Source organism: Pygocentrus nattereri, chromosome 16, assembly GCF_015220715.1.
Source record: "Pygocentrus nattereri isolate fPygNat1 chromosome 16, fPygNat1.pri, whole genome shotgun sequence".
Classification (NCBI taxonomy): Eukaryota; Metazoa; Chordata; class Actinopteri; order Characiformes; family Serrasalmidae; genus Pygocentrus; species Pygocentrus nattereri.
The window spans coordinates 32015852-32153870 of record NC_051226.1 but is presented as its reverse complement, the minus strand read 5'-3'; the positions used below and the strand labels follow the sequence as shown (position 1 = coordinate 32153870).

At 42.0% G+C, this 138019-nt stretch overlaps 1 protein-coding gene across 2 annotated transcripts; it reads left to right on the top strand.

Moving 5' to 3' along the window:
- Positions 1-35694: 35694 nt before the first annotated feature.
- Positions 35695-111416, top strand: lhfpl2a (LHFPL tetraspan subfamily member 2a). Of its 2 annotated transcripts, XM_017683805.2 has the most exons (5): positions 35695-35724; positions 68495-68606; positions 99972-100199; positions 102165-102586; positions 110555-111416. In XM_017683805.2, exons 4-5 carry the CDS (start codon positions 102166-102168, stop codon positions 110809-110811), a joined length of 678 nt encoding a protein of 225 aa, XP_017539294.1. In that variant the 5' UTR covers positions 35695-35724; positions 68495-68606; positions 99972-100199; position 102165; the 3' UTR covers positions 110812-111416. The 2 variants fall into 2 exon arrangements, with proteins under 2 accessions (XP_017539294.1, XP_017539296.1); XM_017683807.2 differs by lacking the exons at positions 35695-35724; positions 68495-68606 and adding an exon at positions 89328-89394.
- The last annotated feature ends 26603 nt before the right edge of the window (positions 111417-138019 follow it).

The following is a 138019-nucleotide window of genomic DNA, read 5'->3' as shown; positions in this document are numbered from 1 at the left end:
ACTTTACAATGAATTCTGAAAACTCGCCTAGTTTCCAAGAGTTTGGTGTAAAGAGTGATTTTTCCTTATTTCTCACCCTGAAGACAGAAGAGGAAGTGAGGAACCTCTCAGTTAATGTGAAGAAGAGCGCAGAATCACACTAGAACAGACACTTTACAGAAGAAGAATTGATCAACAAAATATTTTTGTGCTACTGAAGCATCATCGTCGCTATGGAGACTGATTACCGGGGGTTGGGGGGTGGGATCACATACTGACTAGTGGGAAGTTGAGTTCAGTTCAAGTTCAGTCTGTTTCGGCTGGGCTGGGTTACGTTATTCTGATTTGGTTTAGGTATGGTTAGGTTGGGTTAGCTTGGATTGGGTTTGGTAGCATTAGTTTGGATTGGGTTCAGTTTTGGTTAGCTTGGGTTATGAAGGAGTGGATTGGGTTGAGTTAGGTTGAGTTTGGTTAGGCTGGGTTAGTTGGCTATGGGTAGGCTGGGTTAGGTTGGCGATGGGTAGGCTGGGTTAGGTTGGCTATGGGTAGGCTAGATTAGGTTGGGTATGGTTAGGTTAGGTTGGGTTTGGTTAGGCTGGGTTAGTCAGGTATAGGTAGGCTGGATTAAATTTGGTTTGGTTAATATGGGTTAGGTTGGGTATGGGTAGATTGGGTTAGGTTGGGCTTGGTTAGGATGGGTTAGGTTGGGTATGGGTAGGTTGGGTTTGGTTAGGTTGTGTTAGGTTGGGTATGGGTAGGTTGGGTTTGGTTAGGCTGGTTTAGGTTGTGTTTGGCTAGGCTGGGTTAGGTTGGGTTAAGATGGGTTTGGTTAGGGTAGGTTAGGATAAATTATGTTGAGTTATGTTGTGTTGGATTAATATGGGTTTGTTTAGGCTGGGATAGGTTGGGTTGAGTTAAGCTAGGTTTGGCGAGGCTGGGTTAGGTTGGGCTAAGTTGGGATAAGTTTTTTTGGGTTCAGTTTGGTTGTGTAAGATTTACAGATTAAAATGTTACTCTACCAAAATCAATTGTGTTGTTGCTAATCAATACTTAAGCAGCACTCTGTAGCACTGTAGCAGTAATTCTAATCAAATGGGGGGGTTCATTCTGCCTCTCTGTGAGACACACACACACACACACACACACACACACACACTCCTGCTGCTGTGGGCTGTGGGTATGTGTATAAAGTGCTGATCTAAACACTGAGAGCCTAAAATAAGATACACAATCCCACAAACCAGCACTCAGCCCGTCACTAACGGCAACCAGTGTCCCCTACAGTCCCTCGTTACATAACACTTGTGTGTGTGTGTGTGTGTGTGTGTGTGTGTGTGTGTGTGTGTGTGTGTGGAGTTAATTTAGCTGTAATTACGGAACGTCAGTGGTGTACAGTGTAATAGTGAGCAGTGATATACTGAGTGTAGAGTGCAGAGAGGAGTGCAGAGAGGAGGCCAAAGATAGTTGCTCCATTTAAGGAGTTTGGGATCGATTTACAGAAGTGTCCCAAAGAACAAAATTAAAGATAAATCATTATAATTTGAATTTAAATGAATTTATAATTCACACGTGAAAATGATATATTTACTAGTAAAATGTCAGACACTGTGTTCCTGACTCAGCGACCAATGAGATACTGTGTTCCTGTCTTATCGGCCAATCAGAAACTGTGTTCCTGACTCATCTAACAATCAGAGGCTATGTTCCTGACTCATCTAACAATCAGAGGCTATGTTCCTGACTTATGGACCAATCAGAGACTGTGTTCCTGACTTATTGACCAATCAGAGACTGTATTTCTGACTCATTGAGGAGGTGGAAGTGGAGGTGGAGGTGGAGGAGGAGGTGGAGGTGGAAGTGGAGGCGGAGGAGGAGGTGGATTTGGAGTTCTGTTGTAGGAACATGGTGTGGAGTGCTGAATCTCAGAGACACCAGAGCCATGTGTTGTGGTAATAACACTAAATCTGGTTGCATGTTAATGTGCAACGTATTGTGGGTCACATGTCCATCACACTAACACGGCTGTTTGCGGTGATCCTTGCAGGGACAGCGGGGCTCCACAGACCACAACTTGTCTTTGACCTGCAAGACTGTGATTGGAAAACCCTCGGGGCACTCAAGGAAAACTGGCCTTATGACCGCAGGATCCCCCTGCTGAGACACAGTGAGCTGTTCTTGTTTCCTGCCTGAAAGGCTCATATTGGCGGGGGCGCACCGCTGTTAGCTCAGCAGGGGGATGGGTTGGGCCACAGAACCACAACAAAAGCTTTATATCATTTTACTGTAGGAGCCTTCATGGCTGCTGAGCAGCATTGAATACCAACATATCTGAAAATCCGACATTACAACATAATCAAGAACTTATAGAGTCATTCTTATAGTACAAAACCAAATCTGGTAACACTTTGGTGTAGGGTGTTCATAAGGCTACATGACACCTACATAAGGTTGTCATTACAACTGACATAACCCTACATAACTGTTTATAAATGCTTGTTCCAGCAACATTAGCTATAAAGGTTACATTTGCCAATTTTTATCAAAGTCAGCTAAAGTAGCCTTCATGACAGATGATGCCTGTTGTAATAAGCATTTATAAACAGTGCTGTAGGCCAGTTGTAACGACAACCTTATATAGGTGTCATGTAGCCTTATGAACAGCACCCTACAGGAAAGTGTTATCACAAATCTTTCTCACTGACTAAAGCACAGAAACCCCCCAGAACCCCCCATGTAGGTGATCAGCCAAGACATGTTTGGTGTCTGAAGTTCAATAGAGTAAAGTACAGATTAAATTCAGGGTTTCAGATGATGCTACTGCTTTTGTCTGTGTTTATAGATGCCAGTTTGTCATACAGTCAGATGTTGGGCATACATTAAGTGTAAATTAAGTGTAAAATTTAATGTACATTATATTGCAAAGCCTGTGAAAATAATTATTTAATTGATGTATGTTTTTTGGTAGCTGTAATAATAATAATAATAACAATAATAATAACAAAATTATGGAATGTGATGTTTCCTAGATGATACACATCCTAGGCCGTTACGGTATCTGATGTGTCGCTCATCCTGTCCTAGAAAGAAGAAGTTCACTGAGAAAAACATCTCGGTCTCCTCTAATGAAATCATTTCATCATTTGGCTTAGAGAAACTCAGGAAACTGACAAAATAACAAAGATGCAACCTTGCAAAAGGCAGGATCTTCATCTTCATCTGCAGAACATGTGCATCTGTGACAGGATGGCGTTACTCAAGTGAACTCACCACAGGCAGTGGTTCCCCAACAGTCTATTGTTACTTAACAATAGACCTACTTAGTGTGGAATGCACAACAGCACAACAGGACTGAATTTATATCACAATACCTACATTTAGAGCCGGTTATTCATTCAGCCTAATGAGAAACTGTAGAACAGACTCAGTTTATATCGCAATACCTACATTTAGAGTCGGTTATTCATTCAGCCTAATGAGAAACTGTAGAACAGACTCGGTTTATATCACAATACCTACATTTAGAGTCGGTTATTCATTCAGCCTAATGAGAAACTGTAGAACAGACTCGGTTTATATCACAATACCTACATTTAGAGTCGGTTATTCATTCAGCCTAATGAGAAACTGTAGAACAGACTCGGTTTATATCACAATACCTACATTTAGAGTCGGTTATTCATTCAGCCTAATGAGAAACTGTAGAACAGACTCGGTTTATATCACAATACCTACATTTAGAGTTGGTTATTCATTCAACCTAATGAGAAACTGTAGAACAGACTCAGTTTATATCACAATACCTACATTTAGAGTCAGTTATTCATTCAGTCTAATGGGAAACTGTAGAACAGACTCAGTTTATATCACAATACCTACATTTAGAGCCGGTTATTCATTCAGTCTAATGAGAAACTGTAGAACAGACTCGGTTTATATCACAATACCTACATTTAGAGTTGGTTATTCATTCAACCTAATGAGAAACTGTAGAACAGACTCAGTTTATATCACAATACCTACATTTAGAGTCAGTTATTCATTCAGTCTAATGGGAAACTGTAGAACAGACTCAGTTTATATCACAATACCTACATTTAGAGCCGGTTATTCATTCAGTCTAATGAGAAACTGTAGAACAGACTCGGTTTATATCACAATACCTACATTTAGAGTTGGTTATTCATTCAACCTAATGAGAAACTGTAGAACAGACTCAGTTTATATCACAATACCTACATTTAGAGTCAGTTATTCATTCAGTCTAATGGGAAACTGTAGAACAGACTCAGTTTATATCACAATACCTACATTTAGAGCCGGTTATTCATTCAGTCTAATGAGAAACTGTAGAACAGACTCGGTTTATATCACAATACCTACATTTAGAGCCGGTTATTCATTCAGGCTAATGAGAAACTGTAGAACAGACTCGGTTTATATCACAATACCTACATTTAGAGTTGGTTATTCATTCAGCCTAATGAGAAACTGTAGAACAGACTCGGTTTATATCACAATACCTACATTTAGAGTCGGTTATTCATTCAGTCTAATGAGAAACTGTAGAACAGACTCAGTTTATATCACAATACCTACATTTAGAGCCGGTTATTCATTCAGCCTAATGAGAAACTGTAGAACAGACTCAGTTTATATCACAATACCTACATTTAGAGCCGGTTATTCATTCAGGCTAATGAGAAACTGTAGAACAGACTCGGTTTATATCACAATACCTACATTTAGAGTCGGTTATTCATTCAGCCTAATGAGAAACTGTAGAACAGACTCAGTTTATATCACAATACCTACATTTAGAGTCGGTTATTCATTCAGTCTAATGAGAAACTGTAGAACAGACTCAGTTTATATCACAATACCTACATTTAGAGTCGGTTATTCATTCAGCCTAATGAGAAACTGTAGAACAGACTCAGTTTATATCACAATACCTACATTTAGAGTCGGTTATTCATTCAGTCTAATGAGAAACTGTAAAACAGACTCGGTTTATATCACAATACCTACATTTAGAGCCGGTTATTCATTCAGCCTAATGAGAAACTGTAGAACAGACTCAGTTTATATCACAATACCTACATTTAGAGTCGGTTATTCATTCAGCCTAATGAGAAACTGTAGAACAGACTCGGTTTATATCACAATACCTACATTTAGAGCCGGTGATTCATTCAGTCTAATGAGAAACTGTAGAACAGACTCGGTTTATATCACAATACCTACATTTAGAGCCGGTTATTCATTCAGCCTAATGAGAAACTGTAGAACAGACTCAGTTTATATCACAATACCTACATTTAGAGCCGGTTATTCATTCAGTCTAATGAGAAACTGTAGAACAGACTCGGTTTATATCACAATACCTACATTTAGAGCCGGTTATTCATTCAGTCTAATGAGAAACTGTAGAACAGACTCGGTTTATATCACAATACCTACATTTAGAGCCGGTTATTCATTCAGCCTAATGAGAAACTGTAGAACAGACTCAGTTTATGACAGTTCCTGTGTGTGTTCATATTACACTTTTAGACTTGTGATCATTTTGTAGTGAAACCCAGCGGACTTTGTCCTGGCTGACTGTTGTAAAGTGTACAGCAGCAGTAATGAGTCTGGTTCAGTGTTCGGGTCTGTGTCAGTCTGTAATCCGGCGCGTGTATGTTGTGTTAAACGCTGAGCAGGCGGCTGCTGTGAACCCATATGACAAAAAAACAACTACATTCCAAATGCAGGTGTTAAATTTTTGCAATGTATGCAAATGGCTAAAATGTAGCTGTAATAAAGGTTACAGACTTCTGTGATCTGCTACTGAGTGCTGACTGGTTAAATTCCTGCTATGTGCTGGTATATTTTTTGTTATTCATGCTGTTGTAAGTGCTTTTTTCTATATACAAAAATGTCAGCAAATGCAAACTAGAAGTTAGAGTCTGACAAACAATAATAATGGCAGATCTCCTCGCTAAATAAGTTTAACTGAACTCTGATTGGTTGGCATTACTGCTACTGGCCGCTGATTGGTTAGCATTACTGCTACTGAGAGCTGATTGGTTAGCATTACTGCTACTGAGAGCTGATTGGTTAGCATTACTGCTACTGAGCGCTGATTGATTAACATTACTGCTACTGAGCGCTGATTGATTAACATTACTGCTACTGAGCGCTGATTGGTTAGCATTACTGCACTGAGTGCTGATTGGTTAGCATTACTGCTACTGAGCGCTGATTGATTAACATTACTGCTACTGAGCGCTGATTGATTAACATTACTGCTACTGAGCGCTGATTGGTTAGCATTACTGCACTGAGTGCTGATTGGTTAGCATTATTGCTACTGCGTGCTGATTGGTTAGCATGACTACTACTGAGTGCTGATTGGTTAGCATTACTGCTACTGAGAGCTGATTGGTTAACATTACTGCTACTGAGCGCTGATTGGTTAGCATTACTGCATTGAGTGCTGATTGGTTAGCATTATTGCTACTGCGTGCTGATTGGTTAGCATGACTACTACTGAGTGCTGATTGGTTAGCATTACTGCTAGTGCGTGCTGATTGGTTAACATTACTGCTACTGTGGTAATGTGTTGGTATATTTTATGTTATTTATGTTATTGTAAGTGCATTTTCCTATATACAAAAGTTTAAGCATTTGCAAAGTTTGATTTTGCGAAAGCTCCATAAGAACCTATTCATTTTGGCATCAGAGGAGACAATATTAATAGCATTTCTCTTTGCTAGAAATTCTCTCATTATAGTTTTGACACTACAGTTTTGATTTAGCTGTCTTGTTTCTGAAAGCTGATGTTCTTATTTTTAATTATATTTAACAAGTGTGTAACAGTCTTTGTAATAGTTGTAAGTAATGATAATAACCCTGATGTGTTCTGGGGTTATTACAGCTGCTACATTACTCTCTTCCCACTAAAGCCACATCCCATTCTGTGCTTATGTCAAACAGAAAGAATCTCATTCGAATGTTATTAATTTTGATTAAACTTGCGGTTTCTCAGCGGAGAAAATGGCTTCGCCCTGCTTGTTAGCTTCAGTGGAACAAGAGCCGTAGTGTTCTGGTCTCCACTGTGAGGAAACTCATGTCACTGAAGTCACTGACAGCATGAAAAAGACTGTAATTAAACACCAGCATGTTTAAATGAGGAGCAGATTGCGGGGGGTTTGTCTTGGTGAGAATGCTGGGGAGGCTTATTCTGCCGCTGCTGTCCTTCTGAAGGATGGGAAGGTTCAGAAAGTTTCTCAGAGCAGAGAGAAAGAAGGAGAGGACATAAGGAGAGGAGATAAACTCGCCCCATGAACCACTGATTTATTGTCTGTATTAAGCTGCCTTTAGAACTCGCGGTTGTCCGTCTCCTAGAAGGTCGCGGCAAAGACGTGCTGTCATCTTCGACTTGTCTACAGACCCTGATCCATCAGAATGTTTCTGGACGCTTATGAGCATTCTCAGCTTGAGTTATGATAGTCATGAAACTGTTGTTGACCTCAATGACCTAAGTCCACCAGTGGCTTTGAGGAGCCTCCGAAATGACTGGACGCAGATGATGTGGGGCTCCACACTCTTAAAAACAAAAGTTCCCAAATGGCTTTTAACTGGTTCTAGGAAAAAAGTCTTTAATTGTTAAAGAAGGTTCCTCACACTCACACATATTGAAAGAACCATCTATTGAGCTGTTCTATGGGGAAACAAAAGTGCTTCTTCTATAGCATCATTCCAAAGGACTTTCTGAACCTTGCAAACCTTTTTTTGAAGATGATCCCTACATTATCCCATTGCTATAATGGCTGAGAAGATTCATCTTCATCTTCATCCTCTTGACCCTCTTGATCCAGCTGGGTGCAATAGGGAAAACAGGGAAGTGCAAATGATCCTGTCCCCTGTGACTTCCTCCAGCCCATTCTGGGGATTCCAAACCACTCCCAGGAAAACTTGGAGGTATAATCCCTCCAGCGGGTCCTGGACAACCTCCGGGTTCCCTCCCAGTTGGCTGTGCCTATTATACTTCTCCTAGGAAGTGGAGAGGGGCATCCTGATCAGACCCAGGACCATCTTAACTGGCTCTTCTTAGTGTGGAGGAAGAGTGGCTCTACTTTGAGTTCCTCCTGGATGACTGAGCTCCTCACCCTGTCAGTAGGGTGTAGCCCACCACCCTGTGAAGAAAGCTCATTTCTGTTACTTGTGTGCCATATAGGCAGAGGGAGATGGCGGTGACCTCTGCATCGGAAACGGGCTCTTGAGAAGACACCCTTCAAACAAACAAACTGCATTTCACAAGCATGCTGCACCTTCAGAAACACTGCGTGAGACATTTACAGAGAACACTCAGAGAGAACCGAGCTGATTGAACTTGCAGTATATACATTCACCAGTAAAAGTAATCTGGTTGAGTAAACTAGAGCGGGCAACATCACTGCATGGTGATGGGAATTAGCCGTAGAGTGCAACTGTAATCTTTCAAATCTGATATGAATGTTAACTACCGCAGTGCAGCTTTAACACACAGGTATTAGCATTGACCAGAGAAGGACAGGTTCCACGTTTGAGTCTTGGTTCCTCTCAAGGTTTCTTCCTCTTGCTCTTAGGGAGCTTTTCTTGGTGACGCTTACGGGGCCTCAGACCTGGATTTTCCTGTAAGGCTGCTAAGTAACCAGCCAAGTTAACCTTAAACTGACTGAATGTGAGTCTGTGCAGTCTTCTCAACCTGTCTGTGATTTTCCGTTGCAGATATTCCATCTTCTTTGTACCTTGTCCGTTGTGTTCCATCTGGCTTTCCAGTTTTTCTGAAGTTGTGTGTGTTTATGTATTTGTTTGTGATATGTTTTCAGGTGTATTCATGGTGGTGAAAGTGTTTTCTGAATCTACAGTGTGTTTTTAATTGCACTGTGCAGAGGTCTTGTCATCACTCATCCACCCATTGCACCATTTAAGGTTTAATGTTGGAGGCAAGTGTGATGATAGTGTAGTGGGTAACACCTCTGCCTTCTACACTGGGGTTCAATCCTCTCCTGGGTATTCACCCTACACTACACCAGTAAGAGTCCTTGGGCAAGACTCCTAACACCACCTTCGCCTACCTCTGTAAAATGACCATACTGTTAGTCACTCTGGATAAGAGCGTCAGCCAAATGCCGTAAATGTAATGATTCAGGCATCGATGCTAATTGGTGGTACTATAGCTTGTATTACTTGTTATCTGCTATAACCTCGTAGCTCCAGGGGTATGGCGGGCAGGGACTGGCAGATTTTTTTGCTGAATCATTGTGTTTATGTTGGAAGCAGAGGTGTTCAGGTATGTATGCTCTCTCTAGCTGGCGGCTTCCCAGCTCTTTCTCCACACACGACAGATTCAGTGCTCAGCAAACACAGTGGAGAAAGCTGCAGATGTGGAAATGCTGAGTGTTCTCCTGCTGTTTTCCTGCAACTCTTTCATTCCTGTCGGGGTTGTAGTTGAAGAAATCCTGCTGTGTGAGTCTGCTAGCCCCCAAAATCAACATCCAGGGTCAGATATCCATTATCTTGTTCTCTTTCTCAGTCAGCAGGGTGGTATGAAAACAGGCTGGTTTCATGACACACTGACTTATTGACCATGTCAGAAATGCGCTTTGTCTGCTCGCTGTCTCTTTCTTATCATCCTCTATCTCATGATAATTCCTCTTTTCATGCATGCTCTCACACTGAGGGGGCAGCACAGACAGCAGGGTGGTCTACCAGCCTGAGTTTTGCTCTGAAGTCAGGAGTGGATATGAAAGCAGGCTGAGAAATTCCAGTCGTGGTCCATGCATGCTGTTGTCCACTACCGGGGATTGGGGCAGGTCTCTGGTTACCAGTTAAAAAGCATAAAAACACTTCAATGCTGTACTTAGAAGTGTGGAATATTTCTGCTTTGTTGGAAGATAAAAGTTCTGTCAACGTTGACTTTTAAAACACAAGTACAGCACACTTCTGTACATTTCTACAACTTCTTTTCTCGTGAGTAATGTGGCCTAATAAGTTTGCAAATGTAGCCTAAACAACTGAGTCGGCTCCACCTGTAGACTGTAATTCCCACAGCTGTAATCACTGCACCCTAAAGGCCATGGGTGCTCCTAGTGTAGTGTAATCAGCATGTTGGCTAGCAGGGACACCATGAGCGGTTGGGATAGTGTAGTGGGTAACACCTCTGCCTTCTAGTTCTACACTGTAGACTGGGGTTCAATCCCCACCTGTGCAAACACCCTACACTATACCAATAAGAGTCCTTGGGCAAGACTCCGAACACCACCTTGGCCTGCCTGTGTAAAACGATCAAATTGTAAGTCGCTCTGGATAAGAGCGTCAGCCAAATGCCGTAAACGATATACAGGGAGCTAAACCTCTAATGAGGATGACTGGGAGCATGAAAAATGTATTTTGTTCAAGTTAACACTTAATAGCTTGTTATTAGCTGTCAGCTTCTTTCTCACCCTCTACCATTAAGTGTTTCCTAGACATTGACTACCAATGACAACACAATTTAATTTTACATATAAAAACAAAGAATATAATTAGCTGTCAATAAATACATTTTTGCTTGTCCAAATGCTTTATATTATATATATAATTATATCTACAGGGACGTTTCCAGTTTGTTGGTCAATATATCTTAAAAATATCCAATGTTTGATCTATGAACTAAAAAAGGAGCAGCAGTTGCATTTTCATGTATTTTGTCCATGGTAACTGTGGTACTGTGATGAACTGTGGTGAATGCCAACTGAAAAAATAATATTAAATGAGTACCTTTGTGAACCATGTTAGAAAATCATACAGTACCTATCATGGGAAGAGAATCTGGTCAACTATGGAGCACTCAGTAAAGAAAATGATCAAACTACAGTGGTTCAAGAGAAAGTAATAATAAGGCACAGTGAAGCACAGTAAGGCATAGTAAAGCACTGTAAGACACAATAAGGCACTGTAAAGCACTGTAAGGCATCATAAACCACAGTAAGGCATAATAAAGCACAGTAAGGTGTATTAAAGCACAGTAATGCACAGTAAAGCACAGCAAGTCATAGTAAAGCACAGTACAGTGTAATAAAGCACAGTAAAGCACAGAAAATCACAGTAAGGCATCATAAACCACAGCAAGGCATAGTAAAGCACAGTAAAGCACAGTACAGTGTAATAAAGCACAGTAAAGCACAGAAAATCACAGTAAGGCATCATAAACCACAGCAAGGCATAGTAAAGCACAGTAAAGCACAGTACAGTGTAATAAAGCACAGTAAAGCACGGAAAATCGCAGTAAGGCATCATAAACCACAGTAAGGCACAATAAAGCACAATAAGGCACAGTAAAGCACAGTAAGGCATAATGACAAAGTAAGCAAGCAAAGTTTATTTATATAGCGCTTTTTACAGGTGTTGTAAAGCAGCTTTACAGAACAATCAGCACAGTATAACACAGTAAAGCACAGATAAGCACAGTAAGGCATAATAAAAGTAGAAAAGCACAGTAAGGCATAGTAAAGCACAGTAAGGTGTAATAAAGCACAGTAAAGCACAGAAAAGCATAGCAAGGCATAATAAACCACAGTAAAGCACAGTAAGGCATAGTAAAGCACAGTAAAGCACAGAAAAGCACAGCAAGGCATAATAAACCACAGTAAAGCATAGTAAGGCATAGTAAACCACAGTAAATGTGTAATAAAGCACAGTAAAGCACAGAAAAGCACAGTAAGGCATAATAAACCACAGTAAAGCACAGTAAGGCATAGTAAACCACAGTAAAGTGTAATAAAGCACAATAAAGCACAGAAAAGCACAGTAAGGCATACAATAAGATAAGGCTTTATTGTCATTCACATGACATGTGGTACATGAGGTGGAACGAAACATTGTACTCACGGTCCAGTCATAATAAACTGGAGTAAAGCACAGTAAGGTGTAATAAAGCACAGTAAAGCACAGTAAGACATATTAAACCACAGTAAAGCAAGCACAGCACGGCACAGTAAAGCACAGTAAGGCATAATAAAGCATAATAAAGCATAGTAAAGCACAGTAAAGCATGGTAAGGTACACTAAGGCACAGTGAGAGACAGTAAGGCATAGTAAAGCACAGCAAGGCACAGTAAAGCACAGTAAGGCACAAATAAACACAGTAAATCATAGTAAAGCACAGTAAGGCACAGTAAAGCACAGTATTATTTATTAATTTACTGGTTAAAACAGCACAGCTTATTTTATCGATACAGAAATGCAACACGGCCTGCTGTAGCACTCTGAGCTGAGCTTTTGTTGTAAGTCTCTTTTGAGTGGAGCGGTGTGTTTGTAGGTTCAGTCTGGCCGCTGACGTAAACAGGCCATGCCACACATGGTTCTGATTTGTGAGCAGCTTTATCCTGCTGTTTAAAGTATTTGCTCTTAATTGATTTACCATAAACTCTCCTGTTCTGCTCGCTGCACTGCGACTGACGTGGACTCTTCACCAGAACGGCCTCTTTCTCAGATGTGCGCTGAGGAAAAGCAACAGATCACACTTTTTCCTCCTCCAAAATGACATGTAGAAAGAGAGAGAATATTGAAAATAGAGAGAGGGATTTAATGAATCAAATAGACTGATGGTAGTGTAAAAGGCATAATTCTATTTAGGTTTTGCTATAAATAGCTCAGACAACAGGGTGGTTGCGGACTGAGACCAAAGTGGGGTCATATGACCACTGTAAACACTTCTCACACACGGGTCCTCATTGGTGGAACAGGATACATACCTCTGTTTGTCTTGCAGAACCTCTTGTAAATCTTCAAGAAGCTTCTCAAGACTATGAGAAGTCTGGTAAACCAATGCAAAACAGAAGTGCATCGATATTGTTTGGTGCTGTTTGAACCAGACAGGCTTCTCAACCCAAATGCATAAAAATAAAGGCCTCAGAATAAGTATGATTAGTAAAAAGATACCCGCAAATTTATTTTAGTCCGCAAGATAGAGCAGCTAACATCAGTACAATACTACTCAAATATATTTTATTTACATTTGCAAACTAACTGTTTTGAAGTTGGAATGAGGAAGTTGGGAGGTGTGGCCATCACAATTCACGCAGCCAGCTTTTTATTAGGAACACTACACTAATGCTGGGTAGGGCCTCAAGTTTGCTCTCAAAACAGTCTCAAGACTCAAGCAGGCTGTAGCATTCAATAATTGATCGGTATTAACGGCCCAAAGTGTGCTGAGAAAACACTCCTCACCCCATTACACCGCCTCCACCAGCCTGGACTGCTGACACAAGGCAGGCTGGGTCTATGGATTCATGCTGCTTACCCCAAATTCTGACTCCACCAAATGTACACAATTTGCCCTGCTCTTACATTTGCCCTGGCTTGTTTCTCTTACTTCCTACGACTACCTGAACTGTTCCTGAAGTAAAATCACAGTCGTTTAGAGCTGGAATTGAAGTTGGCTTTTGTTACAGCTGTTTTAGCATGAGTGTCACTCAGCATAGAGTGTAAGCGTGCGATGTTACGCAGATGATAAAATGCAGTTTTAGTTATGAGCTTAATGTGAGACTCAAAAGTAAGAGATGAATCCAAGGACAGCCAAGGTTCTCAAAAAATTGGGCTGGCTTAATATCGACACCATCAATGTTGACTGAAAAATTCAATGGCTTGGAAAGTGAGGTTTTAGCTCCAACTAACAGAACCTTGCTTTTATAAGCGTTAGGTTTCAGATAGTTAATTTGCAACCAATTGTTCAAATCTCTGACACAAGAACTGAAAGCCTGGGTGGAGGCAGAGAGGGAGGTAGTGCTGACGTAAATTTGAATATCATCGGCATAGCAGTGAAAGTTGAAACGTTGAAATGTAAATGTTAATATATCTGTTACAAGCTTCAAATAAAACATTAAAAGCAATTTACAAGCTTCAAATGTCCTTGTTTAATCTGCAAATTAGCATTGGCTTAGTGCTTAGACTACTAGAATCCCATAGAGGTGCTAGCAGGAATAGGCATTATCTTAGAGGTGGCTTTTTGGAGGCCTAGCTCTAATGGGCCTAGCTAAATTTCCTTCAGGATCAATAAAGTATCTATCTATCTATCTATCTATCTATCTATCTATCTATCTATCTATCTATCTATCTATCTATCTATCTATCTATCTATCTATCTATCTATCTAGTCAAGGGTTAAAATGGATAAAAATGTTTATAAAAGTAATTATACTCACAGAACAGTATCATTTCTACTGGCAGCTCTGTCTCCAAACTTTTTACCATTTGTAACATAAATCATACATTTATATGATACATGGGAAACGTGGGAACTTTCCCAAAGTGTATGTGTGAGAAAAGTCTTCACTTAATATCTCTACATATAAGTGGACATTTGTTCAGTGTAAACAGACTTTGTTTACTTCTTCTTTCTGGACATTAAAATATGTGTCTTTGTAAAGGACAGTCTGTTCCAAAGGAAGTCATAAAACAGCCCATGTGTATATCTGCTGTATGTTTAGTAATGAAATGACCTTTGAGTGGCCCAGCCAGGGCTACAGCAAGGAATGGATGGTGATGCTTTTAGTGTGGTAGTGTCTTAGAAGTCTGAGCTGGATGAACATGGGGAATAATAATAATATTAATAATAGTAATAATATTAATAGTCTAATCTGTGTTTTGATGGTCTGTGTGGTTGACAAGCTGGATATTCAGCTGAACTAGATGAAAATATACCCCATGCTGGTCCACCAGCTGGTTAAGCTGGTGGACCAACATAGCTGGTTAACCAGAATAGGGTATGTTTCCATTTGAGTTTCATGGTGTAGTTGGTTTGCCAGCATGACTTGCCTGATCAAGCTGGTCATGCAAGTCACCCAGCTTGGTCAACTTGGCTATGCTGGTTGACCCACTTGGTCATGCTGTTCATACTGGTCTTGACTGGTCAGCTTAGTCTTATTATTGTAATCAACTAGCTAGATTGTGCTATTCATACTGGGTGACTAGCTTGGTAAAGATAATCATGCCAATTAACCAACTTGGTCAGTAGTCTAATCTGGTCTTTGATGGTCTTTGTGGTTGACAAGCTGGATATTCAGCTGAACTAGATGAAAATATATCCCATGCTGGTCCACCATTTGGTTAAACTGGTAGAGCAATGCATCTGGTTGACCAGCACAGGGTATGTTTACGTTTGAGTTTCATGGTGTAGCTGGTTTGCCAGCATGATTTGCCTGATGCTTGGTCAAGCTGGTAGATCAGCTAAACCATCGTACAAAAACATTCCCTATGCTGGTCAACAACTAAGTTGGTCTCCCAGTTTAACCAGTTTAGCCAGCTTAAGCTACTAAACCCACATTAGCACACAACATTACTGACCATAAATAAACAAATACAGCCCTAATTCATTGTTTGTCTAAATTATGAGCACAAACAGCAGGAGGTGCTCTTACCACTGTCCTGCTCTATAATGTAGTGACTTCAGCTGCTAGTTTAGCTGCATGGCTAAGCGCTGCTATAAAGGTACTCCAGACACTCTTTTGCTCATGCAGCTCTGTTGTAGAGTTTTGGCTTGTATTAAAAAGAGAATTTCTTTCTTTCTTTCTTATTTATATTTATAGAAAGTGACACTCAGAGGTCCAGCACAATTCACCTGTGTAGCTTTTTGGTGATCTTGACTCACCAAAGCTTGAGACTCACTATTACATGCTGCAGATTATTTGGTGTTTGCAATGATTTCATACTCCCAGATCTGAGATTAATTTACTAATGAATAACTAGTGAATTTGTGGTATTTTAATTGATTATGGATATGCAAATTATGCTTCAATTAATCAGGAAATCATAAAAACTGAGTAATTATAACAACAATAATGCATTATATTTATAAAACTCTCAAAGTACAACAGCACAATGATACAAAAATCAAAGTAAATTTCACTTGGTTGTCAGTAAAATCAGTCTCTGCTCTGAGATTAAGGACTAGTTTTAAATTAATTATGGGTTTAGACCAGTTTCAATATCAGGCGACTTCTTTCAGTAACAGCAGAATCTTTATCCACTAGTGTTCAGTCATTGGCACTAAAATTACTGATTAATTTTCTTCTTCCTTGCCTTTATTTTTTCACTGTGCTGAAATTAAGAATTGAAAAAGATTTATTCAGTAATATTCAGTGCATTTCACCTATTACTGTAGCTGTAGTGAGTCTGATCTCAGATCATTTAATCTAAAAGCAGCATTTTATACTTATTTCACACTTTGAACTCTTATCAGACCTACTTACTTCTAGACTAGAGCTTATTTTAAGATTTCTTGTCCAATTTCACTGGTATTTTGATGTTTTTGCAGTGTTATAGTGTGAGCTACTGAGGCGTTAGTGAGATCACAGCACATGTCCACCCACACAGAGGCGCTGAGGACAGGCTGAAGGTAGCCTTGGTGACCAGTGGCCTCCTGTTTACCACAGAACGCTTCTAAAGGCCTACAGAGGGCGGAAAACCTCCACCTACAGCAGGATGTGACCTCTGACCCGGGGACTAAGTGACTGTGAGTGGAGGTGAGTGGTGGACATACCAACCATGTCTTATACAGTAAATGCTCACAGTGCAGCACACCTATACGTCACCTATAAAGATGGATGGTTGTTATGGACTACAGAATGTCTTAACGGTTTCCAGTAGTGACCACTAGTTTCCTGTAGAACATCTTTAGATCCCATTAGGAAACCATCACATGCATTTAGAATCAGCCATTGGTCAATTGTTAAACCATTAGAATCCTTTACACTGTGTTATCAACCCATTAAAAAGCCAAAACAGTCATGGGTTGGAGGTTAGGGAACTGACTCTGTGACCGGAAGGTCGCTGGTTCGATCCCCAGTGCTGACAGTCCATGACTGAGGTGTCCTTGAGCAAGACACCCAACCCCCGACTGCCCCCCGGGCGCTGTGGATAGGGCTGCCCACCGCTCCGGGCATGTGTGCTCACTGCCCCCTAGTGTGTGTGTGTTCACTAGTGTGTATGTGGTGTTTCACTTCATGGATGGGTTAAATGCGGAGGTGGGATTAAATGTTTAAAATTAAATGTTTGTGGGATTAAAAAAGTATCACTTAACTTAAAACACATTACAAAACCACCACCACAGAGTCATTAATAACAATGAGCTTGAAATAATAATAAGTGTGATGTGAAGTGTGAAGCACGACAACGGCACCACCATTTTGGGAAGGTCTACATTGCTGCTGGACTGCTGTAAATATACTGTCCAAAATTATACTATTTCCAGGAATATTTCCTCTCAGAAAGTGGGATAGGATTATGTAACGGAGGGAACGCAGCGATCTACAATCATGTTTCTGAGATGTTTATGTATGTGTAGACATTGCTGTGTGCGTGTGGTTGGTGATGCACAGAGAACCTGTTGATGTGATTTTCCTCTGTTTTTTTATTAAGCTTATTTCATTTAACAGTCTACTCAGGGAATCTTAAGTTTATTTAGTAGTTATTTATTAACAATGATGGTTAATGCTTGGTAGCTGGATAAGTAAGATAATAGCATTCCTTAGTCCATGTAGATATTCATACTAGACTAACAGTAACATTAAGAAGTTAGCTTCTTATTTGTCCGCTTCTTGTGCAATTTTCCCCATTCCACCTTAAATGGTCCATCAACCAGCTTCTTGTTCGAATTTTCCCATTCCACCTTAAATAGTGCATCAGCCAGCTTCTGGTTCAGATTTTCCCGTTCCACCCCAAATGGCGCATCAGTCAGCTTCTGGTTCAGATTTTCCCGTTCCACCTCAAATGGTGCATCAGTCAGCTTCTCGTTCGAATTTTCCCGTTTTACCTTAACTGGTGCATCAACCAGCTTCTTGTGAGAATTTCCCCATCCCACCTTAAATGGTCTATCAACCAGCTTCTTGTGCGAATTTTCCCATTCCACCTTAAATGGTGCATCAGCCAGCTTCTGGTTCAGATTTTTCCCGTTCCACCTCAAATGGTGCATCAGTCAGCTTCTTGTTTGAATTTTCCCATTCTACCTTAAATGGTCCATCAACCATATTCTTGTTCAAATTTTCCCATTCTACCTTAAATGGTGCATCAACCAGCTTCTGGTTCAAATTTTCCCGTTCTACCTTAAATTGTGCATCAACCAGCTTCTGGTTCAGATTTTTCCTGTTCCACCTCAAATGGTGCATCAGTCAGCTTCTTGTTTGAATTTTCCCGTTCCACCTCAAATGGTGCATCAGCCAGCTTCTGGTTCAGATTTTCCCGTTCCACCTTAAATGGTGCATCAACCAGCTTCTTGTTCAAATTTTCCCGTTCTACCTTAAATGGTGCATCAGCCAGCTTCTGGTTCAGATTTTCCCGTTCCACCTTAAATGGTGCATCAACCAGCTTCTTGTTCAAATTTTCCCGTTCTACCTTAAATGGTGCATCAGCCAGCTTCTGGTTCAGATTTTCCCGTTCCACCTTAAATGGTGCATCAACCGGCTTCTTGTTCAAATTTTCCTGTTCTACCTTAAATGGGGCAGCTCCAAGCACTAGAAATTGACTACTGCACCATTTAAGGTTCAACAAAATTCCAACAAGAAGCTGGTGAACTGGAAGCCAACTTCTGTTTCGTCCTTACTGTAATTTGTGGGGTTTATTTTAGTTTTATGTGTATTACGATTAGAAGTGATTCACACATTGATGGATTTGCTGGTTGTTTGGATGGATTTACTCGGCTTTTAAGGTCAAGTGCAGACTGAATACTTTTCTGCTGGTCCACACAGATAATTAACACAGTCAGTTATTAAAGTAAGAAAAGCTGCCAAGAGCTGTCAGTCCACTCCAGATTAATCTGTGTCTGAGGATTATAACAAAACAAATTTGGTGAAAATCAGTTGAGTAATAAGGAAATTGTGGCTGATTTAATCCTGAGACTCATCGTTTCTCAATACAAGTGAATTTGTTCACAAGCAGATCTTGACCTCTCCAACTTGGCGGACGCGCAGAGCAATAGACAACGCAGCATCTAGGTATGTATGTCCGTCAAATTTTAACGTACATTTCAGTGCTAAACTAAAAGAATTGAAGAAGCAAACTTCAGAACAAACTTCAAGAAGAAATTCAAATCTGTGTCAATTGAATGATTTCCTCCCACCTTTGATTGTCCACCCCTCCCTTCCCCTTTGCCCCACCCACTGTTCACCACGTCTACCTCCCATCTGTTCACTCGTTCTCTTTCATCTCTGCCTTTCTGTTCTCCTCTCTCTGTCACTCACTTGTTGCTTCTTTTCCACTCTTTCTCTTTCATCTCATACTGAGACCCCCATCCATCTGCCTCCACCTCCCACTGTAGCATCTGTCAGTTCCAGACTGCTTTGTTTTTTCTCTTTGGCTGATTTCAGATCAGATGTATTTAATAATAATCTTTAAAGAATTATTATTATCATTGGAAAATTACTTCCCGATGGAGTAGGACCCCTACAGGCCTTTTTGGGTCACGTGATATTGGTGGCAGCAGTGAAGTGAATAATTCATATCCACTGCATGGATATGAATTATACTGGACATGAATGACAGAAGGCAGTTCATACACCAGTAAACAGACAGAGCTGCTTTTCGACCAGTAAAAATGCTTCACTTTCTACACATTAATGTACGATTTCTTCTTTGAAAAATAAGCTGCACTTGCTCAGGAGTTTGGCTTTCTGTCATAAGTGTCACTCTTTCTTGTGCTCATATGTGAGTCTGAATCCTAGCCTGAAGATCAAAACCAGGATCAGCAGAGAAAGTCGTCAAACCTCATTGTTGCAATGCGCTGGTGTTTGTTAGGATTAGTGAAGCTGAAAGTGAGTCAGGAACATCCTAATTGTGGTGAAAGATCCACAATTTTACAAGAGTGAAACTGGACGTCTCTGTAATCTGATATCTCAAACAGACGAAAGCCCAACTTCTGCCAGAAAATAAAAGCTGAAAAATGAAAAGGCCGTTGCTGTGGAGTTTGTGGGTTACATTTCCTTGGCTGCATCACTGTCAGATCACTGTGTGGTCTGAATCACCCCTGCAGTCCTGACCCAGTTTCCCAAAAACATCATCATCCCACAAAATCACCCAAAGTTCCCAACAGGACAAACAGGAATTTTACATCACATGAAGTCTTAGTCTGTGTTCAGACTGCTGTCAAATTGGATTTGTTTCTCAAATCAGATCTTTTGAGTCGACTGTCTGCTCTGTTATCTGCGAGTAATCAGATCTAACTTGCGTGTCCAGACATCACCAGTCTATCTACAGTACTCACTTTTGTTGCCGGTGGTTTAGACATTAATGGCTGTATATTGGTTATTTTGAGGGAAGAATAAATTTACACTGTTATATAAGCTGCACACAGATGACACTTTTGTGTCAAAGTGTCATTTTGTCAGTGTTGTCCCATGAAAAGATATACTTAAATATCTGCAGAAATGTGAGGGGTGTACTCACTTTTGTGATACACTGTACATGGGTTGCCATGGTAACAATGTAGGGATCAGTAACTATGTAGCTACGCTGGTGATGCGGATTCCAAACGCGGATGCAGGAGAGCTGGAGGAGCATCATCTCGCCATCCAAACTCCTCAGAATTCTCTTCATAATCATGAATCTTCGGTGCTTTTCTTGAATCCCAGCACTTCTTCGCTTTGACATTGTCGTTGTTGTGAAATGTGGCCTAAATGTGTGAGTTCAGCTTAAACCACAAAACGTTTAAATCTAATTATTTACTGTCTTGAATTTCTAATTTATTATGTCAAAAGGATATCTTTCTCGAAATACTGACATAATAGTCCCTTTTTCAACAAGAAATGGAAGTGCGTAAATCAACAAAAGAAGTGCGTAAACGCTGCGTTCCACTATTGCCTTACAGACCGTTATTAATCTCAGAAATACAGGCGTTTATTTCACCACAGCTCACCACAGAAAAGTGAGTTACTTTATCTTTATCATAGTTGTGAAGATTGAAATTCAAGGGGGTGCAGAATTTTGGAGAGCCTAACACAACAATGTGGGAATACAAACTAAATAAAGGATATAGATGATTAGTTCAATTCACAGCTATCAGAGTACAGTGACGTCAGCCAACGTCTACCAAGAGATAAATTGATAGAGGTGAAAATAACTGTAACCAACACACTGGATTAGCCATGCTAGCTGGAGGTGTTGAAACAGCTTGCTAACAATAAACTAGCTGGTAAAAAGCTAAACATGCACACATGCCAACAGGGGGCGTGCTGGGTCATCAGGTTCTGTAGCGCCACTGTAGATATTTTACACTAGCTCCGACTCCAGTGAATGAACATATACTCCCGCTTAACACTCGCTCTCTCAGATACTGAGATAATGAAAACTGTTCCTCTGAAAGCGGCTGTAGCAGCAACTTTAAAGCACAACACTGCAGTGTAATGTTAGCCAGCAGCGGTGAAATGCTGACACAGAGGTTCTTAAACGGTTCTTTTCATGGGGAAGTAGTTCTTCAGACTGATGGAGAATGTGCTGTTTATGGTTATCTATAGCACCAAAAAGAGTTGTTACAAGCTTGACATCATAACAATAGAAGAACCCTTTTTGGTGCTATATAGAACACATTCTCCATCAATCTGAAGAACAATTTGACCATGCAAAAAACCCTTTAAGCAAAACAATGGTTCTTTCAGTGTTCATGTTCTACATACAACCATTGTCTTTACTAAGGAACCCTAGAAGAACCATCTTTTTTCTAATAGTGTAGATTGCGCTGTACACTATATGCATATTGTATGTATTATATAAAGATAATAAGATGATGTGCTTCCTGAATTGAGGCCCTGGGAGGGTGAACTGGATCTGAAAGGCAGTAACTCGTTCTAGATTGGCCCTCTTTTCAGGGCTGTAAGATGTTTTCTCCATGTGGCCTTGATTATGTTGTCATTAGACTCCGTTCGTTAAACGCAGCTCTATTGTCCTGCAGTGTTTAGAGACTCTGAAAACTCTTCTAAATATTTGAATGGGGACGTTTCTGTCTTAGAGGTTCTGTTGATTTAAAACACAGGGAATGAAGGCTGATGAGTAGCCTGAGTGTAAATATGCAGCAGTTGCCCAGATAGCCGCTCCCTCAACCGCTCTCAAAGCTCTTCACTGGAATTAAATTATTGATTTAACTCTTTTCATTTGATTAGCTGGGTGTGTATCAGCTTTCTCAGACAGCTGAGTGACTGAGAGCAGCCTGATGGACAAGAGTAGCACTGTTTTCAGGAGTAACACACACACACACACACGCACACACACACACACACACGCACGCACACACACACACACACACACACACACACACACACACACACACACACACACACACACACACACACACACACACACACTCAACAGTATGTCTTTATGAGAATGTTCTTTTATTTTGGGGATTTGGAGACCTCTCTGGTGGAAATGTGTAACTGCACACAACATGCGAAAGAACATTCTGTAGTGTGGCTTGTGCCTTGAATGGTTGAATCTGATGATTGAAAGAGAATTCAAAGTGTAAACTTGGTGTATCTTCTGAGGATGTGACTGAATTATCTACTATTTTAATCACGTCTTTCTCAGTATGATGCTGATTTTGAGACCTGTGCGTGTCATGTTAGATTAGGTGACCCTTATTAGTCCCACAAACGGGGAAATTTCACCTCCACAATCTAACCCATCCGTGCAGTGAAACACCACATACACACTAGTGAACACACACACTAGGGAGCAGTGAGCACACTTTCCTGGAGCGGTGGGCAGCCCTATCCGCAGTGCCCGGGGAGCAGTTGGGGGTTAGGTGTCTTGCTCAAGGGCACCTCAGTCATGTATTGTCAGCTCAGGGGATTGAGCCGGCGACCTTCTGGTCGCAAGGCTGGTTCCCTAACCTCCAGCCCACAAAATGAGGGAGTATGACATCATCCAAAAGGCTTGCAATAATCTGACCCAAATGCCTTTGACTTGTTTTTGAAGAGGGTAAAGTCTGTTGTCTTTTTACACATTTTAAAATGTGTGCAAGACTTAAGCAAAAAAACACTCATCAATAACACAAAGGAAAAGCATAAAAGGCCTGCATACCTTAAAGACACTGATGAAAAAATGAAACAGTCTGGTGATGTGTGCATATTAGGACCGTCAAGTGATATTTTAAAATTGAGATAATGAGTGAATTTTTAAAATTGAGATAAATCACATGACTTTGTGAATCATGATCAATAACAAATTTACTTTCATGTTTTTTAATCGGCTGAAATTTTAGTCTAATGAAAGATTTTTGAGCTGAGGTTTTTAAAAAGTGTGGAAATGATTTGATTCATTGTAATTTACTCAAGTTTGAATAATGAAAACAAGAAAAAGGTCAATAAAAACCTGTGAGGGAGTTTTATTTGCCCGTGAATGCGACCATCACTGTGAACTCAGACACACAACTCATGTATCCTGGTGACGATTATGGCTCTCGTAAGTTGAGTTGCTGGACGAGATCTGAATTATCCGGCGCAGACATTCGTCCTCCACTATGTAAACCAGCCTGCATGCTGTGTTTATCCATTTAGCAATCCCTACCACTAATGTATTGGAGCTTGAAGCATCCATTGTTTTCCACTGAACACTGTCGAGTGTAGTCTGACACGTATTAGCAGGCAAGCACTGCTAGATTTGTGCTTGGCTTGAGTGTGATAACGTAGGTTGGATGTAACTATATTCAGCCTGACAGTAACTACACACAGACCAAGTTCTGACGAGGGAGCCGCCTGGCAAAGTTTTGAAATGAAGCCTTTTAAAGAGGCCTTAGTCCATCATTCACTGATTCAGTACAGAGTGATTCTAACACAGTCTGATTCAGTTGAAGATTAGAGTGCATTCAATTTTCAGCTGTGTAAGCTATGACAGCCCTGGTAAATATACAGTGTTATGAAAGAGGAAAGAGGGGAAAATCATCCACATGGGACAGAAATGGTTTCCAGTGGGAGGAAAACTTATCATGTGGCCGTTTTATTGTGTACTTGGTTTTCTCTGCAGTGAGAAATGGCATCATGTCTGTTATCCAGTTGGCAAAAAAGTGGAGAAAGGCAGCTCTTCCAGTTTAATAAAGTCAATGGTCTTGATTTTAGCACATGCTGTGTTGGACTGGCCACTGGACTATTCTGTAGTAATTCAAAACAACTCAGTAAGTGGAGTGAGTTCCATATGAACACCAGTAAAATCTGAAAAAGCCTCAAAAATGGAGGTCCAATATGAGGAAACAGAAAGACAAAAACAGAGCCTCTGTCTGTTAAATGATTATATTAGGCTTTACAGGGCGACTCATAGACACTGTGTTTTCTTCTGACTAAGTAGAGCTACTTCTTTACAATGTTTTCAGCTTTGAATTTAAAATTGACTGAGTTTAAACTGAATGTGTTTGTTCCTTTAAAATGATTTTGAATATCCAGGTCAGGCACCCACATAAATAAGTGTATTTAGTGCCTGACTCACTACTAGACAGCGAGCGAGCATCTTAGAGCCCTTGACTGAGGTAAAGGTCAGTTCCACAAATCACAAAAATCAAACTGGACTTCAGAGAGCAGCTTTGAAGAGATGCTCATGCTGCTTGAACGATTAGCTGTCTATCGAAGCCAACTAGCTATACTTTAGCAACCTTGCTAAGTCCGTCTTCTGCCAGAAAATAAAAGCTTAAAATATTTCCAAAGCCAGCTGTGTCTCAGCGTATTCATGCTAAACAGAATTCACATTTTTATTTCGTAGCACTAGCATAGAACAAAGTATGGAAAACATTGCGTTTTTAAACGGGCAGCAAAAAATGCCCAGTGCTACCCCAACATGAAACTCAGGAAGGGGTAACATGGGTGGACACTGCCAACCACCAGTTACACTACAAAGGCCACCCTAACCTCAGAATCAATTATTCCAATGAACACAACCACACACTGACAACAGCAACAACATAAACAACAACAACAACAAAGGTCTCTTTTGATGCTGGGAGTGTGGCGCCATCCAAGAGGTGCTTTGCATGGCCGCACCCTAAACTTCTTATGGTAGCACAGCCCAATTGATTTCATTCATCAGTGTTCTATCACTGCGTCATTAAACATTGGGAATCTTCCTAACGTCGCTTAAGATATCCACTAATATAGAATGTAATAAACAAAGACATAATATTCAGTTTACTAGCAGGATTGTAAGCTACATTATCTTCCTCATGCTTTGGCCAGCACATTTCATACAGCCCACCCTCAAACATCTGGCTCAAAGCAGTTTGTCGTCTATTAAGAGTTCCTCCTACCTTCCAGACATATCATCAGAAGGGGATTTTGTCTTGTCCCTCTAATAAATCTCCCTCCAGAAACGACGGTGGCTCCGCTGTATGAGTACAGCAGGCGTGTTTACAACAGATGTAGTGATGGGTAGACTTAAAGTGTTGCTTATGTAGGAGCAATATGTAACACTGAATTGCAAGCTTTTAAAATAGGTACTGCAGTCCAAATTCAAAGCTGGACAGTTGTCCACCTACCGCTGTAACCCCAGACTCAAAGCTCACACAGGTTGCCAAGTTGAGGATACTGAAGCTACGCAAATGAACGCAACATTCAACTAGGGCAATCACATACACGTGTTTTTATTTTTTGACAATTATTTCTATAATTATAAAGCAGCTCATGTAAAGTTGTGTAACTCAGTGTTGATGTCAGTGTTAGTTAGATGTACAGCTGGCTACGTATGGTAGCCAAAGCTAAGTCTGTAATCCTGAAAACAAAAGCCAACTGCTCCAAAAATACTCACTGCCTTGAACAAAGTCAGCTTCCTATTCACCAGTTTTTTGTTTAAATTTTAATAACTTATTTGCCCTGCGATGGACTGGCGACCTGTCCTTCAGCCCGAAGACTGCTGGGATAGGCTCCAGCACCCCCCCGCAACCCTGACGGAGAAGCGGCTTAGAAAATGGATGGATGGATGGATGGATGGAACTTATTTGCCAGCTTTTTTAATTTTCACATGAGGTGCCAGAATGTAACTGCTGCCCCATTTAAGGTGGAATGGACAAATCAAACTAGTAGCTGCTAAACAGGAAGCCGTGTCAGCCTCGTCTGACTTGATGACCAGCTGCACACAGACCACAGAGTGCAAATGTGAGAATTCGAATGTTGAAATTATTACATTGCTGTCTCTGTTAGCAGCCATCATAAGGTGGCTAAGGTTTGCTAAGCTTATCTGGAGCTCAATGCGTACCTGTCCAGAAGAAAATCAGCCAACTCGGCATCTGTCTTTAAGTCCTTCTGGGCTCTAAGCTGCCTCCATCTTTCAAAAGCATCAGTAATATTTTCCCATGTTTTATACGTCTCTGATGATGGAGATGTTTAAAAGGACACCAAGGCTTTTTAGTTCAGGTAGAGTCTGACAGACTTTTTCATATCTGGCAACTAAAGGTCGAAACAGAGCGGGGAAACAGGCAGTGGGTGGGAATTTCCACTCCGGAATGGAAATTTCTACTGACTGTAGTGCTGCTGTCGGATTAGCCAGGATTTCATTTTAGCATGTTACCTTAATCTCTGTTAACATATCAGTTTATAATCTAGTACAGTAAATATAACCCCATTTCCAAAAAAGTTGGGATGGGGGCATGTTTACCACTGTGTTTCATCACCTCTTCTTTTGACAAACCTCTGTAAGCATTTGAGAACTGAGGATTCCAGTTGCTGTAGTTTTGAAAGTGAAATGTTTTCTGTTCTTCTTCGATACAGGATTTCAACTGCTCAAGAGTTCAGGGTCTCCTTTGTCATATTTTTCATTTCATAATGTGCCAGATGTTATCAGTGGTGACAGGCCTGGACTGCAGGCAGGTCAGTTTAGCACTGAGACTCTTTTCAAAAGGAGCAATCCTGTTGTAATATGTGCAGAATGTGGTTTGGCATTGTTTTGCTGAAATAATCAAGGCCTTCCCTGAAAAAGATGTTTTGAAAACATGTATCTACTGTTCAGCATTAATGATGCCTTCACAGACGTGCACGTCACCCATGCCATGTGCACTAATGCCCCCCTATATCATCTTGAATACTGGCTTTTGAACTGTACACTGATAACAAGCTGAGTGGTCTTTAACCAGAAGGACTCAGTGTCCATGATTTCCAAACATAATTTAAAATGTTGACTTGTTGGTCCACAGGACACTTTTCCACTTTGCCTCAGTCCATTCTAAATATGTTCAGGCCCAGAGAAGGTGGCAGCATTTCTGGATCCTGTTCATATATTTTCTTCTTCACATTTTAGAGCTTTAACTTGCATTTGTGGATGCAGTGACGAATTGTTTTCACAAACAGTGGTTTCCAGACCACTGAGCCCATGCAATGATTTCCACTACAGAATCATGTCTGTTTTTAATTCAGTTCCACCCAAGAATCATTGCCAGCAAACAATGTTTTCTGCCTTGTCCACTGCTTACAGAGACTTCTCCAGATTCTTTTATTTTTCAAAAAAACAACAAATTTCTCAGTTTCAACATTTCATATTTACATTTACATTTACATTTACAGCATTTAGCAGACGCTCTTATCCAGAGCGACTTACAAGAAGAGCTTTGTCAATCTAGAGAAAGTATCTTTGCTATTTACCAATAGCTTAGAGCGTTGTCATATGTTGTCTTTGTACTATTTCCAATTAAAGTGATTAAGTGATTTACACATCATTGCACTTGTTTTTATTTACATTCATTTATTTATTTACATTACATTTTATTTACATTTGTTGGAAATGGGGCTGTACATTACATACAGTTCCTTTAACCTCAGATAATAAAAGCTGCAGAACACCCAAATGTTGTTATTTTATCAGCCTGGTGACATTTGGTACACACACACACACACACACACACACACACTGATGATGTCAATGCCTGCAGAGCTCTGAGAGGTGCTCAGACTGTGTGCTGGTTATCTTATCGCAGACTGAGAAGAAATATGGAATGTGTCAAGGGCTCACTGTGCATGCCTGGAATTTCAGCAGCCAGATGACACTTCTATTTGTTCCTCATTGAAGGGTCAAAGGTCATCTTATCTACACATTGCTGTACTGGTTGAAGTTGTGTGAGACACTGAGAAACTGCTGATTGCACATAGTTCTACTTAAGAGGCTGTGATCAGGACGTACAGAGTTATCAGCATTCTCAGTAAAGATGAGCAAGAAGGGCAGAGAAAGGCTGTGCGTGTTGTTTATTACCTTGATCTTACAGTGAAAACGAACATGTCTAAGCAAATCCACATTATATTCATATTACAAAGAAAAATCCATTTTACATATAGTTAGTAGTTAGTAGTAGATGCAAAATTCATATAAATGTTTCATTGAGATTTCATTATTTATTACAGAATTACGGAGCCCTGCTGGTGACATCCTGTGTAAATAAAAATAATGCACGGCCACAATTTAGTAAGGCGTGGGAATGAGATGATTAAGTCATGGCCATGGCTTAGTAAAGCCGTTAAGTTAAGTAAAGCTCAACTACTGTGGGCTGAATGAACATTCATGTGTAAATATATCAATTGATGTGACGTCACAACTAGGATGAACTCAAATTAGGCTGTTTTACAGTTTAGTTTCCATAGGTGCACTGTGTGGACTGTGAGTTACTACTGTGTTTTGAAACATTCACAATGTTTGCAAACTACTTAAAAGTCTTTTTATATTTAAAGAAATGAAAAAAGGGCTGATATGGGCTCTTTAACTGAGCTTGCTGTTGAAACAGGCAGCAGGTTGGGAAGTGACCAGCTGTTCTGCTCTTGAACACTGTGCTATCTCCTCGGCGCTTGGTGAGAACAGGGTGTTGGCTTTGTTCTGTCTCATCTTCCCTCTTTTCTCTGTTCTCTGAGGGAAAGGCGTATTTATTTACTCTCCTCAGCACCCCCCCCGCTCTTCTGACGGGGTGTAATAAACAGGCTGGGCTGCGAGGTGGGCAGCTGGAGATGGTGTGGGTGTTTTGGGTGACCTGGCTGTGGAAGGCTCAGTCACGCTGTGTTTTTTCAGCTGTGGGTCAGGGATGAGCCGCGGGTCTGATTCCAGATTAGTTTTAGAGCTGCTCTAGTATGAGCCTAAAATGGTTTGTGGGCGTGAAGAGCTGTTTTAAAGGGAGATCTGATTTAAAGATTGATGACAGAACATGGTATGGTTAGTTTGAATGGACTGCGTTATATTAAGACATGCCAAGTTGACCCTAGGTGTGAGTGTGTGTGTTATCTTATACCTGATCCAGTTCCAGTCCTTATATTGTCTTGCAGTAATGCTTATGTAGCTTTATGTTTATATAGTCAAACAGTTATAATTTCTTTATATGTCACAATTTTTCATCCTCTCTTCGTATGTTAGAAGCAAACAGGCTTTTTAAGACTGAACTCTGTTTTGATCGGTCTTTAATTGTGCTTCATTCAAAAAGCAGTACGTGCTGAAGCACTCCTTATAACCTCAGCATGAATGGGTGGGGTTAAACTGCTGAAGGCTGAAAGGGTGGAGCTAAGATGTTGTGTACTGAATGGGCAGGGCTAAACTGCTGTAGGCTAACTGTGTGGAGCTAAACCACTGTAGGCTGACTGGACAGGGCTAACCTGCTGTAGGCTGAATGGGTGGGGCTAACCTGTTGTAGACTGAATGGGTGGGGCTAAACTAATGTAGGCTGAATGATGTGGGGCTAAACTCCTGTAGACTGAATGGGCAGGGATAAACTGTTTTAATCTAAATAGGTGGGGCTAAACTGCTGTAGGCTTAAAAGGTGGGGCTAAACTGCTGTAGGCTGAATGGTTGGGGTTAATCTGATGTAGGCTGAATGGGTGTGGCTAAACTGCTGTAGGCTGAATGGGTGTGGCTAATCTGCTGCAGGCTGAATGGGTGGGGCTAATTTGCTGTAATCTGAATGGGTGGGGCTAACATGCTGTATGCTGAATGGGTGGGGATAAACTGTGTAAGGTGAATGGGTGGGGATAAACTATGTAAAATGGTTGGGTGGGGCTAAGCAGCTGTAGACTAAATGGGTGGTACTAATCTGCTGTAAAAATAAGTGGTTTGAAACTTCAACATTGTTTACATACTCAAAGTATAACTTTTTTTATATTCTTTCTATAATACTGTCACTTGTAGGACTAATAATAATACATATCTGTAGTGTGGAAGTAGTTTAAAGTGAAAATGTCACAGTTTTGACTGCAGATAAGCCTTCAAGAGATTTAAACTAGCTAAGAGAGTTAAACTAGCTACACACAGAGGTGGATGAAGTGCACAAATCATGTACTTGAGTTAAAGTAGACACCCAAGGTAAAATGTTACTCCAGTAAGTAGAAGTCCTTACTCTAGACCTCAACTTGAGTAAAAGTACTAAAGTATTTGCCTTCTTACTTAAGTATCGGAAGTAAAAGTACTAAAAGATTAATTATGACTCTGATGTCCTGTTATCATTTTTATAACAAGACTCGCTTCATGAACTCATTTTAGGTGAAAATCCTCCAGTGTCTCTCTTGGTAAACCAGTCTTTTAATAGAACGTCATTAATTAGTCTGGCACTATTAAAATTATGCGATTGCGAGTCGCAAAACTCAAACAGTTTTCATCAGGTAGAACCAAGTGGCTCTAAAAGCCTTTTTACAAGCAAGCAAAGTTTCAGTTTAAGATTACTTTGTAAATTAGTTACAAGTTGAATAAAAACTTGCTTTAAACTCAGGATCACAAATAAGTTTTCCTTTACTGTGTTGATCTGTAGGCCTCTGTTCATAAACATAAACTAACTGAAACTAATTTACTATAAAATGAAAGTGTTTGTATGAATTCAGAAAAAAAGAAACAGGCCAGTCACGACTGCATATGTGGACATATTTCTATATTGTGCTCTATTTGCACAAAGTTAGGTTAGTTCATCATTTACGTGACGTATGTGCTCCCAAATTTTTAGCCTGTTGCACTGATGTTGAACTGTGTGCTGCACTGGGTCGATATGACCAACAGGTCAAAACAAGCTCAGAACAAAGTGACCGCTGTGCCCTGATTGGTGTTCTTGCTTCATGCTTTTTTCACTTTAACATGTTATGTCTTAAGCACACATAAACCAAAAGAAACAACAGATTTCTCAAAATGTAGTGGAGTAAAAAGTCATATATTTGAATTTGAAATGTAGTGGAGTGAAAGTAAAAAGTCGCCCAAAATGGAAATACTTAAGTAAAGTACAGATACACAAAAAAACTACTTAAGCACAGAAACTAATTACATTTACTTAGTTACTGTCCACCACTCGCTACACATAATATGTGCCTTCTTATCACTTTGAGGGCATTAAACACAGAGTAGAAGGCCAACTTCAGGAGACTTAAAATACAAGAGTATGTGTTCAATATTCACAAACCAAAACATGCAGCAGTTCAGACGGTCACAATGAAGGACTGTGATTTGGACTGATTCCACTAACTGATAATAAGGTGTAGTATCTGTGGAAATACTGATCTCAGATTGGGAATCAGAATCCGCTGATTCTCTCTACTAAAGGACTCGAATTGGGATCGGGACAGAAATCCCAGACTGGGACTTCCTCATGCTCTGCAGTTGTTGTAGAAGGATTGAGGGGAATGCCATCACGGCTGTGATGAAAGAAGAACGCGTGCGCCCTGATGGGTCGCGTCTGCGCAGATACGGCTCCAGGAAACTCTATCTGTAAGCTCATAAGTCTTACTCCAGACTGGTATTCCAAACAAGGGTGTGTGTGCGTTCCTGCTATCTGTGAAAACAGATTAGGATCATTCTCCATTCGACCCGACCACCGGCGTGAAATCTGAGGAGCTCAACCTTACAAATCTGTGAGAAAGCCGGTCTGGAGCTGCTCTGAGACTCTAAACCCCAAAAACACACACAGCAGGCTGCGTTAACATATCTCCAGAATGAAAAGCAAGATCAGAGCCAGAGCAGAGTAAATAGAAAGAAGTTCTAGATCACTATGAATGAGGAGAGCATTATAGAACAGTGTGGATAGGAAGAAGATTCTAGAACAGTGTGGGTAGGAGGAATATTCTAGAACAATGTGGGTATGGAGAAGATTCTAGAACAGTGTGGATAGGGAGAAGATTCTAGAATGGTGTAGGGAGAAGATCTTTGAAGAATGTGGATAGGGAGAAGATTCTAGAACAGTGTGGTTAGGGAGAATTTTCTAGAACAGTATGGACAGGGAGAATTTTCTAGAGCAGTGTGGGTAGGAAAGAAGACTCTAGAAAGTGTGGGTAGGGAGAAGACTCTAGAACATTGTGTATAGGGAGAAAATTCTACAACAGTGTCTATAGGAGGAAATATTGCAGAAGAGTGTAGATGAGGAGAAGAATCTAGAATAGCGTGGAAAGGAAGAAGATTGTAGAAGAGTACGGATAGGGAGAAGATTCTAGAACAGTGTGGGTGGGGAGAAGACAGATCAGACACTGCAGTGACACTGACGTGGTGTTGGTGTTTTAGTGTGTGTTGTGCTGGTGTGAGTGGATCAGACACAGCAGTGCTGCTGGAGTTTTTGAACACTGTGTCCACTCACTGTCCACTCTATTAGACACTCCTACCTTGTCAGTCCACCTTGTAGATGTAAAGTCAGAGACGACAGCTCAATTGCTGCTGCACAGTTTGTGTTGGTCATCCTCTAGTCCTTCATCAGTGGTCACAGGACGCTGTCCGCAGGACGCTGTTGGCTGAATATTTTTGGTTCTCAGTCCAGCAGCACTGCTGTGTCTGATCCACTCAGACCAACGCAACACACACTAACACACCACCACCGTGTCAGTGCCAAATAATACGTGCTCCTGTGAGGGTCCTGACCATTGAAGAATGGGGTAACAAAGTACACAGAGAAACAGATGGACTGCAGTCTGTGTTCAATGTTTAATAACCTTCAGATATTTTACATGTTCCTTCATTCACTGCAGTTCTGTGTCCAAAAACATTTGAAAGTTAAAATAGGGTGAATATGCCCTTCACAGAGTTCTGAATAAACTGTATGTAGTTGTTTGGATATACATATTCAAATAAAGCTCATCTGAAATAACAGATCAGATAATAGATTAACATCTCATACAGACTGCGAGGGTCATGAGGGGGCTCAGTGTCACTGCTTCATCTAATATAATAGGAATGTGGGGTCAGCAAGCTGAGCACCAGCATTACTGTGTCCAGGACTGTCCACATCAGTGTATGTGTGTGTGTGTGGGGTGTGTGTGTGAGAGCTGCTGGAAGTGAAACAGTCTGATCTGTAACTCTTCAGCTGCTCCTAGTCGGTGTTGAAAGAATGAAACACACAGAGAGAGAGAGAGAGAGAGAGAGAGAGAGAGAGGGAGAGTAGAGAGAGTGACCAGACTATAATATGAGGGGATAGAGAGAGAGAGAGAGAGAGAGAGAGAGAGAGAGAGAGAAAGAGAGAGACCTGCAGTTATTTCTGCAGCATCAGCTGCTTTGATTCTCATCAAACACACACATACACACACACACACACACACACACACACACACACACATACACACAGCACCTGCTGCTCATTACAGTATCTGTGTTCTAAAAGCTAAGAGCTCTTCACTGATCCGCTCCGTCACGGTATCCGAAAGATGTGGGTAGAGTTTGGACAGAGCGCTGCTGCTGTGAATGACAAGTGAACTGCCAATCAAAACATTACTTACTTTGCAGCTACATCCTGTTCAGCTCACTGAAAGCAGCTACACAGTTACAGAAACAGTGGAGTATATACTGTATTTTATACTGTATACCATATAGTGTATGTTATATACTAAATACTATATATTCTATACTGTTTACTGTATGATATGTACTGTATACTGTTTACTGCATACTGTAAAATAAATAATGTATACCACATCATTTTTTACAGTATACTCTATATGGTATGCTATACACAGTATACTATATACTGTATACCACATACTTCTTACTGTATATGAGATGCTACATACATTATACTGTATATCACATCCTTTTACTGTATACTAGATAATATATACTGCATACTGTATACTGTATACTAAATACCACACATTGCGCACTGTATACTGTGCATTATATATTCTTTACACTGTTCACTATGTATCATGTACTGTATACTGTATACCATGTATTGTAAACCATATACTGTACTTTACATTATATTCTATATACTATATACTGTACACTGCATACCTCATAGGCCTTGCTAAATAAGTGAGCTGTGTTTCTCAGCTTTATTCTTAATCCTTCTTATCGGAACAGTACGGAGTCCCGCTGGTGACATCCTGTATAAATAAAAATAATGCGTGGCCACGCCTTATTAACGCATGGCCATGACTTAGTAAGTCAAACACAGGCTTCCTCTGAGTCATTGGACAGCTGAACGCACATGGAGGAGAACACTAACCGCCAGTTCTGTTCAGCTAACAGACACCTGCGCTGGCTAGCATCGTGCTGAGTGGTGGGGGACACAGGGGGGCCATCCTGCCCACCCAGAGAGAGTGAGGACAATTGGGTTGTCTCGGACTTTCGGCCTCGGTCGGCTGTACCGTCACCTTGATCAATCCCTGGTTCTTTCACTTCTCTCCCTTCTGATGTTGCCTTTGCCGGTTCTGTATCCTTCAGATTGTCAACAAATGCACATGTGTAGCTGTCCACAAGGGGGCGCTCAAAACGTGATTTGCATTTACGACATTGGTGTAAATGTGAATTACACTCCACAACTGCAGGGGGAGCCCAAGAGTGCTGCTTTAACATGCAAAAATTCAAATTTGCCTACTAAGAGTTATAGTGGAGTATGATTTCAACTCTCACCAGTATGAACTTTTTTACAGTTCATTATAACGGGTGGAAGCGTTTTTCCTGTTATGAACTTTCACAAACTCCAAAAAGTTGAATAGATAGATAGATAGAACTTTATTGATCCCAAAGGGAAATTACAGTGTTTCAGGACCAAGACATATAATTTTGCATAAACTTACATATCACAGAACAAAACCTCGTATCTCCAAAATGGTAACTTTACAGGAGAAGGAAAAAACCTACTTTACCTTTAATGTAAGTCAATGGAACCAGACATTTTTCCAAGTAATTTTGGGCCGTTTCTTTTGGTCCATTGACTGTCAAATTTGCACACAATGTAAAGGACAACAAGCGTTTTCGAATCACATCAAAAACTGAAAAAGGACAAAAATGGAGATACAAGGTTTTCTTCTGACAGCAGCGAGAGACTATGCAGAAAATAAAACATAGATATAAACATAAACAAAAATAAACATAAGTTAAGTATAAGAGTAGAAATAAAGTATGTATTTGCATACTTGCATAGTGTATGAGACATATTTGTTGTATTTACATAAGAGCAGGCACTGAGTGGTATGAAGTGGTCTGAAAGCACAATGAGTAATGACATAACTAGGAATTGCAGTAATATTACAGTGTAACAGGTTCATAGAAGACGTTACATAATAAAAGAAAAACTCTCACAACTTGTAATAATTAGAATTGAAACAGAAATGTATACAAACATATATCCCTCTTTGAAGTGAGGAGGGTTCTTTGCCTATAGGCCTTCCTGTAAGTGTGACCCTATATCCAGTCTCTGAGTAGTAGGCGGGGCTTTATCAGCCTATCCCAGCATTGGGGGGCGTGGTTTTAAGACACATTCCCAACACAGTGGGCGGGGCTTGTGTGAATAGGGGAAGGAGACTGAGAGACTTCAGCTCTGCTCACAATCGAGGAGCTGCACGAGGGGGAAAGTTGGTGAGTCAGAGCTACACACACACACACACACACACACACACACACACACACACACACACACACACACAAAGTCTGGCAGAGGCTTCAAGTTGGCTTATGATAACAACTTTCCCTTCCACCTTAAATGGTGTAGCAGTTACATTCTCCAGAATGTAACTGCTACACCATTTAAGGTGGAATAAAAAGTTCTTCTAAGAAGCTGTGGGACTTGAAGCCGGCTTGCTTTGTCAGCGTAGAACGTTCTGTAAGGATCCTCTGCATGAGAACCGAAATGTGATTTAGGGAGTTCCTTTACCGCAGCTCTGCTCTGTTCTGCTCTGCTCGGTGTTCTGTCAATGAAGACCAGCTTGGAGAAGAAGTGGATCATTCCAGAGTTCTCTAACTTGCTCTCTCTGGCTTCCAGCTGTCTGTAGAAAGTGTTCACACATGCTGGCCACTTAAAAAGATGGTTCTTCAAGTGGACTTGGTTCTAGTCCACTTGGTTCTAGTTAGAGCCATGAGTTCTGTATAGAACCATTTCATGGTGAAGCAGTTCTTCAGATTGATGGAAAACGTGTTGTATGTGGTTCTGTGTAGCACCAAAAAGGTTCTGCTATTGTTACAAGCTTGACATCGTTACAACAGAAAAAGGTTCTTTGCGTGGTGGAGAAAGTTTTCCATATGGCTCTGTACAGAACAGTTTCTTCGCAAAGAACCGTTTAAGCACGAAGTTCAGACACAGAACTTATGGTTAGGTCTTGGGATTGACAAAAGATGGTTCTTCAAGGGTTTTTTTTTTTAGTAAAGGGGAATGGTTCTTCTGTATAGAACCATTTTGTGGACAGCTGGTTATTCAAGTTAATAGAGAATCTGTTGTATGTCGTTCTGTAAAGCACCAAAAAAAGGGTTCTCCTGTTGTTACAAGCTTGACATTGTAACAATAGAAGGAGGTTCTTTGCATGGTGAAATGATTGATGGAGAACATATAAAAGATTCATATGGTTCTATACGGAACAATTTCTTTGCAAAAGAACCGCTTCTGCATTGAACTCATGGTTAGAACTCAGGGGATTGAAAAAAGATGGTTCTTCAAGGGTGTTTTAGTTTGATTTAGAACCCATAGTTCTTTGTGTAGTGAACTGCTTCTTCAGAAAGGTACTATGTAGACACCACATTCTCCATTCGGTCATTTCACCATGCAAAGAACCTTCTACTATTGTTACGATGTCAAGTCTGTAACAATAGCAGAACCCTTTTTAGTGCTATATAGAACCATATACAACCCATTCTACATCAATCTGAAGAAGTATTTCACCATGAAGGGAACGTTTTAAGCATGTGTATGGTTCTAAATAGAACTCAGGGGTCTTAGAACCTCTCTCTGTTGTAAAGAACCCTTAGAGAACCCCGTTTAGAAGTGTAGATTACAGGCTGTTAGCAGCTCCTCTGTGTAAGCCGTGTGTGGAGTGTGTTATTTTGGCATGTCTGGGCTGTTAGGCTGAGATTAGAGGCTGCAGTGCTGAAGGTCAGTGGCCTGCTGGGCCTGAGTTGCTTGAATGCAGTTAAATGGCCAGCTTTGGTATAAAATGTATTTGGAAGTAATCCCGCGAGGTTGTGAGAACCTGAATCATTGTTCCGGGACTCTTGTTGGTGTGTTTCATCTGAAAGTATGTGGTGTTTCATTCAGATCGTTCAGTGTGGGGACTTTGATGACTTGGTGAAAATGCCACTGTGTGTGGGTTTCTCACGTTTCCAACATCAGGTAGGATTATTAAAGTCTTGTAGTGTGGACCAGGCATTAGTTTGATATCCAGAATGACTGCATGTGAATCCTGGTGTAATCCCATCCTTTAAGGTTGTTTTCTTAGTTACGGTAAAGCCAGCAAAGACCACTGTACTTTGTATTAGATTTGAATAGATGAAACAGAATTCATGTCATTCCAAAACTTTTGGATCTCAGGACATTCCCAGAATATGTGAAAGAGTATTTCAGGAGGAGCGGCATTACATACGTGACAGTATCTTTTGGGTTGGAGTTTTATTGGAAATATTATTTTTGACTAGTCGATCTGCTTTGGCGGCACATTTTCACCACCAGCATCATAAACCCGAGGATGAAGGCCTACTCTAATACATTAATGCTGGTTGATATTTAAATATTAAACATATAATGTTCCTCTGCTTTTCCTCAGCCTGAGTAAAATGTTTGTGTGGTCATGGCATTGACCTTCCACACTGTGTAAGTAGTAAACAGCTTGGGGCACCTATGAGGATTTACATATTGCTGTTGTTGGAAGAAAACCTCGTATCTCCATCATTGTCGTTTTTCTGTTTTTCATATAATTTGTAAATACTTGTCAGCCTTTACATTCTGTGTGAATTTCATGATGAATAGACCAAAAGAAATGACCCAAAATGACTTGCCAAATGACTTACATTAAAAGTAAAGCATGTTTTTTTCCTTCTCCTGTAAAGTTACAAGGTTTTGTTCTGACAACAGCTGACAATATACTCACTTACTCACAGTCAGTGAATGAATCTGAACAGTGCAATGCTTTTGCTGTGGCAGTGTTTATTGCTGAGTTATGGGGTTTGGATCTTCCACCACCGTGAAGGGCTGGAAACTGAATGCCTCGTCAGAGGAGCTGCTTTGAAGTGGTTTGAGGACCTGTCTGTCATCAAGCTGTAAATATGTCAGTCGGCCATCAGAGCTCTTGTAGGTGGAGCACACGAAAGCTAGGCCATGGCTGACTCGCCGAGTACAGAAAAAAGGTTGTGTTAGGTTGTGGCCTCAAGCTTTTGCTTTGTATGTAGAGAAAGCTGTGCGCCTGAAACCAGAGCCCACAGGAGTTGCAATTGGGAAGATCCCCGTGGGAAATGGGTGTAGCACTTTTTTCTGTGTGAAAAAGTGTTACGCTTCGGGGTGAGGTGTTTCTCTATACGACTGCATGTACACTCACTCAGTCCACTCTACTACCTATGCCTTCTGTTTGCACTAACTAACTGGCCACTTTATTAGAAACACCCACCTTGTACTTCCACTCACTGGTCACTTTATTAGAAATACCCACCTTGTGCTTCCACTCACTGGCCACTTTATTAGAAATACCCACCTTGTGCTTCCACTCACTGGCCACTTTATTAGAAACACCCACCTTGTGCTTCCACTCACTGGTCACTTTATTAGAAATGCCCACCTTGTGCTTCCACTCACTGGTCACTTTATTAGAAATACCCACCTTGTGCTTCCACTCACTGGCCACTTTATTAGAAATACCCACCTTGTGCTTCCACTCACTGGCCACTTTATTAGAAACACCCACCTTGTGCTTCCACTCACTGGTCACTTTATTAGAAACACCCACCTTGTACTTCCACTCACTGGCCACTTTATTAGAAACACCCACCTTGTGCTTCCACTCACTGGTCACTTTATTAGAAATGCCCACCTTGTGCTTCCACTCACTGGTCACTTTATTAGAAATACCCACCTTGTGCTTCCACTCACTGGCCACTTAATTAGAAATACCCACCTTGTGCTTCCACTCACTGGTCACTTTATTAGAAATACCCACCTTGTGCTTCCACTCACTGGCCACTTTATTAGAAACACCCACCTTGTGCTTCCACTCACTGGTCACTTTATTAGAAACACCCACCTTGTGCTTCCACTCACTGGTCATTTTATTAGAAACACCCACCTTGTGCTTCCATGCACTGGCCACTTTATTAGACACACCTACATTTTGTTTCCACTCACTGGCCACTTTATTAGAAACACCTACTTTGTGCTTCCACTCACTGGCCACTTTATGAGCTGCCTACCTCATAGGTCCACTAGGCGTACAATTACAGACAGTAGTTCATTGTTATCCAGTTATGGACACAGCAATGTTTCTGAGGTTTTTACACACGCTAGTGTATCCAGAAACTGACCACTGATGAAGGACTAGAGGATGGCTAACACAACCGCCATCAGCATAAGGGCTACAGACGTAACTAAACACCAGTAAGTAAAAGGGTTTCTGATAAAGTGACCAGTGAGAGAAATTTATCAGCAACAAAGATTCTATTTGATCTGACTGGGATGGACTGGTTCTCATCAAGTTTAGAAGAGGAGGAAAACAAGCCGGTCCCTTAGATCAGTGGATACGTTATTGATTGGCCTGTGATTCAGCACTAAGTTGCCCTGTTGACCTGGAACTTGTGACCACGGATTCCGTCCTTTCAGCTTTTCTTCTCTTTTATTGCTGCTGCACTTATTGTGCAAAAGCTCTTTGTGTAATGAAAGAGGAATGAAGCCTGTGCGTAACCTGATCACCTTTGTTTGTATGAGGTCGCCGCCTTCACTGCCACAGTGTCTCCTGAGTCCGGCGTCAAAGGCCCAATTACGGTCACATCTGTGGTCATCTGTGCTGCCTTCCACGTCTCCTCCTTGTAGCCTGTCCCTCTGTTTCTCTTTATGATGCTGGTTCTTTAACTCTGCACAGTGTGTAGGCCTCTTCTTACATTCTGTTTAATTGGTACTGGCTCAGAGCTCACTGGGACAAGCTATTTTCATTGGAAAGAGCAGATTCTGAGCTTTCACACCATACCACCTTTGTGTCTGTAAGCAGAACAGCAGATATTTTGGAATAAAAAGCAGTAAGTATTTGATTGAAAGCATAGCGACTCTACACCGCTAGGGGTTACAGGCCCTTGTTTGAGGTCACATCACCAGCACTTAGCTCAGTAACTCTTCTGGAAGCTAAGAATAAAGAGTAACATGGTCTGTTGGCCGCAGGGTGCAGCCGCTGACTCTCCGGCACCGAATGGGTTCTGGGCGGGCTCTAGCAGCTCCCTGCTCGGATCATAAAAACGCCGGAATAAAAAGTGCTCGGCTCATTACAGGCTGCGGAGAGTGCAGGCTTGGCTCGGGAAAAACTCTTCTCCTCACACGGGGCGCCAAGTAGGAGAGCCGTTAGTTCGGAAAGAGAGGCTCTTTCATGTTGGTTTTTTCCCTCTCTCAAAGAATGGACGGAAAATTCAGAGCAGGCTTCCTCCTCCTGCACATGTGACGGTTGAAAAAGCTGCCGGCTGTGTGGTCTAAATACATGGAGGCCCAAAAATTATGGACATTTCAAGAGCAGCAAAGCTGAAATTGGTCATTTCTAGAAAGGTCTGTTTAAAAAGCTTCGATTTGCGGGGGTCTTCGCATTGAGACCACACAGCCTGAAGTTTTTTGTCAGCTGAGTGACTGTTTAACACCCTCTGATGAATATGAACCATATCTCAAAGCCACAACTCCACAGCAGTCACTGCACAACGGAGAACTGAGAGTCACCCTTTAAAACAAAGTGAACTACTGATTTCAACATGATACAGTTATTAGACTTCAGTAATATGAGCCCGTCCACTGTGGGTGCCAGGTCCATGTACCCGAAACCCGAACCACGAGCCACGACGACGGACAGAGGTGTGATAAATGCTAATTGAATGTAAGAGGTCAGTTCATAGCTGGACTTTTGGTCCTTGGCAACATATGGTTTTGAGTTCAGAGTTTTCGGAGCATTAAGGTAACCAGGAGAAAGAAAATCAGCCTCATTAGTGGCATCTTGTGCAAGTTTTGATGTCCAATGCTAAGAGTACTGCTACTGTAGTGATAATTATTTTCAATACATGGTAAAAAAATAAAAAATAGTAAATAAATGATTACTTTGAATAATGTCAAGTTGGATATTCAGAAGGTGTTCAAGTTTTTGTTTTCGTGCAGTCAAAACCAACTAAGACCAGCATGAATGGTCACCAGAAAAAAAACAGCATATATTGTGTATGGATGCTGGTATGCTGGTCAACCAGCATGAGAATACTGGGGTGACCAGCCAAACCAGAAACAGACCAGCACACACCATCATAGACCAGCTTAGACAAGCATAAAATGTCCCATTAGCCCAACTTGAATGGTAGTTTTCCTTGGCTAAAGAAGCTATAATGGCTACCTAGCTAACTAGAGGTGGGCACAATAGCAAAAATATGATAAGGCCTTTCACAATATTTATTTTTTTTCAGACAAAAACCAGACAAAAACCCAGCATTTTAAAAAATACTGTCAAAAACTGTGAAAACAATGATTTTTATTCAATATTTGGCACTAAATCCTGTTAAACTGGACTAATTTTGCTCTCTTTATAATGAAACATTCAGCTGGTCCGTGTTCAAGTACTGATGATATACAGCATATGCTCAGAAAATCATATTGTATTGACACTTGTTTATCATGATAACAATGTATATTGTCATACTGCCCAGCTCTATAGCTAACCCATTAGCCTGTGTTGTTAGCTTTCCTTTGCTAAATTAGCTCAGAGCAAGAACTTCATATTTATTAAGAGCTATAGTGCTTGACTACACTGATAAAATTAACAGAAAAGAGTAAGGTGCTAACATTAGTTAACCAGCTAAGCTAACTGTGTCTTTGAGTTAAACTTGTTTACCATTCTTAAAATATTCTAAGTGGAACTTTACTGGAAATAACCTTGGCCGTGGCTCGCTGGGTACAGCGTCACGTAGCATCACCTAGCAAATGCGGAACAAAGTGCTGTTTCTAAATGTGCCACAGATAAACTGGCTTTTAAGCAACTTGGCATTTGGTTTTTACTACGAGGTGAAAAATGCCTAGGCTAGTAACATTAACAGCGGTACCATTAGCATTAGTCTCTTTATCTAAAAGACTGGCTTCCTTTCTGTATGTAAAAGTAAAGCCTCATGATACCTTCTGTGGCTTCTTGTGGTCTCGATATGGCTTTAAATTAATAAGGTAATGACAGAATCCAGAGTGGCAAACAGTGATATGCTGAGAAACTGAACATTAAAAACAGCTGGATTTTGTGGCGGCTACACGATGTGAGTGGCAACCTTAACTTACAGCGTTAAGTGGATTATCATTTTTAGAAACCAGCAAATGCATAAAATATGGTAAAAAACCCAAATTAAGTTTTATTGATTAGTAAACAGTTCTTTTGCCAAGTAATGTAATTCCTTTAGAGTAGGCTGTTCTTGACATCTCCATTGTATCTCCATTTTTGTCATTTTTTGGTTTTTGACATAATTTGAAAATGCCTGCTTCCCTTTAACTTGTGTGTAAATTTCACGAAGAATGGCCCCAAAGAAATGGCTGAAAATGACTTGGAAAAATATCTGGTTGCATTGACTTACATTAAAAGTAAAGTAAGTTTTTTCCTTCTCCTGTTACCATAAACTTACCATTATGGAGATGTTTTCTTCTGACAACAGCCGTCATAAAATAGCAGTGTTATTGCAAAAACCTCTTTATAATGTTAGCTAAACTGCTATATATCGTTCAGTTACCACAGCAACAGTAATACTCATTTCTCTTAGCATCTCTAAGGGATTTCCTGTGTTGTGTTAGCGTCACAGTTCAGAGGGGCTAGTTTATCAGCCTAGTTTTAGATCCTAGTCCTGTCTGTCAGTACACCCATGACATAACAGTGCATTAATACTGAATGTAGCTGTTATGAAGGCATCATAGTTCTGTGTAGATTGAATATTTTCAACATTTTCAAACGCAACTTAAGACCTGAAAGGATCTGTTTTTAATTCTATGCGGAATGTTCCCGTACAGAGGAGGAGCGCAAATTTACCACTGGCCACCTCTGACTTTCAGTGATCATATTAGGAGTTGGGCAATATGACAAAATGTAACTGTTTTTTACAATAAATTATGTTATCATACACTTTTTCTGAGTATATCCTGAATGTTGTCAGTGCTGACCAACTGCACATATATCATTGCAAAGAGAGCATAATTAGTCCTGTTTAACTGGTTTTAGTGTGGTGAAGGGTAAAATTCACTGCATTCTATTGTGAAAATGTCTTTACGTGCTGTGATATTGTACTTTTTCCATTTCGCTCACACGCCTCCTCCTAATCACAGCAAGCATTTCGAGCTGTTTTGGAGAAACGCAGGCGTGAATTTTGTCCAGCAGTTGCTCGAGTGTTCGAAAATCAGAACCTCTTCGGCGAAGCTGATGGGATCTGGATGTGGCCGGTTCTGCTGAAACACGAGTGGCTGTAACTGGGTCACATTACGTGATGGAGTTTTCCATTCGATTCTCCCGAAAGGAGCATGTTTGATTGAATTAAAACCAGCCGTCCCTCTGCCGGCTTCAAAGCAGCAGCGCAGGCCTGAACCGCCGGCCAAACTCCGCTAGAGTGTGGATTCACTTACAGCAGGACGGAGACGGAGGGAGGAAGGAGAGGAGGGGAGCTGAGAGTGTGTGGGGCATTTGGGCCACTGTTGGCGCATGTGTTAGAGTCATTGTCTGCATCACCATTAGTGTGTGACGTGTGTTATTGTGTGTGTGTGATGGATTTCAGGTCCTGTTTCAAGGCCGTTTTTAAGTTGCTGCTCACCACATGGTCTTGCGTCACTCTAGGGGTGAGAAGGAGACTTAAAGCATTATTACTGATTAACTGCCAGGACTGTAACTGTAACCTGATCCAAAGGATTCCTTTATTAATCATCACTTTTGATTTTCTAGTGCGTTTCCTGTGTTTCGGGATGCTTTACAGTCAAATAACCTGAACAGAAATAACACAACACAATGTACAGTACAGGTGTATCATTCAAGTACAGATGAAACAATGATATCACAATGAAAGCTCGTCTGTCTTTCACAGAGATCTAAATAAAGAGAGAGAAGCATCTTGAGTAGACTCGGGGAGAGTATCCCATAATTTGGGGGCTACTACACTAAATGATTGGGCACCCATAGAGGTCAGTTTAAACCTTGAAGAACATGAAGAAGACCCAAATTATGCAATCTTAGGCTACAGGGTGGGAGATATTGACAAAGAAGCTCAGTCAGGTATTGAGGATACAGGCCATGCAGAGCTTTATATGTAAATAGGAGAACCTTGTACTGAACCTTAACAGGGAATGTGACAGGTCACCAGTGAAGATTCTGAAGGACAGGAGTGATATGGTCAGTCTTCTTAGACAGAGTGAGGATCCTAGCAACTTTCCTGATATGCTGTTTCTGCCATATTGCCATAACTTCATGTACAAATGGGAAATGGTATATTATTCTGGAAGTCCCTTCACTTTTAATAAGAACCGTATTTAACAACTGAAGTAAATCTGAAATGTTTTTATTGGGTACGATGGTAAAACCAGAAATGATCAATATACAAGATATCAAATCTAATCAAATCATTTTTGTTGTCGCATCACAGGTGCGAAGGTGGGTGAAAGTCTTAGGTGCATAGCCCCCTTGTAGTATTTAAATATACAGTACAATGTAATATATTGTAGTACTTAATATTATAGTCAGATAACAGTATCTGTTTCTAACCCTAATGAGATAAAGGTGAGTGTGTGTAAAGCCCTCAGCAGCGTCTCTAAACACTGATGTAGTTTTCTGTCTGTAAGTCGTTTGTTCATCTCTCACACTCAAGCTTTAATCTCTGAAGGTCAGACGCTGCTGGAATTTAATAAATATCATAGCCATTCACTCAGTTTCAGCTGAGATGTGGAGCCTCTTGGCTTGTAGACCGAGACCACGGCCTCGCCTGAAGGAGCTGGCTGAGTGAGGAGCGCCATAGGCAGAGCACACAGAGAGCCCGCTAGTCTTCATGGTAGGCTAACAGCTAACCCCAAGAAACTGGCTTTTCCTTACATTATCTTTTGTTCGTTAACTCATTTACTCATAACAGTGATGTTGCTCCTTTGTCCATAAACTGGACTGACCTACCTCAGGCTACAGCTCAGTGCATGAGAGGTGAATCAGCAAGTTCTGCACTGTTTGCATGCCCCTTTATCTGCATTTATCTGGGGGCAGTCATATCCTGGAGGTTAGGGAACCAGACTTGTGACCGGAAAGTCGCTGGTTCGATCACCAGAGCAGTATATGACTGCGGTATCCCCAGGCGTTGTGGATAAAGCTGCCCACCGCTCCAGGCAAGTGTGCTCACTGCTCCCCTAATGTGTGCTCACTAGTGTGCATGTGGTGTTTCACTTCACAGATGGGTTAAATGTGGAGGTGCAATTTCCCTGTTGTGGGACTAATAAGGGTCACTTAATCTAATCAACTTATCTGCATACCTGTATAACAGATAATGACAAACTATAATGACTCCTTAAAAACAATTTCAATTGGTATAGCATCCACTGTTATTAGATCCCTGAAATGACTATCAGACAGCTTGTTCTCCATTTTGCATTTTGGGAATTTACCAAGTGGATGAGGTTCCTGTTTTCAAATGGCCTCATGCTGCTTGGTGTATTTCCTTGTGAAGGTCTCTCATCCATCTTTCTCCCTTATCTATCTCCCTCTGACCCTCTACCCCATTTCCTCTTTATCTTTCTACCCTCCAACCCCACCCCCAGCACTGTTAGACTGTTGGCTCTACTGTACTCCACTCATGCACACTGATTAGATTAGGTGGTGCTCGGATAAACCTCCATTACCAGCTCTCCTCCTTCACCTTTATCTCCCTCTTTCTCTTTTTCTTTCCCTGCATTCCACCTTCTCTCCCCTCTCGTGTGCTACATCAAGCACATTCTTACCCCTTCACATTAGCAACCCCCCGCTACCCCACCCCTGCACTGCCTGATCAAAGCCATCTCCATACATATACATTTGTATGTATGCCTGTGTTATTTAACACAGATAAATACAGTTTGCTGTGTATGATAAATACAGGGATTATGGAGAATTGGGGAAAATGCAGGTCTCTGATTGTATACGTCGTCCATACGTTCACAGTCCTCTCTTTTCTCTGAGTAACAGCCAGGTGTGTTCCTGTAGAATACCACTGGCTCCTCCAGCAGAATAAGACATTTGCAGAGCTGACAGGGAGAGGTGTATTACTCCACCCCACCCCCGGCCCACCCCCCACCAGACTAAACCCCCCAACTTCTGCTGGAGCGGTTAACGGTGCTTTTTGTCCTTTGCTGAGAGAGCCGTGGCTGCTCCCTGGGGAGGGTGTGCAGCAGGGCTGTGTTTCGGGCCCCTTTCAGTTTTCCTGCATTATTAATCTGTCTGAAGAGCGCTTTCTGGAAGGCCACCCTGAGTCTCAGGCTCTTTTCTTCTGACAAAAGGAAGCTTCTAAAACTGCTTGGCAGCTCTAAGCAGATTTTTAAGGGGTGCTTTTGACAGCTACTAATGGTTAACCCTTTAATCTTCACGGGCGCCAACAGTTTAAGGCTTGTTATTGAGTAACTGTGAAATACAGTGCAATATCATGAATTATTATTAAATAATACAGCAAAAGTGAAGTTGGAGCCACCCAGTCAACGAGTGTGATAGACCTGTTAAACTTCATGCTTAATGCTTGTAATTTATTGTCTGATTTGATTCCAATATGTAAGTTTTGTAGTTGTAAATGAGGAAATGAGGTGAAACTTTCATGCAACCAGAAGGCAACACATTAGATTACTCGGCTAGTTTCCCAAATGAGTTTTAATATGTCATAGGTTCTTGCTATTTAAAAGCATCTGTAACGTTATTTACCTTTACTTCTGCGGCTGTATAATTGTCCCAGCTATTGCTGTATCATATTTACTATATACTGGTCTCCTTTCGGTTCTGTGTACATGAAGTTTAAATGAATGTTTAAACAACAGTCTAAAATCAGGGCCATCGAGTGGAGAAAGTGAATGATCCATGTAGATCACAAGAATAACAGTATAGTGGAGAATAAATGCTAATGCAAGCTGTTAGCTGGTTGCAGAAATGTTAGCTTTGAGAAATGTTTGTTTGTTTGTTGTCATGGCTGACAAAATGGAAATCTACCAACCTTTCATAGAGTTGGTCAGGAGGATCTCCTTTACAGCCGTCTAATGAACCATCTGTTGCTTTGTTTCTTTGGCTGTTGATCTGGTGAAATCAGTCATGTAAAACGATGTGATTGTGTTCTTAGCATTTCATGAAACCTGTTTCACGAAGTCGAGATGGTTGCGGCTGAGTTTCAAGTGAATTGCGGGGGTCTGTACATTATGCTCCTCAAAATGTAGCTTCATGTAAGCTGCTTAGTGTAAATCCAGCTGCAGTGTTTAAAGAGTTTAAGATCTCTTCACTTTTACAGTCTGCAGCCATGTTCGTCACCGTTAACGTTAAGATTTAATGCTCTGTTCTCTGTGTTCTGTGTTTCCCAGCGTCTTTGTTGAGATGTAGAACTGCTGCACTGAAACGACGACTTGGATGCGGCGCAGATGCGCTGTCCAATACAAGTCATTTCTTGGCAGGGCTTCTTGCTTTCTTAATGGAAAGCTGCAGTCAGTTAGAAGAACAATGGAGCTCCAGAGATAAACCATGCTCCGCGCCCCTCCGCTCGGGCCAGGTTGCCGTGGCAGCAGACATTAAGCTGCCTCCGATTGGCCGGAGTAGAAAGGCCCTGAGGGCCCCCGGCCCACAGCTGTATGCAAACGAGGGGCCCAAAGCGCGATTGTGGTGCTTAACTGTTTATTTTCCTCTGGGATTTTGCATCCTGCTCTTTTCCTTTTTGATTTGTTTGGTGGTACATACATCAAATCATCAGTATTTTGATCAAAGGTTCTGCACCCCCCAAGCCCCCAGTCCAACCTGAATGTATTTGATCAGACAAGACGTGTTTGGTTTTTTAGTTTTACACTGATCTATGAGGCTAAACAAGTAAGGGAAGCTTAAGCTTAAGTGTGCACCAATTAGCATAGTGCTAATCCTATACTACATCTATCGTATGCATACTGATGAATGTATTAATAATGGTCTTGTGCTGTTTAGACAGTTTAGTGTGATGCACAGAGGGTTCTTTAAGGGTTCTTTAGTAAAGACAACGGTTCTGTTTAGAACCATGAACACTCATGCTTAAATAATTCTTTGCGTGATGAAAAGGTTCTTCAGACTGGTGGAGAGTGTGTTGACTTTGGTTCTCTATAGCACCAAAAAGAGTTCTTCTATTGCTGCAGTGCCAGGCTTGGACGATTTAGTGCTGGATAGAACCATTATCAAAATATTAGAACCACAAAAGTATGTGGATGGCTCTTTGTGTGTTCATGGTTCCATGTAGAGCCAATGTCTTTACTAAAGAACCCTTGAAGTATCAACAAAAGCTGCATAGTGATCAGTAGTATATACATGTGTAGTGTGAAGGTGTGGAAGTGTGTAGTGTGAAGGTGTGGAAGTGTGTAGTGTGGAGGTGTGTAGCATGAAGCTGTGTATGTGTAGTGTGGAGGTGTGTAGTATGTATGTGTGGTGTGGAGGTGTGTAGTGTGGATGTGTGTAGTGTGTATGTGTAGTATGGAGGTGTGTAGCGTGGAGGTGTATAGTATGTATGTGTAGTGTGGAGGTGTGTAGTATGTATGTGTAGTGTGGAGGTGTGTAGTATGTATGTGTAGTATGGAGGTGTGTAGCGTAGAGGTGTGTAGTGTGGAGGTGTGTAGTGTGGAGGTGTGTAGTGTAGAGGTGTGTAGTGTGGAGGTTTGTGTATGGAAGTGTGTATGTTTAGTATGGAGGTGTGTAGTGTAGAGGTGTGTAGTATGTATGTGTATTGTGGAAGTGAGTTGTATGGAGGTGTGTAGTGTAGAGGTGTGTAGCATGGAGGTGTGTAGTGTGGAAGTGTGTAGTATGTATGTGTAGTATGGAGGTGGGTAGTGTAGAGGTGTGTAGTGTGGAGGTGTGTGTATGGAAGTGTGTATGTGAAGTATGGAGGTGAAAAGTGTAGAGGTGTGTAGTGTGGAGGTGTGTAGTCTGTATGTGTAGTGTGGAGGTGAGTTGTATGGTGGTGTGTAGTGTAGAAGTGTGTAGCATGGAGGTGTGTAGTGTGGAAGTGTGTAGTATGTATGTGTAGTATGGAGGTGGGTAGTGTAGAGGTGTGTAGTGTGTATGTGTAGTATGGACAAGTGTAGTGTGGAGGTGTGTAGTCTGTATGTGTAGTGTAGTGGTGTGTAGTGTGTATGTATATTATGGAGGTGTGTAGTATGGAGGTGTGTAGTGTGTATGTGTAGTGTGGAGGTGTGTAGTGTAGTGGTGTGTAGTGTGTATGTATATTATGGAGGTGTGTAGTATGGAGGTATGGAGGTGTGTAGTGTAGAGGTGTGTAATGTGTATGTGTAGTATGGAGGTGTGTAGTGTGTATGTGTAGTATGGAGGTGTGTAGTGTGTATGTGTAGTATGGAAGTGTGTAGTGTAGAGGTGTGTAGTATGTATGTGGAGGTGTGTAGTATGGAGGTATGTAGTATGGAGGTGTGTAGTGTGGAGGTGTGTAATGTAGAGGTATGTAGTATGTATGTGTAGTGTGGAGGTGTGTAGTATGTATGTGTAGTGTGGAGGTGTGTAGTATGGAGGTGTGTAATGTAGAGGTATGTAGTATGTATGTGTAGTGTGGAGGTGTGTAGTATGTATGTGTAGTGTGGAGGTGTGTAGTATGGAGGTGTGTAGTGTAGTGGTGTGTAGTGTGAATGTATGGTATGGAGGTGTGTAGTGTGGAGGTGTGTAGTATGTATGGAGGTATGTAGTATGGAGGTGTGTAGTGTAGAGGTGTGTAATGTGTATGTGTAGTATGGAGGTGTGTAGTATGGAAGTGTGTAGTATGTATGTGTAGTATGGAGGTGGGTAGTGTAGAGGTGTGTAGTGTGGAGGTGTGTAGTCTGTATGTGTAGTGTGGAGGTGAGTTGTATGGAGGTGTGTAGTGTAGAGGTGTGTAGCATGGAGGTGTGTAGTGTGGAAGTGTGTAGTATGTATGTGTAGTATGGAGGTGGGTAGTGTAGAGGTGTGTAGTGTGTATGTGTAGTATGGACAAGTGTAGTGTGGAGGTGTGTAGTCTTTATGTGTAGTGTAGTGGTGTGTAGTGTGTATGTATATTATGGAGGTGTGTAGAATGGAGGTGTGTAGTGTAGAGGTATGTAGTATGTATGTGGAGGTGTGTAGTATGGAGGTATGTAGTATGGAGGTGTGTAGTGTAGAGGTGTGTAATGTGTATGTGTAGTATGGAGGTGTGTAGGATGTATGTGTAGTATGGAGGTGTGTAGGATGTATGTGTAGTGTGGAGGTGTGTAGTATGTATGTGTAGTGTGGAGGTGTGTAGTATGGAGGTGTGTAGTGTGGAGGTGTATAGTGTGTATGTGTAGTATGGAGGTGTGTGAGGGATGCCGCTGGTGTCTCTGCCTGTTTGCTGCTGGTTGTACTGAAGGTGGTTAGTTGTTCCCTGGTTCTCATCCAGCGGTCAGGCTGGCCTCACTGTGTTGTGGTCACTAATGGAAAATCCACGTCGCTTCCACACAGCAGCTCAGCAGTGACTCACTCTTTGTTTTTATTGGCTTTTGCTGTTACCACGGCAGCTTGTTACACTTTCAATTGTGAGACCACCATCACCACCACCATCATCTGGAAGCACCTGGGCGTGTATGGGCTGATAAACTGGCGATGGTCAGGGCCTCCTTGCAGTTTGTGGAAATCACTGTGGTTTCTGATTGACTGTGATGAGCCGCCTACAGAGCTCTAATATCAACTACAGCTGAGGGAGGGATGGAATGATTGTGGGAGTGAATAAGTGAAGAGGTAAGTGAAGGAGTGAGGATGTGAGTGAGTTGATAAGTTTGTTAATGAGTGGATGAATGAACAAATGAAAGAGGGAGTGAGTGATAGAGCGAGTGTGTAAATGAGTCTATGAATTAGTGAGGGAGTGGATCAGGGATTGACTGACTGAGGGAGTGGATCAGAGAGTGCATGAGGGAGTGGATCAGGGAGTGATTGAGTGAGTGAGTGAGGGAGTGTGTGAGGGGACTGAGTGAATGACTGAGGGAGTGAATGACTGAGGGGAGTGAGAGAAGGAGTGAGGGAGAGAGGGAGAGAGTGAGTGAGTGAGGGAGTGAATGATTGAGGAAAGGAGTGAGGGAGTGACTGAGGGAGTGAATGAATGAGCGAGGGAGTGAGTGAGTGAGGGAGTGAATGAGGGGAGTGAGTGAGGGAAGGATTGAGGAAGTGACTGAGGGAGTGAATGAATGAGGGAAGGAGTGAGGAAGTGAGTGAGGGAAGGAGTGAGTGAGGGAGTGAATGATTGAGGAAAGGAGTGAGGGAGTGAGTGACTGAGGGAGTGAGTGACTGAGGGAGTGAATGAAGGAGTGAGGAAGTGAGTGAGTGAATGAGGGAGTGAGGGAGTGAATGATTGAGGAAAGGACTGAGGGAGTGAGTGACTGAGGGAGTGAATGAATGAGTGAGGGAGTGTGTGAGGGGAGTGAATGAATGAGTGAGGGAGTGTGAGGGAGTGTGTGAGGAAGTGAGAGAGTGAATGAATGAGGGAAGGAATGAGGGACTGAGTGAGTGATTGAGGGAGTGAGTGAATGAGGGAAGGAGAGAGTGGGTGAGTGAGGGAGTGAAGGGAGAGAGTGAGGGAAGGAGTGAGTGATTGAGGGAGTGAGTGAATGAGGGAGGGAGTGAGTGAGTGAGTGAGGGAAGGAGTGAGTGACTGAGGGAGTGAATGAATGAGGGAAGGAGTGAGGGAGTGAGTGAGTAAAGGAGTGAGGGATTGAGTGACTGAGGACGTGAAAGAATGAGGGAAGGAGAAAGGGAGTGAGTGAGAGAGTGAGTGAGAGACTGAGGGAGTGAATGAATCAGGGAAGGAGTGAGTGAGTGAGGGATGGAGTTATTTATTCAGTTTATATTTATATTGATCTAAATATTGTTCAGGTGGCATTAGTTCTTTCTGATGGGGTCGGTGTGTGTGTGGACCCTCGCATGGTCAGCAGATTCAGTTGTTGGGCTCAGTGTAGTTGTTTCTACAGAGCGATAAAATACTCACATATGACCTCAGCGGGGAGCGCTGGGTTTATCTGAGTGTCACTAAAGCGTGACTATGCGTGTGTGTGTGTGTGTGTGTGTGTGTGTGTGTGTAAGGGTGTGTGTGTGTAAGCTGTGTAATCCTCTGTGAATGTGGTGATTTTCCCCTTTTGCTTCGAGGACTTTTGCTTCACACTGTCACTCAGCCAGAACTGCTCAGCACACGCTCTTGATGTCAGACACAGCAGCTCTAAACACCTGGTGACACTGAGTGGCCAGTTTAGTGGAATCCCCTACCTCACACACAGGTGTATTATATGCATTATATGCACATAGAGGTTTATTTACACACTTATAATCACATGTAGGTGTACTTACATGCTTATAAGAACATATAGTTGTCTTTACATACTTATTGGCACATACAGGTGTACTTATATATTTATAGGCACAGATATTTAATGTAAGTACACCTGTGTGTGCCTATAAGTATATAAGTACACCTACATGTGTTTATATAAGGACGCCTATAAGTGCTTATAAGTATATAAGTGTATGTAAAATGTCTTTATATTATGATATTACTATTTAGTTTGATTAAATAAAAATATATATTAGCTACAAATGATTATTATATGTAGCTGAAGGGCTAAACCTCAGACTGCTCGGCTACTTTTGGGTTAGGGCAGAAAAGCTTTGGGCTTTACGTTTTGCCCAAACTTGCTGCAGAAATGTTTTTTTCATGAGTATCTTGGCTGATCGGCTCAATTTTGGATTCTGCTGAACTGCTGCTGTAGTTTCCCTGGCCTGCGCTCTGTAAAAGCGCTGATTTCCGTCCCAAAAAAATCGAGTCTGTTTGGGTTTCACAGGCCGAGTGTCGAGATGCGCAGATTCATGGCCGGAGTTTGTTTACACTAAAGACTCTGTTGACGTTCCTCAGACGTTCCCCTTCTGTTCTGCTGCCGTTCTTCCCAGCGGCTCAGCTGACACACTTTCAGGCAGGGCGATAAAAACAGCGCTGACACACTTTTGCTTCCCGTCTCGCTCCGTGCTCTTCCTCTCCACTGGTTTTCCCCTGAAGCCCTCGTTCACCTTTCCAGCCTTCTCTCCATTTCAGGCTCGTCCATCACTCTCACCTCCTCGTCTGCACATGCAGTGAGTGTGAACTCCCTCAGCGTCCTCGTCCGTATGTTTTCTCCTTTCTTTTTCCGGGTTGCAGAACACTGGACACGTGAATGGTGATTACAGATTTCACAAACTGACCCCTTCATTTGTGCCCATGTGCACCCACTACTATCCATGACCTTCTGTATGACCGTTGTAAATGTTAACCGCTAATTTAGTAATTACACTCCAACCACAGAGAGCAGTAGAGGAGTAAAGGAGTAGAGTAGAGGAGTAGGGGGCAGTCGTGGGCTGGAGGTTAGGGAACCGGCCCCTTTGACCGGAAGGTTGCTGGTTCGATCCCTAGCACCGACAGTCCATGACTGAGGTGTCTAACACCCAATTGCTCCCCGGGCGCCATGAATTGCCCACCGCTCTGGGCAAGTGTGCTCACTGCCCCTAGTGTGGGTGTGTGTGTGTGTGTGTGTGTGTGTGTGTGTGTGTGTGTGTGTGTATTCACTAGTGTGTATGTGGTGTTTCACTTCATGGGTTAAATGTGGAGGTGGAATTTCCCCGGTTGTGGGATTAAAAAAGTATCACTTAACTTTAAAGCAGTAGAGGAGAACCACAGGAGCTCTAGAAACCCCCAACTTCTGTTCGGTCTCCTTCTTTCTGCTGCCTTACGGCATAATTCATACCACAATGTCTGTTTTAAAGTGACGGAAGTCGCCCAATTTGTTGATCACAATGGGCTGAAAGCAGATATTTTCCACACTTCATAGCTTCCACACTTTTATGTTTACGTTGCAACAAACAAATGTGAATGGGGTTGTCCATGTATTCAAGTTAAGTTGTCAATGCATGTACATAAAAGAAAGCGGAAAGTGTTTATTTGTGCTTGAGCTGCATCTTACATCAGGTGGGAGCTGCTGAGTTTTGCCCTGCTAGATAAACTAGCATTGACCAGTAAAACCTGCATGTGTTGGGTTTTCAAAACTGGTATAGTGGTCAACCAGCATGACGGGTGCGGGGTGCCCTGGACCAGACCTGCATAGATGCATGCTGAATCTGTGCTGTTATTTTCAGCAAGCCAGCCTCTTTACTCTCTGAACAAAAACAGAAAATTCCATTCTTATTGCAATTATATTTAGGCTAATTGTTTGGCAGCTAATGTTTCATGACTGCTGCAGGCCTGTTTACTATTTACCCTAAATGTTCAGGACAATTGTACTCTTTTAGATTCCCGGTCACGGGCAGCTGTAGCGTCGTCGGGGATCAAACTTGTGACCTCTTGATGAGGCGGAGGCCAGTGCTCAGATGGTTGCGCAACTCGGGAGCCCAAATTTAGATCATTTTAATGTCAGAAATCAGAAGCAAATCTTTGGTTTCTTTTACTTTTTTGATGCAGTTTGCTGGTACTGTGTGGTGTTTGGTCCCCGGGTCGTCTTGCGAGCTCGGACTCGATCTTGTTATACGAGTGCTGGAACACAATAACAGCCTATCAGCACCATAGCAGCCATCTGGGATATCAGAGCAACAGCTAAGCAGCAGCTTAGCAACCACCTGGGATTCCATAGCAACTGCACAGCAGCCACCAGTTTGATTTAGAAATTTCACACTCAGTTTGCTCCCATTGTAATAAGTGTACATCCCCAGGTATAAGTACAAGGTCACAGCCAGCCCAGTGAGACACACAGGGTTGTCAGCTGATTGTCCAGTCTGAGACCTGTCGTGTAGAGTCCTGTTCTTTTGTGGACCAAACATTAAAATCTCTGTTAAATGTCATTCTGAATGAGTTCCATTAGCATCACACCGCTCCTCCTCCTCCACCTCAACCTCCACCTCTTCCACACACTGTGTGTTTCTGTCATGGCTGAAATCTGGCAACCAGATCCCGAAAAACAGCAGCATGTGAGCTTGCGAGAGGTTAAAGAGGACGGCAGTAGTTTCCCATCGTGTGTGAAGCCACCATATCTGCAGAGCTCCATATCTCACAGAGGAAACCCCCCCAGGCCCTCTGGCTCTCATACACACACTCGGCCCTCTATGCTAGGCAGGAAGGAGCTGATTGACGGCGAGGTCAGAGGCAGCTGGGAAACCGCTGACAGTCTGCTGAGGGGGAGGTTGGTTTTGGAGGGTTTGAGTGTGTGACGCTTTGACGGCCTTGGAGCTTGCGGGGTGTTTATCTACCAAAACAGACAAAAGTGCGAACAAAATTCAGGCTTGAAGGTGACGGCTGCTAATTTCAGCTGCACTGATGTACCAGCCCATCTTCACAGATAACGGTGAGCCTTACAGTGTCGGAAACCTCATAAAGCAAGTTTATTGGAGATACTGAACAGCTCCACACAGTCTGAGGCCCAAAGCTGAGGAATGCTGTCAGAACAAAACCAAAGTAGGATCTCCATTCTCGTTTTTCAGTTTTGCCAGTAATTTGAAAATGTCTGTTGTCCTTTACATTGCGTGTGAATTGCATGGCGAATGGACCAAAAGAAACTGCCTAACATTACTTTGGTAAATCTGGTTCCATTGACTTACATTAAAAGCAAAGGGTGTTTTTTCCCTCTCCTGTAAAGTTACCAATTTGGAGACACAAGGTTTTGTTCCAACAGCAGTAACATGCTAAAAAGAGGGATCAAAGAAAGCTGATGACTTTTATTCAGTTTGACTTGGTGTTGGGCTTTTGGCCTATACCAGGCTCCTTCATGGGAATAAGGTGGAACTGAAAGTTTAGGCATGCAGTTAGCGCCATGTTAATCTAGTGTACCATAGAGTTGGTATCCTTATCTTGTCCTTGTCTTATTGGTGGTGTACTTATTGTGTCCTTGTCTTTTTGTGAATCACCAGAGAAAAAGTCTGAATGTGTTCCATTATACTATAACACCCATATGTGTCGGGTGTGAGGGTTGGGAGGCATAGTGGATTTCCTCACCAGGTGTGTCTGCCCTGTGACTTTTGAGTGTGACAGTTAACTTTATTGCCATTAAACATATATGCTTAAGTTGGTTGGGTTGGGTGTGGGGAACAATGGGTAGCGCTATTGCCTCATAGCAATAGAAGGGCCTGGGTTTGATTCCCTGGACAGACGACAAGGGTTCACCCTGCATGGAGCCTTCATGTTCCTCCTATGATTGCATGGGCCCCCACCCTACAGCCCAAAGACATGGAGTCAGGCCAGTTGGACATGCCAAACTGCCCCTAGATGGATGTGAGAACCTGTGTGCCTGCCCTGTGATGGACTGGCAACCCATCCAAGGTGTTCATGCCTTCCTAATGAGCGCTGGAGGATAGGCTCCCTGTGACCCAGATGGATAGATTGTGTGTGTGTAAATTGGTGGGGTACAAGCTTCTGTAACTTGTTAGCTACATTAGCCTCATTCAGAGACCTAACATGTCTTGGCTTGTCATTTACATGCCAGCCCAACTGATTAGTGTTATTAAAATCAGAAAATAATAATAAGCTCCAAAATAAAATGTGTAAAATTTAAAAATAAAAATGGACTTGTTGTATGGTGTTGACTATTAGTGTTATAATGCTAATTTCTACTAGTGCACCTATGGGATTTCTAATGGTATGTTAGTGCTAAGATAACACTGGCATGTATGAACTTTTTTGGCCATTCTAGATTAAACACTAAAATTTGAAGCTTGTGAAAGCCATGACCATATATTTAACCTTGCATGTATAACTTTTTTTTTTTCTGGCTGCTGCTGCCCCTAGTTTCTTTTTCTTACGCCTGAAACCTGGTGAGGCTATGGCTTGCAGTCAGCCACGTATCTAGAACTTCCATAAGGCCTAGAGTGACATCCTCACTTCTGTTATACAAACCAAATTCTGAAGTTTGGATAATAGATAAAATGCACATAATAACAATAAGCAGTGATGTATAAATCTACTTTGACCTGGATTTGGATGAAAACAGCACAAAGACAACATATCGCTGCTGTCTGAAGAAAACCTTGTGTCTCTATTTTTTTTTCCTTTTTCAGTTTATGATCGAATTTGAAAATGTCTGCTGTCCTTTACATTGCTTGGAAATTTCATGAAGAACGGACAAAAAGAAATGGCCCAAAATGACTTGGTAAAACGTCTGGTTCCATTGAATCACATTAAGAGTAAAGTAGTTTTTTTCCTTCTCCTGTAAAGTTACCATTTTGGAGATAAGAGGGTTTGTTCTTCACTGTTTTGTGTTTTGTATTTATTTATTTTTTGCAAAATTTTGCTTATTCCAAAATGTATGCCTGCAGAGCCTTCCAAGTAAAGTTGGAACAGGAACAATTAAGAGCAGGCAATGTAATCATGCTTGGCTATAGCAGATGCATCCAGGATAAGCCGAGTCGTCTTTGCCAAAAGTGCATCAGCAAAAAATCCAAACAACAATGCTCAGGAACATTAGACAGGGAGTGCCGCTGATGGCGACATCAACACTTAGTCACTGAGACTGCGACCTAAAGAAAACTGAGTGATAATAAAGGTAAATAATAGTAATAAAAAATTCTAAATAATAATAAATAGTCAGTTCTGTCAAGCCAGCTAATGCATCATCTCCACATTGTTGGTCTGGGGAAATGTTCCTTTTACTTATGATGGCATGCATGGTGTGCGGCCTGTGGACACACACACACACACACACACACACACACACACACACACACACACACACACACACACACACACACACACACACAGATGTACACAGCATGTTTTATGTTTTTAATGACTGGTCTGTAGTCTGTAATCAGTAAGAGCCTTAAAGGGATGAACAGAGACTTTACAGAGCTGAGAGTAGTGTGTGTGTGTGTGTGTGTGTGTGTGTGTGTGTGTGTGTGTGTGTGTGTTCTGAGCTGGAATGCTGATGTCATTTGGAGGTATTTGACAGGGGTACAGTAAGCTCTGTGCTAAAATCCTCATTAGCTCAAAGAAACTCTGAAAGTTTGCACTGCTTCATCCAGTCAATCATTAACAGAGAACGTACAGTAACAGGAAAGCTACAGCCAGCTGCAGTTATTTGGTGTAATCTGTTCAATTAACACTTTAAGATCTGCAGAAAAAAAACATTTATTTGTCATTTAATCACAGCTGACCGTATAGAATATTCTCATTTTCAAACATTATATTAGATTACCTTAAATATTTAAATAAACTGTATCAATAAAAGGCTCACCATAATGACTGAATAAAAGATCAAATGATTGTTTTATTCTTTCATTATTTATTTATTTATTTATTATTTTTATTATTATTAAAGGAGAATTCCACCAATCTTTAAAGGTTCCTGCATAAGGGAGTGCGTGAGTTGTAAACTGATTCAGGGCGGTTTGGTGTGAAATGGTTCAGATTCCTTTACTGTGGTGGTGATAGGAACCAAGGGTCGCCATGACTACAACACAAATAGACATTTTTTTTACTGTGCAAAACCACCAGTGAACCTACACGTGTCTTCTGAGTTGATATGGAACGTTGATGATGGAAAAATAGTGGAAACTCTTAAATAATACGTTTTCTTTAGGGACTATTTTGCCCTCACAACACCTTGCATGTTATGTATCCCTCCACCATGAATGGATTTTAAGTTCATACGTATTGTAAAACAGTGTCTCGGACATCAGGCAGAGAATTCATAACCGTTTTATGTAGTAACTTTCTGTGAGGGAGCTTTAAGAGGTGGATGTCTGGTTCCTTTCACCACCACTGTGAACAGGTCTGTCTCAAGTTTCTCTAGGATGGAGTGTTTCACACCAAACCACTCTGAACGACTTTGCAGACAGATTATCTCACTCTCTAGATGGTGACTTGCTAGTGTTTAGCATCATAAACAAAAGTTCGTTTAGGGTTCACAGAGGTGCACACGGCCCTGTGTGGATAAGCAGTCAGAATAGAACTGACAAAGTCCTGATTGTCGTCACCAGGCTAGGTAGGAAAAATTGACTGGACTCGAAAATCGAGTTGCTGGACTGCTAGCAGAGTATAATATGCACTATAAGGCCACATATATGTGGATCCCTGCTCATCACACCTGTATGAGCTTGTTGAATGTCCCATTCCACAATCATGGGCATTAATATGGAGCTGTTCCCCCTTTGCAACTATAACAGTCTCCACTCTTCTGGGAAGCTTTCTACAAAATTTTGAGTGGGTCTGTGGGAATTGGTGCCCATTCAGTCAAAAGAGCATTTGTGACGTCAGACTCTGATGTTGGACGAGAGGGCCTGGCACACAGTTGATGTTCCAGTTCGTCCCAAAGGTGTTTAGTGGGGTTGAGGTCAGGACTCCACACCATGGGCAAGCCGTGTCTTTATGGAGCTTGCTTTTGGGTTCAGTTATGCTGGAACAGGAAAGGCACTTTCCCAAACTGCTGGCATAAAGCTGGAAGCAGGTAATTGTGTAAAATGTCTTTGTGCTGTAGCATCAACATCACTGTTTGCTGGTTTAGACATTAATGGCTGTATATTGAGTTATTTTGAGGGAAGAATAAATTTACACTGTTATATAAGCTGCACACAGACGACACTTTTGTGTCAAAGTGTCATTTTGTCAGTGTTGTCCCATGAAAAGATATACTTAAATATCTGCAGAAATGTGAGGGGTGTACTCACTTTTGTGATACACTGTATTTATGTAAATGTATGAAATGGAAATGTATTTAATGAAGCTCCTGACACACAGTTTGTGTGCTAATGTTGCTTCCAGAGGCAGTTTGGAGCTCTATAGTGAGTGATGCAACAGAGGAGGTGAGCACTTTAGTGCTCGGCAGCCCCAGGCTAAGAATTTGCGTTGTCTACTCATTCGTAGTTAAGCTATTGTTGCTCCTACAAACTTCTGTTTCACAATAATAGCAACTTATATTTGACAAGGGCAGATGTAGCAGATCTTACTGAATTGTTGGCCAGTAATATTTATATGTCCATGTATATTTTAACAAACAGCGAATTCACTATTAGCTAATTAAAATACTGCCACCTTGAAAGGTTAACCGACATTAACCACATCCTGAATACTTGTAGCTTAATAATGAAATAGAAGTGTAATTTTTCTTATTGAGCTTTTTCTGTGGTCTGTCTGTCCAGTCTGATTCTGGAATTTTCCTACAGCAGCCTCACTTTGGGTTTCAAGATTGCTGTCATGTGAAATGAGAGTGTAGACATCAGACTCTGTATGTGTGGGTGGAGCTTCTGAGGCTAGGGGAAGCTGTGGCTGTCATAGTCCTGAATGGAAGCTTCTGGATGCGGTGTGTAAATATGAGGGTTCCCTCGCAGGCTTTGATGTTCTGCTGGTGGAGCGGTCAGAGCCTCGGCCTGTCCAGCCTGAGCAGAGGGAGGGCTCTGAGAAGAGAAACACACAGAGCATGAGGGTGGAGACCAGAAAGTCACAGCTGGAGACATGGCGACTCTTTTCTTCCTCTGCATGTTCCTCAGTTGTTACTGTAAAACTCCAGCTACATTTTATACTGTGTGACACTTCATGATGAATGGGGTCAACAGAAATAGTACAAAAATGGAAATATATAACACTGAAAGTCTTTTTAGACCTATTTCAAACCTTCCATAAATATTTTTCTAATAGTTTACTAGATAAATTCCAGTTGTGTTTTCAGAGAAAGCATTGGTCTGTCTTGTGAATAACCTCAGGTTTAGCATTGATTCACATAACCCATCGGTTCTGGTCCTTCAGCATTCAATACAGTTGATCACAAGATCCTGGTCCATTGTCTTGAAATGATCCTCAGGTGAATCTTTAGAATGCTTTAAATCACATTTCATTATCAGTTCATTTCTTGTAGCATTGGGAAATCTTTGAGGTAAACATTTTAGCATTTCCTCTGGAGTTCTGCAAGGTTCCATTATAGGACCACTATCTTTGCGCGCTAACTCTCTCTCTCTCTCTCTCTCTGTTTTTCTCTCTCTGTTTTTCTCTCTCTCTCGCTCTCTCTTTTTATGTCTCTCTCTCTCTCTCTCTCTCGGTCTGACTCTGTGTGTTATGACTCCTTCACGCTACATCTACCAGCAGTATTAACCTGTTTATGTCCATGGTGGTCTGATTGGTGGGCTGTGTAAAATGTAATGAGTGTCGGTTAACCTGTGGCCTCACTGTGATCTAATGGTGACCTCCCTTTTGGACTGCCCAGAAGGCCTTCTCCTCCTCATTGTGCTGAAATGGAACAAAACTGAGACTTCAGGGTAATCTGCACATCGTAAAGGATTGTGTGTGTGTGTGTGTGTGTGTGTGTGTGTATGTGTGTGTGTGTGTGTGCGCATGTTTGTGTTTTGGTCAAGTCACACTCTTTGTTTGGGTAAATAGCCTGCATCCCCATGGGTTCCCTGAAAGACCTTTTAGCATTCATGGTCCATTCACCATGAGTGCCCCCCATCCCCACCCCAACTGAGGCAGCAGGGCATTTGGTTTGTCTCAACTCTGATGTTCAGGGAGGATCATCACTGTTTCAGCTGTTACTAACGTAGCTGTAACTGTAAACTTTAACATGTATAATTCACTAATATTAAACATGACAGCATTATTTATTTGGTAAATGCAGTGGTAATTTAGTTTGGTAATTGGTTATTTGGTAACTACTATGGTAATTACTAATTGAATAATGAGGTATTTTGAATCTACATTGCTAATTAGTAATTATTTCATTCGTTATGTGGTAACTATTATGCTGACTAGGAGTTTGATAACATATCAATGGTAACGATAAACAGTAGTTTGGTATTGAGTTATTTGCCAAGTACTGTGGTCATTAATAGTGCAGCAGTGTTATTTGGTTATTTGGCGGAGCTGGAGCCTATCCCAGCAGTCTTTGGGCTGAAGGCAGGTCGCTGTGTAATTAGTAGTTCATTATTTAGTTTTTTGGTATATCAGCTTTATTGGTGGTCAACTTATGTTTTTCTGGGCTGACACCAATAATACTTATTGCTAGACAAAAAGACTGATAACCTCTCTGGGGGCCAACGTGGATTTGGCATAAGTTGAACGAAGTGACATAGTTAGTTAAGTGATCCTTATTAGTGGGATTATTGTGGGAATGTTGAAATTTTACCTTAGGGGTTAAGTGCCTTGCTTGAGGCCATCGCCTTTCCGCTCACAAGGCTGGAGACCTAACTGCCAGCCCATGACTGCTCCACATTTGACGTTTAGAGTGTGACAGTTAACAGAGACACAAATCCCACAGTAAAACTCCACTGGAGGCGGGTTAGTTTTTAGCAGAGGAGGTGCGCAATGTTATTTGTGCATGATTTGGCCAGTTCCTACAGGATAAAGAATCTGTGTAATTAATTTCCCTCAAATTACCCCAAATAGCCTGGATCCAGCATCACAGCATAGTCGTTTACATTAGTATTATGTGACGGGTGCCACACATCCACTCATGCTGTCTGGTTAGATTATAAATATGGCGCCAAAAAAAAAAAAAAAAAAAAGTGATAGTGGGCGAGGGAGGAAACTGTACATCTCCTTCAATGTGAGGGTGAGGCCTGTTATCAACAGCGATTGCAAATGATGGAGCATAATCACAGCATATGGAGTCAACATACACTGAAGTGATGTGGATTTCAGAAGTCTTGAACTTGAGGAAAGAATTGAGTCAAATCAAGCTTCATTTCACTGTTCAACCTCAGCTCCCCCCCAAAACATGAAGGTACAGTTAATTATTAGTTGGTTTTGTTATTATGATGTACATGTCTGCTGTTATTGAGGAGCTACAAGTTCAGAACCATCAGCCAACTGTGTTTGCACACTGTGGAATTAGATCTCCACATTTAACCCATCCGTGCAGTGAAACACCCATGTATACATGCACACTAGTGAACAGTGAGCACACTTGCCCGGAGCGGTGGGCAGCCTGGGTAGCAACTGGGGGTTAGGTGCCTTACTCAAGGGCACTTCAGTCATGGACTGTCAGCTGAGGGGATTGAATCAGCAACCTTCTGGTCACAGGGCGGGTTACCTAACCTCCAGCCCACAGAAGTTAATGCACTCGGGAATTATTGCTGTCAGACTGTGAAAATTACACACACTGATTTATACTGGATTAAAATCACAGATCTCCATAATCACTCCGGTTACAGCAGCTCCCCACATTTAACTAATCCAGCTCCAACAGGGCTTAAGAGTGAACACAGTGTTTCATGAAGTACGAACAGGAAACATTCAAACACTATACAAAATGAAGTGCATGAGCTTCCAGACAGTATAAATATTTGACAACAAATATTGAACAAATGCAATGCTATTTTTATAGTAAATATCAAATAGATATTAATAAAATAAAACAATGAAAGAGGCTTAAAATCAAACACATCAGCACATGTAAGATCACAAGAGGCTTTAATTCAAACTGTGAAGAGCTACGTACTTTAAAGCACAGATAAACTGATTCAGACACCGCAGCGGTGAACACACACACACACACACACACACACACACACACACAGACCTCTATTCTCTACTGCTGGGCTGTTCTCCACATCTGTGTATGTGTGTGTGTGTGTGTCTGCATTTTTGTGTGTGGTTGGAAATGGTGTGTGTTTATAAAATGAGCAGACTGTCTGGACAAGACCTTGTCCAGCGTGTTTGAGTGTGTGTGTGTGTGTGTGTGTGTGTGTGTGTGCGCGCGAGTGTGAGTGAGAGAGAGAGAGAAAAGACCTTACATTTTCTGGCCGGAATGAAAGAATCTTCGTCTGTGAGGTCAGGTCTGGTCAAGGCTGCTATGGCTGTGTGTTAGTGTGTGTCCACGTGGGAGTGATCAAATCTGTTTCCATAACTTTATAACAGTGAACAGGACAGTAAATGGACAGTGTGGCCAAAAAATGATGGTCACAGTACATCACAGATCAGCATGACATCACAAGAAGAAAGGAAGCTCAGCAGTGATACAGTAGGACTTTATACTAATCCTGAATTATTTACCCAAAATACTGATTAAAAAGGTCGACTACTTCACACATTTGTGTGGTTAATTTTTGTCATATAATTATGACCATGCAGCAGCCACACTTGAAGAAGCACTGGCTTTGTATAGCTTATCCACTGCACATTCAAAAAAAAGCAACCCAAACATAAAATCAAATCAAATTTATTTGTATAGCGCTTTTTACAACGGATGTTGTCACAAAGCAGCTTTACAGAATTTCAGAAAAGAAAAAGTTTCAAGTGAACTGTAAGAATGTACAGAAACCCCCTAGTGGGCAAGCCAGGGGCAACAGTGGCAAGGAAAAACTCCCTCAGAACTGAGGAAGAAACCTTGGGAGGAACCAGGCTCACCAGGGGGGACCCATCCTCCTCTGGTCAAACTACCTACAAGTGATTATATTACTAATATTAACAGCAGTAATATTGGTATTAGGAATAACTAGGAGCCTATGAGAACATCAGCGTAGGGTGGGCAGCTCATCCGAGGTAGGTGGTTGGGGCGTGGGCAGCTGGTCTGAAGTGGGTAGCAGGAGGGCTCGGCAGTCAGTCGTCCTTCAGTGTCTAGCCGGACATATGGGTGATTGTATACTCGGAAAGAAAGCAGGTAAATGGAATTAGTTTTGTTCTATCCGTTTGTACATAAACAGGGAATGTAAACATTTACAGAGTGTGGCTAATGACTCCGGCAGATCTGACTATGACTATGACATGAACCAACAGAGCTTACAGTTCTGAGACTGCATTTCAGACCTAAGTTAAGATCTGACAGGTCAAAATAGGTTTTGTCACCAATTCCGATTACAGAAGCAAATCTGATCTTAATTTAGGAATTTTATCTTATCTTACAACATCTTATCTTCAGTTAGGAAATCTTAACTTAATCAATTGAAGTCTTCTGTTTCCTAGCAACCAACTATGGCATGCACCCGCCTCCCCAGGCCCCGATGGCTGCTCCAAACACAGAGCGGTGACAAACCCCAGTTAGGATGGTGGGGAGAGAGCTGCAAGTGGTGGTGGTGGTGGTGGTGGTGGGGTGGCGCAAAGCCAGACCTCTGCCGAGAGATGCGAGTGAGGGCAGGAGGAGGAGGACGATGGTGCTGGCCACAAGAGGCACGAGTCCAAGGAGCGAGTCCCGAGCTCTGCCGTCTGGGCCCAGCCCCCTGTTTGCAGCTCGGTGGAGCTCAGGACTTGCTTCTTGCCCTCGTACCTTTCATGGCTGGCATCCTACTCCCGCGGTCACTTGCGTCCCTCTGTGAAGCTCGGCGTTTGTGCTCCCACTCACTTGCCCTTCTCCCCCCTCCATCCTCACAGGGCTTCATCCTTGCTTTGAGTTCGGGCCCCACCTTCCGGCAGGCTCTCACAGCCACCATTGGGGCCTGGGGGGTGGGCGCATGCCATACCAACCATATGCACACAGGTGAAACGTAAACACATCATCAAAATAATGTTAAAAACTTAAGTTACAGCTGCCATTACTGGTGTAAAAATGGTCAAACTAAAATGTGATAAACTGTAAGTTGTGAATACTGTGAAAGCGTCCCCTGCTGTTTATCAGAGCATTCATGCTCCCCAGTTTCAGTCTCCATTTCCCAAATGCATTAACGGAGCGTGCTAATGTTATTTTTCCTAGTAAACAGACACACGTTCAGCTCTGTCTCCACATTATTCACCACCATCACTGTAACTGGGTGTGGTAACTATGGTAGATAACACAGTGGTCAAGTGATCTCCCTCTGATTTGTTTTATGACTTTATGGTTTTAACTGCTCTTCACAGTCACAACCAAGATCAGCCAGGCTCTGATTTGATTGGCTGGAGCCTTTTGTCAAGCAGAGTTTGTCTCAGTAGTAACACATCATCACACCTTCGTGCCACTTTTCAGCTCCAGGCTCGAAGGTCAGGCACTGCACAGGAAGGCTCTTCACCTGTCAATCCTATCATTGTATGTAAACTCCACCTACCAATCCTTCAGGAAGACTGTCTACCTGAATGTGTTTGGAATTGCAAGACAATCAAGACTGAACTTTGGAAGTGTGGAAAAATATCCCTGCAGATTTCTTTAAAATATTATATTTAGTTGTTGAGGCTTTCTGTTCAGTGTAGTATGTTTAACTTATTTTACCTGATGCAGAAAAAAGAATAACTTGTATTTATTTGTAAAGCTTTAAATGACTGCAGTGTATGAAATGTGCTACAGAAATAAACTTGCCTTGTCTTGAAGGCCATTTGACTGCTAATGAAATAAATGAAAGTGGGATCCATGACATTTGCAAAATACTGTACGTGTACCAATATTAGTGACTGTGCTACTTTGGGAACAAAGTCAAAGACCATTGCTATTAACCCCACTAACTACCCATTACTCGTTAACTATTATCCCCTCACCATTACCGTTTACATATTAGCCACTAACCATTACCCATTACTTATTATCCCCTAACCATTACTCATCACCTATTAGCCACTAACCATTACTCATTACCTATTAGCCACTAACCATTACTCATCACCTATTAGCCACTAACCATTACTCATTACCTATTAGCCCCTAACAATTACTCATCACCTATTAGCCACTAACCATTACCCATTACCTACTATCCACTAACCATTACCCATTACCTATTAGCCACTAACCATTACCCATTACCTATTATCCATGAACCATTACCCATTACCTATTATCCACTAACCATTACCCATTACCTATTAGCCACTAACCATTACCCATTACCTATTATCCACGAACCATTACCCATTACCTATTAGCCACTAACAATTACTCATCACCTATTAGCCACTAACCATTACCCATTACCTATTAGCCACTAACCATTACCCATTACCTATTATCCACGAACCAATACCCATTACCTATTAGCCACGAACCATTACCCATTACCTATTAGCCACTAACCATTACCCATTACCTATTATCCACGAACCATTACCCATTACCTATTAGCCACTAACCATTACCCATTACCTATTAGCCACTAACCATTACTCATTACCTATTATCCCACAACCTATTCCACTAAATTGACCATCATTTTCTTTAACTCTAAACCTGGTTTAATCTTAACCTTAACTTCACAGCACCACTGTTTAGAATCAACTGAGCTTCAATAGTTTGTTAACTATTTGAACATCTGTAGATGATCTATAGGGGACAATAGCGGACTGTCCGAAAAAAGTGAGACAGAAATTTTTATGGTTACAAAACCTGTTTTATCTCCTATCATTCAAAGGTAATGGTAAAAACTCTCTCTGTGTCTCTAAGCTGAGAGTATGTGTGATTTATGAATGTTGATTTGAGGTCAGAGCGGTTATTGAACTGTCGGTGCCGGACACTAAAGAGCCAATTGTGTTCGAGGCCACAGTGCAGCAGGACAGTTAAGTGAGTGTGAAGAATATTCGAATGGGGGGAGGGGGGATGGTAATGGTTCAGTGAGGGCCTGAGGAAGTACAGGAGAGAAGAACACAATGGCTCTTTGTGAAGGATCTATACTTCTGTTACACACTGATTGCAGCGGTTGCAGTTTTATTTTTATTAGCTGCACAGCGTGGTCATTGTGAGGAGAATGGCCAGCCGTTTCTCAGTAAAACTTGGCTCCTGCCCGTCTCACGGCTACTGTTTCAGAGAACTGGCCGTCCGTCCAGGTGCCAGACTCTCTCCTCCGCCTTCCACTCCCTCCATCAGTCCACAGGAGTTTGATTCTGTCCACTCATCTGATTCTTTCAAACTGCCCAGCTTAGTGATTCTTTGATTAACAGAAAAGTTTATTTATGTTGGGCAATCACTGAATCATCATCATCAAGGATAAAGTCAGAAGCCTTTTTTTGTCACTAGTCAATAATTTGTTTTGTTTATGTTAGCCTATATATCACTGGTGTGACAGGCTGCTGTTGGAAGAGAGTGAATGGGAATTGTGTGGGGCCTCACTGATTAGCTGATTAACTGGCTGGTAACCTGGGGGTTTTATGACTAATTTCAGTTTCTCTCATTTCCTTGCAGCACTGATTTAGAGGGCGAGAGAGAGAGAAAGAGAGAGAGAGGACACGCCTGAGTGACGCCCACAGGAAGTGACTACAGCGCCTATCTCCCCCTGGAGTCCTTACCTGGACAGGTGAGTGGATGCTGTGTGATGTGGGCCAAACACTGAGAGGCTTTTATATATATATATATTGTGTGTGTGTATGTGTGTGTATATATATATATCTCCATCCATCCATCCATCCATCATCTTCCGCTTCTCCGGGGTTCGGGTCGCGGGGGCAGCATCCTGAGCAATGAAGCCCAGACCTCCCTTTCCCCAGCCACTTCCACTAGCTCCCTGGGAGGGATTCCGAGGCGCTATAGTCACGTCAGCGTGTCCTGGGTCTTCCCCGGGGTCTCCTCCCCGGTGGACTTGCCTGTGACACCTCCCAAGGGAGGCGTCCAGGAGGCATCCTAACAAGATGCCCGAACCACCTCAACTGGCTCCTCTCGACGTTAAGAAGCAGCGGCTCTACTCCGAGTCCCTCCCGGATGACCGAACTTCTCACCCTATCTCTAAGGGAGAGTCCAGCCACCCTGCGGAGGAAACTCATTTCAGCCGCTTGTATTCGCGATCTCGTTCTTTCGGTCATTACCCAAAGCTCATGACCATAGGTGAGGGTGGGAACGTAGATCGACCAGTAAATCGAGAGCCTTGCCTTATGGCTCAGCTCTTTCTTTACCACAACAGACCGGTAAAGAGCCCGCATCACTGCTGACCCAGCACCAATCCGCCTGTCAATCTCCCGCTCCCTTGTACCATCACTCGTGAACAAGACCCCGAGATACTTAAACTCCTCCACTTGAGGCAAGAGCTCATCCCCGACCCAGAGAGGGCTCTCCACCCTTTCCCGCGTGAGAACCATGGCCTCGGATTTGGAGGTACTGATCCTCATCCCGGCCGCTTCACACTCGGCTGCAAACCGATCCAGTGAAAGCTGAAGTTCATGGCCTGATGTCCCCAATAGGACCACATCATCTGCAAACAGCAGTGATGTGACCCTGAGGTCACCAAACCGGACACCCTCCATCCCCTGACTGCGCCTAGAAGTTCTATCCATAAAAATTATGAATAGAATCGGTGACAAAGGGCAGCCCTGACGGAGTCCAACTCTCACTGGGAAAAAGTCTGACTTACTGCCGGCCATGCGAACCAAGCTCCTGCTTTGTTTGTACAGGGCCTGAATGGCTCGTAGCAAAGAGCCATGTACCCCGTACTCCCGAAGCACCTCCCACAGAATACCCCGGGGAACACAGTCGAATACCTTCTCCAAATCCACAAAGCACATGTGGACTGGTTGGGCAAACTCCCATGAACCCTCAAGAATCCTGGAGAGGGTAAAGAGTTGGTCCAGTGTTCCACGACCAGGGCGGAACCCGCACTGCTCCTCCTGAATCCGAGGTTCGACTATAAGCCGGACTCTCTTCTCCAGTACCCTTGCATAGACCTTACCAGGGAGGCTGAGGAGTGTGATTCCCCTGTAGTTGGAACACACCCTCCGGTCCCCCTTTTTAAAAAGAGGCACCACCACCCCAGTCTGCCAATCAAGTGGCACCACCCCCGATGTCCACGCAATGTTGAAAAGGCGTGTCAGCCAAGACAGCCCCACAACATCCAGAGCCTTGAGGAACTCGGGACGGATCTCATCCACCCCTGCAGCCCTGCCGCCAAGGAGCTTTTTAACTACCTTAGCGACTGGACAAGCCTATTCCCGTGTCCCCAGACTCTGCCTCTTCACTGGAGAACGTGTTGGTGGGATTGAGAAGGTCCTCAAAGTATTCCTTCCACCGCCCAATGACGTCTTCAGTCGAAGTCAGCAGCACACCATCTCCACTATATACAGTGCTAGTGGCACACTGCTTTCCCCTTCTGAGTCGCCTGACGGTTTGCCAGAATCTTTTCGGAGCCGACTTAAAGTCACTTTCCAAGGCCTCACCGAACTCTTCCCACACCCGGGTTTTTGCCTTGGCAACGACTGAAGCCGCAGATCGCTTGGCCTGTCGATACCTGCCAGCTGCCTCTGGTGTCCTACAGGCCAACCATATCCGGTAGGACTCCTTCTTCAGCTTGACGGCATCTCTCACCTGGGGTGTCCACCACCGGGTTCGAGGATTACCGCCCCGACAGGCACCAACTACCTTGCGACCACAGCTACAGTCAGCCGCTTCAACAATGGAGGAGCGGAACATGGCCCATTCTGAGTCAATGTCCCCCACCTCCCCCGATATCTGGTCAAAGTTCTGACGGAGGTGTGAGTTGAAGATCAATCTGACAGGTTCTTCTGCCAGACGTTCCCAGCAAACCCTCACTATACGTTTGGGTTTGCCTGGTCTGACTGGCATCTTCCCCCACCACCTGATCCAACTCACCACCAGGTGGTGATCAGTTGACAGCTCAGCTCCTCTCTTTACCCGAGTGTCCAGTACACATGGTCCGCTGACACGACTACAAAGTCAATCATTGAACTGCGGCCTAGGGTGTCCTGGTGCCATGTGCACTTATGGACATCCTTGTGTTCAAACATGGTGTTCGTTATGGACAAACTGTGGTTTGCACAGAAGTCCAAAAACTGAACACCACTCGGGTTCAGATCAGAGAGGCCATTCCTCCCAACCACACCCCTCCAGGTCTTAATGTCGTTGCCCACGTGAGCGTTGAAGTCCCCCAGTAGGACAATCGAGTCTCCAGGAGGAGCACTTTCAAGCACCCCTTCCAAGGACTCTATGAAGGCTGGGTATTCTGAACTGCTGTTCGGTGCATAAGCACAGACAACAGTCAGGACCCGTTCCCCAACCCGAAGGCGTAGGGAAGCTACCCTCTCGTCCACCGGGGAAAACCCCAACATACAGGCGCCGAGTCGAGGGGCTATGAGAAAGCCCACACCTGCCTCTCACCATGGGCAACTCCAGAAAAGAAAAAAGTCCAGCCCCTCTCAAGGAGATTGGACCCAGAGCCCAAGCTGTGTGTTGAGGTGAGCCCGACTATATCTAGCCGGTATCTCTCGACCTCGAGCACCAACTCAGGCTCCTTCCCCGCCAGTGAGGTAACGTTCCAAGTTCCAAAAGCCAGTTTCAGCAACCGAGGATCAGATCGCCAAGGCCCACCCTTCGGACACTGCCCGATCCACAATGCACCACACCCCTACTACTGCCCCTCCCATTGGTGGTGGGTCGATGGGAGGGGGGACTCATGTAGCTCCTTCGGGCTGGGCCCGGCCGGGCACCATGAGTGAATCCCCGGCCACCAGACGCTCGCTGGCGAGCCCCTCCCCCAGGCCTGGCTCCATATATATATATATATATATAATATATTTTATATATATATATTTTATATATATATATATAAAATATGTATATATGCCTAGGGAACGCTTTTTCTTGAAATTTTCCAGCCGCTGACTGAAACATCCCTGACTCAGCACCCCAGCTAAACAGTCTAACATTAGTATGGTTTGCACCGTTTTTATGGTGTTATTTGTGTTTATTTATGACATATTGGTGTAATGGTTATGACCAAGGTCAGCAATAAGAAGAGATTTCAGCCCATGTACCTGGTACTTCCGATATACTATATATGAGTCATCAGCCAGTCAGCTAAATGGGATAACATTGGTGTAGTTTGTACTGTATGTACAGTGTGCTATATGCGCTTATTTGCGGGTAACCTATAAAACGGTTATCACGGAGATTAATCTCACTGTTTGTACCTATTCTCTGAGTGTGTTATTCTCATTAGCAAAGTGGACATTTTGAAGAAAAAAACTACACAAGATGTGAAGATTGTAGGAATCAAAGGTTCACATCTGTTGCTCTATCAGCAGAAATTTCCCATTAAAAGGCCTGAGTTTTAAATGATATTTAAAGGACCTTTTCACCACAGAAACCTACTTAATGGCCCCTGTGATGAATTTTTTGGTCAGGGCTGTTAGCGTCATGCAAAAAGCATTGTGCTGACCTGTCCACACCTGCTCTTACATGGCTGTGTGTGGTTTTGGGCAAAGTGTCCCCCATTTGAGTTTGGGAAATGGTCCTCAGGGTCTGAATGTGGCTGCACAGCTGGACTGTGGGCAGGCCTGGGCTCCAAATACCCGTAAACCCCCAGCTGTGGCTGACATTAGAGTGCTGGGTGGAGTATGTGGTGCCAAATTAGAGGACAAGGATGTTGCTGCAACATAGAGCTGTAAGAGAGATACACCTTGTTTTTTGTGTCTAAGTGGTCTTGACAAAGTAAAGCTACTGTCCTTTTTTTATTGTTCTGTTATATTTTTATAAGTTTTTCATGGGTCTTAGTTTTCCAGCTAGAACCACAAACTTTGTAGGTTCTTTGAGCATATATGGGAATAATATGCTTAGGCTTTTGGTACGAATCAGCGGTTTTCTCAGAAGAAATTAAGGGCAGAATGTTCCGAATCTCACTAATGAATCAAAAATTCAAATCAAACTGGCACAAATGATGTCACCCCTCTCTGATATTACATACAGACTCACATACATACTACCAGTACAGTTATACATGCACATTAGCAACCACCTGGGATACCATAGCAATAGCCTAGCAACCACCAGGGATGACAGTACTGGCCAAGCAACACCTGGGATAGCAATGTAATGCCATAAAATACCTTAGAAAAACACCTGGGATTCCATGGCAAAGGCCTTATCTTATTAACCATCTGGGATAACATAGCAACACCTTAGCAACCACCTAGGATATCATAATAGTTGCCTTGCAACACTTCAGCAACTACCTGGGATTTCATAGCTTTTATAACCTTACATTTGTTCTGTTCAAAAACGTTCCTTTCTAAGATATAAATTGTCATTATGTTTCTAACATCGCCTGCCGTGTGAAGGTACATGCGTTGAGTTGATGGAACGGAACTTAAGCAGTATTTATACAACAGTTAGTTCTGGCCACGCAAACTGATTTCGCTATAACATCACGGGTTTTTCACAAACACTGTATCACTCAGTTCCCAAACTGTCGTCACCACGGAGCAGCTTTTCAGTCGGTAGCTGAGACAGAAGAACAGTTGAACAACCTGGAATCAGCCAGAAATGAACCCAATACCATTCGCCAAAGTGTAGCCTCATCATCAGAGTCTGACCAAATCAGACTGAGCCATAAAACTGAAATAAAGCTGCTAAGTGCTGATGACGTTTTTGGAGTTTAGTGTAAGGAGCTGGAGAACAAACTGTCGGCTGTGCAGCGAATGGGTGGAGATCGTTACTCTGATGTAGCAACAAGCTGCGTGACCAAATCACAGCTGTTATGTTATTACACGATAACACACTCCCTCTCGGGTTCTACTGCTTAAATATAGGATTATGCTGTGACATCATGCAAAACCTGCTTATATTTATCTACATCAAATAGAACTGACACATCAAACCGCTGATACCTGCCCTGCTCACCCTGCTCTCTGCGGGTTGTTGATATGTGTTACAGGAGTTATGATGGGAAAAAGGCCCTCAGCCCCCTCAGCCCCGCTGTTTTGCATTTCTACTGTTTTGTGACCGAGTGACCCCCATTTCTGATATAGTCCATTGCATGCCACATATAAGTCGAGTTAGTTTGACAAATGTGGATCGTTTAGGAGTAGAGTGATCTAACCTTTGGAGAGGACTTGCCGCAACTTCTTTGTTAAATACAGCTCAGGTGGTCTTAAAGGTGAGAGAGACTGACACTTCAGAGGGACTTTTGAGATGGCTGCCACTGTGGTTAGCCATGTGATGGACTTTTGTTCACAGTGTTGTAGCATGTTCACGCTCAAAGCCTGCTACATTAGCAGCACGGCTCATTCACACCTGCAGCCCTGTTTATCTCACTCCATTAATCCCCAGATTCATTTTATCGCTACTCTGAATAAACAAAAAACAAAAATTAGTTCCTGATGCCTGATTTAACCTCATAACATTGGGCTTGTGAGCTGCCTGTAGCTGAGTTAGACCATTAAAAAGCAACTGAACACTCATGTTCTGTTTACATCATAACAGAATCCACTAACTGGCAGTCTGGCATGTGAGGTTCTGTGTTTTTCTTGACCACAGAAAAAGGCCTGGACCTTCATTTCCAGAAAATAATAATATTTGCAATATTGGTCAGAAAAATTGCATATGTTTTTGCCCAAATGCTGTATTGTTTTTTTGCAGTAGCAGCTGTGTATTTACATTTACAGCATTTGGCTAACGCACGTGTCCAGAGCGACTTACAATTTGATCCTTTTTACACAGGTAGGCAAAAGTAGTGTTAGGAGTCTTGCCCAAGGTATAGTGTTTGCCCAGGCAGGGATTGAACACCAGCCTACAGCGTAGAAGGCAGAGATGTTACCCACTACACTATACCAACCACATGTACAAATGAGGGTCAGATTTTTGTTTTACTCAAGTGGTCTGCCAATCATTTCCACTGTGATCAAGATGAAGTCTTGTATAGGGATCATTCTGTAGAAACTTCCACTTTTCAATCTGTCCACAGGAGTCACTGGTGTTACTGATCTTCAATGGTGCATAAGAAGGTAACACCAGTGACATTTTTGACGAAAAACTGCATTTTACAAAACAGCTGCAACAGAGCATCAAACCACATGTTGTCAATTGTGGAATATCCACTAAAATGTGTAATTGAATCCATTTGATTTCTATTTTTTCACAATTACCTGAGAATAAAGTCGGTCACACCAGTGACTTCAGCTAAAAGCTTCATATGAAATCACGAGCTAAATGAGCGAATTTCTGATAACTGAGAAAGCACAGTGGACTTTTCTTCATAGACCCTCAGAAAACAGGTAAAAGGAAGTCAAGTGATGTCATCAGTGTGATTTTTATTTTGAAATAAGAGATTTTTTTGTCACGCAGTAACACCAGTGACACGACTCTTGGGGACTGCAACGTTGATTATATATTTTATGTATATCTTTGTCATTTATTTAATATATTTCATAGTTATGTAGCGATTATTGCAGGTAAAATTGTGTTAAAACGTGGCACTCTTTACACATGACTGCGAGGATGAGCTCTTCTGTGCAAAGGTATAAAATTCAGGTCCAGAAAGTAAAAATCCTTCCCAGGATTTTGTTCCACCTGCCTGGACAGCTGTGCTGCTGGTTTGATCCAACTAGAGAAGCCAGGCCATAGGAACAAAATCCTGGGCTAACGGTTAAGTGGTAGGGGCAAGGGGTGAAAGGGATTGGGCTTTAGACATGCAGTTAGGACCATCCAAAGCACTAGGGTATAAATTTCCATTATTTCTTAGCTGGGTTAGCCTCTAGCACTAAACAAAAGAAGGAAACCTCAGAGAACAGACGCATCTAGGCTGACCAGCTACGTTTAGGGATCAAAACTACAGAAATTAGGCAGAACTGTTGCTTTAGTTTCATGCTATTTTGACCTGAGCAGTGCGCACACTTGTGAGGAAACACAAAGCACATATAGCCTGATCTAAAAACCAGCATCCACTGCTGCTCCCGCTTTGCCCTATTGTCCCCCCCAACAAGGCCATTGCCCTGCATCCGCTGGTGCCGTGCTTGCGAGCTGTTTGTGAGGACTTGCTGTTTCAGTGGTGTGTGTGTGTGTGTTTGTGTGTGTGTGTGGAGAGAGAGAGGATGCAGTGTGATATTGCTGATGTCCACCTACCTCTTTTTCAGAGAGGAAATCTTCTAAAATAACAAACAAAACAGAGCAGGACCGAAATAGAGCCCCTCACATCCTGTTATCATTGACCTACTCTGAACACACGGCTAACTCCACATTATCTTCTAATAAGACGACCTACAGTGTGAGGTACAGCAAATTAAGGTAAATCTATGTCCTGTTTTTCTGTTGAACTGTGCCTGCGTGGGCCAGTTGAGGAACTTTGTAAGGATGGTACACATGTCGCTGTGACCTCCATTATCGCACACTTCTACATGGCCCTCTGGACTCCAATACTGACCAATTGATGAGCGGTCTGATCACACAGCGAGATGGATGTTGCCGGCGACAAATACCTGGTCACTTTGTGTGTCTTGAGCACCAGGATTATGTCAGGATGAAGCCAAACCACATAATTCAAATCTAAATGCACCCAAGACACATTTAAAACAAACAAATCTGATCACTCAAACCACTTCAGAAGGGCCGACCGAGAACCTAGTACAACATAAACTCCTCCCAGTACAACATAAACTCCTCCCAGTAGAATAGAAACACCTCCCAGTAGAACAGAAACACCTCCCAGTAGAACAGAAACACCTCCCAGTAATACAGACACTCCTCCCAGTATAACCAAAAACACCTCCCAGTAGAACACAAACTCCTCCCAGTACAACTGAAGCTCCTCCTACTACAACCAAAGCTATATTATATCATATAGTTACACATATTTTTCATGAAATGGTAAAATGTCTCCCTTTCAACACCTGATATGTGTTCTATGTTCTAGAATTCCATCTTTTTTGGGATTGGGGTTGTATTAAAGCTGTGCTTTGTAAGATTTGGGATCATCTCTGGTGGAAACATGTAGTTTAATGCAAAGTGTGTAAGAGCATTTTGTAAAGTGGGTTGTGATTTAGACCCCTCACTCAGAACTCTGTGAATGTGACTTATTCAATAAGAATTGTGCATGTGTGTATGTGTATATATACAGCATGATTCAAAAAGATTCATCCGATTTCAAAATGATTTATTTCACTTGTGAATCATTGCAGAACAGAGCAGTAAACTGTAAGTGGTTTAAGTCAGCATAAAGGTGCTGTTAGAGGTTCACTGCTAACAAAAACCACGTTGCACAGTTATGATGAATTCACTCTTATTGAAGTGGAGAACACAAAACGCTTTCTAATCAGGGGTCGCATCTCCACACAGACTGAAGGGAGCATCACTCAGAAACTCTGTGACCCCCTCTTTCAATTGGATTGTGATTGGTTCCTAGGCACCTAGGCACATAGTGTAAGTGAGAAGGTTTTTCCCCAGGGGGTGTGCGGGGGCTGGTCTGGGTGAGTCTTTTACCCCCTGTGGCTGGTGGGCAGTTTGGTGGGGGTTAGAAAGGATCTGCTAATGGTTCTAGATAATAGGAGCTATGTGTGAAAGCGGTGTTGGGTTTCTGGAATTGTCAGTGGAAGTGCTCTTAAATCAGCGCAAACAGAAGAGCCTGGAATGCTGCTCGTGTGGGGGAGGAACAACCCCCCCCCCCTGCCAACACCCCCCACAAACACACTGCCATTCAAAAGGGTGGAATCATTTCATTGTAAAAAATAATATGTTGTATTACAAAAATCAGCCCCACAGTTTAAGTATTAAGTGATATTTTTTTGATCCCACAACCAGGGAAATTCCACCTCTGCATTTAACCCATCCATGGAGTGAAACACCACATACACAGATGAGCACACTTGCCCGGAGCGGTGGGCAGCCCTATCCACGGCGCCCGGGGAGAAGTTGGGGGTTAGGTGTCTTGCTCAAGGACACCTCAGTCATGGACTGTTGGCCCTGGGGATTGAACCGGCAACCTTCTGGTTACAGGGCCAGATCCCTAACCTCCAGCCCACGACTGCCCCCAGTGAACCCAAAACTTGAGAGCATTTAAAACAACATATATTTTTACAGTATCGTCATTAATTATTTTCATTACTTTTATATCACATTACCAATAATACACAGTATATATAATTTTATGTACTGCTTTTGGAACAACAATAAGTTATTAAATGATATATAATATACTGGAATTACTTGTTTACGTTCCACCAGATTATCTGCCTCAGTATTAGGTCACCACTTCTGAAATACAAAGAGTCTGGACTACTGCCTTCTCAGTTGTTTAAGGATCTTGTACAGTTTTGTTCATTTGCATTAAACTGTCTAATCTGTCTAATCTAATCAAATTAGTTTTGAATGACTGAGTGTGTCAGAGCAGATAGGGTTTCCTGGACTGTCCAGGTGACCACCATGTCCAGGGCTGATGTGGTTACTCTGCGGCAGCATTTCCGCATCTCGGATGTGCCACACGCTGCTGTCTGAGGGAACTGGTCTCTGAAGTTCTTCTGCAGCTGCGTTCATTGTAATTAGGGAGGTGCTGAAATTTCAATGATTACTGACAAGATTTGTGCTTGTTCACCAGTGTTTTCTTATTTGGGATGTGTTCTTAGGTAAGAACAGAATCTACACACACTCAAGAGCACAAAGGTGAGAGCATTTCTGAGTGTTGAGAACATCAATCTGAGGTAGACATTTTCTTAGGACTTTCTCAAGAACACATTGAAGAAGAAACTTAGGAGGATATTGGAGAATGTTTTATTTCAAAAATATTTTTCAATATATATATCAAAAAACAATTATAAAAATACACAGAATTTAGATTTCTGAAAAAGAGAATAATTCATAATATATACTCAATAATTAGTGGTAAACACTGAATAATTCATAAAAGACACTAAAGTATTCATAGTAAATACTGAATAATTTATAGTAGATACTGAATAATTCATAATAGCCGCTAAATAATTTATAGTAGATACGGAATAATTCATAGTAGTTGCTGAATAATTTATAGCAGATACTGAATACATAGTAGATACTGAGTAATTCATAGTAATTGATGAATAATTCATATTAGATACTTAATAATTAACAGTAGATACTGAATAATTCATAATGGTTGCTAAATAGTTCATAGTAGATGTTGCATAATTCATAGTCGATACTAAATAATTCATAGTAGTTGCTGAATATTTCATATTAGATGCTGAATAATTAACAGTAGATACTGAATAATTCATAGTAGTTGCTGAATAATTCATATTAGATGCTGAGTAATTAATAGTAGATACTGAATAATTCATATTAGATGGTGAATAATTAATAGTAGATACTGAATAATTCATAGTAGTTGCTGAATAATTTATAGTAGATCCTGAGTAATTCATAGTAGTTGCTGAATAATTCTTATTAGATGCTGAATAATTAATAGTAGATACTGAATCATTCATAGTAGTTGCTGAATAATTCATAGCACACACTGAATAATTCATAGTACATACTGAATAATTCATATTAGATGGTGAATAATTAATAGTAGATACTGAATAATTCATAGTAGTTGCTGAATAATTTATAGTAGATCCTGAGTAATTCATAGTAGTTGCTGAATAATTCTTATTAGATGCTGAATAATTAATAGTAGATAATGAATCATTCATAGTAGTTGCTGAATAATTCATAGCACACACTGAATAATTCATAGTACATACTGAATAATTCATAATAGTTGCTGAATAATTTGTAGTAGATACTGAATAATTCATAGTAGTTGCTGGATAATTCATAGTAGATACTGAATAATTTGTAGAGTTTTTGTTTAAATGAGCAGGTGAATACTGAAAACTGAGTACTAGATAGATAGATAGATAGATAGATAGATAGATAGATAGATAGATAGATACTTTATTGATCCCGATGGAAATTTACTAATGACATATGATGGAATAACATGTTGTTCATGTAGAGGAAAAACTGAGATATGCTGATTATTATTATTTTAACTATAAAAAAGCCCAACGGTAGCTCTTCTCTGACTCAGAAGGACCTCGTGTTTCCCATACTGCATTCCTCTGTTTCCTGACATGAAAGCCAGCCACACACACACACACACACACACACACACACAGAGGTTGAATGTAGAGTGTGAGGCCACTGTGCTGGTCAGGTTCTGAACACTCCTGCAGACCTCAGTATGCTAGCGCTCATTAAGTGTTCTAAAGTGGCGTGAGGCTAATTTCATCAGCAGAGTTGCTTCCAGTGAGGAAGGGTCTGCTAACCTTTCAGCAGCGCCTTAGTCCTCTTACATAACAGCGCACAGTCAGTACAGTAACTCTTCTCTGCTTCTGCATCACTCACTGCAGTTACAGACCATAAAGTCACTGAGAGTCTGAAATCTGCTGCGTTCTGCCTGAATCAGTCTGAACTTCAGTCATGGCCTCTGAATTGGACTGTTGGTTTTGGATTTATGGGTCATTATTGCTGTGTGGGGGATCCTCCGACAGTCCCCTCTTAAAATCTCTGAAATAAGATGACACTGTTTGACCCCAGAGCATTATAACACAGTGCTCTGATTTATTGCTCTTAAAGCAGCTTCCTTTCTTGTGCATTCTCAACAGCTTTGGCCTTTCAGCGTGTTGATTCAAAGCGCTGAGAATGACCTTGGGATCCAGATGGCCTTTGTCTCTGTTTGAACCCCATCTGGCTTCATTTGGCTAGGAATAAGTGATCGTAAGTTAAACGGCCATATTATGAAGTTATGGCGATGCAGAAGAGCACAAAGACGAGCACTTCTGTGTTTTCTTTTATTTCATTTAAGAAGCAACAGTGAACCGCTTCACTTCAAATCTGAGCGAAATCTCGTATCGCTGCTATCAGAACAAAATCTCCAAAATAGTAACTTTACAGGAGAGAGGAAAAAAAACTTACTTTACTTTTAATGGAAGACAATGGAACCAGACATTTTCCTATGTCATTTTGGGCTGTTTCTGTTGGTTCAGTCATCATAATCTTTACACACAATGTAAAGAACAACAGACATTTTCAACTTATGACAAAAACTGAAAAAAACAACAGCAGTGGTGGTCTCAGTGATGTGTATAATGTTTAAAAAAGCTGTTAAAAAGACACTATTTAACAAATAAGAACATCAGTTAGGTAGGATGTTGGAATAATATTATGGTGGAGTTTCATAGCGGGCAGTGATGTGTTTTCTTTTCTGTCCGTTTTTTTTTCTTTTTTCTTTTTGTTTTGTATGATTTGTTTCATTATTGCACTGTTTTGTAATGTATAGTATGTCTACTGGACCCCAGGACAAATAGCGGCTATCGTGATAGCAGCAAATGCAGATTCTAAAATTAAACAAATGAATAGATCGACAGTTTTTGATGCCTGTTCTTAGAATGTGATGTGCAGGAGTGGACTGGGTGATTCTGGATTAAAGGACAGGATTCGGACCCCCTGGGTGCACATTATTTAATTAGTGGGGGCTACACTGCAAATGAGTAAAATCTTAACTCTAGTCAATAAATCTAGAATGTCTTATTTTGAGTGATTCAAATGATCATCTCAACGATGAGAGTAACATTTTTAACCCCTTAAGTGCATTCACTGTGATTACCAAATAATATGCCTTAGTAGGTAATACTGCTGGGGTTTTAAGGGGTTATTAATTTCACATTTTTGTTTTTGTTCATACTGTTATTTGTAATAGTTACAAATTATTTGAGTTATTTGAGCTGTACTGTAGATCTACTCTTCCTCCAATGTGGAACTGTAGTAGCTAGAGTATATTGCCTAAAAGTATTCACTCACCCATCCAAATCATTGAATGCAGGTGTTCCAATCACTTCCATGGCCGCAGGTGTATAAAGCCAATCCCCTAGGCCTGCAGACTGCTTCTACAGACATTAGTGAAAGAACGGGTCACTCTCAAGAGCTCAGTGGATTCCAGCGTGGTACTGTGATCAGACGCCACCTGTGCAGCAAGGCCAGTCGTGAAATTTCCTCACTACTAAATATTCCACAGTCAACTGTCAGTGGTATTATAACAAAGTGGAAGCGATTGAGAATGACAAAGTGGTAGGTCATGTAAAATGACAGAGTGGGGTCAGCGGATGCTGAGGCGCTTAGTGCACATAGGTCACCAACTTTCTGCAGAGTCAATCACTACAGACCTCCAAACTTCATGTGGCTTTCAGATTAACTGAAGAACAGCATAGAGAGCTTCATGGAATGGGTTTCCATGGCCGAGTAGCTTCATCCAAGCCTTACATCACCAAGTGCAATGCAAAGCACTGAATGCAGTGATGTAAAGCACCGCCACTGGACCCTAGAGCAGTGGAGACGTGTTCTCTGGAGTGACGAATCACGCTTCTCCGTCTGGCAATCCGATGAACAAATCTGGGTTTGGTGGTTGCCAGGAGAACGGTACTTGTCTGACTGCATTGTGCCAAATGTAAACTTTGGTGGAGGTTGGATTATGGTGAGGGGGTTCAGTAACAGATTTTGGACAATTTCATGCTCCCAACTTTGTGGGAACAGTTTGGGGAGTTTGTCCCCTTCCTGTTCCAACATGACTGCGCACCAGTGCACAAAGCAAGGTCCATAAAGACATGGATGAGTTTGGTGTGGAAGAACTTGACTGGCCTACGCAGAGTCCTGACCTCAACCCGATAGAACACCTTTGGGATGAATTAGACTGGAAACTGCGAACCAGACCTTCTCGTCAAATATTAGTGTCTGACATCACAAATGTGCTTCTGGAAGAATGGTCAAAAATTCCCATAAACACACAGAGTTGAAGCTGTTATAGCTGCAAAGAGTGGGCTTGGATTAAGAATGGGATGTCGCTCAATTTGATACGCATGTGAAAGCAGACTGGCAAATACTTTTGGCAATATAGTATATACTCTTCCTCCACTGTGGAGCTCTTCTTGTAGATCTACTCCTCCACTGTGGAGCTCTACTGTAGATCTACTTCTCCTCCACTGTGGAGCTGTACTGTAGATCTACTACTACTTCACTTTGAAACTGTACTGTAGATCACCTCCTCCTCCACTTTGCAGCTGTACTGTATATCTACTCTTTCACTGTGAAGCTGTACTGTAGATCTACTGCTACTTAACTGTGGAACTGTACTCTAGGTCTATTCCTCCTCCACTGTGGAGCTGTACTGTAGATCTATTCCTCCTCCACTGTGGAATTGTACTGTAGATCTACTCCTACACTGTGGAGCTGTGCTGTAGATTTATTACTACTTCACTGTTGAGCTGTGCTGTAGATCTACTACTACCTCACTGTGGGAACTATTCTGTAGATCTACTCCTCCACTGTGGAGCTATGCTTTACATCTACTACTACTACTTCAATGTGGAACTGTACTGTAGATCTACTCCTCCTCCACTGTGAAGCTGTAGTAGAGCTACTCCTCCACAACTTTGGAGCTTTACTATAGATCTGCTCCTCCACCACTGTGGAGCTGTAGTATAGATATACTCCTTCATTGTGGAGCTGTACTGTAAATCTACTCCTCCACTGTGGAGCTGTAGTAGATCTACTCCTGCTACACTGAGGAGCTATACTGTACTGTAGTTCCACATGTTGTTTTAGATAACAAATGGCTTCCAGAGCCCTCGTGTCTCTTGCTAATCCTACTCAGGCTATTATTAAGGCCTGTAATGGGTTAAATCTTACAGCAGGGTCCGTAAATGGATTTCCTCTGAAGGCTTTGTGTTTGGACTGTGGGCCCCCTGTGGTGGGGGGCCGAGGAGGTGTGAGATGACGCTAGAAATGGTAAACTCATGCTGGTTGAAGGTGCCATTTTAACATTGAACTGAGCACGGTTTGCTAGTTCTCTCACAGTAGTTTGGAGTCAAGTTAAAGAAATCTAAGATTTGACTCCCTTAAAAATGATTTTGTCCATGCAGGGGCGGCGAATAGTGCATCCGCTGATGGTCCGTGTTTTGTTTGGAAAGAAACAAACAGAAATTGAAAGTCATGAGTGCTATTTTGCATTTCTTCCCTCTCTAATTCTCAGATGTTTGCGTGGTGCTTTTCACGAAGTCTATGAAAAAGCAAATACAAAAGAAGACACACACAAAAACACAAGCTAACGAATGGCAGGACAGAGTAAGGGTCTAACTGAGGGGGTCTCAGGCTATGAGAACACTGTAGCTGAAACACTGAAGCCTATCTGTGCTTTTCAGAAGTTAACAACTTTAAGACGTAGCTCCACCCACAACCACATCATATCATATGTTACTAAAAGGTTGTTTCCTGTAGAACTTAATATGTTTATATTAAATAATAACAATACATTTAGACCCACAAATTTCAGCCTCTAGAATATCTGCATTGATAAAATTCTACATGTTTGATCCTGATCTTATTATGAAGAATATGATGAGGGATTTTCTAGCTGGCTTTATGCTAATTATGTTAAACAAAAGGACCTGAGAAACATTTTGTAATTGCAGTACACAGTAATTAATTAATTAATTAATTAAACAATGAGATTTCAACAAACAGATTTGTATACATCCTTTCCTTATGGTATGTCTTCCCAATCTTTTAAATATATGTTAATGTATGTGGATATTTAAATAGATCACATAATTTGCATATCTAAATGGTCATTTTTCCTCCCCAAAGAATCCAATTTAAAAAAATGTAAAGCTATCAGTAATCAGCTGGCAGATATACATTGTGATGCGTTGTTTTACAAAATTAAATATCGTCTTCATATGTGTTGTGGAAATTTCTGTAAACAGAAGTTACATAATCTGTCAAACAGTGGTTTGTTGGTGGTCTTATAATACGGTGGCAAAGCTGAAGTTTCCTCAATGTTGAGTTTGAAGGTTTTGCACATTTCAAGTGAATCTGATGACGTGTGTAAGTTTTGTGTGTGTTTTTCAAGCAGGCTGTGTTGACATTAGCCTTGTTTACATGCAGCCTAATAATCTGTTAATAATCCGACTAATTGCTCAATTGGAATAGAATATGTCCATGTAAACCCCTCAATCAGAGAATGGTCTATTCTGATTGAGGCTATTTATTGTTAAATAGAACAATAATAGCTGTGTAAACGCCTGAATCTGATTACATTCCCAAATGGAACGTGTTAGTACGTTCTGCGAATGCACATTTGTGTCACAGCCAAAGCAGAGAACCCATAAACCTGCTCATCATGGTGGAGCAGTAACTGGTCTGTAGAGACGAAGTTTATGCTCTGATCTTTAAAAGACGGTGCCAGAACGGACGTCCAGCTTATGTGTCTAGGAACACGGTGTCTTCCTCTTGGCCTTCTTTAAAAGAACACGTGAAGTACATTTTTCTGAGTCTGACATCATTTTAAAGCAATTAAAAAAACAAGCACTGCTCACTGCTGCTCATCTCACTCTGACTGGACCTCACGTGATGTTCGCTGTCATGGTAATGTTTACTCTAAGCGCTACTCCACGCATGCACGTCATTTTGCATCGGATTACTTGTAGTGAGCATGTAAATGAAGATTCTCATCAGATCATTGAGTAGACTTGAGCATAAACACCTCGGTCTGAATCTGTAATCAGAGTGTGTTCAATCAGATTGGCAAAAATCTTTGCATGTAAACACAAACACTGACAGCCAAATATCTCACACTATGAAAACCCAGATGTCCATAGCTTTGACTCCCAAATGCCTGGAACTGGAGACTCGACTCTTTTTGGGATCGACTCCCAGCCCTAAATGCTGTCTTAGCGTTCTGGTGCAGATTTTCCATCACATTTTATCACTGTTTTCATGGTTGTTTTAGAAGACTGTTGACATTATTTTCCATGTTTAGCACATTTTCAGTGTTTCTTTCTGCAAAATAAGACCGAAAACACAACAGTAACTTATCAAATTCACATCAAAATAAAAATACTTCATCTTCTACTTACAAAGGCAAATGTGGTCTGGATTTCTACACCTGTTTCAATGAGCCATGAGTCAGAAGCAAGTCAGATAAAATGTAAGAAAAGGTACTTCAGAGCTGCCACCATGGAAGACCTGGGAGGGTAACCGCCTGAAATTTTAAAAACGTGATGTCAGTGAAATGGGGGTTCTGGTCAGTTTTGCCCTCTACAGTCCCTTTTCTCAGTTTGGACATTCTGTTTAAAGGAAGTTATTCTGATCTTTTCTGTGTATATATCTCTGATCTGTTTGCGGAGGGTCCTGCGGGGGCTGTGTCCAGGGTTCTCCTACCCCTCATTTTCTTCCACTCCATCCTCCCTTTTTTTTCCCTCTTCGCTGATTTTCAGCCCTTCTGTCAAAGAGGATGAAAGACATTGTCTCCGCGCTTCACGGCAGGAATGCTGAGCTGTAGGTACGTTTACAGTTTGTTGTTCTGCTGTTGCTTTGCTCTCTTTGCCTCTTTGCCTCTTTGAAGTGGCGCCTGGGCCACGTCTTCTTCCTTAGACCTGTCAGACACTATCAGAGCTCCATCTCAAAGCCTTTCAGACTGATCAGGGGTCAGCGAGAGCTGTGTGGAGCTGAACGGCTGGATTAGGAGGTCGACAGCGCATGTCGTTGTTTCTAAACTTTTCCCTGTACCAGCACACATACATGCAAGGGTCAACAGCTTGTGAGCTCCCTGTACGGCTGAGTTAGACAGCTTAATGTCCACCAGGTGAACGAGGATAACATAGGCAGATGAAAGAACACAACACACATAAGAAAATGCTGGTGAATGTCAGAGTCTTTGTCAAAGACTCTGCATGGGTTTTAAGAAGAAATTCCTTCTTGAGAATGGTTGGTGAATCAGGCCCAATAGGTTCTGGTGCACTTAGTAAGTGTAGTTTGGTAGTTTCTCAGTTTATAGCTCGGAAAGAAACAGCTGGAGGTCAAATAAACAAACATTTACTCTCCTTTGCCTGCTAAAGGTGGAACATTTACATTTAAGGCATTCTTATATACAGACACTCTTATACACAGGTGACTTTCGAGAGAATACAGGAATAGGACATTTCATAAGCGCTACATTAGTATTTCAATGCACAAAGTCGTGGGTCCACAGGTAGTGATGTTCAGACAGCCAGTGGGAGTTTGTTCCACCACCTGAGCTTCAGTTGTTTTTAGTGGTGGACAGTAACTGAGTAACTGAGTAAATGTAATTAGTTTCTGTACTTAAGTACTTTTTTATGTATCTGTACTGAAGTTTCTCCATTTTGGGCGACTTTTTCCTTTCACTCTACTACATTTCAGAGTCTAATATCCGACTTTTTCCTCCTACATTTTGAGAAATCTGTGGTTCCTTTTGGTTTCTGTGTGTATAAAAACGTAACATGCCAAAACGAAAGAAGCGCAAAGCCAGAGCACCAATCAGGGCCCAGCGGTCACTTTGTTCTGAGCTTGTTTTGACCTGTTGGTCATACCGACCCAGTGCAGCACACGGTTCAACGTCAGCGCAGCAGCGTAAAACTTTGGGAGAGTCTGTTCAACATAAATGATGAACTAACCTAACTTTGTGTAAATAGAGCACAATATAGAAATATGTCCACATATGCAGTCGAGACTGACGCAGCTTTTTTCTGAATTTCTACAAACACCATTTCATTTTATAGTAAATTAGTTTTGACTAGTTTATGTTCATGAACAGACGCCTACAGATCAATATAGTAAAGGATTAAGATAATTACTCTTTTAGTACTTTTACTTTCGATATTTAAGTACATATGAAGGTATATACTTTAGTACTTTTACTCAAGTGGAGGTCTAAAGGGAGGAACTTCTACTTTTACTGCAATAATATTTAACCTTGAGTGTCTCTACTTTAACTCAGGTACATGGTTTGTGTACTTCGTCTATCACTGGTTGGTTTCTGTGTGTCATGTTATATTTTTATTGTTTTCATAAAATGAAAAATCTCAATTAATGAGTTTTCTCCTTTCTTTCATTGGTTAAATTTTAGCTTTACACTGAGAGGGAGTGAAATTTTTCCTTTTCCACTATTAAGGAGGACATGCCACCCTCCCCTTCTCCTTTCAGCTCACATCTTAGCAGACTGATGTTAGGAGTCTGTGAGTGACGTTTTTCTAGCTGCTGTTCCGTAACTTTTGGCGCTTTTCCTCACTCAGTTTGCTGGACGCTGCTCAAGTACACTGAAATGTTCTCCAAACCTTTATCAACTCTTTTAAAATCTCGCTGATACAGGTATTCCAAGTAATTATTACAAATTTAGCGGTTGATATCATTCAAGGTAAGATTTTGTTCAGTTATTCCTGCTGTTCGGTGGTAAGTTTTGATGCTCTTTCTTATTTGGGGTGCTGGAAATGAATAGGGTTCATTGCATTTCTGACTTTTTTAATGCTCTTTTTATGTCTTTGTGACAATCCTGAAAAAGCCTGTCTGAGGTGCTGGATGTCAGGAACGTTATAATCTGCATTATTATCTAGTGCTCTTGTTTTCTGTTTGTGTAAAGCACTTTGAATTATCCCTGTGTATGACAGGTGTTGTACAAAAAAGGTTGCCTTAATTCATCACATTGTCAGTGTTGCCAGCTGATATTGTGTTTGCCTGTATGGCTTAGGAGTTTTGGGGTCTGGGAGCAGCTTAATCCCCAATCTTTAGGCAAAAGAGCTTCTCCAGAACTTTTCCAGAAGGTTCTTTGCTGAAATCCATCCAATGAGGCATAACTGAGAGTGCAATCAAAGCAGGTAAAACCAACTGCATTGAGATTAGATAGTTTTGTTGGTGACAGAGTATATTTAAAACTAACTTGGTACGTTCTAATGGGCCATCAATGAAGGATTGCTTTTAGCTTGTGGTTGTGGAGAAATTGTTACTCTAAAAAAAAAATTTAAAAGCATGTTTTTTATTGTTTTGTGTTGATAAAATGGCCTAATTGTTTATCTTTGGTATTTTATTAGTCTAATTTTAGAAATTTTTAATTATTACTTTGTAAGAACAAGTTTTTTTTTGTTTTATTTTTAACAATGGTGCTGTTATAATGGTCAAAGAAGTGTAATACAAGTTAAATGATGATGATGATGATGATAATGATGGCGATTATTATTGTAATTATTTTTAACTCAAGTGAGAGAAGTAGTGACAAAGAGAGAGAGGGAGAGAGCGAGCGAGAGCAGGGAGGCTTTCCAAGTCTGTGTTATTGTAACCTAGATTCAAAGCTGAGAGATGGGCTCCTGCCAGAGGGGTGGAACTCCTGCCAGGATGGGTGGGGCTTGGGGGTGCCCCTGACCACTCTGAGGGTTTGGAGGTGGAGCCGGGGGGTGGGGGGATGGGGACGCTCCTCCAGGCTACAGGATAGACTCATTCAGTGAGGAGCTGTGGAGAGGAAGGAGCCCAGTGTTCGGGACATGGAAACAAAATCACTCTCACAAACGGTCAGACGTCTTTCTTCTACTTTTACTTCACCTGCTCTTATTTACCTGCCCTGAAGAGCTTAGCAGCTTCATCCAGCTGAGTTCCTGCTCTGTAGAAAGATCATTGTGGTGGTGTAGAGCTCTAGATCCGCAGTTAGGGATCTTATAGGCGAATAGGAAAAAAGTGACCTCTTCTATTGTTGAGATGGTGGAGATGGTAGTTGGTGGAGGTTGTGGGCCATGGTTGTGACTGTATTAGTGTTTGTGGAACCTGGAACCTGCTCCAGCTGTAGACTTGGGCGCTCTTTGTTCATGAGGAGTGAGGCAACTGCCACATCTGGATCCAGATGTGGGGAACTTGTTCTGTTTAGTGCTGAAGGGGTTGGTAAGCTCAGGACTTCAGTGTGCAGAGTGGGAGGTGGTGGGGCTGGAAACAGTTGGTGAATTGCTGCAGTCTGAATCCTCCGGAGCAGCTGGGCCACTGTGTGATTTAGTAAGCCTGTGCGTTGATGTAATGCATTAGTTGGTCAGAGGGGAAAGTGTGGATCTTCCCATGCTGAGCTGGAGTTGCCGTGACTCAGTCCTCGTCCTCTTCTGCTCTCCTCCGTTCTGTTTCATTGTTTCTGTGACAGACGACTGTTTGTCTCTGATGTTTAGTGATTCAGCTCCATCTGGCTTCAGGGCTGATCGCTGCGCTCTGGAACATACCAGGATCTCCTGTTTGCTATACTCAGGGACTGAACACAGCTGTGCTGGATGAACCAGAGTTAGTGTGAAATCACATTTTTCGTTTTCTCCATGAAGTAAAATGCTTTATCACGCAAATGGCAGCTTTCATAACATACAGCAAATTAGTAATGACTTCTCTGAAACTCTAATAGGACTCATCACTTCTCACTGGCCACTATTTTACCTCTGTTACTTTCTAAACACACATCTGTACCACCTGGAATGTTCAAGAGAAAACAGCAACAGCCCTTTGAATGCTTTATTCAGAAAGAAATAGCACAGTACATGTAATTTTAAAGGTCTGTTGCTACACCTGCCCTTATGACAGCAAAGACAGTTATGGTGATTAAAAGTAGGCCTGAAAACTTGAAATGACTCTGTAGAAACAAGAACAAAACAAAAGCCTCTGAAATAAAATCCCTAAACATAAAAATTTAAGCCGTTCCTGAGTCCGTTTTGGTCTGTTTGGGTGAGGTTCTCTTTCGGCACGGGAACCTTCATCCATCGGTTTCACATTAACATGATTAGTTCACCGAGTTTACATCATTTGTGCTGCTCACATTCATCATTAAAGTCGAGCAGTCCGCTGTCGCAAGCAGAAGAAAATCACAAACAAGAACAGGCGCAGATAATCTATATAGAGGAAATTTGTTGTAAATGCACTGTGCATAATCGAAAATCCTCTCTTATAGACACCTAATTTGTGTTGTTAGTAACTATAATATGTTATAAGAACCTAGACTGTAATGTGTTACATTGATTTATTACAGGTAATCATATTCCTATACCATGTTAAAGTGTAAAACACTGGACTTTCCACACAGTCATAAAAAGTCCAGTGAAACAGACCCATAAAAATAGTAATGCATGTGTTTGTCTGTGTGAGTTCACATTACCAGACTAACTCTTATCTGAGGATGTGTAATCTGAGGGGGGATGGGGCAGATAAGAGGCTGCTCTTCACCCGGAACAATGCTTTTTACACCTAAAACCTGCAGGTATTATGAGAAAAAAGCAAACACACACAAACATGCAGTAGGGGTGTGCAGGAAAGTTCTGGGAATTATTAAAAATGGATAAAAACAACAGTTATTGTGTTTTAAGGTGTGAGATAAGCATTGAAGAAGGGTTTCGGTTAGTGTCACACACACTGTCTGATGTGAACTGCACGCTAAAATGCTGGACTGATGAAGCAGGGATAAGAAGTTGTAATCTTTGCATAATTTCAGTCAACTAAAAAGAGGGTTCTTCAAGGGTTTTTAGTAAAGGAAAATGGTTTTATGTAGAACCATGTACACTCACAGAAAGCCTTGCATGATTAAAGCCTTCTTTGCATTGTGAAAGCGTTAATTAATTTGATTGAGAATGTAGAAGTGTTCTTCTCTAATGATGTTGTGAAGTTTGTAGCAATAGCAGAACCCTTTTTGGAGTAATATAGAACCATCTACAGCCCATTGTTCCTCAGAGGAATGCTTTCAAGATGTCAAGAGGTTGCAAATGACTCTTTGAGTGCTAATGATTTTGTATAGAACCATTTTCTTTACTAAAGAACTCTTGAGGAACCATCATTTTTGTGTATTTACTGCAAAAAAAAATGATTCAAGACATTAGTTCGAAGCTTTTAATAGTAAGTAAATGAGATCCTGGGTGGCTAATTAACCACATGGCTTTGTTTTCGTTGTACACATGTTGGTGCAGAACATTCTGTGGTCAGTTGTTTTGCGTGTTGGTCAAACGGCCCCTTCCTTTCAAAATCAGCAGTTCTCTAAACATGAGCACTATTGCACAGTGTATAGTCCAATCAGTAGCATTTCCACACTAATAAAGTACTTTAGGCTCTTTAGCAGAAGTCTGTTCCTGCTTGTTCACTGCTGCTGTGTTTAATTTCTAAATGCAGCACTCGCTGGACTCTCTCTGACCTCCATGTGCAGCGTCGTGTCCTCTGTTTCAGCCCACAGTGTGTAACTGTGGTATTTCTGACCCCTAGTATTCCCCTGTGAACGATGTGTGTGTCTCTCCTACCCCTCTGTGTATTTCCGTCGCTTGCCTGGCTTTGTGTCCCCCCCACATTCCTCCAGCGTATCTGTGGTGACCCTATTGTTAGTGTTTCCTGGACGGAGGAGATGCGTGGGTTAATGAGTTCCTCCAACTGTCATCTCTGAGGAGTTATTTTGTGCAGATACAGTGAATCAGTGCTGATGTTTTACCCCTGCTTGATTAAAGTGGTTCAAATTACATGGAATAAAATTGGTTACATTAACATGCATCAAAATCTAAGCATGCTTTTCCTTCTTTTCCTTCGTTTTGGCTCAACCTTGATGATATGTGGTTTCTAACACTATTGATCCACTGCGTTGTTCTATAAACCTTGTTCTATAAACAAGGACAAAAAACTTAATTTAATCCATGTTTATAGTTACTAGTGTTTAATACAGCACATAAATAAGCCTATTTGAGATTCCTGGACCTCTCTGCATGGCTTGAGATGAGTGTATGATTTTTTTTAGGCATGCAGTTAGCACCATGCTAATTGGTGGAGTATAAGCTTCCATTACTTTTTGCTGCATTAGCCTTGAAAGTCCAGCACTGAAACTAAAGAGACCAACTTTACAGCCCAAGCATCAACTTGAATGCCGTTTTCGGAGCATCTGAGCCGGTCAGCTCTCCGCTCTGTTTATTATGGGTCTTCCATCTTTTCTGCGGTTTCCACATGATGCTCAGAATGAAGAGACCAGCACTTTTCCAAATGTCCCAATGAGAGTGTGTCCTGTCTGGACTACTTGAACGACTACTGTCCAGCCCCTCTGCGGCTCATATAGTTAGATTTTATACTGTGTTTGTGTGTCTGTATATGCTGGGCTCCAACATGTCTTGGAAGACATGGACATTCATAGACCTGTTTTCCAGTCATTAGAAAATTACTAAATTTCCTGGAAAATTGGGCCAGTAATCCACAGTCATTGCATGCTTTGGCTCATTTTTGATACTATTACCCAGTGTCCATTCATTCCTACTGTACTGTTCTATCACGTGGGTACAGGCCTGTGGACGCTGGGTCGCTTCTCGCTGTAACATTTGCTTCCAATGTTTTCTGTTTATTATTATTATTATTATTATTATTATTATTATTATTTTATTATTATTTTTAAAAACATATTTAAACGATCAAATGATTGAGGACTTAATCAGTGTGTTAGTCAATGAGAAGTCGTCTTGTCATTGTTTCAGAGGTGAGACCCCTTGATTTATTTAACATTATTAATGTCAGAATGGCCCTTAGATACAGGTTTTCCTTTTTTAGATGTTTCTGAGAAGATTATATTTAATAAAAAAACAGAGAAATGTTGAAGGAAAATAAGCAAAGAAGACAGGAATAAAAAAAAAACTGATTAAAAGCTACAAAGAAAATGTGACTTCTAACAACCACCCGGAAGACCTGGTAGACATCAAAACTGCCCCCATCAGATAAAACAGCACTTAAAACTATCATCTTTGAGAGAGAGGAGAAAACCAAGCTGCATCAGATCTGAGAACATCCACAGGGGTTTCTGTCCATCCTTCCAACTGTGAGAAGACCACTCAGCGCTATGGATCTGAAAGGATGCGTAGCCGTCAAGAAGAACCTCACTGAGAAAAGGAGACGGACACATCAAACAAAGAAGCTGAACAATGGACTGACCACCCTGGAGTCCAGACCTCAACACCACTGAATGTGTTTGATTACTTCAGAAAATCTAACCAGCTTCTAAAGCTGAGCTTTGTAGGTGTGTCTGCAGATTCTTTGAGGAGCTGAAAGTGAGTCTCCTGAAAGGAATGGAGGCTGGAATGAAGGGAAAGCGTGACACACTGAACACAAACACAGCTGATAGAAGGTTTTTTTTTTTTTTTTTCTATTAAATGTGTGTTTGCAGCCTTTTTCCTGCCACTGAAAAATTAATAACTTGTAATTTATTTACAAAACCCTCGGTTATAATGTAGCTGAGCCAGTACAGAAATCAGTGTTTGGAAAAACTTGATAGAAACTTTGATTGAAAATAATGTAATAATAGTAATAATAATAATAACAATAATAATAATAATAATGATAGTAAATTTAGTAGTAAAAATGTTCATGTGACTCCAGCGAGCGCAGTCTTAGAGACAGAGTGAAATAGATTAAGGTGGTCTCTGATTTTGCACAGTGCTGTAAGTCACAGGTTCACAGTCCCAGCATTGGCGACATAACACTGTACATGGAAGTTGTCCTGAAAATGTGTGTGTGTGTGTGAGAGATCTAGTGCCATGGTAATGTTGAAGGGAAGCTAATGGCTGTACTGTCTATGTTAACGTCATCAGGTTCTCTATAAGAGGACAGTCGTGTGTTTATGCAGCTTCTCTCTCTTTCACACACACGTCTGTCTCACATTACTTGTGAGGACTTTGATTTCTACTGATTTTTGTGCTACTGATCCACTCGTACCAGCACAACACACACTAACACACCACCACCACGACACTGTTACTGCAGTGCTGAGAATGATCCACCACCCAAATAATACCATGTCCATGGGGGTCCTGACCACCGAAGATGGACTGCGGTCTGTAACTGTAGAACTACAAAGTGCAGCTATACAGTAAGTGGTGCAGATAAAATGGACAATGAGTGTAGAAACAAGGAGGTGGTCACGATGTTACACCTGATCTGTGTATGTATATGTCTACATGTATATATAGATATAGACATACAGAGACACACATGCACAACACACACAAACAATACACAGACACACACCTATCAGTGCTTTCTTACCCACTGAAAGTTTTCCCAGACTTTTACTTCACAGTTAAAACAGCTTTTCTCACATAGTGTGTGTGTGTGTGTGTGTGTGTGTGTGTGTGTGTGAGCGAGAGAGATTTACTATTGTCCACATTTGTGTAATCAGGATTTCCTCTATTTCTTTCTCTTTTTTTTGAAGCTGAGTTTGTTTACATATTATTTTTCCCATTTGTATTGTTTGTGTATTGTGTGTGTGTGTGTGTGTGTGTGTGTGTGTGTGTGTTTGTTTCACATAGATATGCCAGATAACGGGTCAAAACACAGTCTGGACACAGTCACACACACACACACACACACACACACACATACACATACACATACATACGCACACTCTGTTGGAGTTTCTTTTTGCTGTCAAACACTGGATCTGGGAGGTATGACATCATTTCCAGTCTCCGGGTGCAGACTCCGCCCACTTTTCCACCAGTGCAGGGAGGCGTTCCCCTTAATGAAGCTCACCTTTGTGGCTATTTGGACCTCGTGGCTATTTGTTCTGCATTAATTACTATTTGTTCTACTATTTGTTCTGGTTAATTATTATGCGGTAGTAAGTTCTGATAGCACCGTCTGATTGGTTAGAACTGTATCCTTACTCTGAGCAGTACTTGCCCAGCTAACGTTAATGAACTTCCTACTCTAGCACAAGCAATCGCAGAAAATGGACACATTAGAAAACTTCTGTTACATTGGTCACCTACCCTGGTCTGCAGGACAGCAGAGCCCCAGGGGGCCGGGCTTGATGACCAGAGACCTGTCATTTTTGACGTGCAGCCTGTTTGGTCAGATTCTGAAGAACAGTGTGGACAGCAGGTCTGATTCCGAATCTGTTGTTGATCCTGAGCTTTTCAATCGGACTGACACCAGAAACCTGATATTGTGACCTGTTTCTCAGTTTCTGTCTTACTTTTTTTTTTCTGCTGAACTGTTGTCTAAAAACAACAGAAAATTTGATATCATGTTATTACAGATGTTTGCGGCATTTGCCTCTTTGAGGGCACAAATGCGACTGCGTGACCTGTTTATGCTGGGGATGCAATAGGATCAGCTTTGGACAGATAATTAGATTTGATCATATTTCAAGCTGACATCTGATTATATATTTACTTCTGCACATTTTAATGCTCGTGCACTATTAAGACATTTATAGAGCAGTAACAGCACCTTAAAGTCTTGTGTAATTTGACCAGAGGGTGTTCAAACTTTTGTATATGACTGTAAATGTAGAGACATGTCCTGGAGACGGCAGTGATGACCTTGTGAGCTTTGTACAGTCCAGATTCCCCTCAGCAACCCCCTGAGAACACTCCGGAACAACAGCAGGAGCTACACACACACACACACACACACACACACGTGTGCAAACAAAACAGCACACGTACAGGTCTGATTTCCACCCACCTGCATAACAATCCTGTAATCTACAGCTGAGAGTGTATGCGTCATCTGTGTGTGTGTGTGTGTGTGTGTGTGTCTAATGCACGTGTGTGTGTGTGGGTGGGTGTGTGTGTGTGTGTGTGTGTGTGTGTGTGTGTGTTCATTCGTTTAATTACATTCTGGTCTCTGTCTGCTTTGCTGGTTTCACATTCCAAAAGCGGCTGCACCGACCTGCAGATAACCCCTGAAGCGGGTGGGGTGGGGGGGTGGGGGTTTATAGGGAGGACCAGCCTCTCAACATCACTCTGTTCTAGAGCTTTATTCAGACCATGAATGAACCCCTAGGGTCTTCTGTGTCCGAACCGACCCCAACCAACAAGTTTTGGGTCCAAAACTGTCACAGGCTTAGCAAAATCCCGAAGCAGCTCATCCAAAGTGCAGAATAAAACCTGATGTTTCTAACGACAGCACCACTTACATCACCCTGTATCCTTCAGATTTATTCATCAAGCTTTCAAACAGCTCACCAAACGTTCTGAGTCTGGCGAAGCTTTGTATTCTGCACTGGTCTCATAGCATGAGCTGCTGTCCACCTTCGTTTCCATATGACCACTGTATCTCGAGATTATGGCTAAAATATCAGGTCAGGGGATGGATTGACATTCCAAGAGTGGTTCACGTCTATTTTAACAATGTGATGGAACATGTGCTTACTTGTTATCATTTTATGTCCCAATAAATGTCTCTGAGGTATTCCGGGACAACATGCAGTTTCTGGCGAGTGAAGCTGAAAGTACAAGAACGGCAATGGTATGAGAGAGCGCGGCACTACAGAGAACAGCCCTGCTAGGAAAACCAGCAAAAAGCTCCTCAGACCTCCACTCCGGTCTCTGTAGCTCAGCTGTGATGGAGCTCTGACTTTTCATGATTACAGAAATGCTGAAATAGCCAAATACATTAACTAAAATGAACAAACCCAAAACAAATTAGACCGTGATGATGTTAAATTAAACCAAAAAATGTAGTGAATCATAAATGCTATAGAACTGATAGCAGACGACTCCTAAAAGCTGTGTTTGAACAAGAGGGATATAATCACGGCTCCAGATGAGCTTCAGCCTTAGCGTCACTACACCGCTGCCCTATTGGATATAATTAGAACTGCAGTGACCAACATATTTAACATTCTGGTTAATTATCAAACACAAATTTGATTGTTTTTAAGGATGATGATTTGAGAACATCTGTTCAGATACTCACTCAGACATGCCAACACATATTATTGTGTGTAAAATGCTGCTCAGGTGTAGTTTCAGACATACACCCCTGACTCTGTATTTTAGCTGGCTGTAGCTGCTTGAACTAAACTGCCCTGCACATCATTTACTCTGATCGCTGTGCTCTCAGTGATCAGTCAGTTGGTGGAGGCGTAGCAGCTGGACGCTGGGCCTCTGGGTTAAAGAGATTACAGAGTTTTAAAGGCAACCTGAGACCGTGTGTGTGTGTGTGTGTGTGTGTGTGTGAGCTTAGCAGAGATAAACACTGTTGTCAGCTGCAGACTGACCTGTGGTCAGTATAGGATGGAGGTAAATTAAAGCCTCATGCTCTCTGTCCCGTGTGTAAAATGAGGTTCTTAAATATTTGAATCAGATGTCACTCCGTTCAACGGGGTAAACAACATGATACACTTCATGGCTTTTAAAGTTCTAGCAGATTATAAAAAACCCCAGTTCCAAAAAAGTGGAGCCAGTTTGTGAAGAGCAAATAAAAACAGAAGCAGTGACCTGCAGTTAAATGAAAACAACACAAAGATACACTATATTGCCAAAAGTATTCAGTCACCCATCCAAATAATTGAATTCAGGTGTTCCAATCACTTCCATGGCCACAGGTGAGTAAAGCCAAGCACCTAGGCCTGCAGACTGCTTCTACAAACATTTGTGAAAGAATGGGTTGCTCTCAGGAGCTGGCTGAGCAGCTGCATCCAAGCCTTACATCACCAAGTGCAATGCAAAGCGTTAAATGCAGTGGTGTAAAGCACCGCCACTGGACTCTAGAGCAGTGGAGACGTGTTCTCTGGAGTGACCAATCACGCTTCTCCGTTTGCTAATCCGATGGATGAGTCTGGGTTTGGCGGTTACCAGGAGAACGGTACTTGTCTGACTGCATTGTGTCAAGTGTAAAGTTTGGTGGAGGGGGGATTATGGTGTGGGGCTGTTTTTCAGGAGTTGGGCTCGGCCCCTTAGTTCCAGTGAAAGGAACACTTAATGCTTCAGCACCAAGAGATTTTGGACAATTTCATGCTCCCAACTTTGTGGGAACAGTTTGGGGAGTTTGGCCCTTTCCTGTTCCAACATGACTGCGCACCAGTGCACAAAGCAAGGTCCATAAAGACATGGATGAGTGAGTTTGGTGTGGAAGAACTTGACTGGCCTGCACAGAGTCCTGACCTGAAATAACACCTTTGCTATGAATTAGAGCAGAGACTGCATGCCAGGCCTTCTTGTCTAACATCAGTATCTAACCTCACAAATGCGCTTCTGGAAGAATGGTTAAAATTTCCCATAAACACACTCCTAACCCTTGTGGAAAGCCTTCCCAGAAGAGTTGAAGCTTTTATAGCTGCACAGGGTGGGCCATCATCATATTAAACCCTGTGGATTAAGAATGGGATGTCACTCAAGTTCATATGCATGTGAAGGCAGATAACCAAATACTTTTGGCTATATAGTGTATTTAATGATGAAAACTTTAGGGTTTTTTATATTTATATTTGTTCATTATGAAATTGATGTGATGTGTTCCAAAAAAGTTGTGACTTAAAAAAGACTTCTATATAGGATTCTATGTAGAACCATGAACACTCAAAAGAACTCTTTGCATGCTTAAATGATGGTGAAATGGTGGAGAATTTGATGTATATGGTTACCTATAGCACCAAAAAGGTTCTCCTATCATTACAACATTACAAGATAATTCTCTGGGCTCGAACTCATCTGAAATGGACTGACACTCAGTGGAAATGTGTATTTTGGTCTGATGAGTCAACATTTCAGACTGAGCTAAAGAAGAAAAGGATTGTTACCAGTGTAAAGTTCAAAATCCAGCATCTGTCAAGGTCTGTGTGTGTGTGTGTGTGTGTGTGTGTGTGTGTGTGTGTGTGTGCGGGCATTAGTGCATTAACCTGCATTTAAAATCTTTGAAACATCTTTGAAAGCTTCATAAACACTGAACACATTTAACTTTATTCAGTTAAACTTTTTTTTACAATAAATCTAGAAGAATAGCACTTTAAGCTGCCACTGGTACAAATGGTGCTCTATAAATGTATACAAATAGGGCCTAATTACACAGAATGGACACTCTTGCTTTATGTCAAGTTAGCAGTTCTGTGATATGCCAGAGCAGATTTGTTTGAGATTAACATTGTATTTGTTTTTTTTTTCTTCAGTGTCCAGTCCAGTACCTCTAACACACACATACACACATACAAAGACACTGTGTGTTTGGGGGGAAGAGCTGATGCATCGTGTCTTTCATTTTTTATCCAACTGTTTCACAAAAATGACTGTTTCCACATTATCCATTATTCTGTAAACAGGTCTCCAAACAAGAGCTAAACTCACTCTCTCTTTCACTCTCTTTTTTTCTCTCTCTCTCTCTCTCTCTGTCTCTGCAGGACCGGCGGGCACCATGGTGCCGCTCCTTCAGTAGGATGTAGAAAATAGAAGAAGAGGAGGAGAGACAGAGAGAGAGAGAGAGAGAGAGCGATAGAAGACGGCGGAAAGCTAGACAGTGTGCGAGCAAACAGCAAGGACCATAGAGAGGAGAGAAAGAGAGAAACACAGAGGGAATTAGTGGCTGGTTCACTCTCCTCTCCATAATCAGAACTGATTTCACTGAACAAGTAAGATCATCACTTACACAACATCAGTATAATCTCACAATCATATAGGCACACACTATCGCATTAAAACAACAAAGGAGCAGAGATTTTATTTATATATATATATATATATATATATATATATATATATATATATATATATATATATAAAATATTTGTGTATGTGTGTGTGTGTATATGTATATGTATATATATATACATATATATATATATATATATGTATATATATATACATATATATATATATATATATATATATACACACATATATACACACACACACACACACCCCTTCTAAGCCGCTTCTCCTTCTGGGTCATGAGGGGGGTGCTGGATCCCAGCAGTCATCGGGCAGAAGGCAGGATACACCCTGGACAGGTCGCCAGGGCATCACAGGGCAGACAGACAAACACATTCACTCACACCTAGAGGCAATTCATAATGCCCAGGTGGCCTGACCACATGTCTTTGGACTGTGGGGGAAAACCAAAGTACACAGAGGAAACCCAAGCAGACACAGGGAGAACATGCAAAGTCCAGACAGAAAGGACCCTGGTCACCTGGCCAGGGAATCAAACCCAGGCCCTACTTGCTGTGAGGCGACAGCGCTGCCCTCTAAATATATATATATATATGTATAAACAAAATGTATTCTCAAAGTGTGGATGATTTTCAAAGCATGTAAAAAAAACAGGGAAAAAAGAGATACAAAGATTAATATTTATGTAATAAAGATGTTAGCTGTCCTACCACAGAGCTACTGCTGATAGAAACTATTTGCAACACGTAATGTCACTTTTCACTGTGTATCAATATTGATTTAATATACATCAACGTTTATTCAATATATAATGTTCAGTCTGTATATATTTTCTATACTCTGTATATGTAAACTATATATAAAAACTACTAACCCAAGTATTGTTAGATGCCTTATTCAATGTTTTACAAACTGTTGTAAACAAAAGTTGGTTCCACACAATGGACTTTTTCCTTGTTTCCACAAAACAAAAAAAGTCCCTTTCAGACAAAAAATTTTTTTTACCATCCTGTATATATTCATACATTATATATATTTAATTTAATAAAATGATGCTCCAAATCACATGGTCACGCTGTTTCCTCCTGCTTTTGCTTTAGAAGATTCGTCTCCAAATTACTAAAAGAAATAGGCTATGTTCACATTACCAGGTGGAAGTGGCACAAATCCGATTTGTGCCTCAGATCTGATGTTTTCAGAGCTGTGTGGACACACAAATCTGATCTTTTCAAATCCGACCTGGGCCACTTTCATAAGGTGGTCCTGGATCGGACATGTATCCGATTCGTGGCAATGCGACCTTAATGTGACTCTCAGATCGGAATTCACGTGCTCTTTCACCACTACGTGTGTGCCATCCTTCAGCGTTGCCATGGCAGCAGCGCCGAACAGAAGTTAAACCCTGTAAATGGTGGAAAAGCAACACACCTCACTTTTTTCGCTCTCATAATAATGAAGAGCTGATCTGAGAGCTGATCTGAGTTCATCTTCTCAGCGAAGCTCGTTCTGCTCGTTAGTTTGTGCTGGTGATGCACGTGATTCATCCACGTGACATTACCGAGTAGGATGTGCACTTGTGGGTCATTTCAGGACGCCGGTTGGTTCACATTAATGACTGATTTGAGTCACTTATCTAAAGGAGTGTGAATGATCATGTCAGAGAGACGTGAGAAATGAGGCTTGTAATGTGAACGGACCTAATATTATTACCTCTGTAAATACTTGTGCTGATGTGTCCAGAAGCATGAGCAGATGCGTTTTCAGAAATACTGTGTATATATATATATATATATATATATATATATATATATATATATATATATATATATATATATATATATATATATATATATATATAAAGTGAACTTTACTTTGTTTCTCTTTTTTCTGACCTCCTCTTTGCTGTCTCCTTCCCTCCCTCTCAGCATGTGTCACGTAATCGTCACGTGCCGTTCCATGCTCTGGACTCTTCTCAGCATCGTGGCAGCCTTCAGTGAGCTCATCGCCTTCATGAGCACCGATTGGCTGGTGGGATTCCCGCGGACCCCCGACGCAGTCATCTCCTCACACGGGGCGTCGGCAGCGGGGGAGGCGTATCGCCCCACGCTGGGCCTGTATGGACGCTGCATCCGGCTGCCTCAGCTGCGGCGTGGCGTGCTGTGCGGCCCGTACGCCGTGCACTTTGGCGAGATCGCCAGCGGCTTCTGGCAGGCCGCCTCCATCTTCCTGGCCGCAGGAATCCTCCTGCTGTGCGCCGTCGCCTTCATCTCTGTCTTCACCATGTGTTTTCAGAGCATCATGAAGAAGAGCATCTTCAATGTGTGCGGACTACTGCAGGCCATTGCAGGTGAGGCACAGTTACGCAGCTTTGGTTAAAGCGATAGTTTGTTTACACGGTTTTGTAATCAGTCTGTCACTGGTTTGGTGTCTAAAGTGTGCTTCTTCATCTTCTTCTGGAGCAGTGGAAGCTTCAGCCTTGCAAACTGGCATGGTGCTAATCCATGCCATACTCTCCTCAAACCTTGTTGTTCTGGGCTCCTGAGTGGTGCAACTGTCCAAGCTCGATCATTGGGTTGCTACAAGGGAGAGCTGGCACTGCAAAAAGCCCACTTGTCCTCGTTCTCTTTAGGTGGGCAGGACGGCCCCCGTCTCTCCCATCTCTCAGCTCTATGCTAGCCAATGCAAGCATCAGTTAGCTGATGTAACTGGTGTTCAGCGTTCTCCTCGCAGCACGTCCAGCTGTGTTTCACAGCACTCTGAGGGAGCGTGTGTTTGCCTTCACCCTCCAAGAGCTGGTGGTATTGTGCGATTGAGGGAGTCCTGACTAGTGGGTGGAACTGGATGACTAAATTGGGGAGAAACAAAGAAAAACATTCTTAAAAATAGAAGCAAACTTCAGGCACCAAACATGTCTTGGGTGATCTACAGTACTGTGGAAAAGTCAGAGGCCGTCCTTTCGTTTAAGTTATTTCGGGCCAAAACAGCCATAAAGTACAAGTTATATTTTTCAGTGTCAGAAAAAAAGGAAATGCATATTTAACGGAAAACGACACAGCGTGGAGCAGCGTTCTCTGGAGTAATGGAGCTCCATCCAATACCTTTGGGATGAGTTGGAGTGATCCAGAGCTGACCATCCAACATCAGTATCTGACCTGACTGCAATAAAATCCTCATAGCAATGTTCTAACATCTAGTGTAAAGCCTACCTAGAAGAGCAGAGGCAGCAAAGGGGGACAAACTCTCTCTATTAATACCCTTCATTTCAGAAGAAACGCTGTTTAGGACAGATAGCGCGTGCAGGATGCTAGATAGGGAGTCTGGTGGGAAAGGAGTTCAGGGTGAGCGTGGGTGATGAGGAGGAGCGAGGGATGGCTGGAAGAGGACAGAAAAGAGGAGGCTGTGACTTTGTTACTGTTTAAACATTTACTAGATCAATTAAGCGCCCACCATCAGAGTGACTGGGTGCGTGTGTCAGTACCCTCTAGACCCCCACTCACTAAAGAGTGATGACCTCATAGAGGTCACAGTAGGCTGGCCGGGGTCAAACGCATGGCTGTCTCTATGGCAATGTAATCCCATTGAAAATATTTCCACTCTTGTGTCAACTCTACATGGGCTCTTCTCAGTGTGTGTGTGTGTGTGTGTGTGTGTGTGTGTGAGGCTGTGGGAGAGGCAGTCACATGCGGAGGTGATCTCATTTTGGCTGAATGGCTTTTCCCTCTTTTTCTCCACAATGTTCCACCAAACTCAGACCACTGACGGGTGTCAGGAGGGGGAGGGAAGTTTAACCCCTTACATTCTTACAGCTTTGTGTGTGGACATTAATAAAGTCACTCAGTAGATATGGAATAATTGATGATTTATATGTGGACATATTTTTTGTAGATATTGAATATTTTATCAGATACTGAACAAGTCATAGGACTTACTGCGTAATTCTTTGCAATCATTAAATTTATATAATTTCTATATTATATTTGCAATATCTACTGAACAATTTGTAGCAGATACTGATTAATCAATAGTAGATGCTGAATAATTCATAATAGTTTAATAGTTGTACTTATACATGTGAATAGTATAATAGTATGTGAATAGTACTTCACAGTAGATATGGAGTAGTTTGTAATATGTACTGAACAATGTGTAATAGATACTGAATAATCCATAGTAGATACTGAATAATTCATAGTAGTTGCTAAATTTTAGTAGATATTGAATAATTTATAATAGTTACTGAATAAATCATACTGGAAGCGGAATAATTTGTAGTACTAAATGAGTATTATATCGTTACTGTATATGAATTTATGTCTTTGATCTATTTTTAGCTGATGGCTCCAGCATCTTGCATTAATACATTAATACATATTGATCTGCTGTTATTACCTTTCTAGCTGTAATTTAAGCATTTTAAAAAAAATAATCTAGCATTTTAAATTTCAATCTAATACCACATCCTGTTATTCATGATGTAGTTACTGCAGTATAAAAGTAATATTTTAATGATTTATCACCACCTAGCAATAATACTATAATTTTGCTAATGCTAACAGAGTTTGGAACTGTGTGGTTCAAATACTCATTTGCATTAGTCATTAAAACTAGAGTCACTTTAGTACGATCTCGAACCCGACTTCTGTCACACAAACATTGTTCCTGAGTCGTTTGTTTCCATGGCTACGCAGCTGTCAGTCACCACGTGGTCTGACATGCCCACACAGTCCTGATCAGGCGAAATTCCTATGTGCTGTCCTGTTCATCTTTGCTTTAGTTTCTTTCTCTCGTGCCCTCTCCTACCTCCTTGTATCTCTCTCTCTCTCTCTCTCTCTCTCTCTCTCTCTCTCTCTCTCTCTCTCTCTCTGTTCTGCTTTATGAAAAGCTACACAGAAACCACAATAGAGGACACCGCCTGTGCTACTCTTTAATTTACACTTAATCAAAACCATTCTGCAGCCTGCTAACGAACACTAGCTGTGCCTGTGTGAGATCACGTAACCTACAAAAGCTGCCACAGTGTCAGTGTTTCTTATTAAAACCGGAGTGTGGATTGTGACCAGTCTGGTTTGACTCGCCCTTCGTTAATTATGAATACATGTCAGCATGGGTTTATATTCAAAACGTGCTGTATGTTGATCCACACAGTCACTCTGACAGACTGTAATACACTACAGGAAGTGTAGGGGGCGATATGGCTTCTATTGTTTTGTTTAAACAGTGGTCTATAATGTTCATATGATCCACACAGTCTTTCTAACACTTGGTCTCTGATGGATCAGGGAGTCTATGATGGTTCTGGGGGGTCTCTGGGGGATCTGACAGATCTTGGGCAATTCCTGATGGATCTGGGGTCGTCTCTGATGGATTGGGCAGTCTAATGGATCTAGAGGGGTCTCTGAATTTGGAGGGTTTCTGATGGGCAGTCTTGGAAAGGTCCTATGATGCTGCTCACTTCACTGACTGTAAAGGAAGAGGTACAGTCCAAAACTCACAGCAGTGTCCAATTGTCCAGCAGGGTGTTAGTGTTGTTGTTGGTTCGGAGAGTGTGTTTTCCAAGGTGTGTATGTGTATTCCTTGTTTTTCTTCACCCCAGTTACTGATAACACCAGATGTACAACCCACTAATGGAAAACTTTGTCCCTGTTCTGAAACATGTAGCACACACACACACACACACACACACACACACACACACACACACACACACACACACACACACGCGCACACACACAGGACTGTCCGGGCTAAATCCACAGATGTAGGATGCTACAGCCTTATTATTTCTGTTGGTCAGATTCAGTGTCCCTGATTTACAGCACATTACCTCTTATGTAACTAAATGTCTTTCACAGCCCTTAGACCACTTTTACTGTACTGGAAAATCCTACACGTCCCGATGTTGACCTTGGATGGCTTTTTTTTTTTTTTTAAACCAGAGAAACTTTGGATGGAAAGAAATATTAATCTGGCCCTGGAGTAAAATAATTTGAGCCACTTTACTGAACTTGTTTTCAGTTTAGCACTGGAGCTATGAGGCTAGCCTTGTTAACCACTTGTCACAGTAGCCGTAAAATGCAATTTCTTCCAGTTTTTGAAGGCTCATTTAAACAAGTGCACTTTGATGGAATTTTGATGGAAATTTGAATGGAAATTATTCTGGTAGTTGCACATGATTGTTTTATCTATAAAAAGCTGTGGTTGTGCTGTTCATCAACGGTCATCATTTTTTGGAGAGGCCTGAATTGTTTTCACAGCAAGATGTTCGCACCTTTCACAGTCTGTCCCCATTGCTCGCTAGCAGCTCAACATGGAAGTACAATATTTCACAGCCAAAAGAATGCTAGTTAATCAGATAAGAGTTGTGGGAAAAATTCTTTTTTTAATTATATTAATGAAAATCTTCAATTTCCATTCCACCATGGAAAGGGCTGCAGAGAGGTCACTTATTATCACAGACCCCAAATGATGGATGTATTATTCCACATGTCCCTCCTTTTGGTTTAAACAAATAATATTGGGCCAAACATCAAGCTCTTCCCAATATTATCAAAGCCGTCTTTTCCTGTCTGACCAACGTAGTGCCTAAAAGCTAACAACCAAGCGAAAGCTCACCTAGCCAGCATAGCTCTAGCAAGCTGCCGTATCTCTGCCAGTCTGACGTTAGTTTGTTTTTCCTGCTGTCATACAACTGGCCATTCTAACATTCCATGTGCATTGCATCCAGCAGTAAATATGAACCTGACTAACAATCACTTTGTGTCATACAGATGTTTTTCATATTTGGCGCTTCCTAAGCATGGTGCTAACTGCATGCCTGAATCATCACACACTTGTGTAGTTGATAAGTCATCTCCGATAAACTTTATTATGTGCTTTCTGACAGTTAATGACTTACTGTTCTCTATAAACAACAGACAAACAGATGCATTTCGGCCTTCAGGATGACGACAGCTGCCGTTTTCAGCTGCTGCACAGAAAGAATTAAGCAAACTTCAGTGCAGCGTTCAGGATAATGTGGAAGTTGGATTTTTTTGTCAAGCTATTCCTTTAACCATAATGAAAACTAGTGTTGCTCTGAGATTGGTACCGTATGGCGATGTCCTTCAGCGCCCACACAGCTGACCTGTGACCCCTGAACTGGCCGCATGACTGGATGTGACATCTGACTGGATGTGCAGGGACTTGGTGACTCACAGCTGGAGCTTGGCTCTGAAAGCCTGGTGTGTCCAAATAAAACTCGGCCTGATTCACCCGAGCGGTGATTTCATCAATGATTCACTGCAGCACAGCTGTGTGTGTATATGTGTGTGAGAGAGAGAGGGAGGGATGGTGATGAACTGTAAAGTGATACTCAATCAGTGTTTTCATTGGACTGATGGGGTGCAGGAGGTTGAAAAAAACTGTTAGCAGGATGAAAGTTCTAGAAAAGAAGTGCGTGAGTGAGAGAATCTGGAGATTCCAGCCTGCAGAAACATTTACACCAGCATATGAATATAAAGTCTTTAGCTCCCACGGCACTTCAGTGTAATTATGAGTAAATATGAACCAAAATACACTGTGGCCAAATGTATGTGGACACTGGCACACCTATATGAGCTTGCTGGACATCCCATTCCAAAATCATGGGCACATGGAGTCCTTTTGCATCCATAACAGTCTCCACTTTTCTGGGAAGCTTTCCACAAGATTTTGGAGTGTGTCTGTGGGGCTTTGTGCCCAGTCAAAAGAGCATTTGTGAGGTCGGACATTGATGTTGGACGAGAGGGTCTGGATAACAATGTCTGTTCCAGTTCATCCCAAAGGTGTTCAGTGGGCTTGAGGTCAGGGCTCTGTGCAGGCCACTGGAGTTCCTCTACACCAAACTGGTCAAACAATGTCCCCGTGAACACACCTCTGCTCATTTTGTACAAAATTACTGTTTTTTTACTGAATTTAACATACTGGGGGAAACAAAATCCATCCATCCATCCATCCATTTTCTAAGCCGCTTCTCCGTCAGGGTCGCGGGGGGGATGCTGGAGCCTATCCCAGCAGTCTTCGGGCGGAAGGCAGGATACACCCTGGACAGGTCGCCAGTCCATCGCAGGGGAAACAAAATAAACCCTAAAATGTGGACTGTGCAAAAGTTATGGCACACTTTTATGGCACGCGTTATTAGCTGTAGAAAGACATAAAAAGTGGTTGTACTTCCAGAGCATTATCTTATTGAAGGTTCCTGTGTGTGTGTTTGCGTGTGATGGAACGTGTGTGCGCGTGAGTCAGAAGGGTCAGTAAACTGTTGAAATGGACCGTTGCTCCACAGGAAGTGGCCCCCTGTGCATCCTCTGAGATGCAGGAAGAGATGCGAATGGTCATTGAGGGGGGAAAACCCCGCCGGCTACCTCTTCCTGTTGTTACAGGACGGTTGCTCTCGGGGTCAGTCAGCCACAAGGAGCGAGGGGTGGTCAGCGCTCAATGCTGGCAGGTGTAACACATTACATTAGCTCAGCAATTGGTTCGTTAGGGCAGCTAACGTCCGTTTCGGTTATGTGAGGGTCATAACAGTGCACTAGCAGTGTGAATCAGTGGTAGATCAATTCTGCGATATTAATGATACTGCGTGTTGCTTGTTTTCTGTTGTGATATTTAAAGATTTCTGATAGGCCAGGTCTGATGACATTGCTAAATTTCTTTTTTTTTTTTAAATGTCTGACTGCAAATTATTCACGTAAAAGAAAACCTTCTGTGTTTGAAAGAAAGTCTACACCTTGTTCATCTCATTTAAGTAATTTTCCATCCATCCATCCATCATCTTCCGCTTCCCTGGGGTTCGGGTCGCGGGGGCAGCATCCTAAGCAATAAGACCCAGACCTCCCTTTCCCCAGCCATTTCCACTAGCTCCCTGGGGGGGATTCCGAGGCGCTCCCAGGCCAGCTGGGTGATATAGTCATGCCAGCGTGTCCTGGGTCTTCCCTGGGGTCTCCTCCCGGGTGGACTTGCCTGTGACACCTCCCAAGGGAGGCGTCCAGGAGGCATCCTAACAAGATGCCCGAACCACCTCAACTGGCTCCTCTCGACATGGAGAAGCAGCGGCTCTACTCCGAGTCCACCCCGGATGACTGAACTTCTCACCCTATCTCTAAGGGAGAGTCCAGACACCCTGCGGAGGAAACTCATTTCGGCCGCTTGTATTCGCGATCTCGTTCTTTGTCATTACCCAAAGCTCATGACCATAGGTGAGGGTGGGAACGTAGATCGACCAGTAAATCGAGAGCCTTGCCTTATAGCTCAGCTCTTTCTTTACCACAACAGACCGGTAAATTTTAGTAATTTTATAAACACAAAATAGAAAGTGTTGCACCACAGGGAGCCAAACATTGTCTCTAAATTCGAAAGAATGACAAATAGCAAAGTTGGAAAACAGTCAAAAGTCTGGCCGCACAAGGTGATCATAATTTTGAAAGAATGTCAAAGACTATAGTAACTATATAAAGTTTGTCAAGAAATTGTAAAAAAAAAAACTGTCAAACATCAGGAAATATAATCAATCTTAATTTTACTAATTTCCCACCTACTAGTGGGACTTCCTACAACAGTGCTAACACACGCTCTGGTGGTCTGTTAGTGAAGTTTGGCATCGCTGGGATTTAAACTCTCAATCTTGTGACGCTGGGTGAATTCTTCCACACACAGCTGTGGGTGTGCGCTTCTGTGTCCATGTACTGGCTGATGGAATTCAATGCACTGTATATTAACTACTGTATACTCCTGCTGCTCTGTAGGAACTCTGTCTGGATGCTGCGTTACGAGTGTGCGTAGGGCAGGAGTCTTTAATTAAAATTCAGTAAGGTCCAGATAGAGAAAATATGCTCAAAGATCTCGCATCACTTGCATCATGATTCAGTGCCATATACGGTATACTAAAGTAGCTTAGTAGGCATCTCAACTTCTTATGTAGTCAACAACTGAATGTCAAATCAAATAAAGTACAAAATAGGTAATATTTCAACAGTTCTTGTCAGTTTTCTCTTTTTAGTGCACGCCATGTGAGTGGCATCACGTGTGATATTTACAATGCATGTGATTGGTCCGTGAGTTTCCCGGGGCTCTAAGGCTGTACTGTAAAGGCTAGAGAAGATACGCAGATTAAAGGACCACCCCATCAACATAAAATAATTCTCCATAGTTTATCGGTTATAGGTCCAGGTTTGCATCGGACAGCGTCTGGTTCCAAACTCGGACCGCGGTCCGCCTGTTAGTGACCTCTGGTGTAGGTCATGTAGAGTATCATGTAATGTAATTATTGATAATTTAATATTTCTGTCTCTATCTGCAGGTCTGTTTCTGATCCTGGGGCTGATGCTGTACCCTGCTGGTTGGGGTTCGGATAAGGTGCAGCTGTACTGCGGCCCGGACGCCTCTCCCTATAAGCTGGGGCTGTGCTCCATGGGCTGGGCCTTCTACACAGCACTGGGCGGCACCGTCCTCACCTTCATCTGCGCCGTCTTCTCTGCGCAGGCCGAGATCGCCACCTCCAGCGACAAAGTGCAGGAGGAGATCGAGGAAGGCAAGAGCCTCATTTGCCTGCTCTGAGGCCCAAATGAGAAAATGACAAGAGAGTGAGCGAGAGCTTCTCCAGCATGGCATTACTGTGAGCCATGAATGAGTAAAGGATGAAGTCCCCTGCCCCCCCCCCGCAACAAGGACCACTCCCTACCCCCCAAAACCTGTTGTCTCCTTAATCAGACAGTGCTGTTTTTTTTACCACTAAACTGACTCTTAGATCTTTTTTTGTTCTAATGTGGGAGAAATCTGCAGTGCCAAAGCTTCTTGTGTTTCTCTAGCCACGTGTGTTTTGTTTTTCTTTTCTATTCGAGTTCTTTTTTGCCATGATGTTTTATTTTCCAGTAGTGACTGTCCTCTGAATGCTAAAATGAATTGTAAATATGTGTATATATTGTACATAATGATGATGATGATGATGATGATGATGATGATGATGATTGCATTAAGATGAAGAGGAACATCTCAGTTTGAGCTTAGCGTTGGTTTGAGAACTGATGCTTTTTAGCATATGGAGGTGCTGAAACCGTGGAACCACTATCTCAGAGAAAAGAGCTCTTCTCTGGCCCCCCTGATTGACCAGAATACTGTGTTTGGAAAAGGTGTACATCTCAGCAGCGGCATTTTCTGCAGTGGCTGGAATATATATATATATATATATATATATATATATATATATATATATATATATATATATATATATATATATATATTTTTTTTTTTTTTTTTTTTTTTTTGCAGATTCCAACCAGCAACAGAGACTTTCCAATTTTTTTCTGGTCCTGGATCAGTTCATCCCTCCAGACACAACTTAGGCACTACTGTAGCTGGGGTGGTTTTGCTTGGGGAGGCTGGGTAACGTACAAAGAGCCGCTGGTGTCTATTAGCAGGTTTCAGCTAGTTTGATGTGGCCTGTAACAGGACTACTATTGCTGAGGGAGCTCTGGTTGAGCCAAATAAAGACCATTTACTCCATAGTTATGACTGTCACACACCTCAGATTCATACTGGATTAAAATCGCTCCACAATTATTACCGTCAGACTGTAAAACTACACACGTTGCAGAGTCATACTGGATTAATTACTTAATCTATCCAGATACTCCATAAATAGTATCTGAGCTGGACTTGTACTGTAATTTAAGTGAATGCAAAGGATTTCAATTCAGTGTGAATCTGCATTCTGTGTCCTTTTTAAGCATCTGGCAGTTATAACTGGAGTGTATTACCTTTTGTAATGGAACAACAAAACCTGCTAATAGACTCATGGTATGTTGGGTGGGTTCTGTGGCATAAACATCTAGGCTGTGACCTGGTATCGCAAGCTATATGTGGGAATTTACACAAATACTTTATCCTGTATGAGTCGGCCAGTCAAATCCCACATTAGAGCCTTCTCTGTTCAGACTGATCAGCTTCAGTGGAGCCTTATACAGCCACAAGAACTGCATGAAGGTTGACTCCGAATGAAAGTTTGTCTTCATCAAATTTGTACACTGTCTTACTCCTCAGTAGGAGAGTGAATGCCCCTGTTGTGCTGTTCAGGCCAGACAGCTATGCCTCTGGCCGAGGAGGAAGATGAAGAAGAGCTGGTAGGTTGCTGAGCTTTCTCGGCATCAGCATCAGCCCTGGAGCCGCTCTCCCAGCTAACACTTAGTTTGGCTCCAGAGCTGTTTGTGTGTGTGTGTGTGTGTGTGTGCGTGTGTGCGCTTGTGTGCGCTTGTGTGTAAGTGTGTAAGTGTGTGCCATAGTCCACTACCACAATAATCACCAGCCATATCACCTTCACTCTCTGCCAAATAAATAAACCTGACCAAACTGTGCCTGCTGTCCACTGCCTGCTTTTTCTCTTCAAGGCTCCCAGGAAAGCTAAGGTAAACTACACAGTCAATAAAATGGGTTCCATGTTTCCCCCTTTTACCCTGTTCAGCGGGCAGGACCCCCATGGACCCTCACAGAGCAGGTACTATTTGGGTGGTGGATCATTCTCAGCACTGCAGTAAGACTGACGTGGTGGTGGTGGTGTGTGTTGTGCTGGTACGAGCGGATCGGACACAGCAGTGCTGCTGGAGTTTCTGTCCACTCTATTAGACGCTACTACCCTGTTGGTCCACCTCGTAGATGTAAAGTCAGAGACAGCAGCTCATGTGTGTCAGCAAAGTTTGTGTTGGTCATCCTCTAGTCCTTCATCAGTGGACATAGGACGCTGCCCACAGAACGCTGTTGGCTGGATATTTTTGGTTGTTGGACTAATCTCAGTCCAGCAGTGACACTGAGGTGTTTTAAACTCCAGCAGCATTGCTGTGTCTGATCTACTCAGATGAGCACAACATACACCAACACACTACAGTGCTGAGAATGATCCACCACCCAACTACAATCTGCTCTGTGAGGGTCCATGGGGGTCCTGACCACTGAAGAACAGGGTAAAAGGGGGCCATCAAAATATGCAGAGAAACAGATGGACTACAGTCTGTAATTGTAGAACTACGAAGTGCACCTATATAGTAAGTAGAGCTGAGAAAATGGACATTGAGTGTAGAAACAAGGAGGTCATAATGATATACCTGATCAGTTTATACAGTATCTCACAAAAGTGTACCCCCCTCACATTTCTGCAAATATTTTATTATATCTTTTCATGGGACAACACTATAGAAATGAAACTCTGATATAGCTTAAAGTAGCCAGTGTACAGCTTGTATAGCAGTATAGCTTTACTGTCCTCTGAAAAGAACTCAACACACAGCCATTAATGTCTAAATAGCTGGCAACACAAGTGAGTACACCTCACAGTGAACATGTCCAAATTGTGCTCAGTTGTGTTGCTGTCCCTCCCTGGTGTCATGGGACTTGTTAGTGTTACAAGGTGCCAGGTGTGAATGGGGAGCAGGGCTGTTAAATTTGGTGTTTTGGGTACAATTTGCTCATACTTGCCACTGGATATTCAACATTGCACCTGTGAGGATGTGAAGAAAGAGAATTGTTGCTCTCCACAAAGATGGCCTAGGCTATATGAAGATTGTTAACACCCTGAAACTGAGCTATAGCACGGAGGGCAAAGTCATACAGCCGTTTTCTAGGACAGGTTCCACTTGGAACAGGCCTCACCAAGGTCGACCAAAAAAGTTGAATCCACGTGTTCAGCATTATATACAAAGCTTTGCTTCAAAAAATAGACATATGAGTGCTGCCAGCATTGCTGCAGAGGTTGAAGAAGTGGGAGGTCAGCCTGTCAGTGCTCAGACCATACACCGCACGATGCATTAACTCTGTCTGCTTGGCTGTAATCCCAGAAGGAAACCTCTTCTGAAGGTGATGCACAAGAAAGCCCAAAGTTTGCTGAAAACAAGCAGTCCAAGAACATGGATTACTGGAACCAAGTCCTGTGGTCTGACGAGATCAAGTTAAACTTATTTGGCTCAGATGGTGTCCAGCATGTATGGGGCGCCCTGGCGAGGAGTTCCAAGACAACTGTCTGAGTGCTGACGGGCACTGGGGAGCTGTGGTTCATTGAGAGAAACATGAATTCCAACATGTACTATGACATTCTGAAACAGAGCATGATCTCCTTCCTTCGGAAATTGCACCACATGGCAGTTTTCCAACACAACAACCCCAAACACACCTCCAAGATGAAAGCTGCCTTGCTGAGGAAGCTGAAGTTAAAGATGATGAACTGGCCAATTATGTCTCCAGACCTAAACCCAATAGAGCACCTCAAAGAGGAGGAGGAGGAGCGCAAGGTGTCTAACATCCACCAGTTCCGTGATGTCATCGTGTAGGAGTGGAAGAGGATTCCATTAGCAACCTGTGCAGCTCTGGTGAATTCCATGCCCAAGAGGGTTCAGGCAGTGCTAGATAATAATGGTGGTCACACAAAACATTGAAACTTTGAGTAAATTTGCACATGTTCACTGTGAGGTGGACTCACTTGTGTTGCCAGGTATTTAGACATTAATGGCTGTGTGTTGAGTTCTTTTCAGAGGACAGAAAATCTGCACTGCTATACAAGCTGCACACGGACTACTTTAGGTTATATCCGAGTTTCATTTCTACAGTGTTGTCCTAGGGTTAGGGTTAAAGATATAAAGATATAATAAAATATTTGCCAAAATATGGGGAGTGTACTCACTTTTGAGATATGTATAGATATGTATATATATGCAATTTTGCTGATGGAATGCAACTTATTTGTATGCACCCACTTGCTACATTTTAATCCTGAACATTTTCTTTGCAGTGAATGTGCTTATATGGGAAAAAAGAATTTGTCATAATCTCATGAGGTTTAATTTAGGGGAAGCATGTTAAAGGAATTATGGATAAATACATGTAAATTATTAATAATTTAAAATTGATAATGTAATCACTTTGTGCTGCTTTTATGTATATCATATGAATGAAATATTTCTGCGTTTGTCAGTTAATAGTTGTCAGTGTCGTTTTACAGAGATCTTTTTTGTGATATTACATGCACGTTGTCCTCCTTCGGGTTTAGAGTGGTCAGTGTCACCCCAGAACAAGCTGCGCTCCTCTGCTTCTACTCTTACTCTGCATGGCTGTGTCCTTGAGTTCCAGCTGTTCGACACACAGGATCAATATAAATGAATAAGATGCTTATTAATAAGATAAGAAAGTGGACCAAACGAAAACACACTATAGAAAATCCACCTGCAATGTACTTCCAAACCAACTGGAAAGCTGCAAAAGTCCAAGCCTGCATGATGGAGAGAGAACCTTAGTGAAACACATGTATGGAGCCATAAGATGCCACGCTTATGTCAGGCTTAACATCCATTTCACACACATCCACTACATCCAAGTTTTTTCAGACAGCATGAATTACAGTTTCTAGACTATGAATGATCAAGAGGGTGTAGTAAATTGCTACAGCGATAAGCATGTCTAGGCTTCTAGGCTTTTTGAAGTCATAAAAGCCAAAAGATGTGGAGATTTGGGTTCAAATTTGTAAAGCTACTATGCTTGGCTGTCCCTAAACACTATGTTTGGTTTCCACTCAAACATGATCACACTGTCTGCCTTAATAAGAGTGTCTGCAACAAGCTGTAAATTAAGTTTAATTCACATTCAGGTTGCTCTTTTTCAGTCGAGGCCTTGCCCCCCAAAATGTCTACGCACAGGCCTGTTCTCTCCTATAGCACATCTCCCTGGCCAAAATCTCATCTCCACTCAGAATGACCTCACCCTCTCTAATCCCCATGTGTATGTGTCTGTGTATGTGAACGTGTGTGTCACTGAAGGAGAGAAAGGGTCCAAGCATGACTCACATCCTGTGTCAATCACTGTGAACAGAGACGTAATGACAAAACCGGCATTAAGGAGAAAAACAGATTCAGGGAGAGGTAGAAAGCAAGCGAAAGGAAAAGAAAAAGGGACAAAAAAAGAGAAAGAGAAAGAGAGATTATTTCCAGATTGGATAGTGTATGAAGTTGTTGTTTTGTTATGGTTCAAAACTGAAAAGTGAAAACTGAGAACTGTACTCCAGCTGGTCTCATGACCTCACCTGGATGCCCTTGGCCTCTCGCTGTGGCCTTTAAGAGCGACCAGCATGTACCCTCCTACAGTGCCTCCAGCACAAGCTGACCTGTGAGGGGTGTAACGCAGGCCTCTTGGCACAGAGCTCTGTATGTGGAATTAAACTGACAGTACAATTAACTGTATTTACTGTGCCTGTACAGTCTGGAAATCACAAATCTCTCTCACTATCTGTCTCACTTTGTCTCTCTCTCATTCTTGTTTATGCAGTAGTCTTTAAACTGGACTAAAGACTGACACTCTTTGACTACAAGCACTATTCATAGCACAACATGTAGCATTTTGCCATTACTACATTAAATTAAAGCCATATTAAGAGCACAGACAGCCACAGTAGATCATATGCAGCTTAAGGTTTACACAAAGAAAGACAGACCGTCTTTAAGATAAACAGACTGATGCTAATGTTACTAGCCTAGCTTTTTTCAGCTTATATCTTTTAGCCAGTCTGTGTGTTAGTAAGTTAGTAAACTGTTGCCAAATGTGTGATGTGAAGCTGAACACTTCATTTAATTCAATTGAATAAAATTCAGAGTGTCAAAATGAACTTGACCTCGGCGTTTATCCGTTCTAGCTGCCAGCATTTTATAGCAGCGCTCTGCTACATGACACTGCATTCGGTGTGCAAGGGCCTTCAGATGTATGAATAAAATAAGTTGTTATTTTTGCAAGATTTTATTCTTATTTATTCTTATAATTATTAGATGTTTTTGTATTGTTTTCATAAGTGGCTGTTTCAAGCTAGAACCATGAAACTTTAACAGATCGTAGACCCTTTGGAAAATAGACATCAGGGTCTCTCTTCCTCACATCACGGACACTTACACCACACATTGCATCCGAAAAGCCACCAGCATTATAGATGACACCACACATCCCTCATTGTTCTTTCTACTGCCATCCAGAAAAAGGTACCAAAGCATTCAGGCCCTCACAGCCAGACTGTGCAACAGTTTCTTTACACAAGCCATCAGATTCCTCAACTCCCATGGACTGAACTGACGGACACTCTATACAACATATATACAACAATATGACCCCATCCCACTCAGAAATTCCAGATTGTGTTTACAATTTTTGATTACAATTTTCTTTATTCCTATATTAAGTAAATGGAACAGTAATGAAAATATCTAAATTTATCTACCACATAGGTAAAAGGACACCTATCCCATCATAGATATTATTGTGAAGACTAACACTCATACTGGCACACTTACATACATATTAGCAACCACCTGGGATAACATAGTAACTGCCTAGCAACTCCTTAGCAACCGCCTGGGATAGCACAGCAATGGCCTAGCGATACCTTAGCAACCACATGTTACACTATAGCAATGTTCTAGCAACACCTCGGGATTACAGCTACAGCGCAGCAATAAATTAGCAACCACCTGGAAGACCCTAGCAACGGCCCAGCAACAACTTTCGCAACCACCTGGGATATCATAGCAATAGCCTAGCAACAGCTTAGCAACCATTACAATAGCAATGCCCAAGCAGCAGCTTAATGACCTGGGATACTATTGCAAAGACCTAGCAACATCTTAGGCACTACCGGAGATACCACAGCAATCACATAACAACACTTTAGCAACCACCTGGGATTCCATACGAATAGCTTTGTCAAGCCAACTTAAAGCATTCGCAAACTTTCCTCCACTGCATGAAAGCACAGTAAGTGTTAATAAGGACTGAGCTATACTGTCATTACAAAGAAGTCAAATTATTTCTAAAGCTAACTGTTAGTCATTTTCAGGTTGTGTCACTAAAATATGTTCAGAGCAAATGTGAAAGCACAGTAGAAGTCCAGCTCTGAACCACAAAGAAACACAGATAACAACAGGCCTAGTATTGGGCTTAAAAACATCAACCAATATAATTAATTTCTTGCTGAATATTCAAATCGATTCTGAATATAATTTTTGTTTGTTGACTTTATGAACTCTTTGAGTCACAGCTTGGATCGCCATATCTCAGTTTGAGCTGCTTTTGTAGGTGGACAACCAGCAGAAAACAAACTCAGTGAAACTATTACATTGAAAGACTGAGCAATGTCCAAATGTGGGTCATGCAGTACAGCACACACACAGCCTCCTCACTGCATGCCTTCAGTCTGATCATTTGCTCTGTTTTAGGACTGGAACGGGTAAATAAATGTATCTGGCCTCAATTAGAGGAGAACATTGTGGCGACCACACACACACACACACACACACACACACACACACACACACACACACACACACAAAGTAAACACTGCATGTGCGGTAACACCGGTGTGGATAGCAAAAGGGAGATTAAAGAAGGCAGATGAAAAGAATGGCAGGAGAGGTGGTGGCTCATCTAGGACTTTTTAAAATTAATGCCCCTTTATATTATGAATATTTTTTTCATTTTCAGTTTTTACAAAATGTTATTTGTAAATTTACCTGCTGTTGTTATGTCTCAAACAAGTTGATGTTCTTAAGGCATGCCACTCCACCCACTAGCATCTAACCCCAACCTAAATGCTTAGGTAAGATTACATGTTTAAGAAAAGTGGGCAGCACAGTGGTGCAGTAGAGCTGTCGCTTCACAAGCTTCGATTCCCCATCTGGACGACCAGGGTCCTTTCTGTGTGGAGTTGTGCATGTATTCACCGTGTCACCCCACGTGATGGACTGGTGGCCTGTCCAGGGTGTTCCCTGCCTTCTGCCCGATAAAAGCTAGGATAGGCTCCAGCAACCTCTGTGACGAAGAAGGATAAGTGGCTTAGAAGATGAATGCATGGAAAGTGCATGTCCTAAAAACATAAAAGCCAGCTTATGTTATATCTGATGACAAGCAAGGTCCAAATTTCACAAAAGAAATCGGAGTGATTGAGCTGCTTGAGCAGTTCCATGATATTACTAGGGTGTTGCTAGATGGTTGCTATAGTGTTCAATATGGCTGCCAGAGAATTGCTAAGAGATTGTGGTATGGTATTCATACCACATTCATACCATACCAGACTATGGTATTCATATTGGTTGCAAGGGTGTTGCTAGTAGATTTGATGTTATTCTGGGTTATATTGGTTGCAGTTTGTTGCTACAGTGTTGGTAGGTGGTTGTCACAGTATCTTAGGATGGTCTCAAGTGGCTGACATGGTGTTCCAGGTAGTTGCTTGGGTGTTGGTAAGTGCCCGCCATGGTATTCCAGCTGGTTGCTATGCATTGCTAAGTGGTTGTTAGGTTGTTGCTCCTGAGGTGTCCTGGAATAATACTGCCTTTGTCAAAGTGGACTTGGAAGATAACCATGGCAGAAAACATAGCTAACCAAAAGAAATGTTAAAATCACATTTTACATTTGCAAAGAAGATGCTCAAATGTTTTTTGGAATTTCCAGGTTCTTTTTGTCCACTTTTTGTCCAAAAAATTGTACCTATTTGGACTACATAGATCCCTTTATATGTGATGACAAGCAAGGTCCAAATTTCACAAAAGGAACATCATACCAATATTTAAATATGATAGTGATAATGGGAAGGTGTGAGGACATTTGTAGCCTCTGGACATGGCATTTAGGTACTACTACTTTGGTATCTACTCATCTGTATATAGAAACTGAAATGCTGGCAGATTTACCTGGGTTAACTTACTGCCATATTTCAGTCACTCAGCCACTACCAGATTTGACCAGAAAGGATTCATGCAATTTTTCATTTTTCTCCCTTAATGGCATATTTCACTCAGTTATTGGTATGTTTCACTTGATTTGCCACATTTTACTGTTACTGGCAACGCTGCTATGATAAAATTATTCTACTATGCTAAACACCACAAAATTCATATTAGATCACATGTGGCTTAAGGTTGCTCTGAAGGGACAATCAATCTAAAATCTTCTAAGAGAAACAAGAAAATAGAAAAGGCTAGACTAGTTACAGCGGACTTTACTTCACCTCATACCTTGAGCTGGAAAGTAAAGCATTTTGAAAGGAAAGGCATTACGTTTGTGGATCACTATTGGTAGCATCAATGCATACCTCACCACAAAGCCTTGGTTTGCTTCTAAAGGAGTATTTCGGTACAAATTCATTTACTCAATGTAAGGTCGCTAAATAATAAAACCCTTCTGATTTGAGGTCCTATTAAAGAGCATAAGCTGGCTTTTATGTTTCTAATGAAAACATGGCTTAATGAAAATGGCACAGCAACTCTACTCGAAGCTGCTTCTGAAAACTACAGATTCATGTATACAGTAAGACAGAGCAGGCTAGGGGGAGTGGCATGCATTTGCAATAGTGACTTAAAATGCAAAAATGCCACTTTTAGTAATTTTTTTAGTATGTTGAAATGAACTTTTTAGTGACACTTCTGTGGTACTAATTGCAATATAAATACCGCCCAGGCAAAATAGTATTTGCAGAACTAAGACATGATTTAAAGCACCATGTGAGCAGCTTCAAAGAAATTGGTATTGTATTGGTATTGGTATTGTATTGTATTGGAAATTGGTATTGTATTGGGGTTGTAAGACAGAGCATAGCTCAGCCGACTGAAACAAGTTCCAGATAAGCCACCTACATCAGTGATGGCATCTTTCTCTGGTATCAGTTATTGGGAGCTTACAGCTAACAAATTAAGATTTCCACATGTGACCCTGTTCCTACTTCTCTCCTTAAAATGTTTTTTGGTTGTGTGTTTTAACTGTTACCTATTTTAAACTGTTCTCTGTCCACAGATGCTTTTCCAGACAATTTTAAAACTGCCCTGGTGAAGCATCAGCTAAATCATTGGTTTGTGTTGTGAATGACCTCAGGCTCAGTGCTGATGAAAAAAAGACTACTCTGGTCTTATTGGATCTTTGTCTAGCTTCTGATACAGTTGATCAAAAGATTCTAATCCACCGTCTTGAATTCTGAGTAGGCCTCTCAGGTACAGCTTCAGAATGGTTTACATCCTATTTTGTTGATAATCAGTTCATGTTTTCACTAGGAAATCATTCATCAAACAAACAAAAAAATTATTTAACAAGGTTCAGTTTTAGGGCCTTTGCTTTTCTGTTTTTACATGTTACCTGTAGGAAACTCTAATATACGTTTTCATAGCTATGCTGCTGACACACAATTTATAATGAAGCTGTGTGTTAGATATTTCTCAGTAGTTACAAAACTACTAAATCAAGAAAAACTGAATAAAAAAAATTTGAATAAGAAAACCTAAATAATAATTGTTGGTATTAAAACTCAGACAGAGTTGCTTTATGAGAAGCTCGGCTCTTTAGCTTCACATATCAAACCTGAAGAAGGAATCCTGGGTGTTCTAAAAATAAGTGAATATGTTTTTAGTTTATTTTTTATGTACTTATCAGTGATGTACTAACTAAACTTATACTTAAGTAAACTTTTATTTTTTATGTTGACGAGTATGCAGAAAAGTTTAAGTATTGTTGGCCTATATTTGCAATTGTGTACTTGTATATACTATTTGTGGCCAGGATATGTAATTCTGCTTTATAAAGTGGACTTTTGTGAAGTAAAAAGAGGGATAGAAGTATATAAGTAGTTCACTGTTAGTGTAGTTCACAGAAGTGGTTGCAAAGATGCCTAACAGAAGACAGCAAGTGAGGAGCCTGTTGATTCTGTGGTCCTTATATATAGTTTCCTGAAGGCTAGCAATGTCATCCAGACAATGTGATCCTTGCTGGAAAGGTTCTAGGTTAATCTTTAGCCTTTTTTATTATATATTAGCATTGCTGATAATTAGATTAGATTAGATTAATTACATTAGATTCTGCATTATATTTTATGTATTGTATTAGTTTTATTATGGAAATATTAATCTCTTTATTATATATATTATATCAGCATTGTTATTCAGATTTCAGCCTCTGTAGTACATAGGAATTGTCATATCAGCATTGTTAATGAGATAAACTTTGTATTAAATATTATAATAGAGCAAAACTTTTAATGAGATATTAGACATTGTATTATAAATTACATATTATATCAGTATTGTTATTGAGATATTAGCCTTTGTGTTATTTAATATTTATCTGTATTTTTAGTAAGATATTAGACTTTGTTTTATACATTAATAGGAAGTTCTTTCTGCTGAAGGCCTAACGTTGCACATTGCTGCCACCTGTTGTCTGTAGAGTCTCATTGCATATAAAATTTTCACACTAATACTTCTGCTGAGAAGTAGCTACATGACTGTACATATCATAAATGCAATCTTAATCTTTCTTTCTGTGTTTCACAATGAGACCATCAAATAGGTTGTGAAACTATTTTAACGACCACTGGAATTGCTTCATGTGAATATTTATGATTTATTTATGATTGTATATGTATATAAATGGAGAAAAATATATAATTTTAATATTTATAACATTATAAGGACTCTTATGTTGTTGGATAGAATTCATACACAAAGCAAAGTTTCCGAGGCTTTCATAAGTTTTCCTTTTCTGCGTCTCTTAAAAAAAAGTCTGTAGATTAAATCACGAAAACCTTGGACCCATTTTTGTTTTGTGTTTTTTGTTCATATTATTTATTTATTGATATTATTTGAATTGTAATTGTTTATATAATTTTTTATGCCTCAGATACATCCCAGAAGCTGTGTATCGTCTTGAGAATAGGCATTATTTATGTATTTATTCATTTTACGTACCACATACATCACACATCATGTTACAGCAAAGTATATTATAAAACATGATATGGGTTTTAGAATTATAAGTATTTAACAACAAAACTAAATAAAAAATTCAAAACTAATTCCATAATTCAGGGTAAGGTAAGGATTAGGATATACTTTATTCGTAATCTCTCATACTTTAAACTATTTCTATTTTTATTACTGCCTAATATACTGTATGTACGTTTATGTAGAATTATGTCTTGCTCCTGTAAGCAAATTCCCAATGGAATCAATAAAGTTCTATCTACATATCTTTCTTTCTATCTTTACAATGATCAAACAGCGTAAGTGGCGGGTGATTCAAAGTGACTCTAGTGAAAGTTGTCCTGGTCAGTATAATGGACAGTATCAGCAATGAAGCACGAAAGTGCATTTTTCCCAGGCAAGCAAAACATGATTCACTAGCCAAGAATGTAGCCCCGGTCAACTGCTTGAAAGGCATCAATGCTCATCATTGCAACACTAACAGCTGAGAAAGAAAGCATGCAGACTGATTTTCAAATGATTTTCCACAGAAACACTTCACAAAAACTATGCCTCAGGGCTGCACGTTTCTGTGTCTTAACCCTACACATGAACAGTCCCTGGGTCAGCCCTGGCATGTACTTGGCATGCCCTAAGCATGTTCATGTACATTTGCGAGGGCTACAAGCGTGATGCTTGCCTTTCCTTCTGCTGTCGCCTATTCTTTAGCTTGGCTTAGTCCGTGGCAAACTAGAGACGTAGACAGACAAAACTTTATTGAGCTCGAAGACAAATATAAGTGTTACAGTAGCCAGACATATATATATATATATATATATATATATTTATATACATATATACTCACTGGCCTGTTCAATTGCTTGTTAACACAAATAGCTAATCAGCCAATCACATGGCCGCAACTCAGTGCATTTAGGCATGTAGAGGTGGTCAAGACAACTTGCTGAAGTGCAGACCGAGCATCAGAATGGAGAAGAAAGGTGATTTAAGTGATTGTGAACGTGGCGTGGTTGTTGGTGCCAGACGGGCTGGTTTGAATATTTCAAAAACTGCTGATGTACTGGGATTTTCACGCACAACCATCTCTAGGGTTTACAGAGAATGGTCAGAAAAAGAGAAAATATCCAGTGAGCGGCAGTTGTGTGGACCAAAATGCCTTGTTGATGTGAGAGGTCAGAGGAGAATGGGCAGACTGGTTCGAGATGATAGAACGGCAACAGTAACTCAAATAACTAACCAAAATCTCTGAGGAACGTTTCCAACACCTTGTTGAAAGTTTGGCACAAAGAATTAAAGCAGTTCTGAAGGCAAAATGGGGACCAACATTTTACTAGCAAACTACCAAATAAAGTTAATATTACCAAATATTACTAGCAAAATAAAGTGAGTTTATATATATATCCATCCATCCATCCATCCATTCATCATGTAGTCCATCCACTCCCAAGGGAGGCGTCCAGGAGGCATCCTAACCAGATGCCGGAACCACCTCAGCTGGCTCATCTCGACGTGGAGAAGCAGCGGCTCTATGACCGAACTACGAACAGGATGGAGGAAACTCTGTGGAGGAAACTCATTTTGGCCACTTGTATTCGCAATCTCGTTCTTTCGGTCATTACCCAAAGCTCATGACCATAGGTGAGGGTGGGAACGTAGATCGACCAGTAAATCGAGAGCTTTGCCTTATGGCTCAGCTCTTTCTTTACCACAACAGACCGGTAAAGAGCCCGCATCACTGCTGACCCAGCACCAATCCGCCTGTCAATCTCCTGCTCCCTTGTACCATCACTCGTGAACAAGTCCCCGAGATACAGAGAAAACTCCTCCACTTGAGGCAAGAGCTCATCCCCGACCCAGAGAGGGCTCTCCACCCTTTCCCGCCTGAGAACCATGGCCTCGGATTTGGAGGTACTGATCCTCATCCCGGCCGCTTCACACTCGGCTGCAAACCGATCCAGCAAAAGCTGGCCTGATGTCCCCAATAGGACCACATCATCTGCAAACAGCAGCGATGTGACCTTGAGGTCACCAAACCGGACACCCTCCATCCCCTGACTGTGCCTAGAAATTCTATCCATAAAAATTATGAATAGAATCGGTGACAAAGGTCAGCGCTCACTGTGTCCAACTCTCACTGGGAACGAGTCTGACTTACTGCCGGCCATGCGAACCAAGCTCCTGCTTTGTTTGTACAGGGCCTGAATGGCTCGTAGCAAAGAGCCATGTACCCCATACTCCCGAAGCACCTCCCACAGAATACCTCGGGGAACACAGTCGAATGCCTTCTCCAAATCCACAAAGCACATGTGGACTGGTTGGGCAAACTCCCATGAACCCTCCAGAATCCTGGAGAGGGTAAAGAGTTGGTCCAGTGTTCCACAACCAGGGCATAACCCGCACTGCTCCTCCTGAATCCGAGGTTCGACTATAAGCCAGACTCTATATATATATATGTATATGTGCATGTGTGTGTGTGTGTGTGTGTGTGTATTAGGCATAAATAAAACATACATGAATTAGGGAGATCCTGCCTTCCGCCCGATGACCGCGGGATAGGCTCCAGCACCCCCCGAGACCCTGATGGAGAAGCGGCTTGGAGAATGGATGGATGGATGGATGAATTAGGGAGAAATATAAAATTGAACAGAAGTTAGGGTGAAGCACAGAGAACAGAGAGTAGGAAAACAAATATATCTATTTGCAAATTTACATAGAAAATAAGACAGATTTGTTGTATTTACATGGGAGGTATAGCAGGTATATTATAGTGGTAAGAGATGGTTTACAACACAAAGAGTATATTAGCAGGAAATTATTAGCAGTACTTACAGTCTAAAGTGTGCAGTGAGAGTGACATTACACCAGCTATTATGACATATTGCACAGCATGTATTAATAAGAGAGGTGATATAGTGATGTGATTCAGCACAGGTCGGACAGCAATCAGTACAGGTCAGTACCATGTCTGCAGCATGGAGTCTCATTGTAGAGCCATATAGCAATGGGTAGAAAAGGTCTTACATGGGGCTCTTTAACACAGCGCAGCTGTAACAGTCTGTCACTGATTGTGCCTTTCCTTACCGTGTCATCAGACAATGTTTGCAGATGACATGACTCTGTGTTATACCTGAAGTCAGAAGTGTACAGCTTGAACAGGAATGGGGCTAGCAGTCCCCTGGGATGCCCCAACACTGCACACTGCCTTGTCTCACACACACTGACGTCGTCCAGTAAGATAGTCCAATACCCGTGAGATGACAGATTGATCCACCTGCATCAGCCAAAGCTTGTTCCCTAAAAGCGCGGCCTGCACAGAGTTGAACGCACTGGAGAAAACGAAGAACGTGATCCTCACAATGCTGCCTGATGTGTCCACGTGAGAGTAAGTTCTGTCCAGCAGTCATCCACTCCATTGGCATCCTGATATGCAAACTGCAGAGAGTCAAGAGCTGTTCTGACCAGAGGTTTCAGATGAGCTAGCATTAGCTGCTTTTCAAATGTCTTCATTAAGTGGGATGTCAGTGCACCAGGTCGATAATCATTTAGTGATATTAGTTGCCTTTTCTTGGGGACAGGAACCACTCAAGATGTTTTCCACATAACTGAGACTCTCTTCAGGCTGCAGCTCAGACTAAAGATGTGCTGAAGAAATTCACACAGTCGCTCCGCACACAGCTTTAGCAGCCTAGGTTTGCTCTCCTTGCATTTTTTCATGTAGTTTGTAAAACAAGCACACTTTATCAAGAATTTAATATGCAACGAAAGGACTGCAAGCCCCACTAATTTCTCAAAGTACCACCTTCACTGGAAGGAAAGCAGTGCCCTTGCAGCCATCTTCAGATCTTTAGAGTGATGCTTACTCTGTTCGGCCAAAAACCATCAAACAGGCCTTGATCTGCCATGTTTGTGACGAGACAAATGCAAGAATTGGCCGGTTAGCTCAGTTGATTAGAGCCTGGTGCTAATAGCAGCAAAGTCCCGGGAACAGGCCTCATGTAATTTTGCCTTATGCTGCACCGCCTGGAAGGGACCTTCTTTAACGAGCGTTGGCAGAAGGCTGAGCAGCGGGCCAAGCGCAAGTCTGCACAAAGGCATGTATGTGCCTTATGTGCATGTGAAGAATGAAAACGAAGATGTTGCAGGCACACGTCCTGGTGCAAAGCAAGTCGAACTCGGTGAAGTAATATTGAAACAGAAGGATATCACTGAGATGTTAGTCACTTAACAAAGACTAGCCAACCTACCTCAACGAAAAGTCCCTGAATTCAGTGGCGATCCTTTTGAGTTCCTGCCATTCCTGAGGGCGTTCGAGCACATCATTCACAGTCGGACAGACAATGATGCAGATCGTTTGTATTATTTAGAACAATTCACCACAGGTGAGCCAAGAGAATTGGTGAGAAGTTGCCAACACATGAGCGCACAGCAAGGCTACAAGGAGGCAAGAAAGCTCTTGACTTATCACTATGGCAATGAACAGAGAATAGCTGCAGCCTACGTTGAGAAGACTGTCAAATGGCCTCAAATCAAAGCAGAAGATGCTAAGTCACTTCACAGCTTCTCTATCTTTCTCACTGGGTGCAACAATGTTGTAAACGACTTGGAGTACCTAGAGGAGATGAACAGCCCGAGCAACCTTCGCATCATTGTACATAAGTTGCCCTTCAGGCTTCACGAAAGATGGAGAGTCGTAGCTTTCGACATCCAAGAGAAAGAAGGAAGAAGAGCAGACTTCGCTGATCTTGTAGGGTACATTAACAGACAAGCCAAGATAGCTTCAGATCCACTGTTCGGTGACGTCAAAGACCCTCCTGATGCCAAAGAAAAGTGTAAGTCCAGCGCTAAATCTGCAATGGGTCGACTGAAGAGAACCACTGGCCTTGCTACAAGCGTAACGCCAGCCGATGACTCTTCTGAATCAAGAAAGACTAAGCAGACAAGCAACGCATTTCAAGAGCCATGTCTGTACTGCAACAAGGGGCACACTCTGAGTGCATGCAACAAAATTAGAGGTCTGCCGAACAAAGAAAGAATCGAGTTCCTTAAAGGGAAAGGTCTTTGTTTCGGGTGTCTAACTCAAGGGCACATGGGAAAGGATTGCAAAAAGAAAGCCACGTGTGAAATTTGCAGCAAGAAACACCCAACTCTGCTTCACACGAAAAGAGAGGAAGATGGCAACCAAGCAATTGCCAGGCCTGAGAAGTCAAGTGAAGGCTTTTCCTGTGAACGCTCAACTCCACGAGAACAAGTGTCATCCAAGAGTGAACTCTCAGCAGTCACCGGGGCCGGAGACAGTGACTGTATCCTTTCCATCGTGCCGGTACGCATCAAATCCAAGAAGAGCAACAACACCATAGAAACGTATGCGTTCATGGACTCAGGAAGTTCAGCAACGTTTTGCTCTGAAAGATTGATGAGACGACTTGGTGTCATCGGTAAGAGGACTCAAGTGCTACTCCGTACCATGGGCCAGGAGAAGCCTGTGTCCTGCTTCGTCCTTTCTGATCTAGAGGTATGCGGTCTGACAGAGAGCAAGTACATCAGCCTGCCAGATGTGTACACCCACACGGATATACCTGTAACAAGGGAGAATGTTCCTGCAGAGAAAGACCTGGAAAATTGGCCGTATCTGCGTAAAGAAGTGCAGCTACCACAGATTGACGCAGATGTGGAGATGCTCATTGGAATGAACGCTCACTCTGCAATGGAGCCGTGGAAGATAATCCACAGTCAAGACGACGGGCCTTATGCCATAAAGACATCCCTTGGCTGGGTAGTAAATGGCCCTCTGAAGAAAGACAATGACCACAAGCCAAGTCACTTTGGCCATGGTGTTTCGGTCAACAGAGTGTCAGTCAGCAGTGTGGACAGCATGCTGTTGCGGCAGTACAAACATGACTTTCCAGAGCAAGCCTGCGAAGAGAAGTCTGAAATGTCGCGAGAAGACATCCAATTCATGCGGTGTGTGACTGAGACAACTAAGAAAATCAATGGACACTACTGCATAGGTATGCCTCTTAGGAACAAAGACGTTGTGATGCCAAACAACAAGTGTGTTGCTGAACAATGAGCATCAAGCCTGAAAAGGAAACTCACTAAGAATTCCAGCTTCCACGACGACTACACAGCCTTTGTGTCAGACTTGCTGAGCAAGGGCTATGCAGTGGTCCCTGCTAACGAGCTCAACCGCAACGATGGCCGAGTATGGTATATTCCCCATCATGGCGTGATCCATCCGCAGAAGGGGAAGTTGCGGGTTGTTTTTGATTGCGCCTCTTCATTCCAAGGGAAATCGCTGAACGAGGAACTGTTACAGGGGCCGGACCTCACGAATAGTCTGGTTGGAGTCCTGACAAGGTTTCGCCATGACCACATTGCACTCATCTCTGACATTGAGGCAATGTACCATCAGGTGAGAGTCCCTGATGAAGATTCCAATCTTTTGCGATTCCTCTGGTGGCCAGAAGGAGATCTGAACCAGCCTCTGCGTGAGTACAAGATGGTTGTTCACTTGTTCGGGGCCAAGTCTAGCCCGAGCTGTGCCAACTACGCTTTGCGGCGGACTGCAGAGGATGGGAAAGATGGGTCATCACCGGAGGCAGTAACTACAGTTCTCGAGCACTTTTACATAGACGACTGTCTTGTCTCAGCATCTGACAAGACGAAAGCTACTTCCTTGACCAAAGACCTCATTACACTCTGTGCAAGCGGAGGATTCCATTTGGCTAAATGGTCTAGTAACAGCCATGAAGTATTGTCATCACTTCCCGAAAATGAGCGTGCAAAGGAGATCAAGAATCTAGATCTGGACAGGGATAAGTTACCCATGGAGACGGCACTAGGAGTAGACTGGTGCATAAAATCAGATTCCTTTAAGTTCCGCATCTTTGTGAAGAACATGCCTGTCACCAGAAGGGGTATCCTATCAATCATAAGATCAATTTACGACCCCCTTGGTTTCCTGTCGCTGTTCATTCTTCTTGCCAAGACCATTTTGCAGAATCTCTGTCGAATGAAACTTACCTGGGATGATGAGATTCCTGAAGACTTAGCAAACAGATGGTGTGCCTGGCTGTCTGACTTGAGCCAGTTCGCCAGCTTCTCTGTCAAGAGGTGCATCAAACCTGAGGGATTTGGTCCTGTAGTGTCAGCACAGCTGCACCATTTCTCTGATGCTAGTGAGAAGGGCTACGGCGTTGTCAGCTACATTCGCATCAAGTACAGCCACGGTCAAGTCCATTGCTCATTTCTTCTGGGAAAATCCAGAGTGACGCCGCTCAAGCCAGTCACCGTGCCACGTCTCGAGCTGACAGCAGCTACCATTGCGGTGAAAATGGACAAACTTATGAAGCGAGAACTTCGGATGGACCTCAAAGACTCTGTGCTATGTATGGACTGATAGCACCACTGTCCTCCGATATATTGATAATGATGGCGCACGCTTTAAAACCTTTGTGGCAAATAGAGTGTCAACAATCAGAGAGAACACAAGGCCAACACAGTGGAGATATGTCAGCACGTCTTCTAACCCAGCTGACCATGCATCACGAGGAATGAAGGCAGAGTACTTCATGAAGTGTCAGCATTGGATTGAAGGACCTGACTTCCTTGCCAAGGATGAGTCTCACTGGCCAGTCTTATCAGAGTTCTCAAGAGAGATAAGTGATGACGATGCTGAGGTGAAGCGCAAGATCACTGTGAACATCATCAATGCCAACAATCCAAGCACAGATCCTCTCTTCAAGCTGATTCATCATTACTCCAGCTGGCTCAGGCTGAGGAAGGCCGTTGCCTGGATGTTGAGGCTGAAGGAGCTGCTTAGAAATCGGTGCGAAAGAAGGAAAGTCTTTGAGTCCCAAACCCAGTCTCCAGTCAGTCAAGATGTGAAACCCAAGATCGTTGAAGACCACATGCAGAAGTGGAAATCTGGCTTAAAAGGAACCCATCCGACTGTCAAGGACATCAGGAGAGCAGAAACTGCTATCATCCAGTTCAGCCAAAGGCAAACCTTCCATGAAGAGCTTTGTGCACTGCAGAAGGGTGATAAGATCAGGAGAAGCAGTTTCATTGTGAAATTGGATCCTTTCCTCCAAGACGGTGTCCTCCGGGTTGGTGGAAGACTGCACCATGCAGCCTTGCCGGAACACACAAGGCATCCGGCTATTCTAGCCAAGAACCATCATGTCACAACTCTCATCATAAGGAACGCGCATGAGGAGATCGGACATGGAGGGAGGAACCACACCCTCGCTCGGCTGAGACAAAGGGTCTGGATATGCAAAGGGAATGCAGCAGTGAGAAGTGTGCTTTCAAGGTGCGTGAAATGCCGGAAGAGTCAAGCTGCTGTTGGTGAACAGAAGATGGCGAATCTACCACCAGACCGTCTTCAGCCAGACCACCCACCGTTCACCAACGTTGGCGTAGACTATTTCGGCCCCTTTGAAGCCAAGCATGGACGAGCATGAGTTAAGCGCTACGGAGTCTTTTTTACTTGCCTTACAGTCAGAGCCATCCACATTGAAATTGCACATTCACGGGACACAGATTCTTGTATAAACGCAGTGAGGCGTTTCATAGCAAGACGAGGACAAGTGAAAGTTATGAGATCCGATAACGGTACTAACCTAGTAGCTACAGAACATGAGCTTCGCAAAGCAATGAAGGAATGGAATCAATCCCAGATCTCTGAAGCTCTGCTGCAGAAGGGAGTTACCTGGATCTTCAACCCGCCTGCTGGGTCGCACCATGGCGGGATCTGGGAGCGCCAAATGAGAACAGTGCGCAAAGTACTTAACAGTGTCCTGAAGCTCCAGTCACTTGACGACGAATGTCTGTACACTGTAATGTGTGAAGTGGAAGCAGTGATCAACAGCAGACCACTTACCAAGTCGTCAGATGATGTCGACGACCTCGAGCCACTGACGCCGAATCATCTTCTTCTGCTCAAGGGTAAGCCAGCACTCCCTCCGGGCATATTTCAGAAAGAGGATCTATACTGTAGACGAAGATGGAGGCAGGTGAAGTATATCTCCGACATCTTTTGGAAGCGATGGTCTAGAGAATACTTGCCCCTCCTACAAGAACGGCAGAAGTGGCTGGAAAAGAAGAGAAACGTGAAAGAGGGGGACGTCGTACTCATCGTGGATGAAAGGGCTCCAAGAGGGTCCTGGTTGATGGGAAAGGTGGAGAAGACCATTCCCGACGCCCAAGGGTTTGTTCGTCGGGTCCTCGTGAAAACGAAGACCAACACCCTTGAGAGACCCATTGACAAGTTGTGTCTTTTGCTGGAGATGGAAGAATATCATGGACAATGAAAGACATTTTTGTTAAGTTAACTATTTTCTAAATAGTGTGATTTAAACTAGTTTATGTTAGTTTAGGCCTTAGTACAATTACTTAATGGGGATTTAAGTATAGAAAATGACTCTCCAGTTTATTTAGTTGAGTGTAATTGTCATCCCCATGATGAACAATTAGGGGCCGGAAATATTGGTGCCATTTTCTATTCAATAATTTATGCTCATATTTAGTTATTAATATTTGGATATATTTAGTATTTGCATATTACAGAATATTTTTTATTTAATTATATTATAACTGCATTACTATATTTATAATTTGTACTTGATTTAATCTGCATTCAGTTTAATGCTTAGAATTTTTAGAATGAATAGCCAATAGGAACTGACGCTGAGCAATGACGTTCCGGAGCTCGTGCATCTATGTATGTAAAAAGCTGCTGTGTGTTTGTTATGCGAGAGATCTTCAGTAAAGATGGGGCGAACACACTGTTTTCTACCGTCGTTCAAACTTTAACACGAGTAGACTCGTTCTTTCCATCTGACTGAGTGGTTATTTGCTTAAATGAGAAGAAAGAAACGTTTAAGACTTCAAGAACAGACATTTAGCCACTACAGCATGTGTAAGACATTTTCCCCAAAATTTTCATGACGCTAATGTAAAGGAGTTGAAATTAAACAGGTGATAAAATATTTAGGTGAGTTTCACCAAAATGACTCCATTTTTGTAAAAAGGGATCAGAACAATTGTAAACAGTTATCTATGCTTTTATTTTAAAAAAATGTGCAATTATTTTTAGGGAGCTTTTCTTTTCTTGCTGTGACATCACTGCAGACTATTTCCCTCTGCTGCGGCCGTACCTCCATCAGACAAGTGAGAGCTCTGAGATGGACAGTTTGTAGCTGCTGTGGTTCCTTATAATTTAGTTCATAGTTAAAAAACTTTAAAACACTGTTCTAGCACATTATATGAGCATGTGGTAATCTTTTCAGATTGTAGTTTTGATTATAAATGCTATTTTTGTCGAATTACTGCTTGGACATCTGCTTCAGCTAACTGAGCCAAGGTAGCTAAACAGCCAGCTAAAACTCACCCTCGGCAGCAAAGTTGCATTATAAAAACTTCTCATTTCTCCTTATTTTATTTTTATATGTTCTGCTTGTGAGGTCTGCAGCCGTCTAAGGTGAGAGAAGATTAATACAATATAAAATCTGTTTCAGGTATGTGCTCCCTAATCTGTTCCCTCCTAAAATGTGCAGTGCATTATATTTGTATTTGTTCTGCAGTATGTTCATTTTGTCATATAATAAAAAAAATGCTTTTCTCTGTAATTTTGGAATTTTTATAATGTGAACAAACTATACGATTTCATGCACGTTATTGTAATGTGAAAATTGCTCTTTTAAAAGAAATATTAAGCTCAGATGGGTGAGTGCTCTGAGATCGATGCTTGTGAGGTCTGCAGCCTCACAATCTAAGGCAAGAGAAGATTAGTACACAATAAAATCTGATTCAGAATAAACAGAGTGGAAGCAAGCCCTTGTGTCCCACTGAAAATACGGGCATCGATCCCACTACTTCTCGCAGTACCAAAGAGGACAGGAGGCATAGAAGATGGCAAGATCTGAGCAGGGCCTGGATTTGGAGACTTGGAAAATGCTGCCTCTTTGGTGCCAGCTAGGGTCTAAAAGCTGCTGGGGCAGCAGCAACTGCATCAGTTGCCATCCTCTTAGTTACTGCCTATCCTGCTGTGTTGTCATGTAGATGATATGTGTGTGGCTCACCAAGTACCTGTGGAGTGACAGCAGGATGTACATTTGCTGCCAGGAGAGTCTCAGCAGCCACTCAGACCCAACTGGGAAGGTCAATGCCCTGCAACACAAGGCCATCTTGCTTTTTCACCCTACGGTTGTGCCACTGGTTCAGTCTTGTTTGGTTAACTTCCACCAGCTATACTGATGTTTCCTGCATTATGGTGCTGTTGCCTAAGATGAGCTGCCAGATTTTGTGGTAGTCCTAAAGAATCAGTGACCATCTTGTGAGGGTGGTCTGCCCTTGTATTCTTGTGGAGACCAAAAAGCCTTGCAAAAATGGCCTTGACAAGACGGCAGTGGTCCACTGTGCCAGCGGAGCAATGGTGGTAAGGGCTATTTCTTCAAGCTGTCCACCCCAGGAGTAAATTCAGCCCTCTTTTTAGGTGACTGAAATCTCCCAGTAGTCAGCTTATCTTAGTGCCTGGCAGCAAACACCACATAATCAAGCATGTTCTGCCACAGGGCCACATTGGTGCTTGCCTAAAAATGAAGAAAGAAAAAGTATGAATGTTTATGCATTCAGAGATACCACAAAACTTTATGTGAATTATAAATTTGAGAATTAAATATGGCTGCATTTCTATTTTGCACATAATAAATGTTTCTAACCTGCTGTCTGCTAAGGGTCAGAGATGTTTGTGTCCTGAGCTCCACCAGATACTCTGCCAAGCTGTCTACCTGATCCATACCTGCCATACCATGCTCATCCACTGCCTGAAACAATACACAGTTAGTCATGAATGCAGTCATTCGAAACTGTGTAAGTATGACATTTTTTGGGCAGAGGGCAGCAGTGCAGGCTGGACACAGGGTGGTAGTGCAGACTGGACAGGAGGCAATCCAGGCTGGACAGAGGGCAGCAGTGCAGGCTGGACAGAGGGCGGAAGTGCAGGCCAGACAGATGGCATTCCATGTTGGACAGAGCGGCGGAAGTTCAGGCTGGGGAGAGATCTGCAGTGCAGGCTGGATAGAGGGCATTCCAGGCAGAGGGAAACAATACACAATTAGTCATGAATGCAGTCACTCTGAACTGTGTATTATGTTTTTTGTTATATGTTATATTTATGATTAATATATAATACATTATTCATTATATTTATTGATGTGTCTGTAAGTGTATTTATATGTATATAACATGTTACTTTGTAGGCCAACTAACTTGAACTTTTTGTATTGACAGTGTGATTGTACTGATAATGGTACTTACCAAATGCTCTTCAGGGATCTGCTGTGGGTCACCTGAGACATTAGTGGGACATGTAACAGGAAGGGTGATGGTGGCCTCAGGCTGGACAGAAGGCATTCCAGGCATGACAGAGGGCAGCAGTGCAGGCTGGACAGAAGGCATTCCTGGCTGAATTAAGGCTGAGGAGTCAAGATTGGGAACGTCAGGTCCAGTGAATGGTCCTCCTCAAACCCCTCATCTTCTTGCTTGTCTTCCTCTGCCAGGTTCTCTAGTAAGCCCTCAGTCTCCTCTGAGTCTGGATTGACTTCTTGCAGGGACAATCCTGTCTGTCTCAGCAAACAGTCCACACCAATCAGCTCTCCTAGAAATTCACGACAATGTAATTTAAAAATATATGAAAATATGTGCTTGTCTGAAGAAAGCAATAATAATTTGCTATATAATAATAATAATAATATACCAGCGCACTTTGCAGGGGGTTGAAAGGATGTATTTCCATCCAAAAATCTTCAGGCTGCTGGTGTTCACACAGGGAGGGACTTCCCCCCCGCATAGGTCATCAGAGAGGCTGACTGGCTAGCCACGGGTGATGATGCATCCATACACAGACAGAAGCCAGCGACTGGTTAGCACACCTATGGGTTCAGGGGGTTCCTGGCAGGGCACTAGGAAAAGGCTGGGGTGGTTCACAAAGCTTGCACACTGCAGTGGGCCAGGTGGTTCAACCATCCCTCACTGTGGTTCTCCTTTAACTGCTTCACCAGTTGGGTGGGGCTGTTACCTAGCATCTGGTCCCAAAACAGACAAATAACACATGCATAGCTTGACAAAAAAAACAAAGATTTGTACAATTAGTTAATATATATTTTTTGGACATTTTTACTTTTGTTTGGCAAAATACATTAATACAACAATAGCTTAAACCAAGCAGACACTGATTTAAAACAACTTTACTGAACTGTCATTTAAACTTGTAAAATTACTGAGTAAACTCTTTTGATGGGATAAGTCCAGCTGGTCCCAGACAGTCCAAGTGGTAGACAAAAAATGTCCTGCGACACACAGTACACCTTAGGATTTCTGTCACCAGCAGATAGAAGGTATCAATGTCCAGGACGTTGCGCACTCTCAGTCAGCTGCTTGCCACAGGTTGGACAGAACACCCTAACTTTCCACTGGTCATAGGGCATCCACACCATGAGCCAGTGAGTGAAAAAGTGGCCTGGTATTGGTGCCTGACGGTAGATGTGCAATGGCATGGGAGGCTCATACCACAGCTTTAAGTCGGGGCACAGCTTTCCGGCATGGTAAAGGGCAGAGGCAATCCATTGTTGATCCTACACTGAAATTGAGTTCTTCATCTCAACAGGTAGCCAAAATGAAGCAGAAGCAGGGCCAGCCAGATCCTCACCCTAAGTATATGACATTAAATAAAATTTTTGAAATTCTTGTTCCTACTTTATTCTTTCTACCTCCTTCCATTCAATCCTTTATTAAGACTTTTAAAAACAAGGACTGCATGGAATTATTTTTTTCAGCATATGAACAGAAACTAGTGTATTGATGAAATAAGAACTTACAACAGAGCTGGCAGCAACCGTAGACATGGTGGTGGGTGTCTGTGCAGGATTAATACAGCCTACAGTAGTGGTCCTCAAAGTAGCCTCAGAAGGACTAGGGCTATCTTAAGTGATGGTTCTCACAGATACCTCACCAGGACTAGGGGTGCCAGGGGTGATGTAGGTCTCATCAGGACTGGAAGGGATGACAGCATAGATGTATGTACTGCCAGTGCTGGTGCTGCTTGAGGTGACGGCAGGGTAGGGTAGTGGCTAGAAATGGCAGTATAAGGAAATTAAAGAAGTTATAGTTCAAAAGATTTATTCAAGAGGATTCATTTATTATATCATGCTTACCTGGCATGGCGTCTGAGAGACCAAATTAGGTTTGGCCACAGCACTGTGTGTCTGTCACGATTGGCCCCTCCCAGTTATCCATGTGCTTTTGTTTTGGTGTTAGTCCTATCATGTGCTTTTGTTTTGTTTCTTCCCAGTCCTGCCCCCTTGTTTTCAGTCCCTGCCCCTGATTGCAACCACCTGTATTTTCCACCTGTGTCCTGCTATGCTTCATTACCCTGTTGTATTTAAGCCCTGTGTTTTTCCCTAGTCCCTTGCTGGTCTTTGTATTATATTCTTGTGTAATGTATTGCGTGGTTTGCTCTTTGTATAGTTTGGTGTTTGTTTATTCCGGCCTCCGTCATGTTTTCCCGTTTTCCTTTTTGTTATGTCTGTTCCCCATTCTCTACATGCTGACCCTGGACTTGACCCTGAATATGGATTTGCCCATAATAAATCTCGCTCTTCTCAGCGTTACAGTGTCCCACCGAAACATTGCCTATCAAACTAAAAGAAGAAAGTAGCAAATCAAGTAAGTGGTTTAAAAACATCTATGGCAAAGAACATAATTTTGTTTGCCTATAATAAAGCAACAATGGTCAGACAGCATTCATACATATAAATGCATTGAATATTCACCTTAGACAAAGTTAGTGCAGGTTGGCAAGGGCTCTGCACTGGGGAAGAGGAGGAAGCTGTGGTGTGACTGATGTCACAGGTAGACTAGTGGCCTGAAAAACAAACAAAAAGAGATTATACATACACATATATACACATCACATAATTTTTTTGAGATTTTTCTCAGCATCTGTTTTTGAT

Bases quoted from the DNA above. Each gene is read 5' to 3' on its own strand.
- lhfpl2a (XM_017683805.2), top strand. From the start codon at position 102,166: ATGTGTCACGTAATCGTCACGTGCCGTTCCATGCTCTGGACTCTTCTC. The intron at 102,587-110,554 runs GTGAGGCACAGT...CTCTATCTGCAG, and splicing joins ACTACTGCAGGCCATTGCAG to GTCTGTTTCTGATCCTGGGG.